Genomic DNA, 144,179 nt, shown 5'->3' on the forward strand with positions numbered 1-144,179 from the left:
CTGTGTTACACCCACTACCAGAATTTACCCTTAGTGGTCTTGAGGAAGGTTGCAACACATTCTGCTCCTTAACCAGACAAAACAGGAGTTCTAGTCTTTGGAGCAGTCCTCAAAAAAGAAGCTGATTAGTCAGTCACTTCACTTGGATGGGATTAAATTGATCTCCAACAATAAGGTAAAAAACCTTGGTTTTATTGTTGATTAAGACCTGTCATTTTAATGAAAATTAAAAAGGATATCTGCCCTATCCCAGCTTCTCTTCATTGGCTTCCAGTTTTAGGATTCAAAATCCTCCTGTTCACTTATAAAGCCTTAAATAACCACGCTCCGTCTTACAACAGAGATCTGATTGTTCCAAACAGAGCATTTCACTCTCAATTTGCAGGTTTACTAGTGGTTCCTAGAATGTAGAATGGGAAGCGGTAATCGGGCTCCTCTCTTCTGGAACAAACTACCAGTTTTGGTCCGTAAGGCAGACACCCTGTCTACTTTTAAGGCAAGGCTTAAAACTTTCCTTTTTGATAAAGCTTATAGGTCAAGTAGCTCACGTTTTCCTAAGCTATCTCTATAGTTAGGAGGATATAGGCTAAGACTGCTGGAGGACATAGGGACCCCTTTTCATCATTCTATCCCTACTCTCCCATTCTGCAGTATTCGTTAGCTCAATCTCTAACGCTATGCTCTCCCTGCTTTTCCTCATCATAGTAGCTTCATCTGATCTGATCCTGTTTGGCTGTGGTAACATCCCAGAGATAAGTATCAGCTGTGTTTCTGCCATTAACATCTTTGTCTATAGCTGTTGGAGACTAGCCTGTTTTTCAGTCTAGACCTGTTTATCTTACTATAGTCCCATTAACATTACCCTTTTGAAACCATGCCAAGAACGGTATGAGCACAGTTACTGAGATAACTGTTGAGTGAAAATAGAATGCAACTGAACTGGACCATGCCAGATACAACCGAACTATGCTAAATCTAGTACAAGTTCAACAGTAGAGCTTGGCATGGTTCAGTTGTGGCTCGGTTCTCTGATAACAAAGAGTGCATGAGCAGACCGTGTCATCTCCTATTTTTCCAGCTTTCCGGTTTTCCGGCGTGTCTGGCTTTACAATTCACAGATCTCTTCAACTGTTCACAACACAAACTTCTCAGCATATTAACAATAAACCTGGTGCAACCTGGGATGATGCAGAGACCGAGGCTGTCATTGAAATTTGGGCAGAGGACGCTATCCAGGCACAAGTTCCTTAATGCTATGGGCACCGGGATTTTTTTTGGGGTGTAATTTTTAGACTTAGACAACTTTTGTAATTTTGTATACACAGTGTATACAAATCGAAATTTCGATTAGTACAGCTTTTCACACAGTAAATGAACTTTTCCATTCCATAAAGTGCAGCAGTGATCAGATGTAAACAGTTTGGGAGAAAAATATGGTGCAAAAAACGCGTTGATATGGAAGTTAGGAGCATTAAATATATATGGTGCAATTTTGCAGTGTTTTGATTTGGGGTTATCAGTGTGATGCAGAGTTTGTGACATGATTTAGAGTTTTTTCGGCAGTCTGATGGCGGTGGGGAAGAAGCTGTTGCAGAATCTGCTGGGTTACATCAAGTGCTGCAAAGTTTCTTCCCAGAGGGCACCAGGGAGAACAGTCCATGGTGGGGGTCGAGGGGTCATGATGATGTTACGGGCTCGGGACACGCAGCGCTGGGATGAAATGTGTTTTATGGAGGGAAGAGGAGCCCTGATGATCCTCTCTGCCATCCTCAATACTCTTCTCACTTTCTTCCAGTCTAAGGGACTGCAGCCTTCACACCACACAGTGAGAATGCAGGTCAGAATGCTCTCTGTGATGCTTCTGCAGGAGGTCATGAGGATGGGTGGGGGCTTGGGAGCTATAGAATCGTGGACCGCCGATAGGATGCGAGGAGCTGTGCTAGCGTGATGTGTAAATGGTCGTAAGAACCAAGCTTGGCACTGTTAACTGATCCAAGTTCGGTCCGAACTCAGCAGGGATCGGTTACAGAGGGGTAGTGTAAATGGGGCATATGACTAACAAAATGGGCTCTCTTCAATCCTCTGACTTGGGAGCTGGCTCGGGGCTCTTCTGCCTGGCTGTGTGTTTCCAGGACGGGGCCACCTGTGAAGCTGGTTGAGAGTTACTGTTTGTATCTCTGCTTCTTTTTGTATGTCTGCTTTTGTCTCATTGAACCCATCTGCAGGTGACCACTCGGAGTCTGGTTCTGCTGGAGAGTTCTTCCTGTTAAAAGGGAGTTATCCTCTGTACTGTCGCTACAAGCATGGTCGGTGTGAGGGATTGCTGAAGAGTCAATGAGTCGATGCAATAGGGTGGTTTTACTTAGAAAACTTTTAACCAACTGACTGTATGATCTGATTGAATAGTCTCTGTAAAGTGCCTTGAGATAACATGTGTTGTGAATTGGCACTATATAAATTAACTGAATTTAATTGTGTCAGTGGATCAATACCAATTTTAAAAAAGGGGACACTTCTCATGGAAATTAATATTTTAGTTATGTTTAAGTGAGATAACAGAAATCATACCTGACATTTAAATTAATACTTAATAACAGCTGAAGGCTTTAAATGTTATACATAGCAGAAAGGTGCAGAAAAAAAAACAAAACAAACAACAATCGGTAGAGCGTGTGGTCAAAATGCCTTAGTGCTCCACTCTGGACCTGTGTATTTCTGACCTAAAAATATGATTTTTGAAGTTAAACACTCATTCCCCTGTTTACGAAACATCAGCAAAAACAGGGCTCCAATTCTAAAATAGCTGAACACTCCCCTAAGGTTGCTGACGGGGTGCAGCGTAGCACGGAAGACAACCCAGCTGGAAACAAGGCAACATAACAGCTTCCAGCCAGAAAAAACATCAAATAGGACAATTTTAGACATCATACCAAAATATTTTTTGGGAGACAGCCTGGAAGTGACTAAAAGAATGTTAATACTGTCTGGACACACATGGGGGGGGGATGCATCCATGAGCCACAACAACAGGAGGACTCAGAATGGTAGAGAGCTGCTTCTGGCAAAATTGGTCATTATGTAGGGAAGAAGTGAATGTTTTACTGATAGTTTAGTGGAGAAAGTAATTTCTACGTATCAGGAAATTCATATCTTTTTCATTGACTGATGTATGCTAATGTAAACAAACAGCAGGGATTCTCCCCAAGCAGTGGTGGAGAACCCTGCAAATCTATCAGGAATGTTTTTAGAATGACAGTTGCTCATTGTTTTTAATAACAGGACTGGTTAAAGAAATAGTGATCAAAATCTAGTGGATTACATAGCTGTTAGTCAAACCACAACACTGTCGTCATCGCTGTGTTCTGCTTTTATGTGTCAACTCGCTCCTCAATCCATTCCTGTTCAACATTTATTCTGATGACAATAGGGGGCTTTGTTTATGTGTGTTGAGCATGCTAGGAGCTCGTTTGTCCCCCAGAATCCACACTTGACGTAGAGGGATGCTGTATGTGGGACAGATACGGATCTATTAATTTGTATTCGTTCTTCATTGCTCATATAAGACTCAGCAACACAAGATGTTAGTGTTCAAAACAAAACAGAAATGGAAGCAAACAAAATAACATATGCTCCGTGGAAGCTTGGAACAGATCAATACCCTGTAGATATAATTTTAATACCGTAATTCTCAGTTTTTTTATTTGTGTTGGAGATTGCCATTTTTAACCAAAAAAATGTTTTCGACTAATCTTTGTCAAAACTCATCAAAGTTTTGGAGGTGTGTCTATTTCCCTTGCTCCTAATTATCTAAATCAGTTTTCGGTGATAGTAAAAAGATGCAAGTACATCTAAAACAATAAAGAAAAATAACGCGGCCTGACATGTTAAATAGTCATTCCACTCCCTCTACCTCTCTATTGTTGAGAAGTCGCTCCAGGTCAGCTGCCATGTCGTTCTTCACTTGTTGGAGAGCATTTCGCTCCTTCCTCAACGAACTGCAGTCAGAAAAACAGGAATAGATTAGATTTTGTCAAAATAAAGCTATGCTAATAGGAAGGTATTTCTAGAACTCTGTAGCACAGGATCTCGTGAAGCTGAGGGATCTTAATTACTTTATAGTCCAAACACCTCTTGTATAGAGATTACCTCTGCAGTAGATATTTGTACTCATGACTAAACTATATTACTATAATATAAGTTGCCTTCAAGTCATACAGAAAAAGACTTAACATAATCAAAGCATATAGAAATTCAATATAATTTTCCTCTATTTTAGCCAGAAGTAATAACACATTTAAGAACATAATTTGTTTGCTTCATCAGCAGCCAATTTTCAAAATGCAATTCACTAAAATTACAACCAATATGACATGCACTGTTGACATGTTCCATCTAAGGCTGTAAAACAAGCTAGAACATGTGGTGGTGTGCTTTAAATGCAAATCAACACAAAGCCTGATCTCCATTCACTGAGGAATCTGAAGGGACAAAAAGGATTTAAATGTGTGTTATCAGAGAGACCAGAACATGAAAAGATAATCTCCTGAGAGTTAAGTCTCTGTTTGCAACAGATAGTCCTGCAAAGCCACAGGGAGACTTCAGTATCCCTGACAGATGCAAGGAGGCTAGAGAAGCTTGACAGCATTTAAAAAAGAATTTCCCCCTCCTTCCCCTGCTTGCCCCAGGTGAGCGCTCACTGCTAGTGTGCAGCAAGAGAAAACCTGCAGTCTGTCAGCTTGCATATTTGTCAAGCCAAAATACAGTGGCAACGAGCAGAAATATAGGCTGGAGCCAGGCAGGTGTATTCATTCTGATGTGAGATAATAAGGAAACAGGAAGGTTGCAGTGGGTAAAGAACAGTTTATTCAAAAAGAATGCCGGAGAATGAATGGGGAACAATACGCTGTATTTTACCTGACTTCTTCCTCAAGGGATGAGAGGCGTTCCTTTAGTGCGCTAAGCTGTGCATCCCTTTCCCTCACCGTCTGGATTAGAAAGCTGTAAGGCTGCTGGGTCTGCTGCAACAGCTGGTTGGCTGCAGACAGCTAAGGTTCAAAACACAAATGACAAAACTGGTATTAGCACCCAAAATAAAGAATAAAGCTGTAGTTCATAAGCGTTAAATTAAAATAATTCATAAATGTTTGAATATATCTGATGCTGTTCTATGATGTAGAGATAAAATTATTTCACTGCAGTCCCTCACCTGGCCTCTACGTCTAGACAATCCAGAGACGCGCACCTACAGCTTTCATCAAAAGCTTTGTCAATCAAACATTATGCAAAGCAGGGTGAGAGAAAGTGAGATACAAAAAAGGATCAAATATAAAAATACCTCAACTGCATTTTTTCCCCTGAATTTTAGACGGTGTTAATGCCTTTCAACAAAACTTTCTGCGAGTGCAAAAAACTTTAAAGTTTCTCTTAAACAAGTAAAAACATTTTTAAAAACTATTCAAACAAATATTGCGTGCATGGATGTGTGTTAAGGAGGGACGACTTTCAGCTCCTTCAGGAGGAGAGTGGAAGCTAAAGCGGTGATTTAAAAATCTCTTCAACATGTACAGATTATAGCTCTGAAAGAACCTTTGATAACAAATAATAAAAAAGAAATGATATTTGATATACACAAACATAAGTTTCTTTTGGAGACTTTAGGTGAGAGCAACAGAAATCATTGCATATTTTCAAAGAGGAAGAAGAAAGAAAATTTTCTTATCTTATTTAAAGAGTCCTCACCTGGATATCTGACTTAATCAATGTTAAAATGTGTGTGTTGGGCTTCAAATTAAACCTGTCAGGAATTCCCTATAGAGAAGGTGGCTTGGTTTTCAACAATTGGGCTCTTTGTTCAAACTAGGAAAGCCCACAAGAGTACACAAAAATTAAAAGACGATTTTATGTAAAACACTAGGTATGGTTCCTATAAACTTGCAGTTATGAGGTTTGCTTTAATATATAAAGATTTTTCTTTATTTAATCCCCTCGAATTAAATCCAGTGTAATTCTAAGAATCAATTTTCCCCCAATCAGTTAATTACTTATTAATTATTTATTAACTAAATAATTAAACTTAATTTATAAATTCCTACTGGTGTCCACAAAAGAAAAGAAATAAAAACTTTAAACAGGCTATATAAATTGAACACCTACATTAAAACTAATAAAACAGGAACAATTAAACATTAAATGAAAACTATTTATTTATTTTTATAATTATCCTGTGTATCCTATAGCGACAGAAACCTATTTCCTTCCAAAGGCATAACACAGTTGTGTTTTTCCCTCAAGACATATCACTCAGCTATTATCATGCTTAAAAATCAACAGATAAATTCACAGTGTTACACATTAAGCCACTTTTATTGCCAGGTAGTAGTGAGCAGAAGAAGGTGCGAGAGTCTGAACAATAGTGAGTTAGTCAGGGCATCTGTGTGGGTGGTTAACAGGGTAACACCCTGCCTCTCGACAGCAAAAGGAAATGCCACTTTTCACTCTTTTCTTTAACACTTGATGAATCACGAGGTATTCCAGACGAGTACCAGTCAATCTTAGGTGACAGCTGAAAGCCCAGGCTATTTAGATTCAGATCTGCCTGGCCGCTCAACTCCGACCTGCACAAGCGCCTCTTAGATTAGAGTGAAAGGGCAAGCACACCACAGCTCACGGTTTCAACCTTCAATGGATGCTTCAGACATCGATGCATGTGTGGCAGCCATGTGACCGTGCAAAGTCTGTCGATCAAATCAAAAATTCAAGTCTTATTGTTGCATGCATATGTAAGCAGACGGCATGCCAAAGCAAACAAAAGCTCTATGACTGTTGTAAAGAGTTGGATGAGAAGTGAAGAGCAACACTGTCATGGTTTTTGACTCCATTTGCCATCCACTGTGTCAACAGAAGTGACAGATACCAGTATGCTCCTCTCATATAAACTCTTATCATTTCTTAAACTTGTCTTTCCAATGGATTCATTATGAGGTCAGAATAAGAGAAGACTCACTAATAAGTCTTAAGGTGAGTGATTTTGAATAGTGTTATGTGGAAGTTATGAATGTGAGAGCAGTCAGTATGCAACATGTTTTTTCTCTGGTTTTCACTTTAAACAAAGCAAAACAAACGACATCTGTGGTTCAATTGTAGTTCCGAATAAGGGATAACTGCCAAGAGTTCCTCTGAAGATCTAGGTTGGCTCAGTTGTTTCTCTTAAATTATATAACGCCACACAAACACAACAATCTTATAATTGCAGGTTGATAGCTGAATTAAAATATGCAACTTAGGTGGAAGTCTCTCAAATACTTGGCACATTTAGCCTGACAGTTTCCCGCAAACTTTAAACAGCCTTCAGCCTTAAAGAGGCGGGTTAACCCGCCTAGTGGTCTTCCTCACATTTCAAGCACCCAAACATCCTACATATATATCAAGACGTGAGTGGAGCAGCAGCTGGTTTCTGCCCACATCTGCTGCCTAATAAATCCTCTGTAGACATGGGAGATTGCTACACAGTAGGGCTGATCGATTTTACCAAAAATTGCATTTTATTTGACTGATATTACAGTTGCTGTTTCATTATGATTTCCCTTTGCTCAGAGTATCATTGTTTTCATGACCTTAAAAAGCTCCATTGTCACAGGACTTTACTGTTACTGTTGTGTAGGAAATGCCTTTCTTCTACTCGCATGCATGGCTCAGCCCTCAAGCTGCATCGCTCTCTTTTCTTCTGCTTTACTACGCATAAATGTAAAGTAACCAAAACAACCCATTGCCTCAACCATTTAAAAAACTGCACTTTGTTAAATTGTGATAATATTGCAAATGCAATTATTTGCCCTACTAGTACATATTTTACTGACAAGAAGGGAATCCTGACAGTTACGTTTGTAGTTAAAGCAGCAAATGCAATAAATGTGACATATTCCCCATACACTGCTATTTCATAACTTATATTTCTTTATATCAACAATAAAAAAAGTTGCATATAAACAAATGAACATAAAGCTGAGCATTAGGATTTCTCACTTGAGAATCAGCATTCTGATTTAAACCTTAATGACCAGAAATTTAAATAAATACTGGTTCATAAATGGCTCAATAAATCTGTCTTCACTTTCAGCATTTTATTCCATCCAAACATTTAGAGAGTGAAAAACAAAACAAAAACTTCCCGTTTTACAAGCCAGACCAGCAGGATAATCGGTGTAGCTCAGACTTCCCTGTATGAACTGCAGAACTGATCTGTGATCATGGAGGCATTCCAAATGTCAACTCAACCTGGAATATTTTAAAATAAGAACTCTCCTTTTAGACACTTTTAGCAGTGCTCTTAAAAAAACTGCGATAGACTAAGATTCTTTTCTATTTTCAAAACCAAAACAAAACTCTGATGTTCCTTGGCTGTTCAATGCACCAGTGCGATTAAAACACTGCACTTCTATGGAAGACGAAAATTGTACTTTCAGGATCAATGGGAAATTATGAAGGTAGTCCGAGGAAATCTAAAGATGCAAAGAGTTGTTTTAAATAAAACAATGTTTTCCAGGACAAGTCCAGACATGTCTGTAGTTTATTAAGACTACAAAAGAAAGAGAGGATACCTTAAAGGCAGAATGGAAAAAAAAAAGGTTTCAAATATTCAACCTCTTTTAGGAAGTTTGAGAATTCAGCGAATGATCGAAAAATATAATTGGATTGGGACGACCTACTGTGCAGCGCTGTGACATAATTGCTTTATAAATGCGGCCATCAGGGAGCGCTAGACCAACGACTTCCAGGTCTAGTTATTAATATTGACTACACAACACACAGTCCTGCTAATAATAAATAAATAATCTCAGTCAAATAAAAGCTGTGAAGCAACCAGAGGTAAAATGGAGTTGTGTCAGAAAAGCATGTATGTACTTGACTTTACTTAATGAAAAACAAAAACATATTAGATCTTTTCCAATAAAGAAGGTCCCCAGGCAGGGACACACGCTGCATACAGAGCGTTTCTGTGAGTGAGTACCTCCTGAGACATCTGTCCTGTCTGGGACTGGTGTCTGTCCAGATCCCTCCTCAGTGATGTGTTCTGTCTCTCAAGCTGCAGCACCCTGCGGGCCAGATGAACACTGCACAATAGAAGAACCCACACAAGCACAGTTAGAGTTAAACAACTCTAACAAGATTGCACTTATCTTTATCTGCATGTTAACGAATATCAGAGATTCAGGAATTTGAAAAAAAATCAAAGTGGAAAACAAACACTGAACGTGTTTAATAATGTCCGTTAATCCAAATACAGCAGCTTGTGACATTGCTAGTGTTACAGGTATTGAATGAACAGCAGACAAAGGGAAGGTGATTATAATCTGATTTAAATAATTCAGGTTTTGATCTAACAATTCTAATCTTTTTTTTCATGTGATGCAGATAAAGACCTTTGATTTAATAAGATAACATGACATGCTGCATGTCTGGTGCTTTACCTTTGCTTTAGTCTTCTTTTAGCTGTCGTTGGAACGTTTGCACCGTATCCATATGAGAAGAGAATTCTCTCTGCCTCTTCCTCATTCTCAACTGGTAAAATGTTGAAATACAATTACACAGTATATAAACTCTCAGTATGGTCATAACAAAAGTTTCAGGAATTGGACTGGCCATATTCAAGAATACTTTCCTACTTAGATAAAAGAATTCATGGAGGTGATCTTTTTTCCTCGTGCCCCACATATTCACCATTCCTGCTGCCAAATTTCCATTTTATGAACCCACTTTTTTTTTTATATATAAATATATATATTTTTTAATATATATATATATATATATGTATATATATGTATATATATATATATATATATATATATATATATATATATATATATATATATACACTCACCGGCCACTTTATTAGGTACCCCATGCTAGTAACGGGTTGGACCCCCTTTTGCCTTCAGAACTGCCTCAATTCTTCGTGGCATAGATTCAACAAGGTGCTGGAAGCATTCCTCAGGGAGTTTGGTCCATATTGACATGATGGCATCACACAGTTGCCGCAGATCTGTCGGCTGCACATCCATGATGCGAATCTCCCGTTCCACCACATCCCAAAGATGCTCTATTGGATTGAGATCTGGTGACTGTGGAGGCCATTTGAGTACAGTGAACTCGTCATATTCAAGAAACCAGTCTGAGATGATTCCAGCTTTATGACATGGCGCATTATCCTGCTGAAAGTAGCCATCAGAAGTTGGGTACATTGTGGTCATAAAGGGATGGACATGATCAGCAACAATACTCAGGTAGGCTGTGGCGTTGCAACAATGCTCAATTTGTACCAAGGGGCCCAAAGAGTGCCAAGAAAATATTCCCCACACCATGACACCACCACCACCAGCCTGAACCGTTGATACAAGGCAGGATGATCCATGCTTTCATGTTGTAGACGCCAAATTCTGACCCTACCATCCGAATGTCGCAGCAGAAATCGAGATTCATCAGACCAGGCAACGTTTTTCCAATCTTCTATTGACCAATTTCGATGAGCTTGTGCAAATTGTAGCCTCAGTTTCCTGTTCTTAGCTGAAAGGAGTGGCACCCGGTGTGGTCTTCTGCTGCTGTAGCCCATCTGCCTCAAAGTTCGACGTACTGTGCGTTCAGAGATGCTCTTCTGCCCACCTTGGTTGTAACGGGTGGTTAATTGAGTCACTGTTGCCCTTCTATCAGCTCGAACCAGTCTGGCCATTCTCCTCTGACCTCTGGCATCAACAAGGCATTTCCGCCCACAGAACTGCCGCTAACTGGATGTTTTTTCTTTTTTGGACCATTCTCTGTAAACCCTAGAGATGGTTGTGCGTGAAAATCCCAGTAGATCAGCAGTTTCTGAAATACTCAGACCAGCCCTTCTGGCACCAACAATCATGCCACGTTCAAAGTCACTCAAATCACCTTTCTTCCTCATACTGATGCTCGGTTTGAACTGCAGAAGATTGTCTTGACCATGTCTACATGCCTAAATGCACTGAGTTGCCGCCATGTGATTGGCTGCTTAGAAATTAAATGTTAACGAGCAGTTGGACAAGTGTACCTAATAAAGTGGCCGGTGAGTGTATATATATATATATATATATATATACACACGAGATTATTCAAGAATTTTTATGTAGCTCCTCAGCAACAGCTGAGAGGTGGTCTTACTTTCAGCCGCCTGCATGGTAACCTGGTCCAACTCCTGCTCCATCTTTTCATATGTCTCAAGTCGTGATGCCTGCTCTGCATTCTGGGCCTGAAGCTCAGCCACCCGCTTCTCAGAGGAGGCTTGGAGCCTGTAAAACTCCTGAGTGAGAAGCTGGAGGGGAAAAGACCATAAGAGAGGAATGACACAGAGAGCCAAAAAAGGTTTCTGGCATGCCAGTTTTGCAAAATGGCATATGCCAGTTGGAAACTTGTATATGCCGGTTGCTAACCAGCATATGCCAGTTAGAAACTGGCTTATGCCAGTTGGAAACTGGTTTGTGCCAGTTGGAAACTGGTTTGTGTCAGTTCCTAACATGCTTATGCCAGTTTGAAAATGATTTATGCCAGTTGGAAACTGGTGTCTGCCAGTTGCTAACCAGCTTATGCCAGTTGGAAACTGGTTTGTGCCAGTTGGAAAGTGGTTTGTGTCAGTTCCTAACATGAATATGCCAGGTGGAAAATGATTTATGTCAGTTGGAAACAGGTGTCTGCCAGTTGCTAACCAGCATATGCCAGTTGGAAACTGGTTTTAGCCAATTGGAAACTGGTTTCTGCCAGTTGGAAATTGGTGTCTGCCAGTTGCTAACCAGCATATGCCAGTTGGAAACTGGTTTATACTAGTTGGCAACTGGTTTCTACAAGATGCTAACCAGCATATGCCAGTTTGAAACTAGTTTATACCAGTTGGAAACTGGTTTGTGCCAGTTTCTAACATGCTTATGCCAGTTGGAAACTAGTTTGTGCTATTTGCTAACCGGCTTATACTAGTTATAACCTGGTTTATGCCGGTTGCAAACTGGCATATGCCATTTGGAAACTGCTTGGTGCCAGTTGGAAACTGGTTTATGCCAGTTGCTAACCGGCATATGCCAGCTGCTAACCGGCTTATGCCAGCTGCTAACCGGCTTATGCCAGTTGGAACCTGTTTTATGCCAACTGCTTACGGCATATGCCATTTCGAAACCGTTTTGTGCCAGTTTCCAACCTGTCATTTAAATCAGATAACAAAGAGGTTTCTAGAATTTCATTCTTTCATCTGCGGAATATTGCAAAAATTAGAAATATCCTGTCCAGGGGTGATGCTGAGAAACTAGTCCATGCATTTGTTACTTCAAGGCTGGACTACTGTAATTCTTTACTATCAAGAAGTCAACAAACTGTAATTAAAAGCCTTCAGCTGATCCAAAATGCTGCAGCCAGGGTTATGATGAAAATTAAAAGAGAGATCATATCTCTCCTATCCTGGCTTCTCTTCATTGGTTTCCTGTTAAATCAAGAACATAATTTAAAACCCTCCTTCTCACATATAAAGCCTTAAATGGCCAAGCTCCATCTTATATCTAATTGTTCCTTATGTTCCCAACAGAGCTTTGCTCTTAAACTGCTGGTTTACTAGTGGTTCCTAGAATTTCTAAAAGTAGAATGGGAGGCAGATCTTTTAGTTAGCAGGCTCCTCTCATGTGGAACCAAGAACCTGTTTTGGTCCATGAGGCAGATACCCTGTCTACTTTTAAGACTAGGCTTAAAACTTTCCTTTTTGATAAAGTTTATAGTTAGAGTGGCTCAGGTTATCCTGAGCTATCGCTATAGTTATGCTGCTATAGGCTTAGACTTCTGAAGGACACAGGGACCCCTTTTTCATCATTTTGCCTCATTTTATCTTTATTCTCCTACTCTGCAGAATCTGTTAGTTCAATCTCTAACGTTCTACTCTCTCTGCTTTTTCTCATAGTAACTTGACCTCGTCTGTTCCCGTTTGACTGTGACAACATCCTAGAGAGAAATATCAGCTATGCTGCTTCCATCAACACCTTTGCTTATTGATGTTGGAGATTGGTCTGTTTTTCAGAGTAGTTTCTCTCGCTGTGATTAACTGGATGTGCTCTCTTTCATCCTCTGACATGGGAGTAGGCTCAGGCCCCGTCCACACGAAGTCAAAACGAACACGAAACGCTGATATTTTCCAAAACGTTTGCCGTAAAGACGGAGACGCAAAATAAATGTGAGCGTCCACACGAATGCATGAAAACGCTGCAAAATGTATGCCAGGCCTGTAAGTGGCGCTGTGGTGCCAAAGCAAAAATAAGTGACGAAATGTAGGGCATGCGCACTAATATTTATACATGGTTGCCCTGCGGGTCTATTTTCGTGGTTAAGTCAAATTCAGGTGCTGAACTATGTGGTCGATATTGCTCTGTTCTTCCTGGAAATATTCCAGAAGAAGAAGATTCTGTTGTAAGCCCGACCAGCCCGACAGCAGGGTGAGTAGCATTAGCAGCAACGGCGCCATTGTTGTTGTGATGTGTCGCGCTTGCGTGTTTAGAGGCGACGCTATGACGCATGCGTGTAAAAAAAAAAATGCGGTTAGGGTGTAAACATGGAAACGCGAAAACGGCGTTTCAGAATCTTCCCACTCTGAAGGGTGAATAAAAAAATGATCGTTTACAGACCCCCGAAACGCCAGCTTCGTGTGGATGAGAGGCTGGTTTGGTGAAAAATTTGTGCGTTTAGGCCAGGGTTCGTCTTCGTGTGGACAGGGCCTTAGAGCTCGTCTACCTGGCTGTCTGTTTCGTGGACGTGGCAACCTTTTAAAGTTGCCTTTTGTATCTCCGCTTTTAACAGGTTTCTTCCTGTTAAAAGGTAGTTTTACCTCTCCACTGTCGCTACATGCATGCTTAGTGTGCAGGATTGCCTTTAAGTCAATGAGTTGATGCACTGAACTGGTTTTTCTTAGATAGAAAACGTTTAATCAATTTGACTATATGATCTGGTGAAGTACCTTGTGTTATGAATTGGCACTACATAAATAAACAGAATTAATTGATCTGACGCCACATGCATATATAGAGCAGGGGCGGTAATCACCTATTGTTTGCAACCAGTGATGAAGAAGAAGTGTAAACACATATGCCAGTTAGCAACTGGCAAAAAACAGTTTTCCACTGGTATTTACCAGTTACCAACTGGCATATGCCAGTTACCAACTGGGTTATAGAAACCCAACAGACAACCAGGAACAGTACCTGGCTATGAACATTCTCTGGCATTTTTATAAATTGCTACCAAAACACAAACAGTTAATCTACCTTCAATTTGAGCTCACACTCATATCATAAAGGTATAATAAATATGGCCTATTTAATCAATAAGCCAGCTGCAATCAGTGTTGATACATGTGGACTAAATTGGGAGTGTGATCTTTGATATAACAAGAAAATGCCATCTGTGGCTTCAGTGTAATACTTTTACATTTAGAATATAGTTTTCATACAACATGTCACAATATCATTGTGGAAAAAAAGCACTAATTCCAAATACAGCATTGTCGTAACATAAAATGCTTGTGCATTGGAGTAGTTGGATGTTGAAATATTATCGAACCTTAAAAGCTACAGCTCAGGTGCTTTTGAACTGTTTTAGAGGCAGAAGTGGTTGCTCAGAAGAAAATCTAGAGAAAAAAATATCTTAAGGCCCAAAGTTCGGGTATAAAAAACTCTAATATATTCTTGCAGTTTGAGTGAAGCATGTGTGCATTAGTGGGTGTAATTTCTGTCCAAATTTGCGACTAGACACCATAAGTGCAAATTTGCACATCTAAAAATAGATTTTAACAGTTTTAAAATTTGGTGTGAAAAGTGCAATTCATCAATGGTGTGATGATTCTGCAGACGCTTCTTGATGCTTTGTGGTTAAATGAGATCATGCAAGCGTCTAGGACTACCTCCAGCTTCTTCTGCTGTTTCTCACACTCCACCTGGCACTGAGCCAGCGCCTTCGCCGTCTCTTCCTTGAGCAAAAGAGCTCGCTCTGCTTCGAAGGAGTGCAGCTTGGCCTGACTGGACAGCTCTGCTACTCGGCTGTCGGTGCCCAGCTGAAGCTGACGAAACCTGCAGAATAAGAAGCAAACACAGGTAGTCACACGCCTGGATAAATGACGGAGAGCACGTGGACTGAAAACCTGAGATCCCAGGCTTTTCAGCACACAGATTATGGTGATTCTTTGAAACAAAAACACTTTAGGGTTGGAGCATTTCACACAAAAGACAACCTCAGCTTTAAGCTCTGGTTGAGCAGGCATATCTAGTGATTAATCCGTGAAGATGCAGGTCACGTGTCAAACAATCTTACATCATAATGTTTGGATATTGGCAAAAAATAGACTGATTGGTATGCCTTAAGCTATATTCAGTTCATGAGAAGCAGTGTAGTGACATTTAGGTTTGGCAGTTAAAAAATTATATCTGATAAGCTTGCAGATAAGCCAAGCAGTGAATCATCTCCCAGGACTGCTTAAAGCATTTTATAATCTTTTGATCTTCAGCGATTCTCCCTGGAATTTACAAGATGCTTTCTATTTAGCATTTTATTAAAAAGAAAAGAAAATAGAGTGGGTGCACATATGCTCCCTTGTACATTTCAACCTTTGATGTTACAGGTTATCAAACTAAACTTTACATCTGTGCGGCCGATGAACCTGATCTCAATCCATGCGTGGTACAAAAACTCAATATGGATAGGGGCATTTATTTTTTTCTCAAGATTTTGGTTTTTCTTCTAAATAAACCTTCTTTTTGAATTTACTCAGGATTTCATTGTCTGATATCCATATTCGATGTTTGAAGAAAAAAACAAAATAAACCTTTTTTATTGCTCTGTATCTTTAAAATAACCTGCTGATAGAAGTGGTTCGTTATTCGTGTATAAAGAGATATTTCCTGTTCTAAATAACTTTTTTAATTATCCTTAATTAAAATTATGATTGTTATTTTATTAATACAAAATATCATCTGCCTTATCTGAGACATCAAACAGAAAGAAATTTCCTTTAATAACAGAAACATTTGTCTTCAGTAAGTTAAAAAAGCTCCTCAAGCTGTGCCCAAGCACGCACACACACGCTCTATCAAGCCACGGAGGTTGGTTGGATAATATTAATAACTCGATTACAGCTGACCTGATGAGATTTCATCACCCATGGAGCGCAGGCCTTAGCTGTGCTCTCACACCGACAGACATGATTGAAATTTTATGCCTTTTTTTATAAATGGCAGCTGCCATGGCTGAGCAAAGAAGCTAAGCTCACAAAATGAAGGAAAATAAAATGATTTTATATATATGGAACATATTTTCAAAGATGACACATCGTTTTGCTTTCCAACCACTGATAATGTGCAGGTTTGCTTCAAAAGGGAAAGTTAAAACTAAATAAAAACTTAGGAATTTTTTTCCTTTAAGGTGATAAATGACTATTGTTAGTAAACTATAGACATACAGCATAGAGATTTGAGCTTGTATTCAGTGTCTGAACCACTGGACGCCTTTTCAAGCTGGTCCTCCTCATTCTTTGCCCTAAAATAGGGGCATGCGTAGGGTTAGGGGTTAAGGGCTTGAGGCTAGCATCTGTCATTGCTGGCATGCGATGCGACGCAGAGAAAGAATGTGATCGCAGCAGAGAGAGTGCAAGGGAGAGTGGAGTTTGTGTGTCTGAGTGCATGGAAACACCAGCAGCTGGTGGTTTGGATTTAGACAAATGACTGGTATGCTGTAGTAACCCAGGGCAGGGACACTGCTACCGCTGCTGCTGCTGCTGTGTGTGCATATCTAGACTGCCTTTCCAAAAGCATCCATAACACTAAGACTTCTTTTATCACATTACAACTACAAATATTTTGCTTCTTAATGGGTATTTAGGAGACAGACCAATACAGAGTATTATTGAGAATTCAAAGGGAAAAAATTTGACTTTTTCTTTTCTTTAGAGTGTTTTTTGTAAATAAAAACCAAAAAAGAAAATATCTGTCTTTGCTTGATTTTCTGGTGGTTTTGTCTCAGCGTTCAGATTTTTTCATGTTCAAATAGCAAAGTTTCAGATGGACTGAAGAGAGCATCTATGACTTTTCCATGTAAAGGCACCGTATGCACCTAACAAATCAAAACAAAATTAAATCAAGAGCACCAGATAGCAAGAGAATCCGGAAGAGAAAGTTATACCTGCTTCAATGAAAAATAACAGGCAAGCTTACAATACTTCAGTGAGTGGGTGTGTTTGGATGAAGTCCCATGGTATCTGTTTATAATCTGGGTCCGAGACTTGAAAAAAAAAAAAAAAACATCAGGCCATCAACCAGACGGGCCTTCAGAGGTTATACTGACGTGCAAACTGCTGCCTGCAGCAGTGATAGACACTAATTACTAGGAAAAGAATTAAAGAGCAACATCTACTCCTCTGTTCTTGCAGCAAGTCGCAGGAAACTTTGACTACTTTGACTTTCCAGTGACCTCTTGGTCTCTCAGTCCTTGTGAAGAGTCCAAATGATCTTTTAGGAAGACCCGGAAAACCGCAGCCACATCTGCACCGCCACGCCCACGACACTCTGCAGTGACGGTCTCCAGCCGACTCGTACTCGACCCTTTAGGAGCTCTAAGAATATGGAATCTGAGCTGAGTATGAAAGAAAGGCTTAAGGCATCAACCTAACAGCGATCAGTGATTAAGAACTAATGGGGTGGTAAGCTCTAAAGTGATCAAGTCATTTGACCTAACCCTAAGTCTATATAAAAGAAAACACCAGCTCAGTCATTTTTTATTAAAAAAGCCAGAATTCAGAAGTTATTGAACAGGACTTCCCCTCTTCCTGGTTGTTCCTCTAACTGACAGTTTCTACTCTCAGGATGTGGATTTATTTCATCACGCTTCCTTTACAGCAGAACAAATCCAAAGCTGTTTGTAACAGACACCTAATCTTAAACAAGTTCTTCGCGTTTCTACAGAAAATGAGCCCAGAGCCTGGAAAACTGGTTTGAGTAGAGAAAAAAGTACTTGCTAAAGTAACTTAATTTTTTACTATCACAGCTTTTGCAGCTATATCGTGTCACCTCCCTGCTTTTTAATACAGACATACCACTATTATGGGTCTTTATACAGGAAGCTTCAAAGCAGTGGCTATTGAAATATATTTTTTTATTTCTTTGGTATAACTTGTTTCCCAGGATGAACAAGCAAAAGGGCTGAGAGGGATAACGTGACAAGAATGTTTTGATTTTAATCCCTGAAGCAAAGAACAATAGGCACGCTTCAGGAGCAGGTAGATTTCTTTCTTTGAGGATTATTGAGGTTGGTAAAATGTCGTTTAGAAAAATTGTCCCAACGGACAGTTTGCTAACCTGCATCCTGTAGTTGTGGCTCTGATAAAGAAAGCCCAAATCCATACACAAAATAAATGGAAAAAAAGTGCTACATTAAAAATTCACATATAAATCAATGTGTTTATTAAAGCTAAATCTAATTAAAGCTGACTGCTGTCTTTTACTGTTGAAGTAACGCTTGAGATTAGAGAAGGATGAATCAGTGTGGAAAACATGAGATCATGAATTATTGTACATGCAACTGCCCTAAGAAATAATACTTGATAGAGGAAGATAAACTGGACAGAGCGGGTTATGATGATCAGACTGACCTCAGTGGGAGATAGACAGCTGTGAAACGGATCCCCTCAGATTTCCACACGTCTTTTTTCCAGTAAACCGTTTCTCATCCATACAGACATTCTTAGAGAGGTGACGACTCAGACTGAAAGTAGTTGTTTGGAGGGGTAAGCATGGTCGATCACTAAAGAGGTCAACGTTTTACCCCAATTCCCATCAGCTATTGCTCACAAATAGCCATTAAAACCATTTCTTTGGCCACTTTTTAATTATTATTAATCATTACTGTGTTTTGAGTGTTTATTCCGGAAAAACATAAATTTCTCTTTAATGGGTCTGGATTATAAATGATGCCTTACGTTCATCGGAAGCGGGTAGATATTGACCGATTATCAACATTTAAAACTTGATTTTCATTGGTGATGAGCTGAACCCTATAGCTTAGTGGAAATAAGGACTATTTACTCTTCAGGCCGATTTACTGGAGTTATGAGACTGATTGATCTGTTCAAAAGTTGAAAATGTAAAGTAGCACAACTCCTGATGAACAAACTACTTTTTGAAAAGCTGACAAGTCGAGCTGACTCTTAGACTGTATCATGGCTTTAAATACACAGAAAAACCTGAAATAGCAGCAGAGTCAGATGCCACTTCAAGTGAAAAAACAGTGGATACACCATGTTGTACCTCAACAGCTGTCCTACATACCTTACATTTAAAGTACCTGCATACATGTCTCATGTCTGTGACTGACGGCTGATAAAACTCACTGCTCCAGCAGTTGGTCGTATCTTGACTGAGAGTCTCTTTCAGCGGCGACAGCTCTGTCTTTTTCTAGGACTGCATTGTCTCTGGCCTCACGCAAATTCCTAAACCCAGGAACAAACACACAGTTTAAATCATTGCTCAGTTCAAGCCATCTATGTGATCTCTGATTTTATATATCAGGAAAAAAGGTGAATGACCAGATGGTTAACAGATCAGCCAGTTTTCATTCATGGAGTAAAAGCAGAGCTGTCACTATTATTAACAACTATACCAATTAGTTGATCTGAATAATAAACAGAGTCAGACATTTCATCATGTCCAAATAACAGCAGACTGGTACCTGTTCTCTCTCTCATACATCTCTCGGGAGGTTCTCTGAAGGTTCTCGATCTCCTGACTTGTTTTCAGCCGGATATTCTCCAACTCATCTCTGAGCTTGTTCTCATACTCTGACTTATAGTAGTCTCTGTGGTGGAGAATTAAAGTTGATTATGTAAAGACTGTTCTTTTTACCTAATGCTTAATTAATAATTGGTTAAACATGATAAAAATATCTTTTAAAACCAGACAAATCAAGGGGAATGTGCTTTGTTTAACTGATGGAAAGATGAGAGTCTGACCTGGATGCTACATATTTTTCATACGTATTCTCTCTGGCTTTCTTTGCATCCTCTAGTTGTACCTAGAGAGCAAAAACAGGAAGTAAGAGTGCATCATGTGACCTCATCCTGCTCCTGAACGCCATCCAAAATACAGATAGGCCTTCTGGCTGGTGGACCACAGACCTGTAGTCTATCTAGACGATCTTCTTGATGAGCGCAGCGGACACTGAGCTCCATGTTCTGCCTGTGCAGGTATTCCTTGTCCTTCTCCAGGAGAGTCACTGACTGCTGCAAGGTCGCCGCCTGGTGGGCAATATAAACAGATTTAACAGTGAAAGTGTATTGAAATATAACATAACTAGCGAAAAGTTGACATGACTCTCAGATTAAATTGTGGATGTTAACAATATTTTCAAGAAGATTTTTTAACCTTCGAACTTCATACACGTAGTTGGTATTTGGTAAAATTACATTTAAATTGTTCACCTTTCTTCTAGTTTTCCCTCAAAATATAAATGATGACAATTAAAAGCTCACCCTTTAACTGAGCTGCTTCTCACCCAGATATATTCTGAAAAAATAATTCTTAGTCCCCAAGTGGGTTTACAAACCGTAATTTGATGTTGCTTTCGGGGAAATAACTTCTTTTCTGCATCATTAGCAGGTCTTTTACTTTGTTCTGTGGTTGATCTGCACACTCAACCCCAAAACATCTTCCTCTCTGGGAAAGGAGGTCTCCATTCTGAGCAATATGATTGCTGACAACCTTACAAAGCCATGACAACATCCTTTGGGCTTTTCCTAGTTGTTAACTTCCTTGGCTAATCTTAGAAAATGTAAGCTTCAGACTTTAATGTAAATAATGAAATATTCTTTAACAAAACAAAATCAAAAGTAACAGAAATCAGCAAATTTCTGTCTGATTCTGGCTTTAAGTAACATAAATCAGTCGATTTACATCTAAATCTGGTTTTAAGTAATGGAAACAAGATGATTTTTGTCTGATTCTGGCTTTAAGTAACATAAATAAGAGGATTTCTGACTGATTCTGGTTTTAACTACCGGAAATAAAATGATTTCCATCTGATTCTGGTTTTAAATAACGGAAATCAGTGGATTTATGTCTGATTGTGGCTTTAAGTAAAGAAGTAGCCATTAAAAACTTCCCCACTTTCCTTATATTATTCCTTATTTCCTATAATTCCTTTTTTAACATCAATCCTTGTACTAAAGTATTCTTTCTGTCATGATTTCTGGACATTAAGATCCAAAGAGAATATTTATCTGCTGGTCAGACCCTTTAACTCAGTGAAAGGGTGGAGTCAGAGTAAAAAAATATGCAAGCCCATGAGAACGAGGGGTCCCTCCAGTGGCTGGAAGTTGGAGGGGATTTTTCTGGGAGCTGCAGGGAAGTGGGCTGTCATTCGGCTGACATTTGACTGGGAAGGGACATTTTGAATGGCTGCTACTGTAACAGAAATCAGTAGATTTCTGTCTGATTCTGGCTTTAAGTAACAGAAATCAGCCAATTTCTGTCTGATTCTGGTCTACTTGAAGCCAGAATTTGTGAATCTCTCTGTGATCGTCAGCCATTAAATTCAGGTCTATATCTCAATCTCATTGTGATGCTAACGATCAAATATTTTCAACTTTATCTAAAACAGCAGCTTATCAGTGAGTGAAAAGCAGGCTCTGTGTGTAGCACCTCACTGCTGAGTGTCTCCCTCTCTCTGGTTATTGCAGCGTGAGACAAGTCCACCGCCTCAAACCTCCTCTTTAACTCCTTCAGCTCTGATTCTAATTCATCACGTTCTCTGTGGAGTTAAGCAGAAGACAGAACATACGTTTGAACGTGCAAAACTAAAAGGTTTAAAAAAAACAGGTAACATGAAATCGATTAAAAACTACTTTAAGTGATCAAATTAATAAAAGGCATGTCTGAAACATACATATCCTTACATGGCAAGAGGACTCAAACACATCTAAAAGGTATATTCTGTTTGAACAGCTCACAATAAAATTGATTAATAAAAAGTTTAAAGTTGTTATTCCTTTTTTTTACTACTTTACTGTAACATTGCCATAAGACAAAAAAAACCACCTCCTGATGTTTGGGTAGTTGTCTCTGCGATAGTCGCCCTCTTGGATATGCTGCTTGGTATCAGCCAGCTCTAAGGTCAGCCTCTGGCTCCTCAGCTCCAGGTCTGCGCGCAGCCGCCTCTCTTCCTCGTAGCTCTGATCATCAGTAGATGTGTTGCAAAAAACACAAATGTTTAAAACGTTAGTCAAAAGAAATAAAAGTCTGTAAGCATCTGCATATTCAAAATAGGAAAAAAAACAGCAAAAAATCCAAAAGTGAGCCAACACAGATTGACTCAAAATGTCCAGAACAATGGTTGCTAGCTGTAATAAAAGTTTTTATTTTCCTACATTGTTTTTTTTTCTTTTAATTCTTGGTTTTTGAGCCTGCATGGTTAAACCTGACCGCATGGCCCTGCCCCGATGGTGCGTCTGCTGGGTGTTACGCATTGAAGATTTTAAAAGATCAGGAAATGACACTCATACCTCCATCAAAAGCTTCATCTTGTTCCGCTGTACATCCAGCTCCTCAGTCAGATAGCTCTTCTGTTCACTCAGCTGAGTCAGCTGAGCACGGAGAGGAGTTACAGCCTCATAGAAACGCATCTAGAACCATGACAAAGAGCTTCTTCACCATCTTCTTCATCAGACACTTTTACCTTCTAAACGATTTGCAGTGGGGTTCAGTTATGCAGAGGAAACCAAAGGTGTGCTTACAGCTACATATTCCTGGATGCTGAGTCTGTCGTCAGGAGTGCTGCAGAGCTCCTGGTAGCGCTCCTGGGTTATGTCCAGATCGCGCAGGGAGCGGCGCAGCTCTCCTGCCTTCTCGCACAGCTGCCGGTTAGTCTCCTCCAGCTGCTGCTGCCTGAGCAGGATGGTCTCCATCTCCTGCTTACGCAGAGCCTGCTGTTTCCTGACCAGGACAGGCTCTATTAGTGGATTCTACATTGGGGTTTAGCTGCTGGATGATTCTTGCTAATGGCTTTGTGTGCAGCATGCAGAAGAAAAATAGTATCAAAGCAAAAAAGGCACTGAAGAAAATTGTGCTACATATATTTTGACCATTTATGGATAATTAAAAAAGAGAAACTTTACTGAGAGCAGAAACAACACAAAAGCTTCAACTCTTCTTTTTTTAAGGTCTACAGGATCTCAGTTTGACCTCTGGGCAATCCAGTGATTTTTAATGTATCACACTGGGAATCTGGTGCATAACAGTTTTGATATCGACAAAAATAAAGATATAAAAAGCAATAGTAGTGCATTCGTTCACTTGGATCTGATTGTTTATGCAGGACGATGTGCAATGGTCTTTTTAACACTTACAGTATCCTGCATGAAGGCCAAAATTCTATATTTTGGTTTTTAGAAATGCACTTATTAGATTATTATTTGGAAAACGATTTAACCATTTATCATTTTTGTCCCTTTCATTTGAACTCTATTGGTTTATTACATAAAGATCCCAAGTTACAGAAAAATCTGAGGCTGTAATGTGATAATGGTTAAAGGCGTTTTAGCAAAGAAGCAATAAATTAGATCTTTTTTATAGTAACAGAAGATATTCCTAAAGAGAAATGGAATTACCTGTTCTCCTCTTGTGCAAGCTTAAGCTGGCTGTCAAGTTTAAGAGAGAGGACCTGCTTTTGATGCAAGGCGTCGTTCAGTTTTTCCTCGAGTTCCTCAACCTGAAACAACATCATTCTTATCATGCACACATCAATAGAAAACATTTGAGAATTGAATGCAGAGAAAAAAATAATAATACTGGAGATGTTGATAGCAGATGTCAATAATACGTTTGTTTATAACTTGTAATGGTTGCTGTTGAATATTCTATCTTGATAAGCATTAAAACATTAAAAGCCCTGATTGTTTCATCCCCAATTAAGGGACAACTTGTCATAAAAAAGGGGGCGTTACATTAAAACTAGGGCTGCAAATAATCGATTAATATGTAGATTATGTATACTTCAATTCATTAATTATCGGAAAGCGAAAAGTTTCCTTTAAGAACACTTTTCTCAAAATTAAACCAGATGAAACTAAAAGTTTTCATTCAATAATCGATTAATCTCGACTGATCCGATTAATTGCTTCAACCCTAATTAACACCAATTATATTACAGCAATAAATAATTTTATTATTTTTACACTGATAGAAAACACATTAGGTTGCATTTGTAATTCTTAAATTGTATTTTTAGCATATCTGGCAAATTTTATAATTTGAATTACTCTTTTTTTATTAGGTTAACGTGCATGTTTTTAAATATGTTGTTAGGTAAAGCATATTGTTCTGCATGGCTAAAAATGGGTAATAAATAAAGAATGTGATCAGATGTGTTTTTATGAGGGCAGGTGTTTATAACAGAGCTACAAAACAAATCTGATCACGACCTGAAGCCCTCCTAGTTCTACTCCACCTCTCTGCTACCTTTGCCATGTGGTCCGCCTTCATGTTGTCTATGATCAGGTTCTTTTGGGAAAGCTCTATTTTCAGCAGCTGGACGTTGTGCAGCAGCTCCTTCCTCTCGATCAGCTGGCGCGTGACCTTCTGGGAGCCGTTGCGTTGCTCGTCGGACGAAGACACATCCTCGGTGGTCGGTACTGTTGTCTCCAGGCTGATGTCCTCAGACTCCAGGTCCAACGAGCTGGAGATGTTAGCTGTTGTTGGCTTCAGCTGCTGCTTCTTGGGAGCCATTTCTTTGTTTCTCATGCACTTAGGGGCATTAGTACTGATACTATTATATCGTCATAATTAATTATTCAGCTTTACTCTGAAACACAGACCCCAAGCCTAACGCTGTAATGTTGTTAAGCACATTTTAAATTAAAAACTAATTTCTATCTTTATAAACAAATGTGAAATAAGGCTAAAGTCCCCAAAAAAAAACACAACAACAGACAGTAAAGTGTTTAGTTTCAAGGGTCCCGCTCCGAGCTGTCTGCTTACCGCCAGCTGTTCTATGATTGTGTTTCAACTGTTAGCCACAGCGCCCTCTGTCGTAAAGACGGTGAATAGCAGACAACGTGCATAGATTTCTAGAGGTTGACGCCTAGGAAACTACGTGTCAAGCCATCGGCCATATTGTGAGTGGCATTTTTTTTTTGTTTCTAGCACGGGATTTCAGCATTGATCTCTATTTGATAAATAGAGATAGATATCAGTGGGTTTCAGTGGCTGCGTACCAATGAGGATCAACTCATTTCAATTCATTGCGTGATATCTGCAAATAGTTTCGCAGCTCAAGACAAAACACTTAAAATGTAAATCTCAAATCCATTCTGATGCTGATTCATATACAATTACATTTAAAATGAATTCTTAATTTAAATACATTTACTTTTTCTTTAACTTTAATTACAGATAGATAGATAGATAGATAGATAGATAGATAGATAGATAGATAGATAGATAGATAGATAGATAGATAGATAGATAGATAGATAGATAGATAGATAGATAGATAGATAGATACTTTTTTACATAAAGAAGAACTACACAAAAAAGTGTCATTTTTTTCAGTTAGCACTTCTTGTGTGTGTGTGTGGGGGGGGGGGGGGGGGGGCTATTTGTAATGATGTATTTATCGATTCCGTTGTCTATATACTATCATTCCTGTAAAAAATACCCACGGCTGTATATTGGTTATTTATTATCAATATGCTTAGTATTTAAAAACACTTTACTGTACAGTATTTTATTTGTTTATTGTTTTAACTCTTTACTATTATGTTGTTTTTATACATTTTTCTAAGGTCCACATTTGCGTGACCACTTCTGCTTTAATCTTTTTTGCTGCTGTAAACACCTGAATTTCCCCATTGGAATAAAGGGATTTTCTATTCTATTCTAAAACAGAGGTCAGATGATTTAAACAGAAAATGCCATCCACAATATGGCGGAGACTGGCGCTGTTGTCGACGCTCATGCGGCGTTCACTCTAAACTAATATATCTAGGAGTACTGTGGTGCAGTTTAACCTCCTAACACTTAGAGGTGCTATAAGGCGAATGTCTCCTTTATTTGGCGTCTCTCTGTGCCTGCCTTCCTTTACTTTGTTTTTATTGGAAAATTAAATGGACAACTAATACTATCCATGAGAACCGTTATTAATGTTATCTAAGTTGAAAAAAAATATAATTACTGCTACGAATCAGATATTTTATTCGCTTTAAGACATAAGTAGCATATGTCTCGTTGAGCACTGCTGAAGTCCCACCTCGTTCAACAGTTCCTCTGAACTCTTGAATAGTTTAATCGTCCCACAGGGTTAGTTTACACATGGCCAGAACTGCCTGATATTTTCAAGTGGTGGGATAAAATTGACATTGACATACAATTCATACATCGTGGGGAGATATCTTCATCATGTTGAAGTCTAAAACCTTCGTTAAGAAAACCCGATCAGGCGGGGTGATGAAGGTCGTGCGAGAACATTATCTGAGAGATGATATTTGGTGTGGAAGTGAAATCTGCACTGAATGCAAACAAGACTCCACAGTTCTTCAGAGAGACGCTTGTATTGAGAGCAATCTGTGTACCTTTCCTCATTATTTGGTCCCTGACACCAACGTAGTGCTCCACCAGGTAAAATCCACTTAATGTGATCGCATTAATTTCGCAATGTGATCGCATAAATTTTTTCATTTGTTCTTTTTATTGCTTATGTTTTTCCTTCAGATCGACGTGTTAGAAGATCCGGTGATCTGCAACGTGATCATCCTGCAGACTGTGCTGCAGGAGGTTCGTCATCGCAGCGCTCCAGTTTATAAACGGCTGAAGGATATAATACATGAGCAAGGAAGACACTTCTACACGTTCACCAACGAACATCACAGGTACCATGCATCTCTTTCTAACCTGCAAAACTTGGTTTAGATTTGAAGCTATTATTGAGAGCTCTGTTACCAGACTAAAACTACATAGGCTTAGTTGAATTTTACTTTTGTTTTTTGGTGAGTATTTGTCCTTATCTGTCATTGTTTATCCTATTTTATAACCCCACTAATATGTATATAATCCATATCCTAACTTTATTGTACAATCTGTGTATAGCTTCTTACAATTATTCTCCATTTATATGTACCATTTATAGTCCATACTTACATAGTCTCTGTAAACATGTAAATAAATCTTTATATCATGTGGGTAGCAGTGGGTAGCACTGCTGCCTTGCAGCAGGAAGGTTCCGGGTTAAAATCCTGGCCCAGGGTCTCTCTTGCATGGAGTTTGCATGTTCTTCTTGTGCATGCGTGGGCTCTCTCCAGGTACTCCGCCTTCCTCCAAAACTCCAAAAAACATGACTGTTAGGTTTACTACCTTCTCTAATTTCTCTTCACATGTTTGTGAGTGTGTGCATGAGTGTTTTTTTGTATTGTTTGTCTCTCTGTTGCCCTGCGATGGGGTGGTGACCTGTCCAGGGAGATAGGCACCAGCACAACTTGCAACCGCACTTGAGATAAGCATGATGAAATGGATGGATCATGTGTAGCACTTCTAAATAGATGCTAACTGCAATTGATTGCTTTGTGCTAGTGACAGTGTAATGACAATAGAGTTGAATTTTATTCTATTCTATTTGGGTATTGGAGTTAAGAAAAGACAGGGTGATCTCAAGGATGGTGAATAAAGGTTATCTAAATACATTCTAACTACCAGGGAGTACAGTGCTTCAGTGAAAAAAAGTTTTTGAGCTGACAGTTTACATATTTTTGTGTTGCCTTCATGTTCTTCCAGAGAAACATTCATTGAACGGGAGCCAGGGGAGAGCGCCAATGACCGTAATGACCGGGCGATCCGTGTGGCCGTCAAATGGTACAGCCAGCATCTGAAAACAGCTGAGTCTGGCCCAGATGGTGTCAGAGTGGTCCTCCTCACCAACGATCAAGGCAACAAGCAGAAGGCTGAGGACAACGGCTTGCTGGTGTACAGATGTAATGTTGATTAATCTACCTACAGTTCCTTGACTGGATTGAGGAACTGGATTGAATATAAAGCTTGTTTGTATCTGGCACCAGCTCCACAGTCTGTTATAGCTGTTTGCATTTTTTTTTAACCCTTCTAGTTGAGGAGTACATCAAGAGTCTGATAGCAAACACAGAGCTGGTGGACCGGCTGGCATTGTCCAATGAAGACAAGGTAAAAAGAGCTTTTTACCAGCTGATTAGGTAATAATTTTAGGCTAAAAGCATAGTTTTCACCTTTTCCTTGCTTTTCTTTTCAGAATAAAATTGCCAGCAGTAAAATATTGTTTCCGGAGCATCTTCCTTTGTCCAAGATCCAGGCAGGAATCAAGAGTGGCTCGTTTATCCAAGGCACTTTCAGGGCCAGCAGGGACAATTATCTGGAGGCGACAGTGTTTGTCCAGGGAGAGGGAGAAGACAGCAATGAGGTGTGTGAAGACAAAAGATGTCCTGAAATCCTGTTAATTAACCACATTTTTATATAGTTTTATAAATAAAACCTTTGTTGAATGGATAGAAATAAAGCTCTGCTGTGCTCTCTTTTCTTTCTGTCCCCAGGTTCTGATCCAGGGACTTCAGAACCTCAACAGAGCAGTGCACCAGGATGTGGTCGCCGTGCAGCTGTTGCCAAAGAATCAGTGGGTGGCGCCCTCATCAGTCGTGCTGCAGGATGAAGGAGCAGCGAAGGACGACGACGTTGATGGGGACGAGGAGGAAAAATTGGTGAATTCTATGTTTCCCCAAATGCTTTCCAGAGATTGAAAACATTATACTTGGTGGAAAAAAAAACCTTCATGTCTCTGTCTTTCCAGCTGAAGCAGTCACTAACTAAATCGACCAGGAAGGCAACAGGAAAGGTAGTAGGAATCATCAAGAGGAGCTGGAGGCCCTTCTGTGGCATGCTGAATGTCTCCCAAATCAAAGAAGTAAGTTTACAATTCTTGGTGTCCATGTCTTAGAGATATAAAGCTTTGAAAATACAACATAGAGGATCAGAGCCTTACTTTCACCCACTTATAATATTTGGAAAAATCTTCCTCTGGAAGGCATGCCCAAAGGACCAGCAGGGACGTTGAAGGCTCTCTGCTGTGACCAGCAGTTTACAGTGACACAAACACGGCGAGCAGAGCAATCCCAGCAGTGATAAAATGAATGTTTTTCTTCTAGTAGGTTTTTGTGAGTAAGTGGCATGAAAATAATGTCAAATCATTTAAGGATAAGTCTGGTCAGCAAGGAATAATCTATGGATCATTATCTATACCTAAAACCAATATGTTCGCTGTGATTTAACGAATTTAGCATTAATCAGTAAAAAGATAAGAATTTTCATCGCCACCACTGAGTCGGGGACCAAAATATATTAGCACCTCACTCCTGACATCTTCCGGCAGCGACGTCATGGTGCGGTAAGCCTAGCCTAATTCTCCACGCTTTACAAGCAAAATCAGTTGGAACTAATAGACACATCTGCAATCAACAAAAAATATTTAGGACTTCACCATTGAAACTTGCGAGAGCTATAGTTAAAATGACAAAGTTATTTCACCTTTCAATTCATAATCCTCCTCGGGTTCCTCATTGCATTGCCAACTTGAAGAGGGAGGATTTGCCATTGAACTGAGAAAAAACACGCAGTATGTAGCCAACATTATGAAGAAGAATGTTTTCAGGATGACTTAGATAATAGGGCATTGTGACAAACCCCAGATACCACATTGGGACTGACAGCCGATACGGCACAAACCGGTAGGTGGTAGTACTGTTCTTTTTTGACGAACATGGATGCCTCCAGTAAAGCACATTCAAAGGAAAATTACTCTCAGTTAAAAACACATACATTTATTGAACAGTATGTAATAATGTCATATTTAAAGTACTTTCAGAAGTTTGAATTCTGGATATAACCAAACTTCTCCTTCAAACTAGACAGGAAAGATTTTGCAGACTTGTTTTTTTATCCAATGTGAGTGCATCTAACATTCAATAACTTTTATAATGGAGAGAGCCATGATTTATTTTTTATTACCCAGTATAACTAAACCATTTAGTTTGTCCCAAAGCAGCACCAGGATAGAGCTGCTAACATCAGCTCCACCTTGATGAGGTCACATCCAAGGCCAGTCAGTAACAAACAACGGATGCAGGGATCCCTTTTTAATCTAAAGAGGGCACCAAACAGATGCTTTTAGACACGCCAGCAGAATTTCAACACAGGAGTAGCACATTTTCAAGAAAAAATCCCAGAGACATGGGACACTTTTAATGTTTATTTGCAAAAAAAAAAAAAAAGATTGGGGATTTAATTGTTAATTGCTAAGTAATCGGCAGCTTTAGTTTCAGTGCAGCAAACTCTCCAGAAGTTCAGTGAGAATCTCTGAATGAGCAAATGTTGATCTAAATGACTGATGATGATAAACAAAATCCACCTGTGTGTAATCAAGTCTCAGAGGTCTGCTTAAAGCGCAGAGAGCGTCTTGAAGAACAAGGAACACACCAGACAGGTCTGAGATACTGTTGTGGAGAAGCTTAAAGCTTGATTTGTATGCAAAAAGATTTCCCAAGCTTTTTAAGCATCCCGAAGAGCAATGTGCAAGAGATAATATTGAAATGGAAGGAGAATCAAACCACTGAAAATCTACACAGACCTGGGCGCGCTTCTAAACTTTTAGATCAAACTAGGAGAAGACAGATCAGAGATGCAGCTAAGAGGCTTCTGATCATTCTGGATGAACTGCAGAGATCTACAATCAATCGTATACTGCACAAATCTGGCCTTTATGGAAGAAAGACATGTCTTAAAGATATCCATACAAAGTGTTGTTTAAAGTTTGCCACCTGGGAGACACAGCAAACATGGAAGAAGGTGCTCTGGTCAAATGAAACCTAAATTTAACTTTTTGGTGACCATGCAAAATTATGTTTGTTGTAAAAGCAACAGCTCATCACCCTGAACACACCATCCCCACTCTCAAACATGGTGGTGGCAGCATCATGGTTTGGGCCTGCTTTTCTTCAGCAAGGTAAGGGAAGATGGTTAATATTGATGGGAAAATGGATGGAACCAAATATAGGAAGAAAACCTGTTGTAGTCTGCAAAAGACCTGAGATTAGGATGGAGATTTATCTCCCAGCAAGTCAATGATGCAAAAGCTACAATGGAATGGTTCACAAATAAATATATCCAGGTGTTAGAATGGCCATGTCAAAGTCCAGACCTGAATCCAATTGAGGATTTTTGGAAAGAACTGAAACATGCTGTTCAAACGTTCTCCATCCAACCTCATTGAGCTAAAGCTGTTTAGCAGGAAGAACATCTTTTAATGTGCAAAACTGATAGAGACGTACCCAAGACGACTTGGTGCTACAAAGTATTAACTCAACGGGGCTTGAGTTAATACCCAATTTTTCAGTTTTTTATTTGTTAAAAATTTTGAAATATTCAATACATTTCATTCCACATCATGATTGTGCCCCACTTGTTGACTATTCACAAAAAATAGAAATCTTTTTGTTTGAATCCTGAAATGTGGCTAAAATGTCAAGGTTCAACGCACTGTTAATAAATGTAAAGATTTTCAAACTTTCTTTCTCTTTCTTTCCATCTGTCTCTTTCTCTCTTTTTTCTGTCTTTATTTCATTAGAATATAGATTTTGAGTAAATTTTGCCTTCACGGTTGACTTAAGAAATTTTTTATCTTTTTACATAAAAACTTTTAAGGAATCCTGATTTTAAAGCCGTTGCTCCTAGAGACTGTTACCTTCTCTCCTTTGAGACCCTCAGGTTCTCTGTGTCTCACCATCAGGACTAACGGCCTCATTATTGCACCTTTTTTTTTTACTTTTTTTCTCCCAGTCCACACGCCATCTTTTCACCCCGGCAGACCGCCGTATCCCACGAATTCGCATCGAAACACGACAAGCCTCAACTCTTGCAGGCCAAAGGATCATGGTGGCCATTGATGGCTGGCCCAAGGACTCCAGATACCCAAATGTAAGACCCTTCAGAATGATGTACCCAACTGAAAAACAGAAATGCTTCTGCAATGGTGTCCTGAAAGGGTGCAACATTTAGTCTCTATCATTAATGATGTTTGGTTTAGGGCCATTTTGTCCGCAGTCTGGGAAATGCTGGGGAGAAGGACACAGAGGAAGAGGTCTTGCTTCTGGAGCATGATGTTCCACATCAGGCCTTCTCTCAGGCTGTGCTCAGTTTCCTTCCCAAAATGCCTTGGATCATCACACCAGAGGTATTGTCTCCTGTAGTCTCATTAAATAACCTGTTTATTTTTTCTCATATGACCTGCATTAGCATGTATGTACGCGTTTTTGTAGGACATGGCGCAGAGGCAGGACCTGAGGCATTTGACAGTGTGTAGCGTCGATCCTCCAGGATGTACAGATATAGACGATGCTCTGCACTGTCGAGAGCTGGAAAATGGAAACCTTGAGGTGCTTATTTTCTGCACATAATCTCTAACAGTAGTAAAGTATTAGTGTCCTTTTTGTTTGTTAATTTATAAACTGTCCCTTTTTTTTGCTGTAGGTAGGAGTTCACATTGCCGATGTCAGTCACTTTATCAGACCTGGGAATGCTCTGGATAAAGAGGCCGCCAACCGCGGCACCACTGTGTATTTATGCGGCAAGGTAAGAAAATCAATCTTTCATCTGCTTACTGTTTAACCCCTAAACTGTTTTAGGATGGAATTCAATGAGTTATGATTAATTGGATGTATGCATAATTTCTCAGCAATCATCAGAAGTTTTGTTGTTTTTAAACTGGAAGTCAAGAGATAAGTCAAATAATTTAAGGATCACTTTACTTTTTCTTGGGGGTCCTTTCTTTTTATTATGGAAAAACTCATGAAAAATGCTATTTGGGTCCATTTCCTTATTTTTTATATATCTGTGATAAAACAAAAGCTGTGAATGAATGTTAATGTTGTTTAATGTTGTTTCCAACAGAGAATAGACATGGTTCCTGAGCTGCTTAGCTCCAATCTTTGTTCTCTAAGGTCCAATGTGGAGAGGTGAGAGTGATTTACAAACCTACTGAATTCTCCAAACTTAACGCCTCCAGTAAAGCTGTATGAAACTCCTCATTAATTAGATTTTTATGCCACTCAGATGATCTGAGATTAAAAAACAACACAAATTTACTTGAATTGGCAAATTTCTGATGCTGACAACCAAATGCTGACCAATCACACAACTGCTTTCAGACACACGATTGGAAATGCGTTTTGTCGAAAACAAAATGGCGTTGCAAGAAAAAAAAAGTTCTCATTATTAGTGTGGAACATGTTTTATGCTCTTAAGACCTGGACTCAACTTTATTAATCCCTTGGGATTATTCCTTCAGGAAAATACTGTTTCCAGTAGCTTATATAGAGTACAAAGAGTTAAAGCTAAATGCCATTAAAGATAAAAATAACAGTCAATATAAAAAGAGTGAATATAGTACCAAAAAAGGCATTAAAAAAAATAAATAAAAAGTTGTAATGTCCTTGCATATATAAAAAATATCTGCACAGTAGAGAGTTTAAGGGAAGACTACAGTACATAGTATTTGACTTGGATTATTGCACTGCTAAAAATTCTGCTAAAAATATTGCAGGATATATATATTCTTTTTAAAGATTAATCTGTTTTACGGTGTATTTGAAGGTTTTCTGCACATCTTTTCTGTGGGTGTGAAAGAGGCTTCATACAGCAGGTCAATATTTGCAGCTGATCAGTGATCATAAACAAACCTCCAAATCAACACTTTAGATTATCACATCATGTAGGAGGATAATCTTTAAATTGTTAATCTTTAAATTGTTCAAAATCAAGGCTTCTTTTTTTTTTTTCTTCTCCAGGTTTGCTTTTTCGTGTATTTGGGAGATGAATCACAATGCAGAAATCCTAAAAACCCGATTCACTAAAAGCGTCATTAACTCAAAGGTAAAAGAGATTTAAAAAAAAAAAAAGACAAATTTTTAATTTGTAATGACATTTCTTATGGTTTGTGTGTCTGAATTTTAACCATCAGTACAGTGATTTTGTTTCTTTTAATCGTTTTCCGTCAGGCATCTCTAACTTATGCCGAGGCCCAGATGAGGATAGACGATACCAACAAGAACGACGATATTACAAAAAGCCTGAGGGGCCTAAACAAACTCGCAAAGATCCTCAAGAGGAAGAGGATAGAAAACGGGTAAGGAAAGAGGAGTTGGTGAACAATAGATGAACTAATGTACAGCTTCCAAAGTGTTTCATTTGATTTCTTATTATAAATGACACTTTAAACCACGGAGGTTAACTTCTGTGTTTCTCTGTCCTCAGGGCGCTGACGCTGTCCTCCTTAGAGGTTCGCTTCCACATCGACAGTGAAACCCACGACCCGATTGACCTGCAAACTAAAGAACTCAAGTAAGCAGCTTTCCCAACAACCCTTTAACTGAAGCCTTTACTTAACAAACCAAAAAATATGTACCTTTTCATCTCTGTCTTAATGATAACTTCTTCCTTATCAGGGAGACCAACTCCATGGTAGAGGAGTTTATGTTGCTCGCCAATATTTCAGTCGCACAGAAGATTTATGATGAGTTTCCAGAGTGTGCTTTACTGAGGAAACATCCAGCGCCGCCTCCATCTAACTACGACATCCTGATGAAGGCTGCAAAGTCCAAGGTTAGATCAAACAATAAGGCTTTTGGTTCAGTACCTTAGAAATGAGTAAGAATATTAAGGCAAGGCAAGGCGAAGTTATTTGTATAGCAAAATTCAGTACAAAGACAATGCAAAGTGCTTTACATGATTAAAATATAGGAAAATAAAACAGAATCAAAGCAAGTAGGAAACAAAAAAATACATAAAATAAAAAATGCAGAAACAAAAAAGAATATTAAAAACAGTTGGACTAAAGAGAATAAAAAAGTTGAACTGTTAGAAGCGTTTGCCTCAGAGAAGATATAAAAAATCTCTAAATCTCAATATAAAAAAAACAAGCTGCCACTTTATTTACAGTTTTATGCTCTTTACTTTTAGCATGTCTGGTCAAACTTTTGCAGCAAGTTCTAGTTTTTTTGGATGTTGCAGCATCATGTCATCCTGGGAAACCTCAAATAGAAATGTAAATCCCTTTATTGTCCCAAAATGGGGACATTTGTCCTCTGCATTTTGACCCATCCCCTTGGGGAGCAGTGGGCTGCCATTGTGTGGTGCCCAGGGAGCAGTGCAGGGTTAAGGGTTTTACTCAGGAACCCAGAGTGGAGGCTGTGGGGATCGAACCGGGCACTTGCAACCGTCTCAGAGCACAAGCGCACCTGCTCTAACCAGTAGCCCAACACTCTACCAATGGATGTCAAATGGATAATGCAGAGCACTGAATGATTAGAGCACTTTATTCTAATGCTGAGCGTATGGAAGCTGTGTGAAACTGACTGGTCTGTGGATTTCTGTTTCTGTGTCTGATCAGAATGTGACGATCCACGTGGATTCAGCCAAGGCTCTGGCCGATTCCCTGGACGGGGCCAAAGTGGATGGTTTCCAGTATTTTAACACACTCCTGCGCATATTAGCCACCCGCTGCATGATGCAGGCCGTCTATTTCTGCTCTGGCATGGACAGTGACTTCCACCATTACGGTCTGGCCTCGCCCATTTATACACACTTCACCTCTCCCATTAGGAGGTATTGAAATTCATGTTTTACAGAAATATTTTTTAAAAATCGTACTTTTGTTTCTTGTAGTTACTGTTTGATCTCTCTGCAGGTATGCTGACATCATAGTGCACCGCCTGCTGGCGGTGGCCATAGGAGCAGACAGCACCTACCCTGACTTGATGGACAAACACAAACAGTCGGCACTTTGCAACAACCTGAACTACAGACACAAAATGTCTCAGTACGCGCAGAGAGCGTCTGTTGCCTTCCACACACAGGTACACATGTGAAAGCACTGCTGTCTGTAGACAGGAGGAAAAGTGTGATCTCTACTATGTGTTGACTCTTGCTCTTGCCTGTTATAGCTGTTCTTCAAGACCCGGGGAATACTCAATGAAGAGGGATTCGTTCTGTTCGTGAGGAAGAATGCGATCATCGTTTTGATCCCGAAGTTCGGTCTGGAAGGAACCGTCTTCTTCGACTCCAAAGACAAAGCTTCACCTAAACTTGTTTTTGACGAAGAGGTACAGACCATCCGCCTCGGTTTGCTTTGCAACCTGGTGGTTTATTTCTCCTCAGATTACTGATAAAGATGGATCCTGTGTTTACGTGTCCAGGGTCCCACTCTGAAGGTGGAGCAGCACACGTTCAACATATTCGACAAGGTGAAGGTTACCATCAGCCTGGATGACTCCAACATTCAGCACCAGAAGATCCGCATGGCTCTAATAGAACCAGTGGTAAGAACCGTTTATTTTAACTCCTATTTATAGTATTTAATTAATAACTGGTAACATGCTCATTTACTCCAATTTATAATGTTCCTGACATTTGAGCACAAATATTGTATTAAATTGAAACCTCCCAACTATTAACATAGCAAACTCTGAAATTTGATTTTAGTTGTAAGAATAAGAGCAGGTTTATAGCTTTTAGAAGCATTTTACTTTTTCATAAACAATTCAAGAATCTAGCAGTTGGTTGCTGACAAATTTCTCTGCTTTAGAGAGTGTGCTATGGATCAGTAGGCAAAAAATACAGAGAAATTGTTTAAATCAATCTGTGATACAGTTAATCATGTACATTTAATATAAATTAATTCAAAAGAAAATTTATAAAGTGGGCATAAATATTTTTTCTTTTTAGAACAAGGTTTAAAAAAATATTTCCATCTTTAAGAGGGAAAAAAGGCAGCTCTTCAGTATATCATCTTTACAGAGGTGTCAAGTAACGAAGTTCAAATACTTTGTTACTGTACTTAAGTACACTTTTTAGGTATCTATACTCCATTGCCTATTTTTCTTCCTACCTCAGACTTCTACTCATTACATTTTCACACAAGTATCTGTACTTTCTATTCCTTAGATTTTTAAAACAAATGTTACTCGTTACTCTTGGCTTCGGTTAATGCAGAGGTCACAGGTCAGCAGACCGCAGTCCGGATCTGGACCTACCTGCTGGCTAATCTGGACCCAACTTGATTTAAAAAATTTATAAATTGCCACATGTTGTCTGATAACAGTGTCTAAACGTCACTTGTGCTGCTTCTCCTGTTTCCCTGAAATCCCACATCCTCCGTCACCGCTCCGCCCCGCAGCATCCAGACCTCCTGCGCAAAGCAAAGCCTAAAGCCTCCACTGTTCATCCCGTATTGCTGCTCTCCAACTTGTCCTCGGAGCTCGAGGATAGCATGCGTGATATTATCATTAAATTTATAGGAGCGAAACATAAGAGATGAATGCGTAATTTAATATATTAAAAAAACTCCCAATCAGCATCCAGCATATATGCAGTTTCTGATGGAGATGAGAAATCTGCACGATTGTTCTCTACTTAAAAAAAAAAACACTTTAGATTTTAAAATGGGAAAAAAAGTTGTTTTTTTAATTAAAAAAATTCAATGTATAACATGGATGTAAAAACACCTCATTTTATTTCCGTGTTAAATTCTGTTTAAAGTAACCGATCATTAAAAATGTCTCCAGACCTTTACTGGTTGATGATTTTCTTTATCCGGACCCCGCTGATTTTTAATTGGTTATCCTTGTTTTAATTTTTATAAATATTTATTTTACATCATGTGCGCCATCCAATGCAGATCATTGGCGCCATTCACATCTAGTGAAATGAGTCATATAACGCAAACACTCATTGGTTAGCTATGTGCCAAATTTATGCTGACGCCAAAGTAAATCATCAGAAGCAAGCAGGTGTTCTTCAAACTGTAAACGTGAATTATCTATGCCATGCTAAGATGTTAGATTGTCTGAAAGGTCGGACACAGGCGAGAGCGTATCGGGAGACGGAGACCAACAAGACCTCCCTCATCCTTGGCCCTATCTCAAAGAATTTTTAGAAATAGCCAAAAAATTGAGCTTTTAATTCATATAGTGGCATCTGGCTGTGTTTTTTCTTTAAAGGTTACTTTATACTTTAAGTAGTTTTTGTACCACATACTTTTTCACTTTTACTTGAATAAAGAGGTCAAGTTGATACTTCAACTTTTACCAGAGTGTTTTTAAACTGCAGTATCTATACTTTTACTTAAGTAACAAATGTGTGTACTTTTGACACCAATGCATATTTAAAGCTGGTCAGTAACCACAGGCATCATTTTTAATCCTGAGTATATTTCATACTTGTCAGATTGGACAAGTAAAATTGGATTTGTGAGTAAATAAACCAAAATTTCTGAAAATGTTTAATTTGTGCAGTCTGATAAGAATTTGTGGAAGTTCTATTTTTTAGGTCTGCTACAAATCAATTATCTGTGTGTAAATTTCTGCTCAGTTTTAACTTAAAGAATTTGGACCATTTTCTGCTCCCCTCAGCTGATTGGTCAATGTCATATCAGTCAGAAGTAAAACAAGCCAATTAGAGGATAAAATGTCATGAACCCAAAACTCACACAGCAACTTTAGCTTATTTCTAACAGGGACTCTTTATATGTGGTATAAGTCATTGTATTTAGTGTACATTTGTTATTGAAAAAAACAATGAATGCTTAATTGTATTTAAGATTGTTCCTGATAACTTTTTATTTAATTTAACAGATCCCTGGTGTTAGTGTTCCTGTACCTGAGGCAGAACCACAAGCCAAGAAACAAAAACTGGACCGCTGACCGGAGGGCTGTAATTCACCTGGGAAATCAACACAAGATTCCAGCTACTTCTCTACTAATTAAAGATCAATTGTTGTGTTTAGAGCAAGTATGCTGCTCATTTAGGAAATTCAAGAAAGAAACAGGACCCATTTTTATTTGTAAAACATTTCTTTTTGGAGTTAAAATATCTGCTGGTCCAAATAAATCGGCGCACATCTAATGGCACCACTTTCAAAGACCAAAGAATGATTTGGTGATATTGCTACTGTGTTTTTTTTTTATTTATTTTTTTTATCTGAATTGTCACTGAACGCAAAAATAATCTGTCCTGCAAATAAACTGATGACTCAATTTGTCTCCTTTAGGCAAGGATGAAGAATTGAAAGTCCTTTAATTTTAAAATCTCATGTAGAAAAAATAAAAACATTTTTTGAAATAAAAAGGGCTCAATCTTTCCATCCTGTGTACTGATTAAAAAATTACATATAAAATCCAAAGGCTGATGTACAAAAATATTAATTAGAAGAACAGGAAGTGTGTGTTAGAAAAACTAAATTGTTTTATAAATATACAGTACTACAAGTCGGTCAAGTCTGCACCAATTAACAGGTGTCAAAATACAGCATTGAAAAAAAAGGTCACTTATGTGCAACTCAGACATAATTCCCAAACTTTATGAAACCACTGCATCGTAACTAAAAACTTCAGTGGTTTACAGAATGGCTGAAATAACCTGCAAACATCCCTTTAATTAATCATACAGATGTAGAGAATTGTTTTAGTCAGCAGGCTGACTTCTACCAAAAGATGCTGGTTAATGTTAAACGTTTCTAAACAGTCTCAGCCTTTGAGATAGATCTGAAAAAAAAAATGGTAAACTTCAGCTGGAGGAGCGCTCCCTTTGAGGTAGGAATCAGGTAAGGCAGTGGGGAGGATAAAATGCCTGAAAAAGAAAGGAAAAAAACGTATGATGTCAAATGCATTATCCCTAAGAAATACTAAATATACTATTAAAGCACCGCTTTGTGGTATTTCATTGGCTGAAAACAAATGTCTCTAGATAAGGTTCAGTAAAAAGGGTTAAATGAGCAAAATCAGGGTAAAGAAACATAGTTTTCAGTTTCTGAACAAAATCTTAATATTGGTTCTAAATGTATCCTAATTAAGAGATTTAGCTCATTAAAAGTCACAACTGATGATTTCCCTCACCTTAACCTTAGTCAATCGAGAGGAGGGAAATGCTTCTTCTACCAGGTTGGAACAGAGGGACTCTTTGCTCTGACAGTCGGAGCTGATGCCATCGATGAGGCTAGCTGTGCCAGCTGAGGTGGTGTTATAGCCACTGTCCACCTGCATAACATTGGCATTTAATCAGTTGTGGAAACAACGAAATAAAGATTTAAAAGTGTGCTGTTGTCGGGTTTCTCTCCTACCTGCATGCTGGAGTCATATCGGATGCTGCTTCCTTCTGCCAGTAGAGAGACAAACATCTGAGAGCTTTCTGATGCCGACACGTTTCCCATACGTGAGCTGGTCAGCTGTTCTGAAGAGCCTCCGGCTTCATCATCCTCCTCCTCGATCTTTTTTATTAGTTCAATCTCTTTTCTTTTTTCTGCTTTCACAGCCTCAATAGCGGCCAGGTTGATTCTCTCCAGGGCAGCGGAGCGGCCGTATGTTGCCAGAGGGGATGTTGGATCTAGCTCCATGGCTGGGAGAGAGGATGAGGAAGTGAAGGCAGGATGTTCTTCAGCCTCCTGATCATCTTGAAGCTTTGGATAAAGGATTGGCGAGATCAAGGGAGGGGAAGCCCAGCAGCGCACTCTAGGTCTGGGCTTGGGTTTGGAAGCGTGAAGAGGCTCATGTTGGTAATGGAGCTGGTGAGGGGAGCAGCTCCGGATCGGGGAGCAGCCTTCCACAAACGGGCTCTCCTTAGTGAGGGCTGTGTCCAGCGTAGCTCCGCGTGGGGTTAAGTTGGCGTGCTGTTTCCGCTCACCTAAAAAGATCCAGATTAAAATGAAGAAAAATCAACCTAAATCACCCCAGTTTCTTAAAGCTTGGATTTAGAAAAATCTGTTAAGAAGCAAATGTTCTACCTGAGCCTATGGGGGTCCGTGCCATGGGAACAATAGGAGAAACGGTCGGGGAGATGTGGCCTGCAGGAGAAGACCTATCAGGAAACAGAGGGCTAGTGATGCTGCCGAGGCTGCAGTCTCTGAAGCAGCCCTGCTGGATGGGACTGGATGAGAACTGGTCCTATAGACAGACATAAAATGTATGAACTTGCACCAATTTCTGCCCAAGATATATATATATATATATATATATATATATATATATATACATACAGGTGCTGGTCATAAAATTAGAATATCATGAAAAAGTAGATTGATTTCAGTAATTCCATTTAAAAAGTGAAACTTGTATATTATATTCATACATTACATACCAACTCATATATTTCAGATGTTTATTTTGTTTAATTTTGATGATTACAAATGAAAATCTCAAATTCATCATATCAGAAAATTAGAATATTACTGAAGACCAATAAAAACAAAGGATTTATAGAAATGTTGGCCAACTGAAAAGTATGAACATGAAAAGTATGAGCATGTACAGCACTCAGTATTTAGTTGGGCCTCCTTTGGCCTGTATTACTGCAGCAATGCGGCGTGGCATGGAGTCGATCAGTCTGTGGCACTGCTCAGGTGTTATGATAGCCCAGGTTGCTCTAATAGTGGCTTTTAGCTCTTCTGAATTGTTGGGTCTGGTGTATTGCATCTTCTTCTTCACAATACCCCATAGATTTTCTATGGGGTTAAGGTCAGGAGAGTTTGCTGGCCAATTAAGAACAGGGATACCATGGTCCTTCAACCAGGTACTGGTAGCTTTGGCACTGTGTGCAGGTGCCAAGTCCTGTTGGAAAATGAAATCTGCATCTCCAAAAAGTTGGTCAGCTGCAGGAAGCATGAAGTGCTCTAAAACTTCCTGGTATGTGGCTGCGTTGACCCTGGACCTCAGAAAACACAATGGACCAACACCAGCAGATGACATGGCACCCCAAACCATCACTGACTGTGGAAACTTTACACTGGACTTCAAGCAACGTGGATGAAGTGCCTCTCTTCTTTTCCTCCAGACTCTGGGACCTTGATTTCCAAAGGAAATGCAAAATTTACTTTCATCAGAGAACATGACTTTGGACCACTCACCAGCAGTCCAGTCCTGTTTCTCTTTAGCCCAGGCAAGACGCTTCTGACGCTGTCTGTGGTTCAAGAGTGGCTTGACACAAGGAATGCGACAGCAGAAACCCATGTCTTTCATACGTCTGTGTGTGGTGGTTCTTGAAGCACTCACTCCAGCTGCAGTCCACTCTTTGTGAATCTCCCCCACATTTTTGAATGGGTTTTGTTTCACAATCCTCTCCAGGGTGCGGTTATCTCTCTTGCTTGTACACTTTTTTCGACCACATCTTTTCCTTCCCTTCGCCTCTCTATTAATGTGCTTGGACACTGAGCTCTGTGAACAGCCAGCCTCTTTAGCGATGACCTTTTGTGTCTTGCCCTCCTTGTGCAAGGTGTCGATGGTCGTCTTTTGGACAACTGTCAAGTCAGCAGTCTTCCCCATGATTGTGTAGCCTATAGAACTAGACTGAAAGACCATTTAAAGGCTTTTGCAGGTGGTTTGAGTTAATTAGCTGATTAGAGTGTGGCACCAGGGGCCATCAATTTTGAACCTTTTCACAATATTCTAATTTTCTGATATGATGAATTTGAGATTTTCATTTGTTGTCATTTGTAATCATCAAAATTAAACAAAATAAACATCTGAAATATATGAGTTTGTATGTAATGTATGAATATAATATACAAGTTTCACTTTTTAAATGGAATTACTGAAATCAATCTACTTTTTCATGATATTCTAATTTTATGACCAGCACCTGTATATATATATATATATATATATATATATATATATATATATGAAAAAACATTATCTCTAAAAATTCTCAACGTACTGTTGAGGGAGTCTTTTCCGACCTGCCACGGACATGAGGAGACTGAAAGACAGGTGTTAAAGTTTCCCTTTCAACATCTTGGCCTCCAGCTCCTGCTCTGTCATGGGGAGACGGGCCTTCAAACCTGCCGTTAGCTCTCTCTGGGCTCGGTGGGGTGGAGCTGTCAGAGCTGCTGTAGCTGAAATGACCGTCCAGGAAGAGCTTACGTCTCAAGGAGGAGGAACTGAGGCTCTCCTGCACGGCATCACATGCCTCCTCGTAGCGATAGTATTCTCCTGAGGCCAATAAACATTGTAAAAACATAAAAAAACCTGAAACAGATGCTCCCACTTTGAATCGAACTAATCTTACCGAGTAATTTCTCCAAATCAAAAGCCAAAGGTAGTGAAAGTGTCGTCTGGCAGGCAACTGTAAATAAAATGGAAGCAAATTAGCAGGCTAAGAGATGTCACTAAAATAAGCTAAAGTTCACTTAGAGATTAGTAAACAAGCTGGTTCTGAGTAACACTTTTTTTTTTCTACCTACGCATGTAAACTGCAAAAAATATATATTTTTAAAGTGTGACAGATTTTGATAATAGATGAGTATGTCATTGATCCAAAAGATTAAGAATATCTCACAAATTGTCATTTTTATGAAACCAACTTTTCTTCTTTTTTTTGGCTTTCCATTTTCTTAACTTAAAAAAAGAAGTTACTTTCATTTTTTATTTAAAAGACAAACAAAAAAAGTCATATGGATCAATCCCTGGTTCTTGCAGCCGTAAGAATTCTACACCTGCAATAGAAACTCTGCAGAAAGATCAACAATTCACATGAGTTTATGCTACTAGAATAAAATAATTTAACAAATCTTAATCTGTGACACCATCAAATGCAGACGGCATTGAAAACAAACACAGAACTTAAAACTATTTGCATGGAAATATGAAAGAGAAGCAGAACTCGACTAATGAACGGACTTTTGTGCAGAAGGTTAACCAACCTGAGATTTTTTCAGACTCCTCTGAGATTGTTGCAGTATAAGGACCTAAAAAATAAATGAAAAAATGCATAAAAAAAAAAAGATATCTCACACCCAGCTTTCCTATAAGATGACTTACTTTTCTTGTACAGTTGAGGGGCTCTGCGGGTTTCTGGTTCTGCCCAGGGGGAAGGCACAATGGCTCCTTTAGTGAAGAACTGTTTTCGGTAGATATAAAATGCATCATTATTTAAGCAGGAATCTATTAGTATAAGAACACCTCATACTGCAGGATAAGCACTGATATAGTCACATCCATTACCTGGTCTATAGCAATCTGACATTTTTCCTCAATGTCAGAATCCATCCTGAAATAAAGTGAAATAGATCAAGGTTAAAGATGAACTAATTCTTTTCAAACCTCTTTTCTTTCCTCAGTAATTTAAGCCTTTTTAATCAGATTTAATGCCTAACAACACATACCTTGTCTGGCTGAGGTAGAATGATTGCCGCTGGATTTCCTCTGGGTCTATGTGCACTGGTAGAAGACTGGCCATTTCATCGATAGACCAGTTAAACTTTGGTGGAGTCTGGAAAACATAAGAAAAGCTTCATATTCTACTACTCATATACTACTACTCTACCTATCCATTCAACTTTAACATTTTAACCACAAAGATCTCTGCATTTCATAGGGATTATGTGCTACATACCTACATAAAGCAGTGGACAACCATGAAGTATATGGAAAAAATGTTTTAAACATATAATTTAGGAAGGTGTAGCATCCATCTGGATTTCACCTTCCTACTCCAATATAAAGATAGGCGATTATAATAAAACCACTAAATCTTCCAATTATTAAATACAATGGTCATCTAAATATGTGTACACCTCAATGCTTAGGTATATTTCGTTGCACCCCTGTGGAGCAATGACAAATAAAGAATTCTGATTCTGATATGTGGGCTGTAGAATGGGCTGTCCCAATGATAAATAAATTAAATCCATTTAAATGCAAAACACAGCGTATGGCATAGAAAAACTACCACATATTACTCTCAGCACGCCCTTGGTGTGGGAACTCTTCTTAGGGAAGCCTTCAGCAGGTATAGAGAAGCTGCTCAAACAGGTTAACATGGTACAGCTAAAAAAAAAAAAAAAATCCCCCAATAACTGGGGCTGGGGTTCTGCCTCTTTATTAGTTAGAACGGCCTAGTCAAAGTACAGACATTATCAGATCTGTAGAGGCTCCATCCCAACTGATTGAACTCAAGCTTTTCAAGAATGGATGGTAGGGATGTGCCCCCAAAAAGACTTCATTTTTAATATTTGTTTATTTAAAAAAATATGGAAATAAACTTTACAATCATGCACAACAAAGTGTTGATAGGTCACATAGAAACCTTATAAAATGCTTGGAAATATTTCATCAGAGCATAAAATGCTATTAAGTTACATGTCTCTACAAAATCAGATTAATCAGAATCAACTTTACTGTAAAGAAAACTTAAAATGGAGGGTAGATTTTTGACCAGGATGTGTGTGTTAATAGAATAGGGATGTGTGTGTTATGCAATCAAATCAAGCAGGTTTAAAATGATGTAATTGGACTAAGGATTTAAAAACTTACAGCCTTTGAGGGCTTGGACTTGAAGACAGAGGGGCTGGGGACCAGAGGCTCCCTCAGGTGATGGTAATCATTGGGACTCTCAAAGGGATTTCTGATGGAAGGCCTTCCTGGAGTCTCTGGAGTGATCTCTACCTCGATATGATCGCCCATAATAGCTTCAAACATAGAATATTTCTCTCAGTGTAAAATAAAACGAACATTTCAAACACAAAACTTTCTAAAGAGAGAAACTACAGTGAATGCAACTCGGTACCTTTTAAAGGAACTTTGCTTGCACACGTTTAAAAACGTCATTTAAAAAGTGCAGACAGACAAACGTCGTTTAAAAAGTGCAGACAGAAAAAATAAGCACTATAAATCATTTGTTAGTACTTACAGTTGCTTACAGGTCGAACCACTGATTTTTTTATGAGAAGTGGTTGTAGCACGGATCCAGCTAGAAACAGTTCAAACGTTCATTTCAATTTTCTCCACACAAAGCCAGCCAACCAATAGAAATTGGACCGGATGTTCTCGGCAGCCAATGAGCAATCCTCTAACGTCACTTCCTCCCCCCTAGCGTTGATGCGCTAAACTGTGCAAGCTAGCTAGCTACCTTTTTAGCTGGTAATAAGAACTGTCAGTGGTTTCCATAGTTTTAATTTAGCAGTGTCATATATAAACTAGTAAGATCACTGAAAAATTCAACTGAATTGTAGGAATTTAAATATCTTTCATTTGTTTTCTGATTTTTTAGAATTCGCTGTATATGAGATTTCTGGTTAGCTCCTCGCTAGCAGGTTGTTTCAGTTAATCAATATGGCAAGTGCAACAAACACAAACCTGAACGCAGTCCGTGAAACAATGGATGGTAAGTACGAAATACTAACACGGTAAGAGTTTAGTAAAACTGATTTTTTGAATCATATTCGCAAGAGGTTGGGGAACAGACATGGTCTGTGTTGAGAAATCATCGCAAGTATCTGAGTGACAACATAATGACAAACGTTAAGAAGCAAATAAATGATTACGTATAACATGAAAATACTCTAGTTATGTTATATGTAATCATTCATTTTATAGTGATGGTGAGATAAAGCCTCGTGAGGCGTTGAACCATTTGGGCAAATTCCCTTATTTATGAAGCCTAATGGGAATATGTCACCACCTACTGGTGTACGGAGCCCCTCTGATGACATGGTCAAAAAAAAATTTAATTGTGGCCACGAAGTAGTATTTCGTGGCCACGCAATAAGTATAACGTGTGCACGAAATACTACTTCGTGGCCACGCAATAAGTTTAACGTGCGCACCAAATACTTATTAATAATATTATCATTCCTGGACAACTGGGTAAGCAAATCGAGCGCGCCTTCTCTAAGGTCTAAGGCGCGCTCGATTTGCTTACCCAGTTGGTCTCCGCCAGTCACGTGACATTTGTTGCTGAGACGCCATTTGAGGTGGAAAAGGCGTAGGGTAAACAACCGCAGCATAGCTAAACGAAGGACTAAAGGCCCTTTTACATACAGTAACAGCCTGTCCAAGATAAGTCATTACAGTTAACATAAGCCTGAAAACAGAGGCGGATTTATTGATATTAATAAGTATTTCGTGCAAACGTTAAACTTATTGCGTGGCCACGAAGTAGTATTTCGTGCGCACGTTATACTTATTGCGTGGCCGCGAAGTAGTATTTCGTGCGCACGTTATACTTATTGCGTGGCCGCGAAATACTACTTTGTGGCCACAATAAAAAATTTTTTTTGTCCATGTCATCAGAGGGGCTCCGTAGGTGTAGTGCAGAACTACAGTTAGCAATATAATTGTCTTTTTTTTTTGCAATTGTTTTTTTTGTATTTTTTCCCCCCTATTTAAGTTCCTTTGAATTTTTTTCATGATTGTTCTGTATAATAACATTTTGGATCTTTTTTTGTGTGTGCATAAATGTCCATAAAGAGAACAATCTTTTAAGCTTCAATGTTTTTCTGTCCTTCTAATGAAATAAGCTCAAGCAGACAATGAAAGTTCTCGTGCAAATTGGGCAATGATGAGCAAAAGGAACAGTGTTAATCTTTTTTATCCAAAAATGTTCGTTTTTGCACAGTTTTTGGTTTAATCTGGTTCAAAGTTATGCGTCTAACCAATATTTTGTTTAAACCAACCAATTTAACTTGACTGTGCTTTTACCCAGTCTATATTGGTAAAAGAGCAAACCAATACAAATTGGTCATATTGGCCAAAATACTAGTTAATGTTATAGCAATTTTCAAAATCTAAAGCAGGACTTGATCCAACAACCTTTGGGTTGTGAGTCAAAGTCTTACAGCTCATGCCACTACTTCCCGAAGCGGTTACATGGTATGGAGGTAATGAAGCTTTGGACATCATCAATTTTGGCCCCTCCCCTAAATGAAGCAAGCCTCAATATGCGCTTTGAGGAAACTCCCCGTCCACTACTGGACACGCTTTGAAGCCTTGGCTCATCTCATAACATCACTAATTTTCAAAAATAAGCATGAGCAATAAGTAAATTTCTTTTATATACATTATCTATTATATAATGTACAAAAATATGTTTCTTAATGTTCATAACACAACTGGCAGTATTAAAGATATTTGTAGCATAATACAACTTTGATGGCAACCATCAGTGTTTTTGATTTATTTAGTCAGATCCATTCTACTGGTGTCTCCTAAAAACTAAATACCCCAACATTTCAGGTTATTCTGTACAGTTGAACTTTTCTTGTCAACAGCAAACTTCTCTTTAGGAGATGTGCATTCCTATTTTGAGCATTGTTGGTATTTTTTACTTGTTACAGTGAATTAATCTAACCTTCTTTCTTCACCAACAGTTTTGCTTGAGATCTCAAGGTTGTTGAACACTGGTTTGGACATGGAGTCCCTGTCAATCTGTGTTCGACTATGCGAGCAGGGTATTAACCCAGAAGCCCTCTCTGCAGTCATCAAAGAGCTTCGAAAGGCATCTGAGACTCTCAAGGTAAAGCACCAACCTAAGTTTTCATATTTCTGAGAGGAAAAGTATGCAAAATGAATTAATATGGGTTACTAACTTACCCTTAATATGAGTAAGTTAGTGTACAACATCAAACAGCACTTGGGATTGGAGTGGGTCTAAACATGATAATGACAGTGTGAAAATGTGCAAAAGCTTCTGTTAGGGATAGTGTACCTCTTACTGGCCTGGATGAGTTAAACTTTAAGCCATCACCGTGTTTATCAATTTTATTAAAGCATCTAAAAAACTGGGTTAACCTTTCTGGTACAGTGCTGGACTGCGTTCAGGGCGTTTTTGTGTCAGTAGGTCACTTTACATTAGAAACAACAAAAATCACATGCAGTGTTCCCCAAAGGTCCACCTTACTCTTAGTCCAATAGTCTTTAGAGCAAAAGAAGTGTTTAAAAAATGGCACACAGTCTCAGTTAATCCAGTGCGAAATCTCAAATCAGGCTCTAAATCTGGGTGTAACGATGTACTCAAATCTTAACCTTCATAGGCACATAAAGATATTGACCAAATTTGCCTTTTATCACCTGATATCTCCAGGATGAAAGGACTAATGTCTCAGAAGGACCTTGACTAACGAATTATTGTGTTCATCTTTGGTCCAACTGATTACACTAAAGGGGTCTTCATAGGTCTACCTGACAAGTTGATCCAGACTGCTACTGCTTTCCTTCTCACTAAACCAAAGAAAGTGGAGCACATGAGGCCAGTTCTAAAATCTTTACATTGGCTCCTGGTATCTCAAAAGCTAGAATTAAAGATAGTTCTGTTAATCAATAAGTCACTGACTGTCTTTGCTCCAAAATACATCACAGACCCGCTGCATCAACTAATGGCCCAGACATCTTTTGTCATATAGATGAAATTTACTCTGTATACCCCCAAAACCAAAAAAGGAAAAGCAGCCTTTAATTCTTATGCTCCACTTATCTGGAAAGCTGTAGAAGCAGTGAAACGCTGAGTTGCTATAAATCAAAAAACATTTGTTTAGAGTGGCCTCTTGGCTGTGCTAACACTGTTAAGTTTCCGATCTAACTTTGACTGAATTTTCTTAATCATTCAATCTTTTTTCATATAATTCTGCTATTTTAATGCATCATTTTCATTCTCTTTAGTTATTTTTGTTGCCTCATTACAACAGCAATGTACTTGCCTTTTTTCTCATGTGCAGCACTTTGAGATTTCATCACTAAAATGTGCTGTATAAATAAACTTGGTTTGCCATCCTGGTGCCTGATGGTTAGAGCTTCCTTCTTTTAGAGTTGGTTATATTTATGTGTTTTATTTTCTTTCAGGTTTCTGAGAACTGTCCAAACTGAGGATGCAAATAGAGCTGGCTATCTGTAGTTGGGATCATGGACTGTTCCTGAGTCTGTGGGAGAGGATGGCTCTCCAGCTGAGTCCGATTTATTGTGGCACATTGTCATCTCCTCCTCCTCCCCAGTGACTAATAGGTTGTCTGATTCTGCCCCAAAATGTTTGGGTTTTCATAAAGAGCTACCAAACTGTGTCTTTTATGTTAATATGGTTCTTGTAGACTGAGATGATCCATCTCACAGAGAAGTTGTGATGTGTGGGTTTAAGTTGGCAGCAACATCCAGCATTTCATTCTAGAGAAAATTTGTTTAATTTTTCATGTAATTATTCTTTACTTGTGTTTTCAAATATGCTTGGATTTTCATTGATATGTTTACTTTTTTCTGTGTTGTTGTTTTTTTCATTCAAACAATATCCTTTGGACATATGCAATCATTCTTGGAATGCTTATGAATAAGAGAATAAAATTAAATATGTAATATTTGTGACCACTAGGTGGAGATGTGTGATTCTTTTTTCATTGATAAGGTCTCCATGTGACCCATGAAAATTGTATCTTACTTCCATTTTTTCTTATTCATGGATGCTGAACTTTCATGAAATACAATCTGTTAACTGAAATATGTTGACTAAATAATGTAATTAAGTAAAATGGTTGTAAAGGTTTAATGGTTTAGATATTTGCAAAACTTTTACTAAAATGTAAGTGTATAATGGACTGATAGTGTTGCACAAAATGATTATAAACAATGGAGGAGTGATTACATCCACAGCCAACAACGTACTGCACAAAACAAATCTGCAAAGGTCACTCCTTGGAACGGGATGTCCTGTTGATCTAAAATCTCTATTCTGACTCATTAAAATTATTCTTTCCAAAGAATAGTTTTAATCAAATTGCAAACTGGACAAAAATATATCTTTGATCTCCCAGAAAGCTTCCAGATCAGACATCTAACCAGACAGCATTGTTTTGCTTGCCCACAGTGTGTAAAATAACTCTATTCATCTTCTAGACGAGGGAAAATGCTGAGAGCACAGAACATTTACAGGGCAATATATGTGAGCTCTCCTATCAACCCTGGCTTCTATCTGGTGCGAGTGGTTGTGCTCCTCTGAGGCACATTGCACAGAAAACCAAGTGCACAGGAGTGTTTGTGTAAGCACTTCTGTCTTCTCCTGGTTGGTGACTGACAGATTGTGAGTCTAGATCTCTGCTCTTGCTGCTTTGATCTCTTAACACAGTATATCTGTTCCTGAATGCCAGCATCATGTTAGCCGGGCATGAGAGACATGGATCTGGTGCACAGACTCTCCTTGATATCTCACATTTCAGAGCAGACCCTACATCACAGTGGGGGGTGAGCTTTATTATGTATTGATAGAAGCAGAATCCTTTACTTTAAAAAAAAAATAGTTATGCATGGCTTGATTGGGCTAGTAAGAGTGTGGGATTCAAGATGCACTGCTGTCTGTTTGATCTGTGCAGAGGGTTTTGCTTTATCCGGCTACTTTGATGTCTGTTAAACAAAATATTCCCAAATCCCATAGTCCTAACAGAGATTAGCGTCCGCATATGCATAAACATCTAAGAGGTGTTCAACTAGGGCACCGGTCAGGTCACATGACTGTATCCACCTAGCAGGCGAGGAGCTCCTCACGTCCAAACTTCTGAAGGTGTTTATATTTGTACGTCTGATAATTATCTGGGCCGAGGATTATTTTTTCTGATAAATGAGGGCAGTCTGGTTTTGGAGTGAAAGACATGTGAAGCAATTATAGTTTTCAGGTGTATGCTGTTATTATCAAAACAATTAGACTGGACTGATTAGCGGTCTCTTATGCATGAGAAACAGCGGTTTGTTTATATTTTTCCTAAGCCAAATTACAGCCACATTGTAATCATGAAATTCACACAGCAAAGGTTGGTTTTGAAACAAAGTCAAACTAAAGTTCAAAGATGTTGTGTATGTGCTCTCATTTCCAGGTCAATTATTAATTTTAATCATCAACAAGCAAGTTTACTGGTCATCCTCATGAGACAAGTCTTTGTCTGTTTAATGCTTTATTGGTCCTTTTATGACTGTCTCTCTTTCATCTTAGATGACACAGACATGCAAATGAGACGTTGGCAGCTGAAACAACCCATCCGTCCTCTAGAGCACACAGGTTTAGGCTATTGAGGGTGGCTCTAGATGCAAACGCTTGTATTTCATTTTAAAATTGTCATTTGAATCAAGAAAAAAGGTTAAAAAAAAAAGATCCATCCATCCATGGTCTTCACTACCTGTTAAATATGGACTGCATTTAGGGAAGGCTACAGGGTTGGTACCCTGGCGCTCTGAAGGCCACGTTACCTGTAGTTTTTTTCTTTGTGAGCAATCTACATATAAATAACCAACATACAGCAAGTTGAAAGCTTCAGATCAAGGAATCAGCTTCGTCTGCCAAATTTCAGTCTCAGTAAAGACATTAAAGGTTTGGAGTCTAAAATGACTCCATGTGGGAACTTCTTGTCTTCTGTAACACTGTGACATCAGTTCACCAAACTTCCTTTATGTAAAAGCAGTTTCCTACTTCTCTCTTTTACCCAAGAGACCCCACCTCTGACTCCGTGCTAGTTTTTTCTTTTTTTATGTTTGTTCAATAACATCCTACATAGACTCCTGTTGTACTTTCTACAACAACAAAGGGGTATGTGGAGATTTGTGAGAATAAAATATATGAGAATAGAACCTTTTGGAAAATACAAATGGAAAGGTGATTCTGGAAATACTCTGCTTCATGAACCTAAGCCTTTACAATCCTAGATTTGATGAGAGACCAAACATTCAGTAGATTTTGAGTTGACAAACTAATATTGTGGTCCCAAGAAATGCAGGTATCTGTCTGCAGATATCATTGAGCAAAATGGCCTTACCTGGATAGGTTGGCCGTTCATCAGAGGGCCAACATGGACAGATAGGTGTTCAGAATAAAGCTGGTCTGTTAAGGTCAGGGAACCTGGAGAACATCTTTAGATCCTGCTGGATTTGTAGACCAACTGCTGTCTCTTTAGATCTCAGTTATTGGTGGCCTAACAACTGCATCATAGAGGTCAATATTATATAAAAAGGAAAAACTAAAATATTATGTAAATATGGTCTCAGTCAGGTTGTTAAGGGTAATAATGAAACTAAAAACAACACAAAGAGGGTTTTGCACTTTGTTCAATAATAAATCAAATAGGAAGACATGAGGAATAGATGTAACAATCCCAAGCATAGGCAACATTAAAAAGTATAGAAGAGAGCTTGTGCTGTCCAAAACTCTTCTATGATCACTTTTGACACATGAGTTATTTCGTACACGTCATTCAAGACACAATTTCCCTCCATCAGTCCAGGTGGCAGATGCTCTTATAGTTTAAAAACACTGGGAAACATGTTCATCAACACGGGACCTTTTAACATAGATACAGAAAAATTTAAGCCTAGTTGAAATGGAAAATCTGAGGTTCTTTGTAAGCTTTTCATCTTTTTTTAGGAAATAATCTAATCAGGGAGACAGTAATCGTATTGCTGAGGATAAATAGAAGCTATCGAGACAAAGATGAACATCCATCAACCCCCCCCCCCCCCCCCCAAAAAAATGGGTATATATTTATTTCTACAATAATCCACAGATCGCTTCTCTGCAGGAACCTATTACAATAAGAGAAACTGTAACGAGGGTTTCTTTTTTTTTTTTATAATCGAAATTCCTTTGATAAACACAAGAGTTTCACTTTTCTCCAAATGATTTCTTTTTTTTTTTCACCTACTCTGTTCTGAACAAAAAACTTGTTTCCTTTTAGCGCATTTGTTTCACCTAATGTGTTTTTTTTCAATGATTCAGGAAGGCTCCACACGTGTGACAGAGAGTGGATCCCTGAATTAGCTAAATTAAAAAAAAAAGCTCATTTTGTTTAAACTAGCTTTCATATGTTTTGTTTCCTGAAATTTTATAAGCATTAACTTTAAATTTCACATTTTAAAATTGGTTTAAGCAAAGACACCCGGAGAAAATATTATCCATCCATCCATCCATCCATCCATCCATCCATCCATCCGTCCGTCCGTCCGTCCGTCCGTCCATCCGTCCATCCATCCATCCATCCATCCTCTTCCGCTTATCCAGGGTCCCCAGCCACTCGGGCCAGCTCCTCCTGGGGAATCCCAAGGCGCTCCCAGGCCAGCCGAGAAACATAGTCCCTCCAGCGTGTCCTGGGCCTCCCCCTGCGCCTCCTCCCAGTAGGACGTGCCTGGAACACCTCACCAGGGAGACGTCCAGGAGGCATCCTAATCAGATGGCCGAGCCACCTCAACTGGTTCCTCTCGATGTGGAAATATTATATTACATTTATTTCATATTTGATATATGTTTGTTTCATTTGTTTATTTAGGTTTGACAAGATGGAAGTAACATAATAAATGGTTCTGCCAAAGTTGGTTGGTTTAATGTCTTTTTACAAGATGACTGTCTCTGTATCAGAAAGAAATGTCTTTGTTGAATGGGATTTATTTTAAATCTAAATCAACCAGGAGTACGGAAAACTGCCATTTTGACCAGAATAACTCTTACTAAAAGTAATCATTCAGCTCTCGATTTCTAATCCAGAAAAAACAACAGGGCATCCAACATGGAGGACCAGTCATCCACATTCAGAAGAGGCTGTGCTTCCTGCACGGAAGTGATCGATCTATTGGTTTTCTTTAATCGATCAAGCGTGTCTGACCCTCCTCTATCCACAAGCATTAAGCTTCAGGACCCGTCGCTGCCCGGCGAGGAGTTCTGTGACCTTGTTAGTGCCTTCCCTGATACATCACTGTTGATTAAAAACCGTCAGACTTCTACACCGTAAGACACTATTTGGGTCGCAATTAAATTCATAGCAAGAAAATTGGATCATAAACTCTTCAAAGGATCGTTAACAATCATTAGACAGGATAATGGGATGGCAATCAAAATATGTTAAAAAGAAACTTTCAAAGTCTTTTAGTGACTTTGTTGTTTTTGGACATTTTCCAACCTGATTAATGTAGAATTGATTGATTTACAGATGTAATTAGCTGCACTCTGCACAGATGCATAATTATCATATATCTTCCTCCTTGTTTCATTGTATTAATTGGATTCATTAACAAAAAGCAGTTAATTGAATAACAATTTACAAAGTTGATGATAATATTAAAACAGCGCTCGCCATCTCCCTTGAGTTTTCTCTGTGATAATAATGAAACCACCTTTTTTTTTTCTTACCAGATTGGAATCTTGTGTCTTGGACTATGTAATGACTAACATGATATTAGGTTTATTAGTTTATTCCAGAGGCTCACTGAGGCGTTGAGCTGCCGAGCACATTGTGTTTAACAGGAAGGCACCATATGCTGGCCTAATCAGACATTGGAATCACATTTGGTTGTTAAATTGTCTCCTAATAAAAGCAGGTAGTAAAACAACCTGGGTTTTATTCAATTTTAGGCCAGTTTGGGGTAAAAATCGAACCAGCTGTTCAGATTTGTGCAAAGACTTTAACAAGCATCCTCTTCTAGTTCCTTCCATTTTCTTTTTTAGGTTTAACTGTTCAACTTTTCTGAGGGAAAATAGAGATGGAGGGTGGACGAGCTGTCCAGTCCTCTTAAAAGAAGACAATACCGGGGATATTGTAGTGACAGCTCACATTGTGCGTGACTGTGTGTGAAAGAGAAGATTTGTGTATGTTTGGAAAACAGAAAAAGAATATAGAGGATGTGTGAGAGTTTTGTGTGTGTTACACTGACAGCTTGTATTCTCCGTGATTAATGATGTGCTGTGTGACTTGATAAGTGCTTCAGAGGACCAACGCTTGTTTCAATTAGACCTTGTGAAGGTCGCGACGCCGCGCCGGCCTCTCATTATCATATCCATAATCAATCCACATTATCATAGGGGAATGCGGATTGGATGTGTGATGTCTTGGTCGCACGCGTGCTGGAGGACGAGCACACGCAGAAACCTAATCACATACCAAAACACAATGACAGACTCTCTCACTCACTCATTCACACACACCCATACACACACACCCCTCACTCCAAGTTGATTTGAATCATAACAGAAGCTGTCGGAACGGATTGTCTGTTCAGATTAAGAGTTTGTTTCTGAGAATTAAGCAGCATTGATGGTGGTGGCATTTCAGATCCTCACTGCAGACACAAATGTCAAAACATCATTCTGTCACCACCACCTCCCCGTGTTTCACACGATCACATGTGTGAGCACACATCCACGCATAGGCACACATACACACACACGCTCTTAACCGGAGACCCTGGGGCATTTTTAATAGAGGCGAAGTGATTCGTATGTTTTTGCTCCTCTAATGAGAACAGATTGAGTGGTATTTACACTTCATCGGCTGATCTAACCACCTACACATTTCCCTCATGCTGCCACTCCTCGCCGGCCAAAACAGACATGTGGAGAGGACCAGAGTTCTGGTTTCAAACAGAGATGCAACATGAGCATCTTCTCTGTCTCTTTGGCTCATGATGGCTCCATGGCAACATAGATATGAACTGTTAAAACTGGAACAGATTAAGGCTCTGAAAGAGAGGTGGATTTGGTCTGAGACAGCATAAAAATATGATCTTCGCAACAGCTGGACGTTTTCCACATTGTGTCAAATTAAAACCAGAATCTTTGGTGTAGTTTTTTTTTTTTTTTAGTTTTTTTTTAGATTTGTTAGACAAACAAAAAACTGGAGCAAAAAAAAGGGGTATTCGGCCTGGGTCAGAACAACCTTCAACCCCAATTACAGCAAAAGGGTTTTAAGAATATGTCTCTTTGACTAAAAATAAGCTCTGATCTGCACTATGTCACTGTTGTTTTGTCTAAGTTGTTGTTCAACTGGAAGGTAAGAGTCTTAAATCCAGACTAAGTCCTTTTCAGACTCTATGTTTGCCGAATTTTTATCCCATTCCAACTTTTTAACCAGCTTTTGCATTCCTGATGAAGAGAAGCATCTTCACTGCATAATGATGCTAGCTCCATGTTCCACCATGGGATTGATGTGTTCAAAGGGGTCAGCAGCTAGTTTAATAACACAAAATGCATGTAGGCAAGTTCAGTTTTGTTGTGATCTGATTAAAGCACCTTTTTCTAAATACAAGCTAAGTGACTGTTTTTTTTTTTACTCTTTAAGCTGTCACACAAATTTATCCCTAAACCCAACTTGCTCTTTTCAATAGTCTTGACTGCTGCTGTCCAATTAACCTCAAACTCTTTCACATAACTACTGATTTTCTTGTAGAGACTAAATTGCAAACAGATAATATATAACCAAATCAGTTGATTTAAAAGGGATTTTTTTTTTACAACATATTTTATTTAGGGTTCTCAGAATAGAGTGGGCAGAAATCTTATGCACATAAAACATTTTACATTAAAAAGGATTTTGTTTATCATCATGCCATATAATGTGATTTGGTGATGGTTTGAGTCATAAAATCTAAGTAACAAGTGGTTGACATCTGAAAAACCTGGATAGATCTTTTTCAGTTTGCCGAAAGTACAATTAAACTAAGCATAAACAAAGATCCTGTTTTTGTTCTTCCCTTTTCTTTCTGAGCAAAATCCCCAGGGATTACTTGTTACTGTACATGAATGGATTTCCACGTTAAATTCTGTAAAAGTACAAGAAGTCGATCTCTAAAGGAGAAACATACTCATAAGAAAAGGTAGCAATTGCAAAATTGAAAGAAGATATAAATCCTTATAAAGATATAAATCCTTAATTATTTCAGTAAAAACAGGAACATCACAAGGTTTTGAAGACAGATACGTTTTAACTGCCTCAATAAAACACTTCAATGATAAAATACTCCAGAAGCATTACTAGATTTTATAAATCGATTGATAATGCTGCAAAGCTGCTGTCCAGCTGTGTCATGACCACTTTGCTAATAGGTGCCCAGGAGGATCCCTAAAGAAAAACAAAATCAAGCTGAATAGGGTCAATTGATAAGTTCTTAAAGCCTGTTAAAACATGATTAAGACTTTAATTTATTGTTCTCATCATTTCTTAAATTATTTCTCTATGAATAAATCTGTGACCTTCTGTTTTGAGACAAAGTCACCTCACACCACTGCACAATACAACCCACTTTGTGGCTGCTTACAAGATTGTGGATGGATGAGCTAAAAAGCACAATGTAATTACCTTAGGACCTTGCACCCAAGGTTAAAGGCAGCTTTCCTAAAGGTGGAACATTACTCATCAGCCTCTTGTTTATGTCACCGCAGTTACCTGTGCTCATAATAAAAGATTAATCCAAGGCCCTGCTGGCCTTAGATATTCCACACTAAGACTACTTGGTTATTTCTTCATACCAAATGTTGGGTTTATGAAGTTGGGAAAGAACTTATTTTTGGTGAATATGTGAAAAAATAATCACCCAGGTTTTTGGGAAAAAAAACAGGGGAAACAGCATCACTACATTCAGGCCTCGGTTTAAAGCAGCACAACGACCATCTTCTTTGGTAGTGCTTCAAAGGATGCTGCTATGAAGTGTGCAGCAGCTGTAGGTCTATTAGGGATGTCATCATCTAATTTGTCTGGTTTCTTTTTCCAGGTTCAGAACTTTAGGTTTTAGTATAGGTACTTACATTTGTTATTAAGTTTTTTTTTCCCACTTTGTCTATTAAACAAGAAAATCATACATATTAAATATGAGAAAATAAATTTTCCTTTTTGTAAGAACAATTAACCCCCAACACATTCAGTAAAAAAAAAAAAAAACTGACATTCAAAAAACAAACAACAACCTAAACAAACAGCAAATCTTAAATACAAGAAATAATCAAATTCATAAACATTGCCTTTCTGCCGGTCAATGACAGTCAGATTTTTTTTCTAATTTGAGATAATAGAGGATGTCTCTAATCCAGGCATCCCCAAAGTCGGGCCTCGAGGGCCGCTGTCCTGCAGGTTTTAGAGGTTTACTTGCTCCAGCACAGGTGATTTACATTAATAGTTGATTAACAGGCTTTTGCTGAACTGCCATCTTCATAATCAGCTGTGCTAAAGCAGAGAAACCTCTAAAACCTGCAGGACAGCGGGCCTCGAGGACCGACTTTAGGGATGCCTGCAATCCAATGGGTGTGTTAAGGTGGTACAGATGATTTACATTTGAAAACAATCACCTCGCCAAAAGGCTGGCAAAAGCAAGAACATCTTTTTTAGATTCTGCAAAAAAGTCAAAGAATATGTATCTCCAAGTAGGGTGGGGGTCCCATATAGTGCAGTGAGTGCATTGGGTTCAACTCTTTCACCTAGTCCTTCTGACAAATTGGTACAAACCTCTGTCCAATAACTATATAATTATTAGGTTGAGTGGAGGTTTTGAGGACCCAAATGAAGAGATGAGAAGGCAGAGATGAGTTTTGCTGATTTAATGAGTTTCTACAGGTAACTGAGGCAAAAATCCAAAAATACAGAAAACCAAAATCTAGGAAACATCAGAGGAAAGCATACATGAGAAGCCATGGAGCAACAAAACAACAAGAAACCAGCACTGAATAAAGCCTCTGCTGCTCTTTAAAAGCCAGCACTCTGATGAGACTGAAGTGCTCCACCTGTGTAGAGTAACCAGCAGAGATGTATAATTCACACACACACACACACACACACACACACACACACACACACACACACACACACACACACACACACACACACACACACACACCAGAACCCTGGCAATAATGATGGGCAGTTCCAAAACATAAGTACAAGGTTTGCAATAGACTTTTCCCATCTATCACAAGTTGCAGTTATTCCATCAACCCTTTTGCTCAATCGAGCTTTAGTATAATAGATATGGTGTACCACTTTACATTAAATGAGAGCATATTAAGCTTTTTTTTATTATTATTTTTTTTTTTTTTAAGCTTGTGGTCCAAGCTGCTCCACAATAACAAACCAGTCTGCTATTGCTTTAGGCCTGTGGAGATGTGAACTACCGTCTGTCATCATCTGCCACCCTGCACCTTTTGGTTATGTGTAAGTTTTCATTTTGGGTTCTCAGTTATGCTTTATTTTGTTATTCTGTTTTGTCAAGATTTATATAATTGTTGCTATTATTTATTCCTTGGTCTAGTTTTAGTTAGTTATTCCTTCTCTTAACCTCTAGTTTTCCCCTTGGTTAATCCTTATTTTGTAGTCATTAGTTGTATTCCCCTTTAACCTTTAGTTACAGTTAAGCCCAGTTTTCCCCTGTTGCTCTTTGTTGCCCCCTGGCGCCCTTTTCCTTTCCCCTAGCCTCCTTTCTAGCTGCTTCTGTCCACACCTGCTCCGAATTAACTAATTAGTCCACTCTTGGTTCTGCCTCCCACATATAATCCTCCTTTGCAGTTCATCGGTGCTGGTTTCTCATCGTTCTTTGCTCCTCATGTGTGTTTTCCTTGAAAACCCCTGTTTTTTTTGTTTTCTGTATTTTGTTATTTTTTAATTTTTGCTTGTATTGCATTGGATCGGCATTAAATCAAAGGACACTCATCTCTAACTCCTTCTGTCTCTGCATTTGGGTCCACCTAAACCTCCAGTCAACCTGACACCCTCTGGAGCAAGGAAGGGGCTGCTACAATTAGAAAAATAGACTCATTGTAGCTTAAGTGTTTAAGACAACTTTTATTCTTTTATAGGTTTTCGGTGTAGCCTTGACATGCAAGTAAGCGTTCTTCATGCTGGAGATCGCTAGAATCATTCTCTGGTTCAAACCTATAAGGTTGAACCTGTTGAGAACACTTTTCTCTGTAATCCTGAGAGAAAATGTTAGTCAGAAAACACACAGAAGCCCTGCTAAAAATATGTCAAAATCTGCTCATCTGGAATAGTTTCATAAAGCCAAAACAAAATCACCTTTAATTTAAAAGTGCTTTAAAATAAATGTCTTTACAATTTCTCATTGACTACTGTCAGTTTTCATGAAGTCCTGCATTGGACTTTATATTTTCTGTTTTTTTCCTATTAAGGTCTATTTGATGAGGAAAAAATATATACTTCTAGTAATTTAATCAGAAATGCTGAAAAATGATTTGCTTTAAACGCTAAGCTGTATGCACGGCAAAGCTCATAGCTTAAACTTGATTGGTCAATGTTCAATTCTGTACTCACATAATACTGGTGATTTTAAGCAAGCATTTTTAGAGTGTATAAAGAATAACCCTGAGAGGTTAAACAAAAACACTTTTATTCTTATTAAAGACTCTACATTGGGAACTTACAACATGAAATAGATCTGTTTAACACTGACGCCTTTATCTGTGTGTTTTTCCAGATGGAGAAAGAGAGTCGTGACATTTCTTTTTGGCGAGGAAAAGGCCATACTCAGCAGGAGTTATCAAAGGCAAAAAAGTAAAAAGTTCGAGTTAGCTATCTCTCTCTCTCTCCGTCTCCCCCTCTCTCTCTTCCCCTGGAGATACTCATGTTAAGCATAATTAAGCAGATTTGATTAGCATCAAGCCTGGCTTCCTCTCTTGACTTTTAATGAATGTAAATCTACCATCTACATCCTAAAGATTAATTTCTGCCAATTAAAAAACACAAGAGGGCTTATTCGAGAGAGAGAGAGAGAGTGAGAGAGAAAGAGAGAGAGGTGGGGGTAAAAGGAGGAGAAAGAGTGCTGAAGTCCTTTGAGTTGGAGAACAGTCAGAGTTTTATCCTCTTCCCTCTTGTCTTACGGTGAGATGGTCTCTGGAGATCTGTGACTCTCTCTCTCTCTGTCTATCCCTGAAGATCATTATCAACACAATGTTCCGTGAAAGCCACTTTGGAAGGACTGCGAGCTCTATGTAAATGATGGGAGCGTGGATGTGTTAGTGCCTGTGCAAAGAGCAGGTAAAGTGCTCAGTTAATCAAGAAAACGTATTGACCTCTGTGGTTGATCTCTCATCATGTTATATTTGATATTTAGATTGTCTCATCTAAGTACCAAATATAACAAAGAGCAGGTTTGACAAACTTAAAACACAGAGATTGCTTTCAAAGAAAAAGAGAGCTCGCTTAAAACTCCAGGCTTAAGTATCGTCATGACATGATGCAGTTTGGCATAATTGGTACATGATTTCTCTTATATTTCATTAGGAGCGTTCTTGCATTCAAATTAAAAACACAGTCATAATTTCAAATGATGCATACTCCCCCTTTTGGTTTTGCAAGCTTTTATTAATAACACTCAAATCACATAAAGGTCAAGCACTAATTGGAAACCTATATGCATTTCTTCACAGTCTGTCGCTGTGGTGGAAGTTGGAGAAAGGCAGCAAACCTTTAATGAAAATCTCTTTGTCCTCATAGTAAAGTTAAAGAGGGTTGAGAGGCTGATCCAGGTGGACTTTGCCATGACATCCATTAAGAGTTTACAAAAATATTCTGGTCAATATCTGCATTCTTTAACTTCTGACGTCCTTTTCATGAGCTTCTAATTACAAAGTCTGTATTATGAGACAGCACCACACCTGCTTTTCTGCGGTTATCAGGGGAAACTTAGTAAATCTAAACAACAATAAGTTAACTTATCTCAGAACCTTGTCTTTCACATACACAATATGGATTAACTACACATAGAGTGATAAATATTTATTTAGATTGTTCATTTTCATGCTTTATAGCTAATGTGCGTGCTTCAGAAACTCAGCCTAATAAAGAACTATAAACACTCAAAATTCAGACCAAATGGCCAACAAGTCATCTCTTGTTTCTGGACTGTTCTTTTCTTTAACTCTTCAGCTAAGGTTAAATGGTTCTGCTATTGTATCTGGCTCATTCTTGAAGCACTGACTGCAGACATAATTATTTCCTGGAACAATGCCTGCCAAACTTTTTTTTTTTTTTGTCAACAACCCTTTCAGGAATAGTTATGTCATGATCACAGTCGTAATCACTCACTCACGTCATTCACCTGCCGTACCCTCCACGCTCTCTAATTATCATTGATGTTATTCACCTGCTACCGCTGCTTTCTATACAGTTCACCCCAGCTATCTGGGCCAGATCATTAGTTATCCATGTTTTCTCTGTGTCGATTAGTTTTTGTTTAGTCCATGGTTCATGTTCCCGTCCATGGAGGCCAGTGGATTGAGAGGGTGTGGTGTTTGTTTCCTGTCTCCTGATCATGTCCTGGCGCGTGGGGGAGGCCAATTTTAATTTCCGTGAATCTGGCACCTAGGAGGAGTACAGTTTAAAGTTCTGCAGTTATCCTGGTATCATGTCTTGTCTCAGTTCCTCACTACCATTGACCCGCCAGTCTCCATCTGAGCGTGTGTTTGAGCTCGTTGCTGGACTCTTAAAACTCGGAACCTGCCTAAACGCTCTGTGGATTCCTGGAACCCAGGACCTGTCTGTCCCTGTTTGGATTGGAACCCCTGATCAGGCTATGGACTCGTGGATTTTCCTGACCTAGATTGGTCTCCTGCCTGCTCACTGGGGTTGCTGCATCAGGGACACTCTGGACGGCTCAGGGCCACATCTCGTTGGCAGTGCATGGGCTGATTGAGAGGATGGAATGAGCTGTTGAACCAAATAAGTGACTCACATGGATAATCATCTTCTGTCAGATTATCATGGTCACTTACCTGTGTTTCTCCCATATCCAGAGTGCCAGTGATGAGCGTTGCTCCGCCTTCCCCCTACAGCTGCTGCAGGTCCCCTGATCCAAAGCAGCCCGCTTTTCTTTATCTGTTCTGTTTGTGTATTTTGTCATTAAAAGTTTTGAATCTTCCCACTGTCCATCTGTCCCATTTATGACAGGTTATCCCTGTTCCGCATGCAGTTTTTCTTCTAGCACATTTTCCCTTCCTGTAAACTTTACATACAATACAGTACTCTCTACAGCCCAAAAAAAATATATATATATATATATACTTATTTCAATAATTAGCAGTCCACATCTGGGATTGGTTTGAGTCATGTCAAAAAATAAACATTTGCCAAAAAAAAAAAAAAACTTTATCGATCTCTATTCTTATCTTTTATAAAAAATTACAAAATATGTTTTAGTTGACACAACACTGTTTCCCCCCAGAAATCCATTGATAAAACAAAGTTTAGATTTTTTAAATCAGATATTAAAATGTCTTTTTTATTTATATCAACTAAAATGTAAAGAATAATTTCAGATAGAATTAGATACACTTTTGTTTAGAGTTTATTAATTAGATAGAAGACAGGGTCATTTGCTTTCATGCAATAAATAGGTAGGATTTTGAACATAATTCTGCATTGGACTCAAATAGACTGAGACTTTTGTTGTAGTCAGTGGGAATGAAACTACATTGACCAAAATCTGAAAAGATCTAAGATAAAAAGATATATATATATATATATATATATATATATATATATATATATATATATATATATTTATATATATATATATATATATATATATATATATATATATATATATATATATATATATATATATATATATATATATATATACAGACATTGGTAATTAACAACAAGGATCTTAACGGTGCATTTGTAATCAATAATCTATGAGATCAAACTGTTTTGTTTTAAAGTTGTCGTTTTTACATGGATCTCTACACTGTAAACATAGACGTAAGTTTTTAGAAAGTAAGCCATTTTACTTCCAATCCTGGTGTATTTATTAATCTGAAACAAAGCTTAAAGTAGAGATTTAGAAATGCCATTAACACCCCAGATTGTATGCCAGAAACATGTCAAGTCTCATCAGAGGTATTAATATGAAGGTGTGTTTTCAGCACTCATAAATAAGCTTATCCAAAGTTTAAGTGGGCTAATCTTTGCTCTCTCTCCCCCTCTCCTGTCTTAGAATCAGCCCTGGCTCCTCCTTCTTATGATAATGTGACAGTAGCATCTCCACAGTGAGCCAAGCCTCCGCTCACTCTGATTCAATAATGTGATCTCTGTTTCCACACCAGGACCGTCTCTCCTCCTGTTGTTCCCCTCTCCTCCCAGGGACGCCCGATGCGCTCTTTACGCACGCAAACTTCCTTCTCTAAATAGTTGACACAACTTTTTTTAGGGCTCCTTTTCTCCGACAATGACCACCATGGCAACTCCTGCCACTCCGACTCTGCTTCCCGCAGCTCCACTCGGACACCACCAGGTACCGAGCTCCGTCTCTCCGGCCACCAACTCTCCGCCACCCGCGGCCACCTCCGCTGCGTCCTCCCCTGCGCCGCCGGTGGCGCACCCGGCGCTGCTCCACCAGTTCCGGGCGGACCTCCTGCTGCCCAACGGGACCCCGCTGAAGAGCGGAGGCGCGGTGCTATCCGCCGGGGCTAAACCAGTGTACGCCACCGCTTCGCCCGTGGAGAGCACGCCGCAGAACAACGAGTGCAAGCTTGTGGAGGTGAAAGGTGCCAAGCTGGCCTCGTTCACGGTCAAAGGCACGGAGCTCATCTGCCTGCCGCAGGCTTTCGATGTGTTCCTCAAGCACCTGGTCGGAGGGCTGCACACCGTCTACACCAAGCTGAAGCGGCTGGACATTACCCCGGTGGTGTGCAACGTGGAGCAGGTCCGCGTGCTGCGGGGGCTGGGGGCCATCCAGCCCGGGGTGAACCGCTGCAAGCTCATCTCCAGGCAGGACTTCGAGACGCTTTTTAACGACTGCACCAACGCAAGGTGAGCTGACCCACAGCTGCTGCTTTCACCGGTACTGATGCACTCATTCTAGTTTAGAAACCAACCTTACTTTTAGGAAGTGCATAAGCAAAACAAACCCAAGTATTAGGAAAATAAATTCTGATTTTTTCCCCCCTATTGTGCTCAGCAGGTTTATTTGGATGTAAATTAAGTTGTTTTTTTTGAAAAATGCTCAGTTTTGTTAAATGCATTAAAAAGAGCAAGGAACCAGCATTAGGTTCTTACAGTAAAATAACCCTTTGTAAAATTCCAGCTTTACTATTTTCCCATGCAAATGCAAAACATGATCAAACTGCAGCGATGATGAATTTCATATTGGTTGGAAAATCTCTTCCATATGCATTGACATTAGAGTTAGTTTTAGACAAGTCTAAGCAAATATTGACAATAAACTCCTGCTGTCTGCAGTAGTATCTGTTTCTTCCTACATTTTACAGAATCAGACTATTTTAACAGGCTGATTATAGTTGTTTAATAACTTAGGCTATCTGTTTTTGGCTCCAGTCTCTATTCAGCTGCCTTATAGGATGCCAAGGTGAAATGTTATTCAAATTGTACTAGCATTTTGTGATATTTATGTATCATCCTGGTCGTTTTTGGGTTTAAAGCTATCACTGTGTAGAGCTTAATCCTATTAAAAGTAATTAGTGCCCTAAACTGTAAAGCTCGCACATTATCAACAGGTCTCTAATAGAACAGCTGTTCTTCTAAACCCTGTGATGTTGGTTCCTATAAGAGATTATATACTAAGTAGTAAGTAGTAGGTTGACTAATTATTTTTCTTGATCATTTATTTTGGATGATATTTGCCCTTTTCCTTAAGCTTATGCTGTCAAGGTTTTCAGTCAACCAGGACATGAAAAATCCTAAACGGTCTAAAGAAAACAATCAATTGATTGAGGTCCAGTTCCTTTCTTTTTTTAACCGTTTTCAGATCCTTCTCATAAGCAACTGTAATTCCAAGACAGATTTATCTTTAATAAGATAGATGATTGATGCTTCATAAATGTTTCTCACCATTCCTTTTTTTCCCGAGCGGAAATCTCCCCAAATAAGCTTCTCTTTCTTGTAAGCCTACTTAGGAATTATAGTGGTCTTGTTTCAGCCAGCTGACCGGCAGCATACAGCAACAGGTGGTATGGGGGAATTTGTGTTGCAACTAAACCCTTTTCACTGGCATCATTAACAGAACTTTAAGCTACAGCAATTGGGGAGATCCTTGCAAATTTAAAGAGCGTAACTTTGTAAAACTTCGGCATACCTCAATGCTGATATCTGGCCCATGCCTTACTTCTTCTCCTTCCAGGCCTTTAGCTAATTACCATTTTAATGGACGATAAACGTTTTGAAGGCTGCTGTGATGTTGGTGATAATGAATTTTAGTAATCCTAACAAGAAAAAAAGAAACACTCTCAAAAGTTTGTCATGTTATCACTGACTGCTATCTCTGTCTCACTCTGACACACTCTCTCTTTGACACACTCACTTGCACACATTGAATCTGACACTGTCATTCTGAGAAATTGATTCTTCACAGAAATTAATTAATTTTCATTTGGCCCCAAGCGGCAGCTTAAATCAGGACAAGCTCACTCACTCACTCACTCGCTGATCCCCTTCACTCTCTCTCCTTCTCGCATCTTCCCTGCCTCCCTCTCCCTTCTTAATAACTTGCTGTCTTATCATATCAGCACTCTTTAGCCCTGAGCATCAGAACAGAGGAGATGATTAAATGAATTCTCTGTATTTATGATGCGATTATGTAAATGAGGTGTTTTGCAGAACTCCGGTGGTGACCAACTGCATGGGTCATCAATTGCAGCGCGGCGCAGAGATGTTGGGATAAAGGGGGACTAAATTGGCTGCGATTGGTGACTTCCCGGCGCCAGCTGTTGTGCATACCTTATGCAAGTGACAGCATGAGCTTAAAAAAAAAATAGAGGAGTGTGGATTAACTCTGGTTTAGAAAATTCATATTGTTTGATTATTAATCCTTGCTCCTTGGAGCATGGATGATCCAATTTAAACCTGCCATTAACTTGAGCACACAGGAGATGTGCCGAATTCTGGCTTATTTCTTTAAATGTTGTCTCACCAACCAAAACAAGAAGTTTTAATACAAGATTGAACTTTTGGATTAAAACCCACGCTTAAGCTTTTGCAGCCCTCAAACCAAGACAGAAATCCGGATACATCTTCTTCTGGTTGCTCGGGGATTCCTTCCTGTGTCTGGTGTTAATGGGAGCGTTTGTTATACAACGTAGTGAAAACTCACAGCCTCTGCCGTCTCTAATTATCCGCACAACTCTCAAACAGCCTTTAGTTAATGAGATCTGAAAACATCACTCGTCTCAAATCTTCAAACAACTCGCCTGATTCTTTGTCTGAGGGCTTCACGTGTTGCAGTAGCCATTAGGATCAGTATCCCCCTCCCAAACCCCTCCTAGTTGCATTAGGGGTTTTTAAGTGATCCCTTGTGTGGATGAAGAAACATACAGTAGCAGGTAAAAAGTGGGACTTGATGGTTCTTGTTAAGGGAGAAAGGAGGGTTAAGTAAACCTAAAAGTTTCAACAAGGTCTCTGAAAGTTGATTTCTGACAGGCTCGCTCAGGTTTCTGTTACTGATTAAGACGGACATCACTTATTATTTTCTAGTTAAGTGTACAGACTTGGAAAGGACATAAAAGGTATGGCTGATAGTTTTCCTGCATGTTTTTAACTGCTTGTTTAATCATTACTTTTTTTAACATTTAACAGAATATAATTTAATGAACATTTTATGCTCTTTTGTTTTTCCAACTTATCTTCAACACACCCCAACCACCGACTCATAAAACCAAGGATAAGGGCCGACTTCTACCTCTCAAGTTATAATTCATGCATAGGTGACGGAGAGGCACACGATCTGTCCACGTTGTCTGGCAGCGTGCACCAACTCGCGCCGTCACGCCTGTGAGTCTGCAGGCTTCGCCTCTAAATGACATTAGTTCCACCGAGGGAACTTGGCGTGCAGGAGGCAATCCGATCTGTCGTCCTTTGCTTTTCTACCCCCCACACAAAAGGAACAGTTCCATTCTTCATTTGGAGAGCACATCAAACAAACCTACTTGGGTCAAACTAGCTGTATTGATGACCCCTGTATGTAGACATTGTGTATGTGGTGTTAAAGAAAAAGCTCCCCTCCCATGTGTTACATAAAAATGTGTTGTAATGTACTGAGAAACCAGATCTATTTCTTTTTACAGAACATTGTCTTAATGGCGACACATGGGTTCTCCATTTGAGCTTATTAATCTTTTCCACACAAGATAGTTTTGTAAAAGTTAAGTTATAAACAGATAAAATGAAATAAGACTATCATGACTGCTAAGATTTGAGTCTGCAACAGTGGAGATAAATGTTGTTTTGTCAAAAGACGTGAAACATTCCCAGGATTTTCTTTGATGCTGTTTTCGCTAAGGTAAAGTTTGCTGAAAAAGATGCAGCCATGATGCAGCTGACAGCTTTGTTGGGTATAAGGATGTGCAGGAAGCCTTACAATTTAATAAAGTTTTATTGAGGTTGCACAAAAAAAAAAGTCTAAAAAGATCCTCTTCACCAAAATTGATTTTTAACATTTATAATACATTTTTCTTTGAATTAATGAGATCTTCTAAAGAACATCAGATTGGTAGTTAATGAACTTTTGTTTAGAGATGAAACAGACCTCGAAATGTATCATAATATTCCATTTTGTTGTTGTAAAAGTATTAATTGAATAGTAGAGATATGGAAATCTAAGATTTTATAAATACATGTTATTCATGTTGCTATTATGGCCATAACTGATATTTAAAGGAATTATATATTTCCTTACCCTTTGGACACAGTTGAAAAATCAACTGCAGTGCCGACATCACTTCTCTGCTTCAGTTAAATACCTTAAGAAGTCAGTGTCACATGATCAAACATGGCCGATCTCGAAAAAACAAAACAAACAAAAAAACAGCAAGTAGATGGATACAAATATCTATTTTCAATATGGGCCCACTTTTACTTTTCAGACTGATACCGTTATGTTTAAAAGGTACTAAAATCATCCAATACCATTGGTAATGTTGGTATATTGCATATTACTTATAGATATAAAAAAATTATTAACCCGTTGTAATTGTTATATTGGGAAATACGCCTGTCTGCATACAGTCAGTCACAAAAATAGCAACTCACTATCGAATATGCTATTTCTGTGAAGTAGTTAAATTAAGTGGCGCAATGATATTTTATTCATTTAATCATACTTCTAAATATATTGATTGAATCAAAGAAGTAGTTTGAAGTTATCATGTTAGCCGTACCATTTATTTTCGGGGGTTTTTTATACGATAAATTGGAGAATATAATTATCCCAAAGAACTCCAGTTTTTACTATAATATTTAATATTCCCCCCAAAAATCTGAGTGGCATAAAAAAAAATTAAAATAAAACAGAATAGATTTCTGTCCTACATCTGAAATTTTAACATTTTAAGATTGCTAAATGCTGAGTGAATTTGGTGTGAAACATATCCCTCACAAATAAAAAAGTGCCTCATCCCCACTGCTCATTACGTGATTATTATAAAGTTTATAACTTCATCAGTGCATTAAATACCAGGACATTTTGAGTAAATATCTGATTGCCTTTGCCAGGAATCAAAAATGGGTCATCATTAGCAGGGCTGTGATCCAAAACATATTGCTAAATAAATGTAGGAATGATTTCCCAGACTCAAAATTAACCTTTTTCTGTGGCCATCTCATTCACCAGACCTGAATCCTGTAGCAAATTTATAGGATGAGCCGAAGAGAAAAGAGTATGACAGAATCCATGACCCTGGGTGATCCAGAGAAACAGTGCAAAGGTTAAAGCTCCTCCCTTCTTTATTCACCAACCTTCTGAAAGTTATAGAAGAATGTGTGCTGTCTCATTGGCAAATAAGGCTTGTGCAAAGTATTAACAGCAGGGTTTTTTATTATTTGTGACTCAGATTAATGCATTTTTCTACATTTTGCAATTAAAGGTTATGCTGCAGAAAATGATAAAAATAATAATAATTTAAAAGAAATTAACTTTATGGATGTCACATTGGACAAATTTTCTCCTAGGTAGTATTGGGTGCCTGATTGCTCCCCAAGAATCGTGGGGCATCCTGGGAGCAATCAGGGGTTAAGGGTCTTGTTCAGAGACCCAGAGTGGCAGTTTGTGGGGATGGGTTTCTAACTCACAACCTCAGGATTCCAAGTCTATGTCCTAAATGAGAGAGTTTTGGAAAACGGATGGCGACAATGTTGTCCATTAAAAAAAGCAAAAAACAAGCCAACAGCTGTTTTCTGTTTCTCATTGGTTAAGTTCGGCCGTGCAAGTTGACAGGAAGTGTTCAGAGAGTGTCTTCTTTAATGTTGGGGCCCAGTCAGAGTTCAGATGAGTTTAAGTCAGGCTCAACTCTAACCTCCACGCTCTTTTGATGTTTTATAGAAATGGGTGCAATGATCACAGAGGGGTCTCTCTGTGTCTCTTCCTGTTTAAGGCTTTCAGACACATACACACACGCTGTCCTGACATCGTCCTGACCCTGGAATGCAGTAAAGGAATGCACCGCTGTATCACTGTAGGAGATCAGATTTTTCGCCAAGATCAATCGTCCCGCTTGAGCTTCTTTCATGACATCACCCAGGCTAATGAGAACGGCGCACTGAGCTATTTTTTTCATTCATCACAATATAAATCTCTCCCTCTCTTCGCTCCAAACCTGTAACATAAGTCTTCCAGCGAGCGGTGACGACGTTATGATTTATCAAACCGGACCATGACTGCGAATACAAACCCCTGTGATAAACACAGATTGAAAGGATGGGAGCTGTAAACCGCTGCTAATGTATTCCAAACAAAATCCTGTTTGAGCAAGTTCTCCCTTTTTATTTTCTCCCCCTTCTCTCACATAAACACACAGCTGCTACCTATCACCACCTCAGTCCCTCCAACCCAGTAGCTGTTCCACTGTTTTGACTGTAACACTTCCTCTTCTTTCATTACTTTTCTTGACTCTGAGTGTGTGTGTGTGTGTGCAAGAGCAGGAATATCTGTCATCTTTGTTGTGGTTTGTTTCTATTCCACCTGTGCTAAGCTCCAGCTGCCATGTTTGGCGTTTCATGTTTCAGGTAATACACCCTGGAGAAGCTCAGAGGGCAGAACTCGATGTGCAGGTTACTTTTGTAACCCTTTAAAAAAAAACAATGTGTGTGTGCATGTGTGGCCACAGTGTTGGCATGAAGGAGGACGTCTGGGTGAGATTTTAATTAAAGTTTGAGACAAAGAGGTCATAAGCCATACACCCCCTCCTCCACACTCACACAATGAACTGTTTTCTCTCTTCAGCCCCCCCCCCCCCTCCCCTCCCTCATTCCATCCCCTCAGCTTGATGACTTTTCCATGAAAGGCTTTTTCATTAATCCTACCTCAGGGAACCGGTGCTCTCCAACCTCTCACAAACACACACATGTGCACAGTACACACATAGGACCTCCCTCCGTGGGTCACTTTGATGTATCAACGCACTTCCAGACTAAACACAAAATTAGGTTCCAGTTCTTTATGCCCCTTAAAAATGCAACATATACAAAGGCGCAGACAACGCACCCACCCACAAATCTACACACACACACACACACACACACACACACACACACACACACACACACACACACACACACACACACACACACACACACACACACACACACACACACACACGAACACACACACACACACACACACAGGCCATTAATTAGTGAGTGCAAATAAACAGTAGTAAGGGAAAGGGAAGCGGCTGCAATAAAAAACAAGTCAGGCTTTGGTTTGTGTGTGTTTTATTTCCCCCTGCTGATCTTCACTTCTGCATCTGTTTGTGTGAATTTGACATGTTTCAACATCAGTTCCTGTCCAACTGTGTTGCTTTACCTCCAAACATGAAGCCCAAAAATACATTTCCTGCTTTTGTTGAGGTCGGAATGCTGCTGAAAACAAATATAGTAATTTCACAGCAACACACGCAATCACAACTTTATGTCCCCGGTTAAAGACTCAGATACCCAAGTCTGCTTTTTCATTAAGATTCCACGTGTAAAATTGCACAACAAAATCTACATAATACAATTTTTATTTTCTAACCAACGAAAGCTTTTTAACTACCGTATAATGTTCTAAGCAAAAAAGTTTTACTTTGAAAACTTCTGACTAAGGTCCAAAGACTCTCAGAAACCTAAAAAAAAGGGCTATTTTCAGGCATACTAAGGTGTTTAAATTGCCCATTTTATAGAATTCCAATTCAAATCTGGGCATGGTAACCTTATTTTTGTAGCAGTTTTTAAACACAGGTTATTTAAAATACTTGTTTGGAAAATTAAGGAACAGACACTTGTGGAAAAATACATTAAAACACATTGAAATATCAAAGTAGTATATTAAAATTGTAAACATCATATTATAAAACAAGGAAAGAACAAGTTAAGTAATAAAAATTAAATAAAAAAATGCATATTTGACCCATACTGTAGATTTGAAATCCGTTGCAGAGGAGCCAGCAGTTTCTGTACATCTCAGACTTCTGGGAACTAGATAGAAATTAAAGACCTTCCTCTCTTCTTTTTTTTGGTTCTGATTTGGGGATGTTGATAGGCTGCTTTTCTTTGTTTAGTTTACGATTGTTTTTTTCTGGGTCCAAATTGAAACTGAGAGCTAGGTAATGTCAATTCATACCTGACGTGGGAGATATTTTGCTTTCATGCAAGGAGAGAGACAAAATAGAATACAGCCGACACCAGTGAGGCTGAATGTGTGTTTATTTTCTTATAGAACCTCCTGGGTTTAGCACGGTTAGTAGTTGTCTCGAAATCTCAGAGAAATGTCTGCATTTTTTAGGGAGTATGCTCTGGAGCAGAGATACTCCAATCTATTATCTTAACATTGAAATTGACAAATTTGCTCTCGCAACGCTGCAATCATAACCGACAGGTCAAATACTGGTAAAATAGAATATTCATGATGCTATTGATTAAAGGAAAAAAAACTAGGAATACCACTATTTTCTGCCAATAAACATATCAAAGAACAGCATGCATTTATTCATTATCTAGGAGACAAAGAAAGTATTTTTCATAATTAAAATCTTATGAAGGTTATGCTTTAATGCATATTTGTGGTTAATATTACATTTGTTTAATTCAAAGCTTCTTTTTCGACTATAAACCGTGCTGCAGATTTATTTTCACTTGTCTTATGGGTTATAGTCCTTCCAGTGATAAAATCAGAACAGATGAAGATCGTCACATCCAGCGTTTAAACAAAACGACAGAATGGTATCGGCCGAGACAAGCCGAATTGGTGCAATTCTGCCAGAGGCTTTACAGTTAGAAATGCTAAGCCATGCTTAAGAGGCTTTGCAATGATTTAGTCTATTTTAAAGTAATAAAACTCTTCATATTGAATATTGACAACACTCAACAAATAAGTATTGAGTGTTCTTACAGTTTCTAATTGTTATGAGCAGGTCAAAGCTTTTCAGACTTCAACCACAGTACTCAGATTGGTCCCTCTTTTATTTTATTTTTTTCTGACCATATTTACATGCATCTGTGTGTGTCGATCGGTGTGTATCTGTTGGTGTGAGTGTGGGTGTGTGTTTCTGGGAGATATCTGATGTCAGCTGTCACATCCCAGTCGGTCTGCGCCTATAATAAGAGACAATAATAACAACTCATTAAAACCGAGGGCAGGAACTGTGGAGCTCATCGGCTCATCAAATTAACCTTTGAACACTTTGCACACACACATTCACACACACACATCCACACACACGTACAAGCTACCTGTATTTCTCTCACAGTTTGTGGCTACACATTCTTTCTCCCTGTCTTTTTGTGTCTCTTCATCTACCCCCTCACAGCCAGTGGGTGTGTCAACAGGGGATTGGTCCTTTCTGCTGGGTAATTGATGAATTATATGCAACATGCAAATGAGGCGCCATTAATCTCCTGACTGACAGCTTCGTTTATGGGGCCTTAATGACGGCTGGATTAGATTCTAATTAAAATCTGCTCAAAGACACCCCATGCTAGGAAGCTGCTGCTTCTAGTCTATCTCTGCTTACCCCCACCCATCGCCACCAACAACCCTCTCTCTTGCCTTTTTTTCTACTTTTGTGCACTTTCTGTTTTTATGTCCCTCTTCATCTTTCTGTCACACTTTACTCCTCTTTAACCTTTTGGTTCTCCCAGGTTTCCTTGCTCCCATCATGCTCTCCCAATCGCCTTCCTTCTCCTTCTTTTGCTCCTTGTCTTTTAAAAGCATGCACCCACTAGACAGACACACAGATTGGTGTTGTGTCAAGCTGCTGTGAGTGGTGATGAGGTACGCTGGTTGTCATTAAGCCTGATGTGGCCCATGTCATTTCCACTGTCAGTACATTCACACCATTTAGTCAGAGCCCTGGTGATGTCTGACAGCTTTGCAAATACTTCCTCCAGGATGGATTGATCATGCACATGTTTCATCAAACCTCGTATCTGCCTGTAAAGTACAGCTGTTGTTTTGGATATTTGTGACACGGCGGGAAAAGAGGAAATAAATGGCTGAAGGAGGAGAGGACTGAAGGGGAAGGAGGCGGGCGAGCGCATTTAATAAGCAAACAAATGAATGAGTAAGCTGAACGGTAATGAGGTGCTTTATGGAGGCCATAGGGAAACTCCTTTTCTGCTTGCTCGTATCCACAGGGAGGTCAGATTTGCTGTGCAGCAGCCTTCCTGGAGGCGCTCATGTTTCAGTGTTTTTGCTTGTTGACGCTTCAGCAGGATCAGAGGTTTACAGACTGAAGGACACTTTAGTGAGACTGGGCCACCCATCATAGCCTCAGCATGGACTGCCTAATGACTAACACTAGCCTGTTTGCCTCTTGCAGCTCGAGGCCTGGACGACCGCCCAAGAGGCTGCAGAGTGTGACTGAGGGCGGGACGCACCACATGCTGTCTCATGGCGGTCTGATGCACGCTGGGATCATACCTCCTGCAGGTGACCACCTAGGCCTGAGCATGCCCCTACACAACACACAAACATTTTGGAAAGTGCAATAAAAAAAAAAAATGGAAACCACCAGTTTTGGTATTTTTTTCTCTTGATAAACAGTTGTATGCTGGTGAAAATGTTTTATTATACATAACATTTGTATTTAAAAAAAAAAAATTAATATAATTTGTCGCCTTGTTTAAAAAAGTCTGCTGGACTCAAGCTGCAGTTTACTGTAAGGAAGCTGACCAGAACGCTACCTGAGCAGGCAGCCTGACCAATTACCCATCAACTTGGTGTACTTAAATTTTTAAAAAGAGCAGAACAGCAAAAATATTGACATTATAGTCCTTATCTGTAAAACCAAGTCGACCATGTTACACATGTTCTTGAATTTTTGTATAAATGCCTCAAAGTTGTAAAAATTTGGCATTTTCCCTCAATTCTATCATACTGTGAGAATCTTGAACTGCCCCATCCCTTAAATAACCTATAAAAATAGTTTAAATCTCATAAAATATATTCTTTGAACAGAAAGATGGAAATACAGTTCTTTTTCATATGATTTGATGCATGTGGAATGCCATTTATGAGTTAAACGTAATATTATTTTGTTTAAAAAGACTGTAAAGATACATTTAATGAGGATTCCTGCCTTGCTACCTCATTTACTGAGCTCTGTATCACCTTCTGGGATCAAGGGCAATGAAAGCTCAAGCAAATGTCTAAATATATTATTACTGATAGATGGCACTTGAAATAGCCTACCAAATATTGCATCCACGTTGTTACATATATGAATAATGCCATGATAGCAATCTAACATGGAGTTCAGTTTAGATTAAAACTGCTTAAATCTTTGAATATTTTTAAGAAAAAAAAAAAGTTAAAGTGATCAATTAATTTTTAAAAAACTATTATTCCTTTTTTTATATACTTTGACAGTTAGTCGCAGTAGAATTTGATTCTGGATGATAAAACAAAATGTTGGTATTTGCATATTATTCTCTGCTACTACAATGATGACGTGTGCTTTCCCAGCTGTCTTCTCCAAAACATCCATACAGCTCACTGTTACTGAGATCCATTTCAAGTTTGGGCATCAAGTGATGGTGGGGGTGGGAGGTCATTCTAGTTGTCAAATGTATTTTCTTTGCGTGCAGATTACTGCAGGTCATGGAAATATAATAACCTTCAAAGTGCTGCGTCCAACTATTTCCTTTTCCTTGTTCTAAAGGCCATTCGATATATCTTTCTGCTTAGATGCAATGCAAAAAAAATTAAATATTTTTATTATTCAAAAATATTTTGTATTTTCTCACATCAGTGTTTGTAATGAAGCACTAAGCTACAGTTTATTGAGTATTGACTGCAGCATAGTTCACATGCTGCTCCTGCATTAGCTCCCACAGAAAACACCTTCCTTCTTGTCCATGTTGTCTTTGCGGTGGTTTTCACTCCTTGTTTTATAATGACATGTTTTTACCCCTCATAAATTGCACAAAGAGGTTGGGTTCCTGGAAGGCGACTGGTGTGTTGATTAATAAAATTAGCATACAGACTTGCTGACAAATGAAAAACAACCTGCAAGCTTGGTGCTTTTTTATTTCTCCTTGACTTGTAAAGTGCACAAAGTTAAGTATGTTAATCTGTGGACCAGGGAGACATAATCTTGCATTGTTCAGTGTCTTTTTTTTTAGGTATTATATGTCTTCCCATGCTTTACAAGTATAGTGTCAGAATCTTTAAATGTAAATGCTTTGCTGTAATTCAGTTTATTTGTCACGTACACTTCCTGTTTGTTTATAACAGCTTTGTGTGTGTGTGTTTGCGTATGTGTGTGTGTAAAGCACAGAAAAAAGGGAGAGAAAAGTAATTGTTGGCACCTCACTGCTCTCAAAGTTGCCCTTGGCTTTGTGCTCTTCACTGAAACCTGATCTTTTCATTCCCCGCCTCAAAAGAAGCCATTTTCTATTAGCCTCCGCTTCCTCTCACTGTTCAAAGGTGCTCCAGTGTGTGTGTGGGTTTTATGTTTGGTGTGCGTTTGCGTGACCGCTCAAGAGCATCTTTCTCAGTAGGAAAAAGAGTCTTTTTCTCCCACCAAAGGAGAGGGCACGGCGGCAATGTCAGCGCCACTGATTAGAACTGGCCACATGAGAGGGAGAAGGAGATGGAGAGAGCGAGGACATTTGAGCGTAAAAGGCAGGAAAGATCTTTGATGTCATCCTCCTTAGTCGCTGTTTCTCGCCTTCATGTGCTCCCGAGCGCGCATACACAGCAACACGGTGGCTTACGTCCCGCTGTGATGCTGACATTTGAAAAGGTAAAGTAAGGAGAAGGGATGGGACGAGGGGGCAGGGAAGTGAGGAGAAAGGAGATGAGAGGAGAAGAACAAACTGTCCGCTGCAGACGTCTATTATCTAAGGAAAAAAGTAAACTAAATGATGTATCCGTGATGAGGAAATTAAGACCTACAGCTTGTTTGTGTTTCCTCTTCTGTGTTTGCACAGTCCTGTGCTTCACCCTAACTTTAATAATTCACCATGTTGGTCTGCATTAGCGCAGCAGCTATTTAATTTTCTATACTAAGGGCAGCTGCAGGGGTCAAACCACAAATTAAAACACTCCCCAACCCTGCAGCCACATTTTGTCGCTCTCCATTACAAATTATTCAAAAGTCTACACCTCTATTAAGAAGCATCTTCACCTCCTGTCTCCTGCTTCTGATTCTTTTGTTTTGACAAAGAGGCCCTCTGTGGTTTAAAGGTGGAGCTCCCTCCGCTGTCCGTCGTGGTCCTGTGCGCTCTGCTGTGGGATGTGATAGCGTTGTGTGGGTGAGATGAATGTCTCGGCCTGTTCCCATCTCTGCTGATTCCCTGGCAGGCTGAATGGCCGGTGCAGCGGTGCAGGCAGAATGAATGGCTGGCCTCTGTCTTCCCCTGACAACCTCCAGCCTACCAACAGCTCTAATCCTCCACCGGGGGCCATTGATCTGGCTCTTATTGATTCTTTTACTTTCTTTTTTTTTTTTTTTTGCCCCCTCTCTCCTTCCTTCTCTATATATCTGTTCCTCTCTTAGATCTTTCTGCGCTGGCCAAAAAGATCAAACTGGAGGCGATGGCAGGTTACCACAGCAGTCAGCAACATGGAGGAGCAAATGGAGAGAACGGTGACCACAACCCGGGTCTGGGTGAGTTATATTTTAACACACACGCACACACAATGTGTAATTACAGGTGTATGACACGTTTTTCAATTGTTGTCGATACACATCCGCAATGCCACCATCAATAGAAATTGAGCAGCTGTGTTGCTATAGAACTGAGCTGATTAACGCCAGGATGTGACATCCTCCACGCTGCCTGTTTGTTTCCTTTGAAAAACTTTATGCAAAATTAAAACAGCTGAGCTGTGAGTTGTACAGATTAAAATAAAGATCATTGAAACTGTTTAAGGTTCTGCCTGCATATTTCTTACTTATCTTGCTGGATTAAATGTGATTCATTTTTTTGTGTGAAAAAGACATATAACCCAGTCTACAGACAGATTTTTAGGCAGCAAATGTTGATAAAAGTTTATATTTAGAGAATATAAACTTAGATAATTGAGGGATAGGCCTATCGATAATTAATTCGAAATAAAAAACATATCTTTTTTGGTAATTTGAAGATTGTTTTCTCTTACATATTAAGATATTAATACTAAAAGATGATTAATTAAAATAGTTTTGCACATAACAGCAATAGGAGTCCCTAGATGTGCTTGAAAAATATTGAATCCACTTCCAGAATTTTCATGATCTGGATTAGTATGAAAAAAGGAAACTTTACATATCCTAAGTAACCTTTTGCTCCTTCATTTTCTAAAAGACAAATACCCTAATAAGCTTTTCAATAAGGGGAATGGATTTTACATGTATTTGTGTGATTTATAGGCTTATTCTTTGATTTTTCATGTCACAACTTGGTCTCAGCAATTTACCATTATATTTTGTTTGCTTGCTGACTCATTTCAAAATCAGTAAAAACAAGTATTTTGTCAAGACTTGTTACCTGCCCACATTGGAAGAGGAACCAGTCCCTGCCTTAATGAGCTTCAGCAAACTGACCTGACCTACACCTCACCAAGAACGTATGGGCTATTGTTAAGAGGAAGATTAGAAACACCAGAACCCACAATGTGGATGAGATATAGGTTTTTATTAAACAAACTGGAGCTTTCTTAAAAAGTCAGTAGCGGATATAAACATAGTTGTTTCCATAAGGCTCAGAAAATTAAAGGTTTTCTTCCCTTTTGCTGATGATGAACTTTTTTGCTTGTTAATAAAACATGTACCTCAACTACTATCAGAGCTCACTTTGGTTTGAGGTTCCACAGCAGCAAAAGTGGAGCATCAGCGGACAGAAGTAAGCGAGCCTGAATGATTGCGAGATGAAAAAGATGAGAGGCCGGAGCCCAATCAATAGTCTTCTCTCTAATTCACTATCCTGAATGCAAACGACAAACGCTGGACAATCGATAGGGTGACCTGCACACGCATGCACAGACGCTCACATAAACCGCTCAGGTGCAATGGTCCCCACACTGGTATTGACAGGTTAAAGCGACATCAGTGTGTTTAGACAGATGACACGGCTTATGGAGGTCTGTGTGGAATACGCTATCAACCCTGGGACCAGGCACCTATATCTGGAGCACACTGCAAGGCTTTAGGTGAAGCACACAGAAAATAAGAGAAATTGTCCACCATGTTTAAAAATACACAAAGACCAGCAAGGTCTCTGTTTCTTTTTTTTTTAAGCCATTTCCTTGGCGCTCCTGTCGGTAAACACCGCTGGCATTAAGCTTTGTTTACCACTGTATACACTCAGTTACGACTGCCAGCATCTGTGTGCAGTTAGGTGGCTTGGTTACCACCCGCCATTATAAACCTGTAGAGCTTAATCACCGTTAATGATAGAGTCAAGTGGAAACACACACAAACACGCATGCACATAGACGTACTGTGTGTGTTTTTTTTCCATACCGCCACCCACAGCCTTATGGGAAGGATGGGCCCCTACCAGCGCTCCAACCACTACAAAGGGCCATCTCAGATTACACACACGCACGGCTCGCACAACTGCTGAGTGGGACACCTTATGGGCTGCAGAAGAGCAGAGAGAAGCCATTTCTGCGTTTAACAAGATCTTCTGGGAAATTTACAGTAACTGTTTGTTTACTGTAATGGTTTGTTTGGGTAAACATAAGAGGAGCAGTTTGACTTTTGATGTTTTCTAATGAAACATGGGAAGAGAAAGTGGAGGGGTGAAAACAGAGGGACAGAGTGAGAGCGATAATGAAATTATAGTGTGAGGTGGGTTGGGACGGAGGGGCACTGGGCTCCAAACCCAGGCTTAATATTTGGCTGCAAGTTGATTTTCAGAGCATCTGGTTATTCAGCTCCATTCATACAGATCTTTTGTTTGGATTAGTTTATGGACTGGGCAAAGTGAAAAGACTATAATCTGCCAAAATGCACAAAGCACCTCACATATGTCTGGAGAGCTCAACTTAAAAAGTCGACACCTTATGCTTCAGTTTTTTCCTCTTCATGTGCTTTATTGTCTGTCTTTCTGTAACTTTTTTTTATTTTCCTCCTCAAGTTCTATTATTTGTGACAATTGTGTGGAATAGAGTCCAAGATTTTTCTCTTTGTGTTCATAATTACCCAGCATGCATTGCTGGCCCAGCACCAAGACTGCCATCAGCTTCTTTTGTTCCACTTCCTCCCTGTGTTTCTTTTGTTTTTGTTTTTTCCTTTTATTAAATGATAAATATTTATGTCACCCCCCCATTCCCACCCCAGAAAAAAAAAGAAAAGGAAAAAAAAAAGGATTGTTTGTTTCATGAATAGAAGGGCCGAAACAACCCACTGGGGTGCTGTTGAGAGGAAGGATTTTGTTTTCAGATAGTGGAGACTTGTCCCAGAGAGAGGAGTGTGAACAGCAGATTGGGAGAGATAACAAGAGCCTAGTTTCGATTGATGACATTTTTTTCACAATTCCACCTATATAGAAAGGACAAGAGGCATCAGTCTGCAAAATGTTTTCAAACTTTAATAGAAAAAATGAGTTCTATTTTAATTACTGTGTAATAATAAAAAAAATATATATATATGCTCCACTACAAATACAAACACTTTCTATTAACATCACTGTTTGCAAAGTTTCATTATAGAAGTCAATATTGTTATCTTGTTTAAATTTTGAGAGGTTTATATCTATAGTTAGGGCTCTAAATTACTTTTGCTTTACTGATGCTTAAAAACTGTTAGAAGAACTGTTGCATTATAGTTTTTGCTGCCCTGCGAAAAACAAAAGCATAAGAAAAAATAGATATTAGACCTATAGAGGGTAAATGGGTTTAACAGACACCCAGTTATGTTTTACTCTATTGGCTGTTAGATAGCTGCTGAAGACTTGAAAAGTGCTTGTATTGAGGAAAAAACCAACAGTATTTTTTTGTAATACAGTAGTTGCAGCTGCTATAATTTTAAGGATAAAATGGATGTATTTAAGGCGCAAGTTTATCCAATAACATAAAAGCAAAAATACCAATAATCAGGTAAAATGCCCAATTATGATCTTGCACTCTACAAACTGCACAGGGTTGTGCATGTGCATTTTTTTTTAAGTGCAGAGGGCGGGTCTTCAAAACTTAAAAAATTCACGTAAATTCTCCACTATACCTTTAAACATGCAGGGCATTGGGTACTTAAGGACCATGATAGTGAACCAATTTTAGGCTTTAGATTAAAGCTTATTTATGTGTCTGCATGACTCAGAACTCAAACCTAAATCCAAATTGGAATTTGGGATTTAATCGGACTACATGTGAGCAAACAGAAGCGAGTTTCTAAAGAAGGAATGTAGAAGAAATGTCAGTATCAAGATGTGAAGCGTGAAGCAATACATCCTAATATCACCTGCGGCTATGAATGTGGTAAAATGTTGTTTTTCCAAAGTACTAACTCTTGGGGATTGAATACAAATACTCGCTACGGTTTTTAGATTTTTGTTATATCTGTTTTTAATTTTGTTTATTGTAAATAAATTTTACTGTCTGAGTGGGTATTAATGATAAAAAAGAAATGACATAAAATCCCAATAAATACATATGATGTTGTGATGTAATAAACTGTGAAAAGGTTATTAGGGTATGAATACTTTAGCCAGGAACTGTGACTTTGTCTTTGCTCCACTTAAGATGAAAAACTCTTTAGTTCAAGATCCAGAAATGTTTTACACTCCTTGTTTGTCACCATAAGAAAGACGTGTCCTACAATAACCTTTGGTGTCATGATCTATTAATGATTTCAAGTTCAATCGGATCATTGCTTCTCATTGCTTGATGGCTTTTAAGAATGACTGTTGACAAGATGAGAAACTGAGTTTTTTTTTTATTTGGTTTTCTTCCTTTTCCTTCTTTAGTTTTGGACCAGTTGCCCTTCATGATGATGTCACATCCTCTGATTCCTGGCAGCCTGGCCCCCGCATCTGTTTCCATGGCAATGGGCCAGATGAACCGACTGAGCACGCTGGCCAGCATGGCTAACGTGGCACAACTCCATGCTAACCCACCTGCCAGGGCTCCCACCTCTGTCATTAAGGTGAGCCCTGACGGCCATCAACCTATCACATCAGACCACCAGCCATTAACAGTATAAGTCTATGAAACATTACATAAAAATGCTGCGCATTTAGAGGTAAATTCAATCAACTACAGCTTTCTTAAAGCTTGCTTTCTGTTTTAAATCAAAGATAGAGAGTTAGGGCTGAGTCCTTAGAGTTTTACTTCATCATCAGTTGCAGGAACCTGCCTCCACATTCAGTTTTAACAATGCAGACAATCTTTTTTATGACCGGGTCCTGAAGACGGTTTAGTGCTATCTTTTCCTGTAAACAGGGCAGTAAGTTTTAAAGCCTTCCCTCCGTATAAAAGTAAATTTCTTTAATGATTTGTGGAATAGTTTTTTGGGCCCTGTTATACCATAAAATAAAAGAAACTAAATTTAAACTATGGATCATTTGGCAGATGCTCCAGGGTCTTTCCTAAAGCTAATTCCTTAAGTCAGCAAATACAAGCGGTTTGACCTGTTGTGTGTTGAAGAATGTAGCAGGAAACAGTTGATAGCTATTGCTTTTTTATTGGAAAAAAGCCAAAACATAAAAAAAAAGATCGAAAACAGTCATTGTTAAAGAATTTATTTATGAAATGATACAAACTCCTAAAACCTGAAAAATAAGAAAAAGAGCAGATTTAGCTTCAAGGCTGACTTCAGCCTAAGCTGCTTGCCCCCTAGTTTTCCTGAGGCTAAAATATTTTTATTAATGATTTTAGACCAACTTTTGTTTCCTGTAATATAGCAGAATAAATGCTACAAAATTCAAGATTGAAAGGAACTTTTGAATAATTCCTGAAGTTTTTTGTAACTACAAAGCCGAGGGTTTAGACTAAGATCTGATTCCCATCTGATCATTTAAAGGACGGCTGATGACAATTTACCCTCCACAAACTATAGCAGCAGCTGCTGCAGGCAGGGCCGTAACACTGACCTCAGAGGTTTAGGGGCTTTTTATCAGACATTGACATGGTGCCTATGTGAAAAATGCTATATTGAATAAAAAAAGAAATTTCTGGATAAAAAAAAAGCTATGTTTCAATAATATTTTGTAAAATATTAATATTTGCAATTTAATTTATTCATGACATTGCATAATTGCATAAAGGTAAAAACGCTTAGATTTAAAAACTTAGTTTTCCAGCAAATATGAACACACAAAAACACACCTTTACATTACAGTGTCTCGCAAAAACTTAAACACACTTAAATAAAAAAGGCTCAAATCAATTAAAAAATAAATACAAAAGATAAACGTTATAAGTAATGGCTGCGACTCAAGAGACGTTGGAAAAGGACCCTGTATTCCCACCTAAAAAAAAAAAACTAGACTATGGCGCTGATTGCTAGAAAACTGCAAATGCTACATGACAGTTTTGTTTAGTCTTTATTTGTCTTTTTTTATCAGAAAAGCTTGATTTTTTACTTTCAATAAAAATTATATTGCAGATTTATTTATCCTGCTTTTCAGAACTGTGTTTATAAAGTTATATTTATATAGTTTGGCTAACTTGCTAATTAAAACTCCAATTATCTTATTGGATTGATGTTTTAAATTCACATGTTGACTGTTTTTATTTTGTGACTATTTGCTTTTTTTTGCTGCTTGCTAGGAGCGAGTGCAGGACACCCCTTCCCCATCTCCTTCACTGGAGGAAGCTCAGATGTCATCTAATCAAAGCAGCAGTGTGTCAAGTTCACCACTGCATAATGAGCAAACCTCAGAAACAACACGTACGTTTTCATCTGTGTGACCTAGGAACTGGAAGATAGTTTAGGCTTAAGGTTTGCCAGCTCTCACACTTCTGGAGTCAAACTCGAGCTTTTTTCCTTGCTTCTCACGCTCTCACTCCTGACAGGTAAAATTTCACTCCGAATGGGGAAAGTGAATGCATTCATAATAAAAAAGGACCTTTTCTATATCGGCTTTTTGTGATTGGTCATTTTAAACATAGCCACATTTTTACTTCTATTTTTATTTTTTTCTATTTTTTTGTCTGTTTTTAAGCTGGGAGTGTTGCAGCTTTTAAAGTACCAGAGCTTATTATTCACTATAATGTGATGTAGCTTACTTAATCACAATAGTAAGTAAATAGGTCAAGTCATCAAACAGGAAATTATTTATTAGCCATTGAGACAGGTAGGAAGTACTATATTATCATGGCTCCATTATTTATATGTATTCTTATGTAGCAGTTAAGAGGTTTCTGTCTCTTTTTTGGGGACAGTTTTTGCATGAGCCATTGAAATATTACTGTTGTAAAAAGAGCAACATCTGCAAATCCTTATGCCAAAGGTTTTGGATCACTGCACTGCTAGCCAATAGTAGCATTTGTATGATCATGCATTAATTACTGGCATGGGGTACTTCCTATTTCTATGGAAGAGGATTAGAGACATTGAAAAAATAAAAAAAGTTGACTGATTTTTAAAATTTTATTTCAGTTTAATATGGAAAAAAAGTCTGAATTCTTACTTTTTTTCTCAGAACTCTGACTTTAATCTCAGAATTCTGTCCTTAATCTCAGAATTTTTACTTTTTTCTCAGAATTCTGACTTTAATCTCAGAATTCTGACTTTTCTCTCAGAATTTTTACTTAAATCTCCGAATTTTGGATCTTAATGTAGATGGGCACCGTGAAGGAAGAGATGTGGGAGCACTCAGCTTCACTGACAAATATGTGAGTTATTTGAGATTGGTAGAAAATGACGGAATTCTATGACTTTTTACGTGCTAAAAGGGGTCCTCAGTGATGCTATTTGATTAATGGAGGAGCAGAAGGTGAAAAACAAGAGAGCTAGTCTCTAAAACAGACATGGCTATGGCTGTCAGAATTCAGTCAGAATTCTGAGATTAAAGTCAGAATTCTGAGAAAAAAGTCAGAATTCTCTGATTTTTTGTCATATTATACTGCAAAAGAATTAAAAAATCTGTTTTTTTTTCAGTGGCCCTCATCCTCTTCCGTACATTTCTTTATATGTGTATACGACTACATTTTTGTTAGAAATGTAGACATTTTTTTTTCTTTTTCTCTTTTCTCCTCAGATCAGCTTCATGACGGCCTGCCGTCGGGTCACAGCATGCTGGGGAACTCCCCTGCTTTAATTCAGGGCACTAGAGAGCCAGACGGGACGTCAGTGGAGTACAACAAGGAGAACAAACTGTATCGAATCCACACTGACAGGGGTACTACTCACATATATTCATGCAAGCAGAACCTGTGGTGAAACACATTGAACATTTATGCCTTGCTTCATAGGTCAGCTGTTTTCTGATTTCTAAGAATTTCTTTTTGGAGTCAATGGTTTAGCAATAGTAATGAGTAATGATTAGTTGTAGGAAAAATCTATTGTCTTTTTCCAAATACTGTCAATATTTAGCAGGGAGTTTTTCAAGCGAATCTATTATACTTATTGAATTCAAACAGCTGTGGCAAACCTACAGGCTTTTTTACTGTTGTTTGTTTTGAGGAGAAGGATTTTGTAATTTACCAGGAAAGTAATAACAGTAAGAGGTGGATAAGAATTCATGGCCTCGCTCTGTCTCACCACTTCCTCTCCTCTTAGTCTCTGTCAAAGCCCCACCCCCCCAGGCCCCCCCGCCATCAGCCCCCCATGGTGAGTGAAGACAAATAATTCTACAAAACAGGACTCCATTAGACCAGGAAGCGGCGTAACATTAGCGAGCCATTTGCCGGGGCCGCGGCCTAACGAGCCAGGCAGCCTCCCGCTCTCTCAGCTGGACCTCATCTGCATAACGACCGCCTCTCTGTCGTTAGGGGCCTGCGCTGCAACGTCAGTTGTTTGGTTCTCTCTGTCAGGGAGGTTTGCATTAGCTTAATGAGGACTGCTCAAGGACAAACAGTCAGCAGAAATTTACAGCGAAAGAACAGGCCAGGCAGACAGAGACTTGTTTGCATGTGCATATATATATATATATTTTTTTACGGTTGCCTGTGCATATATCTTCTAATGCCGAATCCCATTATTCGCTAATCGAATCTAAAAAAAGAAAATCACAAAGGGTCCATAGGTAAGATTTTAGATGCTGTCAGATAGCGGCAAACCTATTGACAAAAGCAGTGATGGCGCCTACAATGCGGACGTTGTGCAGGGCATCGCACGCTGCATTTATGCGATTGATTTTCAATTGATTTTCCAGGGTATGCAAATGATAGCCGTGTACATTTGGCAGATTGCGAGCTTTTGTGTTTGACCTAGAACATCACAGGATGGGTTTGGCGTGGATTGAACAGAGTTTCAAAAAAAAGCTCCTCGGCGCTGTCATTCTGTCAATCCGATGTATAATAATCTGGTTGTGAGAGAGACAGTTTTGGCTGTGTGTGCTGTTTCAGTGGTCTTTGAACAACGCATCCATCCAGCAAAGATCAGAGGCCATCCCTGACACCTCACTCCCATTAACCAAACATCAGCAGAATTTTAGTCTCTCTGTGCCCCCCGCCTTTCTATTCTCTTCCGCTGACTGGCAGTCTTCATGTTGTGAAGTTCATTAGCCCTGGGGACAGGTGAAGAGGAAAGGGAGAGGGGGGGAAAAGAGAGACGAACTTGGGAGAAAAGAGAAAAACAGACAATGACCTTGGTTAGGGAGATAGGTAAATGATCAAACAAGCTGGCAGATGTGTGTGAGTGTGAGGGAGTGTGGTAAAGTAGGCGTAAAACAGTAACTCAATAAAGGATCAGTCACATCCAAGGAGCCGAGGGAGCCCACGCTGCTGACTGTGCACTTCAGCGGCTACAAATGTGTGCGTGTCTGAATGTGAGCCACGGGAGTGTAGTTGGATGCCCTCCGCTGAGCTCGCCAGCACCTGCTAATTACCTTCCTCTACAGAGCAATGCTTTTAGCAAGAAGTAGAGAGAAAGTGGAGGAGCGAAGGATGGGGGAGTGCATTGCCTCTCATATTTGAAAACACCTTGACTGTAACAGTTGCCAAGACATGAGACCACGGCAGAGAGGGAAAAGGTGGGCGGATTTGGAGCCCAAGATGCTGTGGTCAGCTAAGTGGCGAAAACGCCGTCATTTGTTACAGACAGAGAAAAGTGCCAGATATCACATGGCACGTCCGCACTCGTCCCTGCTCCAATAACTGCCAGACTCCCGGGACATCTCCGTCCTCAGTGGCTCGGATGACGGTAAAGTGAGCAACTGGCTGATTCAAAGGGAACAAAAAAAAGATGAAGATGAAGCAGAAAATAGCTAATCTTCATACCCACACGCTCTATCACCAATTGGGATCACACAGTTCTCAGGTTTACAGACAGATGGTCATCCATAATGCAGGTTCTTAGCTGCTTTTATGGGACGTGTCAAGCTGTGATGCATTATCAGTAGGCAGGATGCCATCTAATAAAGGGCAGACGTGTCTTTAAAACCTTAAAACAGAACTTCTGTGCATGTGTGGCTGAGGTTGCATGTACTAATTACAGGAGCTTGATATGTTTCATGAGAATTCAATTATAAAAAGACTTGAGGTAGTATTTCTCTTTACTTGACTATTTGTGCGAAGTTTGCATGTCATTGCATGTTTGTCTTATTGATCCATCTGCAAAAATGAAGCAATAATGCCTAAATCTAATGGCCCAATTTTTAAACTACTTCAAATATGAATATTTATGCATAGAACAGGGGGATTGTTTGACAGTGGATGAGAGCATTTCCGTGAGTTATGGTAGTACAATGAGGTTCTAATATTCTATAACATTAGTATGTTTTCTTTCATTTATTCTTTATTTAACTATATTTAAATTTAGCCTACAATTTGCTAGATTTACTCTTTTCTTACATTATAATATAAAGTAAAAAAAAAAAAAAAACTGATGTTTTTTCAGACTTTAGCAGCCATTCTCTCCAAAAACTGACCTTTTTAACGTTTCAGATCTACTCAGCTCTTCTGCGTAGTGGTTAAGCATGTGTAATATTATTTTTCAATTATTACAAGATCATTTTATTTTTTAACGCTGTGAATTCTAACTGGTATTTTTACACCGATTTCATAGTTTTTGTTTAAGTAGCTTTTTTCCCACTTTTGTGTTAAACACCAGGGTAGCACTTGCTGTTATTTTAAGTGCTTTACATTTAAAGTAGGGCTGAGCTGTCTCTAAATGCTTATGTAGTTTGCTAAATAGTAAGCAAATGAGTCTTATTTAATGTAAAGAATGCAAGTCATGCAAACTGTTAAGTATAGCGGAGGATCTGTGATGCTGTGGGCCTTTTTCCAAGAAATACGTAGTCATGTTAAATCAAACTTGCTAAAAATGGATTGTGATTCAAAACATGTTGACAGATTAACATTAAAATCCACCATCTTCCAATAATTAATTAAAAAGGTTGCCTTATTTATTATCATGGGATTTTAAGATCATTTATACATTAAATGTTAAGTATGTATTACATCCAGAAGAGTATGAGGGAGGTGAAGTAGAGCTCACTGCATTAGTCAGAAGTGAATCAGTCTCACCAAGTAGGCATTAAACCGTCTGTCTCTCTGTACTCCAGATAACAGCTCCTCGGCTGCTCAAACGACCATGGAGAGCGGTGATAGACACGTCTACCAGAAACCTCCCTCAGGCAGAGAGAGCTGCGAAAGGGTTTCTTACCACGCAGGCCAGAAGCTCCCAGCAGGTCTCAACCACGCTCCGTTCATCTTCCCGGAAGGTTTGTCCTCCATAGAGACCCTGCTCACGAACATCCAGGTGAGCCTCTGCCGGGGCTTTGTTATTAGCACACTGCTGAGATGAATAGGGAGGGAGATGAGGCAGTCTCTCTGGGATTTCCTGAAATCGTAAATAGCAGACGAGGCAGACATTTAGGATACGCTGTAATTGGGTTTGGGCGTGTGTTGACCCGTTTCTCAGATTTTACAGGTCTTTGTTATTGAGCAGCTACAATGAAAATCCTTTCTTTGTTTGGTTCCTTGACCCTGATGTGATGACAGTTCCCTTTAACAAGGATCAGAGTTGACTTTCATGGTGTTAAAAAGTTATTCACACAGCCCTTTTCTACTTTTCAAGTGTCTGGAAATTCGAAGTTGACTAAACTTTTTCAAAGTAAAGCACTTTCCATATAACAAGGTTTCTAAACATGATGAATTCAGTTTGGCTCGGTGCATTAACCTGTAGGTATTTGCCTGTGTTGTCTCCAAGCAGGGTTTGCTGAGGGTTGCCATAGAGAACGCCCGGGCGCAGGAAAAGCAGGACCAGCTGGAGAGGACCGAGCTGAAAATGGAGCTTGTTCGAGAAAGGGAGCTCAGGGAGACCTTGGAAAGACAGCTTAGCATGGAACAGAAGAACAGAGGTACCAGATTGATAGACGCACATGTTGATTAATTGTTTACTTTGATATCTTAGCTGAAACTTGTCGAATGAAGTGTTACTTTTCTCCTCACCGACATCCATCCTCTGAAATGAAGGCGATTCTGCTGCGCAGCTAAGGGTTTGTTTAATCCACTTGGTGACTGACAGGGTGTCCATTAGGTGGAAAATCAGATAAGGAAGTGAGGACACCGCCAGTATATTACCCCTGAAAGCAGCTGCAGAGGTGAATTAGACTGATGCTGGCAGAGTACTACAGACTAAATCAAGTTTGGCAAGTTCACAGAAACTGTAACCTGTAGCACAGTCTTAGCAAACTCCAATCAAGACCACTTTGTTCATTGAGGTCATGGAAGGTGGAGGAGGATGTGACGATAAAACGGTCAAATTTGGATATCAAACACTCTTGCCATGCACAGTATTTCTGTTAAATATCATAATATGGGAGAGGCTGCTCAGTGGTGCAGTTGTTAGCACTACTGCCTTGTAACAAGAAGGTTCAGGGTTTAATTCCCGGCCCCGGGGCTTTCTGCATGTTCTCCCTGTGCATGCCTGGGTTCTCTCCGGGTACACTGGCTTCTTCCCACAGTCCAGAAACATGACTGTTAAGTTAAGTGGCTTCTCTAAATTGGCAAAGTATTAATGTCCTTTCTTATCTTCCCACATTACAGCCTCAGACATCTATGTATTCTTTGTTATAGACCAGCACAAAGTTGAACAAAACTGTGAAGTCTATAACAATACTAATGCTTGAATTCATAAAAAAAGAAAATTGAAATCTATAAAGCGGTTTTAGTATGTGTTCTTAGCAGTTCAGTTGTTCAGTCCACACTCAGGTCTTATGGAAGGGGCAAGAAAAAAGCTGTTGTCAATAGAAATATTGAGATAACTGCCTAAAGCGCTTGAGGGAATTGCAGGACAGACATAAAAGAGGATGCTTCAGTCAGGCTTGGCTAAACTGTAATAAATGCTCTGCCTACACACCACCCTGAAGGTAAAACAGCATCATGCTTATGGAAATTCCTGTTTTTAGTAGGAACAGGAAAGTTCATCAGAGTTGATAGTAAAATTGACCAAGGGAAAATAAAAACAGCAATCCTAAATGTGACCAATTAAAGACTATAAAAGCAGCTGAGGTGGAGTTTTACCCATCATACACGATGGAAGGTTTAGATCATATTAAATCAATATCTAGTTAATAGTCTAGGCCAAATAAAGTTGATAAACCTTTGCAACATTGGAGAATCGATGTTCACAGACATTCTCCATCGAATCTGATTGAGCTATTCTCCCACAGCTTTTCACCCTGTTTCAGCAAAGTATTAAATCCAGGGGTAGAAAATACATATACATCATGCTATTCAAAGCTTTATTTATGACATATTTTAGGAATCATTTATCATTTTTCTTCAGCTTTGGCACTACTTTGTGTTAATCCCAATTTCGACTGTAGAACGGGTGTGGACATTTCTACAATGCATTTTATCTACGAACAAAATCTGCTTCTCTGTGCTCATGTGCAAATTAGTATTTTTCTGACATGTTTTTTCATCTGCCTTTAGTTCTGATTCAGAAACGTCTAAAGAAAGAAAAACGGAGTAAGAGGAAATTGCAGGAGGCCTTAGAAGAGGAGGTCAAGCTCCGTGATCAGGCAGAGCACACCCTGCTGCATACAGCCAACACACACATAGGTACAGAATGCTAAAGTCTTTTATTATGCAAATAATGTATTCTTATTTTTTTTATATAAAGCTGAGCTTTAAAGTTACAGAGCTATTTCACAGTTTTTTTCCTATGACAATATTAAATGTCATGACGCTTTCAATGTAACTTAGCCTTGAGTGTTCATTAGCCTCTAATTAAGCATCCTTATTAATTAATGACCAAACAACAGGCCATCAATCACTGGCAGCGCCTGCTCATGCAGAATCTGTGACCCAGGACGCCGACGGGAGCAGCCATGATGACAGCGGGCTGGACAGCAAGGCGACACAAGGTACAGCTGTCCAGATAACAAACACTGCTGCTGCGAGGGCGCAGCTGTGAAAACAGACTTTGATCAGGAAAAGTATTCTAGTGTTTCATTTATTTGTAGAAAAGCTCAAGTCATCTGTCACCAGATGACAGGCTTAAGGAGAACTTTTTTTTTTTGTTCTAAAATCACAGGGAAAATGCAGAATGTTTGCTCATTAAATCGAAGCTTGAAAGTTAAAATGTATGTCATTAAAAAAATCCATCTCTCTTTAAGAATAGATGTATTCCTGCTGGTTGGGATTTATTTAGCTCCCGTTGACTGAGCTAGAACAACAGATTTTATTTTTTCACCTACCGGTTGCTTTTGATGCTTAACAGACCAATCTACTGGAAAGGTTTTGAAAGATTTCACAGTGAGGCTGCGCCTGAAATTGAGCAAAATTAAATGAAGCATGAAGCAGTTTACAGGGGCTGGCAGTTTAATGGAAACAGAAGTTTTAATATATTCATTTTGCCACCATTATTGTCTTGACAGAGATAGACATAAAAAAACAGATATAAGATCTTAAACTGACAGTAATCTTGAATTCAGCCTCATCAGAAGAGAGAGTAGGTTCAGCCCACCTCAGCTCTACGCTATGGTAAGGACCACCAAACCAGACAGCGGGGTTGTTCAAAACCTATTTTTAATTGAATGTCAGTGAAGCAAGAAGAGAACTGGCCACTAATTAATGGCTGTCTTAATTGTTCTCATGACGAGTTTGTTTGGACATCATTTGCATAATTAACACCCAGTAATAAATCATTTAAAGGGGAATTGTCTGTCAGACAGCGGGGCAGAATCTGCTTCTTTTGTGCCAGGAAGTTTTATCATCAAAAAATGGGAAACATGGAGCAGAAAAAAAATGCTTTGAACTCAATAATACTTCTTTGTTAGGGATCAGTGGTCATGGCTGTGTAGGAGCTTTAGTATTTGTATGAACTGATTATTTCTTCTCTAAGGCATTCTGTTACCAGCATTTATTACACGTTAAATAATTGGATTTGGCTTGTATCTATATAAAGCTGCTTTGAATGATTTCATTGCCTTATTCAACCCTAAAGGGTGAATTCTTTATTTTTCCTTAAGGCAATCCCTTAAGGCACATTCGGAAGATTTCTGTGTATGTTTAAGGACCTAACTTTATCTAGAATTACTAAAAAGATTAACATTGATCTGATTGTTATATCTAAAATTGGTCTGATATCAGCCAAAAAAAAACCAATATCAGCATAAATTGGTCTGTGTCAAAAATCTCCAATATAAGCAAGCTGATAAAAACACTACCTTTCATTTGGTGCTCATTCCTATTGTTGATTATTGTTTTCTTTTTTTTTATTAATAATCAAGCCTTTTCTTAAAATTTCATATCGATATCGGCTAATCACAAAGCATAAACACTTTTTATGAAAGACGAAAAACGAGCTAATTGATTTTTGTTATTAATCAATACTCAATACTCATTCAGCGTTGATTTAAAAAAAATACGACTAAGAATAAATGTATTACATATCAACAAACAGTATGTAAAATGTTCACTAATAGAGGAAAGGTCAAAGGCAAAAAACAATAAATAAATGTGTTCCTATTACTATTACCAGAGCCAAATCCATGAGTGGAAACCTTCTGTTTGCTTCTAAACTCTTCTGGCCTCCAGCACCTTTACCAAGAAAGATTCAGGTTGATCAGCAAACCTGCTAGAGCTAGACCTTTACAATAAGTTAACCAGCCTCTTTAGAAACTGATTTTATGGTCTAGCACAGAGTACTAATATATAACCTTCAAGCAACACTGTAATTTTTTACTCAAGTATTAGCTTAATTTGTTGGACACTGTTTCTTTTAATAAGTTGTTTTCACATCTGTTGGCAGATGTTGTGTGGTGATGCTCCATGCAGGTTGCTCTTCTCAGAACCTAGACTTTATATCCTGAGAGGTTCGGATCCGTTACCCAATGAGTCATGTGACCCAGAGTCCTTCTTTACGGTGTTCTGTCAGATCAACACACCACCTTAGACCAGCATACCCATCAATACCCGTTTATCCCTTTCGTTTTGTACGAAAAGTACACTTTAAACTACCTCAACAGGCGTGTATCCCTTTAGTCATGTTAAAAAAAAACTATTTAATGACTTACCTTTCTGGAGTTTTTTTGAAGTGTATGGTGATCTGACCTTAAATTGTTTTTTGTATATCACTAAAGGGATACTCACCTGTTGAGGTAGTTTAGTGTTTTTTTTGTAAAAAACTAAAGGAATAAATGGGGATATAACTAAAGGGAAAATCGGGACTAGCATACACGTATGCAAATTAGGGTTGTCACGATACTAAAATTTAAAACTCGATACCGAGACTCAGGAAAAATAGTCGATACTCGATACCATTTTCGATACCACAAGGATAAAAACCAAAATTTAACACAAATATTTTCATTAATCCATAAAATACAAATAAATAAAAATACAATAAACAATAAGAACAATAGTTTGAGGTTGTATGCTGTGCACAATATTAAGCAAGCTTGATAAAAAAAAACTAACAAAATTAACTTCCTTGGCTATGCTTTGCACACATAACAATGACACTAGCCAAAGCAGTTAACAAACAAATATAATTCTCAGCAGCTGCACCTGTTACAAAAAAGTCTGAAACTGAAAAGTGCAAAGAATTATTCAATCACACTGTGTTCAGAAAGTGCATTTCCCTCTATTCTGCACTCTAGATGAATGATTGTTTAGGTGCCACTGGTGGTAGCACTGTATCGATACTGTTGAAAATAAGTATGGTATCTGGATACAACATTTTTGTATCGATACTTTTTTGAGTATCGATACTTTTGACAACCCTAATGCAAATCTGATATCTTGATCTGACAGAATGACAGCAGTCTTAGCTCCACATAAAAACAAGAGCTAAAAAAGCTAAAAATTGTGGGTAAGAAACAAAAGCCACCTGAAACTTAACTGATCGGACATATTTGAGGTTTTCTGATGTAGTATTTAATCTAGAGAGGTGAATTTAGCTGAAAGTAGCTAAAAGTTAAACAGAGTTGCTTTAATTAATTACTAGCAGAGTAACGTTTAGCTTCAGGAAAGCTGCTCCTCTGGAGTTTGAGTCATCATTAGAGTGATTAGCCAATCAGAAAGAAACTTCCTGTGACATGATGGCTACTTCACCTTATAAAATCAATAAATAAATGGTTTGTGCTATTTTACATAAGCTCCCCTGTTACTATCTCATGACTGGGATGTTTTTTTTTTTCTTCAGCCATTGAAGTCTATAATAATTTCAATAATAAAAGAAAGATTTGTAGATTTTTTGTTTGTTTATTAAAAAAAAAAATCTCAAATTATTAACCTTAAGTCAAATTATTAACCTTAATTAAATCTTTGATTTGTCTCTTCTTTGGAGGAAGTTTTCACATCTGTTGGCAGCTTACATAAAAACAGACAGGACAATATCAACGAGCAAGGTTTCGAAAAGAATCATAAATTTGACAAAAACGGCTAAATAATGCTGGGAATGACTAAAATTAAAGGCTGATAAAAACATCCCTGTTGCAAGTGAAGGCTCAAAATCGAGGTGTGTGTGCACACTACAATCTTTATTTCCTTTGGATTGCAGAGGCCAGAGTTTACATGCAAACCACAGGGAGGTACTGAGGGTCAGGAACCAGCAGATGGACGGATGTAAGGAGGAACCATCGTGAAGATTCCTAATTTTTGACACATACAGTCAAAAGGCATGATCATTCCAGCAGTGTCATCTGAGACACTATCTCTGCTTCCCCTACATCATCTTTGTGGTTTAATTTATTGCTTCAATTATCAGTGGGGGAGAATTTTATTCTGATGTTGTGTTAAAACTGTGTTTCTTTTTATCAGTTTTTAAAGCGTTGCTTAAAATGACCATAAATGTCTTTTTTTTCTGTCAGTGCCGTTTGTTTTCGACACCATTGATGAATATAACCTGTAACAGAGGTGTGTACATATATATAGTCACCATTTTTATTATTATTATTGTTATTATTATTATTAAATGAAAAACATGGCATGTTGTACAGTCAGTAAATGACCTGTATTGTGTATGTTATGCAGTAGTGCAGTTTGACAATACAAACAATACAGATCCTTTTTATTAAACTGTGTCATTGCTTGATTTTAGATTGAGTTGTTGTTTTTATTACTTTTGAAACTCTGGATGTGCTTCTATGTTTACATTTGTTAGGCAATGGGGATATAAAATATATATATATATATATATATATATATATATATATATATATATATATATATATATATATATATATATATATATATATATATATATATATATATATATATTACACACACATTTATATTTACACATGTATATATGTGTTACTATTTATTTTCGTGTTTCTCATCTCCTGGCAACTTGCTTTACTAAAGTGGGAAACATTCATATATTTCTCCTGTTGCATAATTCTTAATTTTGATTATATAGCCCAACAGACAATATCTCACTGAGCCTGCAAACTTATAAAAGTGTATACATTTGTTTCTTTTGTATACACTCTTTGTATACAAAATAACAATATAGTTTGTCAAAGTCTAAAAGCTAAAGGAAAGCAACATGGTGGAGACAGGATAATGGCAATCCCAACTGCAGGGAGAAATGATGACAAATCAACACAAATTACAAAATAAAAATGTGATTTACAGATTAAATATGGGCATAAAACAGTCCAGTCAATGCTGTCAAAAATTACCTTATTTTAGTAACTGTTCAAAAGATAATGCCTAGTTAAACTCTGATTATATGTTAAAGATAAATTTTAAATTCATTTTGAGATTGTAGTAACATTAAAACATGTTAAATTCTACTGTTTAATGAAACTAGTAATTGGAAGAAATTTAAAACAAATGTTGGCATACTTGAATGTAAATCTATTTTATGTTCACTGAATGCTCGTGATGTGTAGTCACGCCTCCTTTGCATAAATTACTGCAGCCTTGCCTGGAGGAGACTGTAGCTCTGCTGAGGTGTTTTTTGAGCTTTTATTTCTGCCCTAATTTAAATTGCATCCGTTGGGTCTGGTGTTTATTATTTACATTTTTAAAAATACTCTTAAAATGTAATTGTGGTTAAGGTCAGTCGAGGTTGCTGGTCCAGCAGCCAGAGCTGTGTTGCTTTCATCCTTAAACCAGCTGTTGGTACTTACGGCCCATGTCTCAAAGTCCTGCTGGAAAATGAAATCAGGATCTTTGTAAACTTTGACAACAAACAGCGCACATTGGTCCAACACCAGCAGATAACCCCCCCCAACGCCCCCCCAACCCCCCCCCCCCCAATCCAAAAAATTGGACTTTTGAAACTTTACAAAGGACCTCAGGCATGTTACTTTCTACATCTTGCTCTTCCTATAGAACCTTAATATGCATTCTAATCCAAAACATACTTTAACCTGCAGAGAGGACTTTGGAGCACTAAGCAAAAGTTCATCCAGGTGAGATATTTCTGACATGAGTACAGGAATGATAATATTGTGGATTGCTTCTTAACACCTATAGGGCTGATGGATCTTAAATCAATGGCCCCAGATAAATTTTAAGCCTTGTGGTTCTCCCACAGTATATTAATTATCCTTTTTACATCTGCTCCATTTTCTACTGCAGTTGTCCTTGCACCAAATTTTCCATTCACATGCTTGAACTAAACACTTAACTGCCAGTTTCTTTAGCAATAACTTAAGGTAATATAATTCTTGTGGAGTCTGTCAGATGGTCTGACATCTGCCAAGTCAGCAGTCTTACCCTTTCTTATAAAGGCCACACTATAACATTTCTATGTTAATTCATAATATATTTGTTTTGGTCCTACAAAACATTTTTAAGTAACTACACTGTTACAAACTACATTGTAAGATTATCAATAGCTATAGGTCTTAATTTTCCATTTTGATATGTTAAATCCTATATGAGCTTAACCTTTTGAACTTAACCTAATTGTAAAAAAAAGAAAGTATTCCACATTTTAGATTGCGAAGCAGAACAGTGTTAGAACTATGAATTTACACAGTAAATTTTGCAGTGTTAACACTTTAAAAGCTAAATTTACCACCAATACGAGTGCATTTGTTCCCACTCTGAATTAGTGTTAAATTAACTCTCTTTATAGTGTATATGTTGCTCCAGTAGTTGTTGCAATAACTCTAAAAGGGTCAATTTACTTTGACACTTCATATTTAACACTTAAATGTACTATGTACAAATATTGAAAAATTTCAGCAATGGGAAAAGATCTTAAGAAACCAAACGTTTCAATGCCGGATATTATATAGTTATTGTACTCATGCAGTCTTGTGTAAATGTGCTCTGTGCCCTTTCCTGGACGCAGACAGATGAGTGGGGAAGCAGGACTAAACCGATACCTGTGCTGCAGGCGGTGGCTCCTTTTCAGCAGCTGACGGGTGAAGAACAACGCTTCACATAAACTAACGTGTGAATGAGTCATCAGCTTTTCAGATGACCACCTTAGAGGCTGTCTTGGCTGAAAAAGATTTGACTTCATTTTGCACTGCTCTGCTCTTTTAACATCCTCTTGTATCCCTTTCTGTCTCTCTCTCACATACACACACACATGCATCCCTCACAATTGACTGAGCAGCTTTGTCCTGCTGAGAGATGTGTAATGGAAAAGATAAATGGAGGATAAAGCTAAGGTGACAGCACTGAGTTCATGTGCGTTTGTGTATTTGCATGTGTGTTTGTGTGAGCCCGTATGTGTGCGCTGCACAACAGACCAGCAAACCATCTGCTCATCTCCCCTTAATGAACAAAGCAAACAGCAGGAGTCAAGGCTGTCTCCAAATCTGGAGTCTCTTTATTGGTAAGCACACACACGCATACACACACATCCCCGCATTGTTTAATCTGATTATCTTTGATTGAGAACAGGGGCAAAGCAACCTTTTTAAACCTCACTCCCACATCAGTGACAGAGAAGGTCTGAAACACAATTAGCAAGCTGTTACTGAGCTCTGCTTTGCAGTCACATCTGACCACAGGCAGCCAAATAGACCTAATGGGTGGGAACTAACCAATGGGAACTAATTTAACTGCATCTGCAGGATGATGGGGAAACGCAACACTGTTAGACAGCTGTTCTCCATATCTTTTCAAACGTACTTGGACGAAACATAAGCACTGGATCAAATGGCAGCAGGAGCGTGCACACTCTGGCAACAAGGAACAAACTGATATGAATAAAACCGGCAGCCAGTATAGTAAAAGACAAAGCAGGTTCTCTGCAGAGGAAGTCTGGCCCTTGACGAGGTATGACACAGTGCACATAAAGGCCACAGGACCATAAGAAAAGGTAATTAATCTGGACTTTTTTGTAGCCATATCCTGCTTAAGACCCTAAGGACAATTAACACTGCCCCCCACCCCCTTCCCTCTGTCAGACAGAAGATCACATGACTTCAAGACATGAAACATTTCCTGTGCTGCTGGCCAAACAGATATAAATACATCATAATACGCAAAGGGCCTTCAGTGATGACTAGCTAAGGATGAAACATGATTACATCTGCGCTTCAGGGCATTGGAATACCCTGATATGGGTCAAATGATAATAGCAGGGTGCCATCATGAGTAAAATGAGTACTCAACAGGAGAATGATCTGGATACATGATCTGCCCTGATAAAATGCTTATGAACCCTACGCTAAATTCCAGCTAGGAGAACAGAGCGACTATTAGATGAGGGGGTTTTCAGCCTGGGGATAGATGTCTGCTAATAGGACTGAAAAACTAAATAGGTTTCAGTGTGTGAGTGAAACAAAAATCAATTCCTAGAAAATAAGAAAATCATAGAAAATTTTAACTTTATTTTCCCCCAAAATTTTAAATGCATGATTCGACATTGGTAATTAGTAGGTTTTCATTTTGTTTGTCTTAGTTTTTTGGAATGAATTGCCCAGGATTTAGACTTTTTTCCATTTTTATATATTAACCATGAATATAAATGGTTAATATATACCTAGTTAATATATACCTAGCATGATATATACTGTACAACATGAGTGAGGTAGGATGAAGGCAGAGCTCTCAGCCTATATATGATGCATGCATAAATGTATGCATGTGTTAAACCTCAGCAGCAATATACAAAAAAAAAAAAAACTTTTAGATCTTGTTTAAGTAGCTTTGGGTCCTTTTTGCACAGAATATTAAAAAAATTTTGTTGTTCTGCTCTTAATAAAGTACACATGTAAAATAAACTGTTGTTGGGTGGTTGTTTTGACCCTTTGTTTTTGTTTTTTGATTGTCTGCTTCTTAAAGGGGATGGCTCTCAAAGCTTACCAATTTGTATAAAGTTACTTCCAGTACCAAAAACAGGATACTGATCATGTGTATTAACTTGATCTCCAAGTGACCCAAGAGGTTCAGCAGATTTCTTTGTCAGCCAATATACTAAATTCTGCCCCATTGACACATTCGTACATATAGTTATATAAAGTGTGCTGTATTAGGTCAGTTTTGGTTTGAAAAAAATATTTCTACTAGCTAAATACCAGAAAAAGTAGTGGAATAATTCAGACTTAGAAGCTCACATTCACTATGATTAATTTTACCTTAAGCAATTAAACAAATCTAAGCCTCTTCAGATAGATTAATTCATGATACCTGAATTAAATGTAAAAACATATTTATTTTAAGGTGAAACATCAAACACTGCTTTTTGTCTGAGATTGGCTCATTACAAAAATTCAGGCAAGATATGACAAAATCATTTTGCGCCTCCATAAATGAGCAACTATCGTCTTATTTATAGGGCTAACAGGGTTTTTATCGCAAAGATGAACCCTGGGTGCAAAAAAGCACTTCAATTCCATTATGAACATGCTGACTGAGCTGGAATAAGCCAGATTACTAAATGCACACCAGGGCAAAGAACTTATTTTGGAGAGGTATATACTTAATGATCTAATGAAATTAAAAATGTATGTTTGGCCAATAATGTTAATGATAATAGCTGCATTTGGAGAAAAAGGCAAGAGGCCTGCAAATCTTAGAACAGTATGTGCAGAAGGAACTGGTGCACTTCCATAAAACACGACGTATCATGAGGAAATAATATAATGTAGAAATATTGAAGCAACATCTCACATCATCAACCAGGAAATAAAAATTTTCAGAAATTGGTCTTCTATTGAAAACAGTGCACATTATAATACACTGGTTACAAAGTGTTTTAAGGAAAACAATTCAATTATTTTGAATAGCTATCAAAAAGCCCCGATGTGTGTGCATCAGAACAGGCAGAGCTGAAAAGAATGGGGTCAAAAAAAATGTAAACACCTGTTCTATCAGGAGGGATTCACAAAAGTTATTTAAACCATTGTGAGAATTATTTTTTTTTTTTTTTTCAGGGAGAAATTCAAAATGTTGAACTGAAATCATGTAGTTCAAGAAATATTACCAAATGCCTAAAAAACTAAGCAAAGCACTAAAAAACATATAAAAAACCCCACTTTTAATTAGAGTTTCTTGCATTTCGCCAACTTTAGCAATTTATTTTCTTAACTAATATTTGAAAATTTTCCAGAGCAATGTTCAAATGTTTTATCAACCAGTCAATAAGGTTCTTATTTACATTTAGAAACAATGGATTTATTTAGATATAATCGAAGTTGTCTATTAAAAAGGGACATCATTAAACATGGTACCACAGCTCTATCTATCGTTCCATTTCTGTAACGCAATCTAACTTGCCAAAAAAAACCTTCCTTGCCTCCACGGCTTCCGTAGTAGATTCCTTCCTCCTCCTTTTCCTTATTGTGGCAACATGGATCTCCGTATCACCTTTATCGCGCTGTTTAGGAGCTAATTTTGTCTTGTCTGGGAGTTAGCGGCCTTTTTCCGGGTTCCTTCTCTCATCTGAACACCATGTTTATCACCACCGGCTCTCGGGGCCTGTGTAAGTATCGCTCCTTTCAACCCCCTTTGACAGTTTAAAGCTAACTGTTAGCATACCGCTGTCATTCATTTACTCATGGCTACAATTTGTCAGTTTTAGATTTTATTTTATTAAATTAATAGGTCTCGCGTTTCCCAGCAGCACGTCTGTTAAGTTAATGTGTTTTTAGTGAAATAATGATCATCTATAGTTAAATTATTGGACCGTTTTATGGTGAACTTTGAAGTATTTTTGTTTTTTAATTTTTTTTTTTTACAGACAAGGCTCCTCTGTGTAAAGGTCTCCTGTTGATCCTCAATGGGCTGACTGTGATGCTGACCCTTCTGCCTCAGTACCAGGACATGTTTGTGTACAGCCTGCATGCTGTGACACACCAGAACCAGGTATGCCTCAGACCCAGCGGCCAGGTATTCAGTTCATATTTAATGACTGAGGCGCTTCCTGTTTCTTATCTGCAGGGCAAACCTGCTCCACTCTTTAAATGGACTGCCTTCCTTTAGCTATCAGTAGGTTTATATTAACAATTTGAATTGTTACCATTTTATAGATGATTAGTTTCCCACTGAGTATTGCTTTAACTCTGAACACTTAGGCGCTGTAGGAAAAGCTGTTGATTTTGTTTTTCAATAAAATTAATTAGATCCTGTTTTGTGCAAATACAGAGAAACATCAGTGTCTATGTTAGACTTTCAAGCTAAAAATTAAGGGCTGAAACAATTAATTGGATTAATCTATTATTAAAATAATTGTGAACTAATATAGTAATCGATGAATCGTTAAATGGAGTATAGAGACTGTAAAATGTGTCTTTAGCTGACAGAGCGACCCACCTTGAGCAGCAATTATAATAAAATTGTAAAAAAAAAAATATGTAAACATTTTTGCATTTAAGAAAAAAAATACTTTTCTCGTCTGTTGGAAAAGTTTTAGTTTCGCCTGGTTTAATTTAGTACAAATCTTTAAGGAACCTTTTGCTATCCAATATTAATCGATTTGCAAAATAATCGTTAGTTACAACCCTATAAAAATCACATTCTGAAAAAAAATAAAGATTTCTTCCCCTTTATTATCTCCCATCAGTTACAAATCTGGATGATAAAGCAGCAGTATACCTACATATTATACATATTTATTCACATCTTTACTATTATTGTTTTGAAATATTTTATTGTATTGGTGTAGTCTAACCCTCCAAAATATAGAACTTCCAACCTGTAAAATATGCCCTCACAATGTCTGTAAAGCAAATATTTTATTCTCTGCTTATTTAGTGTTTCAAACCCTCAAGGAACCTTAAATTAGTAATCAATGTTTCCATGACATATAGGCAGTTTCTTTCTGACCATTAAGCCTCTAACACAGCAGGAAACATAAGTATTTGAACACCCTGCTATTTGAGAGTTCTCCCACATAGAAATCATGGAGAGGTCTGAAATTGTCATCATAGGTGCATGTCCACTTTGAGAGACATAATCTAAAAAAAAAAAATCCAGAAATCACAATGAATGGGTTATAACTAATTATTTGTATGATAAAGCTGCACATAAGTATTTGAATACCTGAGAAAATCAATGGGAATATTTGGTACAGTAGCATTTGTTTGCAATTAAAGAGGTCAAATGTTTCCTGTAGTTTTTCACCAGGTTTGCACACACTGCAGGAGGGATTTTGGCCCACTCCTCCACACAAATCTTCTCTAGATCAGTCAGGTTTCTGGGCTGAGAAACACAGAGTTTGAGCTCGCTCCAAAGATTTTCTATTGGGTTTAGGTCTGGAGACTGGCTAGGCCACGTCAGAACCTCGATATGCTTCTTACAGAGCCACTCCTTGGTTATCCTGGCTGTGTGCTTCGGGTCATTGTAATGTTGGAGAACCCGGCCTCGACCCATCTTCAATGTTCTAACTGAGGGAAGGAGGTTGTTCCCCAAAATCTCCCAATACATGGCCCCAGTCATCCTCTCCTTAATACAGTGCAGTCGCCCTGTCCCATGTGCAGAAAAACACCCCCAAAGCATGATGCTACCACCCCCATGCTTCACAGTACGGATGGTTTCCTTGGGATTGTTCTCTTCACTCTTCTTCCTCCAAACACGGTTAGTGGAATTATGACCTAAAAGTTCTATTTTTGTCTCATATGACAACATGACTTTCCCCCATGACTCCTCTGGATCATCCAAATGGTCATTAGAAAACTTTGACTAGTGCTGGTCTAAGCAAGGGGAACCTTCTTTGCCATGCATGACTTCAAACCATGACGTCTTTGTGTATTACCAACAGTAACTTTGGAAACAGTGATCCCAGCTCTTTTCAGGTCATTGACCAGCTCCTCCCAGGTAGTTCTGTGCAGATTTCTCACCTTTCTTAGGATCATTGAGACCACACCAGGTGAGATCTTGCATGGAGCCCCAGTCTGAGGAAGATTGACAGTCATGTTTAGCTGCTTCCATTTTCTAATGATTGCTCCAACAGAGGACCTTTTGTCCCCAAGCTGCTTGACAGATTTCTTGTAGCTCTTTCGAGGCTTGTGGAGGTGTACAATTTTGTTTCAAGAATCTTTGGAAAACTCTTGGTCTTTGCCATGATAGTATTTGGATTCTTACAGATTGTATAAAGCATACAGACAGGTGTATTTTTTCAGCTAACGACCTCAAACAGGTGCATCTAATTTAGGATGATAAATACAATGGAGGTGGATATTTTGAAGGCAGACTAACAGGTCATTGAATATCAGAATTCTAGCTGATAGAATTCTGACCAAATTCAAATACTTATTTGCAGCTGTATCATACAAATAAATTGTAAAAAACAAAGCATACATTGTGATTTCTGGATTTTTGTTTTTAGATTATATCTCTAACAGTAAACATGCACCTACCCCTCCATGATTTCTAAGTGGGAGAACTAGCAGGGTGTTCAAATATTTATTATCTTCACTGTACGGACAAAGAACCTGCCACCCGAGACCCTGAGCAGGATGGTAAGGGAAGTTTGAAGAAACAAACAAAACAAAAACAAAAACCTCTCCAGGAAAAAGTGACATCAAGGATGAACAAAGTCTTCATACAAAAGCAAAAGAAAACATTTGAATCTGTTATGAAGCTGTTTTGAATTTGCTGTAAAAGAAAAAATAAAAACTTTGTATTCCTTCCATCATAAATCCAGCCTCCTTGAACTATGCTTTGGACAGATTTAGCTTTTCACCAGCAACTCTAGGTGGGTCTGATGTGCAGTATCAAAAGGTTTACCCACTTTGGGTATAATAAAGGCTCTGTAATGCAGTAGGCTTTATTCTCCAATAAATGTTGCTGGAGCCGTATAATATCTGGAATTTTTAAGTCCGTTTTGAATGCTGCAGTTTTTGGAAGAAGCATCACTACCAAATGCTTGATAATCCCTCTGAATACCATGCTGTGTAAATGGGTAAACAGATTTAAGCCTGCTTCTCTGTGCGCTGTAGGTGTGGAGGCTGCTGTGCTGCAGGCTGATCTGTCTGGATGTGAAGGACTCCTTCTGCAGCAGCCTGCTCATTTACAACTTTCGAATTTTTGAGAGGAGGTTTGGAACCCGGAAGTTTGCCGTAAGTAATAATATTAAGCTTGAATGTTACAGTGGGTCATTCTCAGATTGCCAATATTGTTCACTACAAGATATCAATATAACAGTGATTTTTAACATGAAAACCAAGAAGAAATGAAGCAAACTAAAGAAAAAATGGAACATTAATCTTGAGCTCAAAGATAACAAATGATTGATTAGTTTACAAATAGATTTTGTAGCTTTTTTTAGCCACCCTTATCGGAGGTTTAGGATATATGAATGAGTTCTGTGAAATTTGTCTTCATGCATATTTCTTTTTTTTTCTCCCACTTATTAAAGTTTTGAAACTATATCAATTATCTGATTTTGGCGACTCCAAAACAATTATGTATTTGTTTGTGAACCATTTGGAGCTGGTGTTCTTTGGATCGCTGTGTTTGTGCAGAACTCATGTTCTCTTGGGCTTAAGATTGAAAACTGAAGGTCTTACTGAAAATCGTCGGTCACCGCTCCACTCTGCCCTGGCTGGGTGTTGACCCATCATGGTAAAAAGGGTCTAATTTTGCTGTAAGACTCCACAGAAAAGTAACATCCAGGTGTATTTCCCATAAAATAACCAATGTGTCGTAAAAATCCACCAAATATATATTTTTTTGTCATGAAAAGTAAGAATTGAGGGGTGAAAACACATAGTCCGTCTCCGTGATGACGCTGGTCCCCGATTTGGGATCATCTACGTAGCACATAAAACATCAATCATATCTTCCAGCCTAAGTATCAGATTACTTTAGAAAAACACCTCTTCGTGAAATAAAACACCACCCTGCACATAAAGAGTAGAGAAGGCATTTTTTGGTCATTTAACTTCACGTTGTCTTGACATTACCCTTAGGTGCGCATCCCCCTTTGAAAAATCCTTGATCCGCCCCTGGTAGCTTCCTCTTTTAGTTGATTGTTTCTGGTCTATTGTGGATATATCGATTGGTTTTGTGCATATTTCTTATCTTGTTCTTCTGTGGTTGCACCTCCAGTCATTCCTGCTGGCTACCTGGTTTCTCTCTGCACTGGCGGACTTCCTTTTGGCCCAGGCCTTCCAGTACCTGTTTGAATATGAGGTGGAGGAACTACCAGCAGGACTGTGAGTAGAAGGCCAATCTAGTTTTTGTTGCTTTAAGGATTTTTGAAAGTCTACAGATTTGTTCAAACATCTTTCTACTTAATAAATTGTGAACATTTTCAATTACTTGATAAATGTTTAACTTTAGTTGAACATGGGTGGAAATGTTTTACATTCATCTAACAAATAACTAACAGAGTTTAGAGCATAGTTTGGTAAAATTGACATTTTCGGTCAGAAAGATGAGATCCTTCCAAACTGAGTGAACTCTCCATCCACAGGCTCGCTCCAGTCTTCTCTCTATTTGTGCCTTTCTACCAGTCAGTCCCCAGAATGCCAGTCACTCAAGTCCTGGGCCACATCCAGATCACCAACAAAACTCTGGTTTACATAGTAGGCCTGCAGGTAAGCACATGTTTCAGTTCTCTACAAACATGGTTCTTTTTCTGCTTGCACTGATGTTAAATTCCTGAAAACCAAAAGTTTCCAATCCAACATCGTCTCAAATATGCTCTGTTGCAGCTGCTAACTTCCAGCCCCTTCATGTGGCTCCTTGCGTTGAGCGGACTGGTTAGTAACCATCACCTCTTTTCTTTAATCTCTAGTTAGAGAAAGACATCTACAATGCTGTTGCTCTAAATGAAAATATATTCCAAATGTTTTTTTAAGGATAGTTACTCGCTGTCTGATAAAACAAGCAGGACCATCACACTAGATAATCTGCTATGTTGTAACAGCGTTTAGTCTGTGTGCAATGCAGCATTGCAAAACAGACATTTTCCTATTTTGCAATGCAGACTGTGCAACTGTGTGGTTGCTCTTTGTTTAAGAATTACACCTCTTGTTGTTTTACTTGCTAACCCCAGGAACGCATTGTGACATTCCTGTGACATTTTTAGTTCATACAAATAGGCAAAGCTTTCAGTATTGATGCCGTTTGTGTTTATTTTTTCAGATCTCAGGAGGATTGTACCACTCCAATGTCCTCTGGTTGCAGAAGATCCTGTTTGTTCCTGCCTGGGTATCTTTCGTTGGAAAGTATACCCTGGAGCCTCTCCTTTCCAGTGAGTTCCATTGCTTACTTTGCCACCATCACTCCTTTGTTAGTCATTGGAATAACAGCTGAGGGTCTGATATTCAGGCACATTCCTGCTCCTCTATTCTTGCTGTAAAATAGTCACATTTATTTATTCATTATTTAACCAACGGGTTTACTGCTGGGGTAGATTTACAAGGAAGTACCGCCGAATCCCACCGTCAACCAGACACAGCTCTGCATAAACCAAAGTGAATCTTTTTTTCAGAAATTTGGGGCTTTTCCAATAAATGATGGTCTCCCCAATGCGATTCAAAAGTTGTTCATAGAGAACAATTTAGCAGCAGCCCGTGATGTTAAGATTCATCTGTGTTTTTAGTGTGAGATGCCGACAGAGAGACCTTGAAAAGAAATGCTATGGGGTTGCTAGGAGTAACGGCATGTCCAAAGCGAAGGGTCTGGGAGGCTGGTGATGGATTAAATATTAAACAATCATTCCAGCCGCTAAATAAGGTAAACATGCCCCTTGTTATATTCAATGCCAGCACAGGAATAATATGTGATGTTACTGTATGCAATAGCTTTATATCAGGAACGAGTGCAGCACTAATGTCTGCTGGGATGGTGATGTCATTGGCCGTTATTAAAAATTATTCTATTTTAACACAAATGACAGTTTTACCTGCAGAAATAAAGTAGCACTGAAAAGGTTGGCTCGATCATTTTGATTCAATTCAAAGCTTAATGGATAGTTGACCTCTGGGTGACCTAAAAAAATATTTTTAATATCTCTGAAACATAAGCAGCACATATTATGACACACACACACATATATATATAGATTTTTTTTCTTCTTTCATTTTTATAAATAACCATTTAAAATGCACAAACCTGCATTAATGAAGTAATAACCATTCAGTCTTTTTGCTTAGCAGACACTGTGTTCGGTCTGAACGCACCATAAGTTTGCATTGTCATGCATCTAAGCATGGTTATAATTTTATATGAGCAACATCTTCCATCTTCAGTGTTTTCTGTTTGCTTATCTTGGCTCCATCTTGAAGGTTTTCCAGTTTTAAGAATTTTCTCCACCATTTTCCTGGTGGTCAATTAGTCCCATGCCTGGTTTGCATGGCAAGCTAATTGTGTCAGCCCTGTTTAATCTGACACAAAGCACACAAAATCAGAAAGTATTTCCTGAGGAAAAAAAAAAGTAATCGACCTCTTTAGATCCTTTGCTCTGCTGTCTCCACCCGTTAAGCAAACAAAGTTTCTTATTGTAAATTTAACACACAAAGTATCACGATCGCTTCCTCCTCGTCTACCGTGTTTATTTACTTTGAACTAAATGAAATCTGTTTGTGTATTTTCCGTTTGTTGTGTTTCAGGTTAGGATTTAAAAAAAGACTTGTAAGATTTTGCTGTGTTAGTCAGGCCTTAAAGACCTAAAAAAACAATGTCTACTTCAATTTTCACCAAGGTTTGAAGGTTATTAGGAGTAGGTTGATATTTCTCAGACTGATGACAGTCAAGACTGAATGGAAACCTTGTTTTATCTGAAAATGCAGCGGCCTTTATCTGATTCTTATCACATGTGGAAGGAGGTCATTTCTGTTCATTAAAAGGATTCTTATAAACTCAGAAATAACCTGTTGTACATGGTTATCTGATTGGAAAGGTTTTGATAAATTTACAAATTACAATGTAAATTTACAATGAAAGATTTCTGTTTTTAAATTTCCTTAATTAATGACTGTGACAAGTTAGACCTGTTTTAAAAACTAACAAGGAAGTTAATGGTATTGTCAAAACAGACAAATGCCCTGAAAATTCTGCAACATGTTGCCTCATATACAGAGCATAATGGTACACCCTTTTTCCAACTTTTCATCCCCAGAAACCACCAAGTTGAACACAATGCTTACATTATGAAAATAGTTTAATGAAAGAGATACAACTTGGTCTAACTGGCCTTTATCTAAGGATTCTGAAAGAAGTAATGAACCAGACAAGAGATTATACTCAGTTATATAAACAAGAGCAAAATCAGGAAATAACCTGAAAAAAGGGGAATCAGAATCGAATCTGTTTAAAGATATCCGATGTGAACCATGGTGGTGGTACTGTTATTGATTTTAGTCAATTTTATTGCATTTAACATTACAGGACCATGGAATCATTCTTATTATTTTTTGTGTCCTGTTTAAATATGCATATAATTTAATTCTAATGTAAAACAGTACTGAAAGCTTCAGGTATTACTAGATTATGAAGTTGCAGGTGATACTAACTTTGTCGTATATATGATAAAAAAACAAAAAAAACAAACAAAGATTATTTCCATTAATAAAACATCTATATCTATATCTCAAGTGTTTAAAGTTTCTGAATGTGTGTAAGCACTGTACACAGTTCTGGTGTCATTCTCACAATATGCCTTTTATTGTATTTTTTTTATAACTTGGACATTATACATTTATTGTCAATGAAATTTCTTTTGTACAGTTCAGCATTGATCAAACGTAAACAGTGTGGGAGAATTAAAAACATGGGACAAAAAAACGCATTGATATGGAAAGTTCGGAGCATTAAATATATATGAAGCAATTATGCAGTGTTTTGGTTTGGTGTTGTCAGTTTGATGCAGAGTTTCTGACATGATTTAGAGTTTTTTCAACAGTTCAGCTGTCTGGTAGCGGTGGGGAAGAAGCAGTTGGACCTGCATCGGATGCTTCGAAGCTTTTTCCCAGAGGAAAGCAGGGAGAACAGTCCTTGGTTGATTGTGGTCTGTGATCACCCTGTGTGCCTTTCCACATCCTCCTGGTGTTGCCGGTATTGTGGAAAAGATCCTGGATTTTTTTGGCTGTGGTTCTGCTTCGCTGATTTGATTGCACGGTTCAAGTTGGCACATGCTCAGTGCCAACCTCTTCACCAGACTTGAAAGCTGATTTCTGAACCTCCCCATTCATCCAGGGTCGTTGGTTGTGCTCAGGTGGTGGTGTCCTTTTTGATGCTGACATCCCCAACGCATTTGTTGATGTAGGCTGACACAGTCATGGCATACTCATCTATATTTATCTTGTTGTCATAGGTTGCTGCAGCTTTCATCATATTCCAGTCAGAGCATTAAAAATAATCTTGGAGTTTCTCCATGGCCTCCTCACACCACACTCTGACTTCTTTGACTGTTGATTTTAACCCTGATTACCTGGGGCCTGTATGCAGAAATTAGCATGACAGAAAGGGGATCTGATCATCATGGGGGCGGGGAGCAGCTCTGAATGCATCTTTGATGTTAGACTAGGTTAAATCAAAAATATTTAGTTGTCCACATGTTGGTAGAAATGAGGGAGCACAGTCTTAAAGTTAGCCTGGTTAAAATCCCCAGCAATGATGAAAACTCCCTCTGTGTATGCAGATTGAAGCCCAGAGATAGCCTTGTATAGAGTGTATCTTTATGGCCTCTTTTGTATTAGCGCTGGGGGACACATAAACAGCAATAATGCTAACCACACTAAGCTCTCTGGGCAGATAGAACGGTCTGCAGTTAACAGTCAGAAACTCGATGTCTGGAGAGCAAAAGCAGGAGAACGATCTAGCATTTTTTCACCAGCCCACTGTTATTGTAAACCCAGAACCCACCACCTTTAGTCTTACCGCTTATTAGTTCTTTGTTTCTATCGGCACCGAATAGTGCAAGGCCCTCCAGGCTAATAGCATTGTCCCGTATCGATGAATGAAGCCAAGTCTCAGTCAGAATAATGGTGCAGCAGTTACTCATCTCCTTTATTGAAGTTGAGTTTAAGTCGGAGATCAACCATTATTTTTTCCAGTCAGCAGATATTGGAGAGCAGGGTTCATGGGATCAGTGTTCTGTGGTAATTCCTTCTTAGTTTCGTCTTTAGCCCGCCTCTGCTGCTCCTTGCACGCCGTCTCCCACATCGCTCCCTCCGGCCTGGCCTTCTCAGTGAGTCCTCTCTTTACATCACCCTATAGCACTCCACAGCTTTTTAAACAATCAAGATCGGCTGTATTTAAAGCATTTTGTGACCGTAGCTCCAGCAGGCATTGGCGGTCATAGATGCGTGTTAAATGCCTGGTTTGTAGCATTCTAAACGGCATATTTTGTGGAATTGTTGGAAGAATTGTCAAGAGCTGTATCAGTCCATTACCGTCAGGCACCGCCATGATGAAGACGTGTGTGTAATAAGGTGTGTTTCCATTAATGTCGCCCAGGTTCACAGCCGACTGATGAGACGCCTCTGGGGATGGGGGCCACCCTAGACATCCAGAGGCAGCAGAGAATGGATCTGCTCGACCAGCAGATGCTAATGGCACAATACGAGACCAGAAGGAATGCCAGACATCAGCCACAGGTGGGCTCCCACACCAGGAGGTCCTCTGATCCCCATCCACAAGGGTGCATCATCTCCATTTGGTTGCTTGTAACAATGAGCCACTGATACCTTTATTTTAAGGATCTTTATTTTTTTTTGTTGAATCCTATATAAAGAACAGTTTAATGATAAAACAGCAGCTGGTTTTGGTTTTTCTTTGTTTATTTTGTTCGGTTTTTTGGAAGCAAATGTTCTTCTATGTAGAATTTCTTTAGATGATTTGATTTAAATGCATTATTAGTCCTTCGTTAGTCAGTGGTTTGATTTGTAACTCTAATTTGCTACAAAATACAAAAAAAAGAGATTTCCTCTGAAGTCTTTTTATTTCTTTGGCTCACATTTGGGTGCTTTCCATGGCTGCTTGACCAGTTTGATAAGTTTGTAGCAATGCTATAAAACTCTTTTGTTATGTTTCCCTAATGCTGACAAGGAACTTTTTATGGCATGTTGGTCATAGTGTAAATTACACTTTGTGCTCTAAAAAGTATTATATTTCTTTCCTTTCTGTGTGTGTAGGCTGGGTTGTTGCAGTGGACCAGGTTATTCCCTTCTTTGAGACACAGAGGACGGAATAGGCCTCCAGTGCAGCCCCAACCTCAGGCCCAGACACACCAGTCCACACAGCCACCGCTGCTGGAAAACTCTCCCATTGCAGAGGAACAGGTAGCACTCAGAACAATGTTCAAAAAGGTTTTTCATTTGTGTTCTGCTCTAATTGCACATTTTCTCCACAGGTTGCACTGTTAGTGGAAATGGGTTTTTCCAGAATCGACGCCCTGGAGGCCCTCAGAGCTTCAAATAACGACATCAACATGGCAACTAACTTCCTGCTGCAGCACTGAGGGGAAGGATAAATGAAAATAAGATGTATACAGACAGCAAAATGTAAGGAAAACAGAGAAAAGCTGTTGCACCGAACCAAAAAGCGAAAATGCTGGAGAATTAGAGCGAAGTCAAATGAATATTTTAGAGATAAATTGCCGGCAGTGCCTCTGCTCCTTGAAGCAAGGTTGAGCAAAGGTTACCTGAACCAAGGCCCACTGTAGTCTGGTTCATGGAAGAGCTTAAAGCACAAGGTGAAAGATGTTTGCCACATTTTGCTCTTTTTCTGTGATTCTAGAGAAAAACTGAGCGCTGAAGCAAAGCAGACAAACTAGAGCTCTGACTCCAGTGAATAGCCTGCAAGCATAATTAGACATGCAGGTTTCAGATATCTATAAAACATGTGCTTCAAATACCAACTTTAATCAAGATCTCAAAGAAACACTGAATGTTTAACAGATCCATCACATGGATGCCAAGTTAAAGTTGTCTATGATGCTGCTCTATCTATCCAGATGTCCTATTTTCAAAATGGCTCCATGTAGGTGAAATTATATATTATATAAGAAAGAAATATACTCCTTTTTGAAAGAATGCGTCAGAATTATTATGCAACTTTTTTCTCTCACCCTCACACTGTAATCAATAAGCAGTCACCTTTGGCCTGCCATTGATTGGTGAAAGTGTAAAGGGATCTGAAGGACATGTGGCAAGTGACCCATTTCACTGGCTGTGGTTCATAGATGTAGCGCAGCTAATCTTTTTTTCTGGTTTAGAACTTAGGCAGAAGCAGACCGTTAACTAAACGAGCCGTACATCTTTGGAGCCAAGCGGTATATTTCAACTCTTGTGATGCTGGTTAGAGAAGCTTTCTCAGGGTCTGTGAGGCGACTTCTTGTCTGTAACAACACCTTTAACAGATGAGCTTTAGCCCATTCGGCTTTATTTATTTTGTCTTAATGTGTCTTTTCTTTTCCTTTTTATTTTATTTGTTGGCAATTTGGTTTGATTGGTTGATCTTATAGCTCTGTTGATGTTTAATATGCAATAACATGACAAGACATTTAGGGAAACGTTGCACTGTGTTTTACCTGTTGTGTCCTTGAACATAGATGCACAAGTAGTTGTATTGCAGCCACTGTGTATTGATGTCAAAGACAAATGCTAATATTAAAATTGTTGCATAATAACATATGACCACTGATCTAAGTCACTCATTTGTAATTATGAGATCAAAGCTGTAATAAATGGCAGAGATGTGGGATGAGTTGCGTTATGTTGTATTGTAATGGTTCAAAAATTGATGTGTGAAATAAAAAAAGAAAGTTCCTGACTGAATTATTTCACGATGAATTAGTTATTTTTTTACCCCTAAATTAGACGCGCAGCCACATTCAGAAAAAAATCACAAAGAACTATATGAGTACAATGAGCTCTTAAACTGAAGTAATTTTAAAGAAAATCTTACATTTCTTTGATTGTAGATTTTACTCATATATATATATATATATATATATATATATATATACACTATATTGCCAAAAGTATTTGCTCACCTGCCTTGACTCACATATGAGCTTAAGTGACATCCCGTTCCTAATCCATAGGGTTCAATATGACGTCGGTCCACCCTTTGCAGCTAGAACAGCTTCAACTCTTCTGGGAAGGCTGTCCACAAGGTTTAGGAGTGTGTTTATGGGAATTTTTGACCATTCTTCCAGAAGCGCATTTGTGAGGTCGCACACTGATGTTGGACGAGAAGGCCTGGCTCTCAGTCTCCGCTCTAATTCATCCCAAAGGTGTTCTATCGGGTTGAGGTCAGGACTCTGTGCAGGCCAGTCAAGTTCATCCACACCAGACTCTGTCATCCATGTCTTTATGGACCTTGCTTTGTGCACTGGTGCACAGTCATGTTGGAAGAGGAAGGGGCCAGCTCCAAACTGTTCCCACAAAGTTGGGAGCATGGAATTGTCCAAAATGTCTTGGTATGCTGAAGCATTCAGAGTTCCTTTCACTGGAACTAAGGGGCCAAGCCCAGCTCCTGAAAAACAACCTCACACCATAATCCCCCCTCCACCAAACTTTACACTTGGCACAATGCAGTCAGACAAGTACCGTTCTCCTGGCAACCGCCAAACCCAGACCCGTCCATCAGATTGCCAGATGGAGAAGCGCGATTCGTCACTCCAGAGAACGCGTCTCCACTGCTCTAGAGTCCAGTGGCGGCGTGCTTTACACCACCGCATCCGACGCTTTGCATTGCACTTGGTGATGTATGGCTTGGATGCAGCTGCTCGACCATGGAAACCCATTCCATGAAGCTCTCTGCGCACTGTTCTTGAGCTAATCTGAAGGCCACATGAAGTTTGGAGGTCTGTAGTGATTGACTCTGCAGAAAGTTGGCGACCTCTTCGCACTATGCGCGTCAGCATCCGCTGACCCCGCTCCGTCAGTTTACGTGGCCTACCACTTCGTGGCTGAGTTGCTGTCGTTCCCAAACACTTCCATTTTCTTATAATACAGCTGACAGTTGACTGTGGAATATTTAGGAGCGAGGAAATTTCACGACTGGATTTGTTGCACAGGTGGCATCCTATCACAGTTCCACGCTGGAATTCACTGAGCTCCTGAGAGCGACCCATTCTTTCACAAATGTTTGTAAAAACAGTCTGCATGGCTAGGTGCTTGAATTTATACACCTGTGGCCATGGAAGTGATTGGAACACCTGATTCCAATAATTTGGATGGGTGAGCAAATACTTTTGGCAATATAGTGTATATATATATATATGTGTGTGGCCACATTTCAGGCTTAAAACATAAGAATATATGTTTTTTTTTCTGTGAAGAATCAATAATCTGAAGGTTGGCCTTGGAGGTCACCTGGGGGGTGTTAAGGGACCTGGCCAGTAGGAGGGATCGGAGCCACCTTTTGTTTCCCCTAATTCTTTGTTGCTACTGTATCAATATACACCTACAGTTTATTGATCTCAGTGCTTCCCAACACTATTTAGAACTGAAGAAGCGTCTTGGATGAGGGGTGAAACTTCTTCTACAAATCTTCACGTCCAGTTACCTCAACTGAACTTTTCAAGCTTACAATGGAATGGTTCATAAATAAACATATCCAGCTGTTAGAATGGCCAAGTCAAAGTCCAGACCTGAATCCAATTGAGAATTGGTGGGAAGAATTAAGGAGTGCCATTCAAACGCTCTCCATCCAACCTCAATGAGCTCGAGCTGTTTTGCAAGGAAGAATGGGCAATAATTTCATTCTCTCGATGTGCAAAGCTTAGATACCTACCCCAAGCGACTTGCAGCTGTAATCACAGCAAAGGGTGGAGCTACAAAGTATTAATTCAAGGGGGCTAATTTTGCACACCAAATTTTTCTGTTATTAGTTAAAAATGTAAATATCCAATACAATTTGTCCCACTTGTTTATTTTTCACAAAAAATTAAAATGTTATATTTTTAAGCTTGAAGCTTCAAATGTAGCAAACGGTCATGAAGTTCAAGCAGCCTGACTATTTTTACAAGATGTTATATATACAGCAAGGAAAATAAGTATTTGAATACCCTGCTATTTTGCAAGTTCTCCCTCTTAGAGATCATGGAGAGGTCTGAAATTGTCATCGTAGGCGCATGTCCACTGTGAGAGACATAGTATATAAAAAAAAATCCAGAAATCATAATTTGTCTATCAGCTAGAATTCTGACATTCAAAGACCTGTTCGTCTGCCTTCAATATGTCCACCTTCACTCCATTTGTTATCTTAAATTAGATGCACCTGTTTGAGGTCGTTAGCTGCACAAAGACACCTGACCACCCCATACAATCAGTAAGAATCGATCTACTAGCATGGCCAAGACATCCAAAGACACTAGAGACAAAATTGTACACCTCCGCAAGCCTGGAAAGGGCTGTGGGGAAATTTGCACGCAGATTGGTGATAAAAGGTCCACTGCTGGAGACAATCATTAGAAAATGGAAGCAGCTAAACATGACTGTCAATCTTCCTCACACTACTTCCTCATACTAAGACGTCATGGTTTGAAATCATTCATGGCACAGAAGGTTCCCCCTGCTTAGACCAGCACTAGTCAAAATTTGCCAATGACAATTTGGATGATCCAGAGGAGTCATGTGAGAAAGTCATGTTGTCATATGAGACAAAATAGACATTTTTGGTCATAATTCCACTAACTGTGTTTGGAGGAAGAAGAATGATGAGTACCAGAGAGACTGCAGTGTATTAAGGAGAGGATGATCAGGGCTATGTATTGCAAGATTTTGGGGAACAACCTCCTTCCCTCAGTTAGAGCATTGAAGATGGGTCGAGGCTTAGTCTTCAAACATGACAACGACCCGAAACACACAGCCAGGATAACCAAGGAGTGGCTCTGTAAGAAGCATATCAAGGTTCTGGCATGGCCTAGTCAGTCTCCAGACCTAAACCCAATAGAGAATCTTTGGAGGAAGCTCAAATTCTGTGTCTCTCAGCGACAGCCCCAAAACCTGACTAATCTAGAGAAGATCTGTGCGGAGGAGTGGGCCAAAATCCTTCCTGCAGTGGATGCAAACCTGGTGAAAAACTTTAAGAAACGTTTGACCTCTGTAATTGCAGGCAAAGGCTGCTAAATATTAACATTGATTTTCTCAGGTTTTCAAATACTTATTTTCAGCTGTAACATACAAATAAATAGTTAAATAATTGGGATTTTTTTTGAGGTCATGTCTCTCACAGTGGACATGCACCTACAATAACAATTTCAGACCTCTGCATGATTTCTAAAAGGGAGAACATAAACTTATATTATCTTATATAATTATATATTGAACACCCTAATATTTTGTTTATAATTATATAAACAAAATATTAGGGTGTTCAAATACTTATTTTCCTCACTATATATATATGTATATAATATATGTGTATATGTGTGTGTATGTTTATGCAATGGTGTCACAGGGTTTAAACATATTCCTTCCTGAAATATTGCAGGTTACAAAATATGACCAAACTGGCCATGAAGGAGAAATCAAACCAAGTTGTCTATTTCCTTTCGGAATTTTTTCAAATGAGCTTAAAGTCCAGAAAGCAGGAGAGATTGTGTTTAAGAATTCTAAAATATACAGTAGATTTATTCCGCAAAATCTATCCGTTAAAATCAAAAGTTCAAAGATGAGAAAATGTAATTAAAATCTGTCGTTGTGTGGTATGCATTAGTGAATGATGAATGGAAATATGTTGTACTGTGCTATCAAAAAAATCCTGCCATCTTCTGGTTTAGTATGTTTAACAATCTCAGATAAGTTCGCAAACACTCATGGCTATAAAAAGAGGGTCTTACCTGCACCTCAGGTGTCCCATGTCAGTAATCGGTAGCAAAATATTAAAGATAAATGCCCACCTTAACTACAAGGGTCTTCCAGAAAGTGATAAGAGGAATGATCTGTTTAGGTATTGCAGTACAACTTTTAAGCACACGATGGCACCATATTGCTAGGTAAAAAAAATAACTCTTGGTACTGTTAAACTGCCATTTTTTTTTTCCTGGCTAAATGATTTGTTTGTTTTTCTACAAATCAGATTTTATTTGGCGTCTGAAAATAAAAACTTTTAACAAAGCTATTCATAAAGTGTAGATAAAAATAATCACATAAAATATTTTTGATTGAAACCGCCCAATAATTAAAAAAATAAAAAATATAAATAGACTCAAACTTCCTATTTGGTGTGAAACCTGAGAGTTGCTTCTGTGTCACACTGGATTTGATGGAGAATTTGGGCCTCCATTTTGGGTTTTACCTCCAGTAGTTTAGAACAATAATATAAATTCAACAACAGCTATTTGAAAAAGAGGTAGAGAGTAATAAATGTGTAAAATCGTGACTATGACTAAAAAAAAGAAAAAAACAGTTTAACACTTGCAGGGAGTGTTAAGCTCTCTTTCACCGCTAGGTGGCGACAGTGAGAGAGATCTAGGGAGCTTTTCTTGCCTTTCTTTGCTCTGCCACACCCACCATCTCACAGACAGCCATGCTTCAGGGTGGAGAAATCACAGCACAGAGGATTAATGCATTTCATCACCTCAGAGTTTAAAAATCACTTGGTACCTGATATGTTCTGAAAGAAGAGGGAAATCCTGCCATGGAGGCTATGGAAGAGCAAAAGGGGATGACAGAGCTTGGTTGATGGAATTAATAACTGCTAGAATGAAAAACAGTCTGAACCAGAGTAGCTGGAGATTTTAACCTTTTGCACAATTATCCTCTTTTTTAACATTTCTTTGTCATGGAAACAAATCTTACTTTCTTCAAAAATCTAATTCTCAACACTCTCATCTATTAATTAATCTCAGAGAAGGTTATTTGTTAACACATGGATGGCATATACCCAAGGGAAAACAACAATATGGGAAACACTTTATTTGAGCTCAAATTTGCTTTTAGCTATTGCTTTTTTTCTTATTTTCTCAATTTTGCATGAGAGGCTCTTGATTAGAGGAGTATTATGTATTCTAAAATCATTTATGTAAAAAAAGAGTGGCAAGTTTCCTCTGTGAGGGTTAGTGAGCAGGTGGATTAAGGTGCTGTAGTCTAGACTTACAGCAAACTGCATCTTATCTTGAACAAACCAGCTCCAACATAAACATGGCTGTGGAAGAATAATGCTAGGAACATACTTCTCTTCAGCAGGAATACAGAGAAGCTGGTTAAAGCTGGTATGAAGATTGATAGAATTACCCTTAATGCAATACTGGAAGGAAACGTGCCAGAGGCTGGAAGAGACTTTTCATTAACACACAATAGTTAGAATGAGATGATTTAGGTGAAAGCATAATAAGTTAGCAGAGTCCAGAGTTAATTCTAATGGAGAATCTAACAAACCATTATGGATGATGCTAAGACTGAACAGTCTGAATGGGTTTGGGTTCTTTTGAAAAAATAAGGGAAAGTTCAGTCTTTTGAGGAGCAAAGCTGGTTGAGAAGTCATTTAATAAACTGAATACTTTTGCATGATATTCCTATCACTTCCCCTAGCAAGGAGCTGCAAGGTTCTTTATAGGTCTTCTGTACCAAGCCACTAAAACACCTGAAGGAATGTAGCATGAGTCTTGGAGGGAGACCATGGTCTGCTCAGGGTGCCTTGGACTAGTGCCTTAAGCCTTTATATGATGCAACTCTTTTCTCCAACTTGTTATAGTTGTTTTTTTTTTTTTTGTTTGCTTGCATAAAACACAGACACATGTCTCACATGCTTGTGCATGAGCATTTTAACACTGGTTTTATTTTTGGCCTATTTCTTGGCTTTCAACTCTTTTCTCCCACTTGTTATAGTTTTTTTTTTTTTTTTTTGCAAAGAAAAAAAAAACCAGACGCATGTCTCACATGCTTGTGCATGAGCATTTTAACTGGTTTTATTTTTGGCTTATTTCTTTGCTTTCATGCTGTCATGTCATTAGTGGAGAACAAAAAGTGAGAGATTAAAACAATGCTGTAGATGCTGAAATAATCCAGCCCAGTTGTCAGGATTACATCACGTATTGTGTAAAAAGATGTCCTCATTCATTTTGGCATGTTTCTTTAAATGGTCACCTTTTGTGTGAGAAAAGGTTGCTTTTTTTAAAAAAAAATCTTGTTTTAGAAGTCTTTACTGCTGAGCATGCCTCACTTCAAACACTCGTCGAGGTCATCATCAGCTCCAGCGCTACCTTCGCCATATTCCCCCTCACCAGCTCTGTTGCCATGGTAAGTGCATCTGGTTTTGTGTGGTTGCCATGGGGACCTTGTATTACAGCCTGCCGCCTGCTCTCATCATGTTTCTGCACGATCATTTGTATGCCTGCTGTACGCCGATGTTTAAAAAACATCAGAGAACCGCCCTCCGGGACTGCCTTTCTGTGGAAACACGCCTCGTTATTCCTGTCGCTGTTTTCAGGGGCTGGAAAAATACCAAAACAACCGAATCCCTCTCTTACAATGACTTTGCATAAGTTATTTACAATATAATTTGATTTATTTATTCATGTTTTTTTATTTGTTTTGCATTAAGAGGTGAAAAGAACATCAAATGAATGTGTCTCATTTGCAACAATAATGTCCTCATTCTTTTTCTGAGCACAGGAATCACAGACTGGAAGGCAGGGATGCCAGATGCCTCCCACTGATACTCAGAATAATATGCAAGCTTGTGTACTTTGAGATAATGGCACCGTGTGTTTAGTTGATTCACTTTAACAATTGCTCTAACAGCTGCAGACAGTGTCTATCAAACTGTGTGTTGTGCAATGCAAAACTGTACACGTGCGTGTGCATATTGGGAATGCTGGATCAGCTTCTGAGGGGTACGAAGCAGACAGCTGCCAGTGTTTTCCTTAAGACATTTTTTAAATGCAACTTCTTAGTTAATGGAGCACAGCGTTGTACCTGCCTCCAGGCAAGCAAGAGGTCTGGCATTTCATTTCCATTGTGTGCAGGCTGCTGTACGCCACTAGCGATGTGTTTAGTCTGAGCTTGCTCATTCTTCATCAAAAGAAAAACAATTTTCTTTAATGATTAGAGCCTGGGTGAGTTTTCCTCAGGAATTGTCATACGGACGCTAATTAAAAGAAACCTTCAATTTCATTTAATCTTCAACTGGTGCTCTGAAAACAATCAGTAAAATAGGTGTTTTAAGGAAAAATACATCCGTATTCTGATGTTAGATAAGTCCATTATCTGCTTGATTTTTATACTCTTTTATACTCTTTTATGCTCTTCTATAAAATTTAGTGTCCCAGATAGAAATCATAACTAGGTTTATCTCAGTAAATTGAAATATTATTGAAAGGTTAATTGATTTCAGTTGTTTGATGTGAGAGTACAGGGGACAGTACTCTCTCCATTCCTTTTTACTCTGTCCATGTCTGACTTCCAGTACCACACGGAGTTCTGTCATCAGCAGAAATACTCAGACGACTCATTACAATCATTGGGTGCATCAAAGGTTGACAAGAAGCTAAGTACAGAGAGCTGGGGAACCGGTTTGTGGCATGGTGTGGAAACAATCATCTGGTCCTTAACATCAACAAAACAAGTTGAAACCTATTAACATCATGGAAGAAGAAGTGGAGGTGGTTGAGGAATATAAATACATTGGTGTTAATTTGGACGATAAACTAGACAGGAGACAAAACTATGAAGCTATGTACATAGGTCCTTCGGTGTTTGCAGCAAGATGCTTGATATCTTCTACAAGTCTGTTGTGGAGAGGCTGTCCTCTTCTTCTTCTTTCACTGATCGTGATCACTGATTGTTTGAAACTTTCCATTGGACCTTAAGGAGCACTGCTGATTCTGGACTTCTTCACCCTTCCTCTACACTAAAATAATTTGATCTATAAATGAAATGTTAAATTTACTTTCATCTGACAAGATGACTTTGGACTTCTTAGCACAGGTTTAGGTGTGACTTAAATCATGGTATTTCCCAAAGTTGCGTAAACTTCTGTGTTTGGGATGTTTGTAGAATATTCACTCTGTAGGAATTAATATTTACTCCTTCTTTGGGCTTTTGTCATTTTTTTCTGAAAACAATTAAAAAAGTGGTTTCTCTTTGCCTTTAGTTAGTTTTTTTAATAAGTACAGTCAATAAAAAAAACACAATTTTAAATCAAATATATCACTTTGTGTGTGATAAATTCACAGTAAACACTTATTGTTGGGTCATTTCATTTTTGGACACAGTTCTTGGTTTATGTGATTGAATTGTTCACTAGGATGATGCTTAAAGGTTTCCTACTTGGTATTTCAGGATTAATCAGACTGTCAACTATTTTATAAATAGAGGTCTGAAAATATTTTATTCCAACTTTATGGCCAACATTGTCATTTTTATTTATTTTTTCTAGTTTAACTACTGGTGTAAAGCAATGATGATCTATGATTTTGTATTTTTTTTAGATGCAACTTTGAAAAAAGACACAGTAAGACCTATCCTAAATATTGACTGGATCCTTTTCCCTTTTCTTTTCTTGATCTTGCATAAGCTTCAATGCTTGCAGGAATCCCTCTGTGTCCTTTGACCTTTGATAAGGCTTCCTTCTTCTGTAATTGTACACACACAAGGTATGGTATGCCCATGCTCACTGGGTGCAGGGGCGTTTATTTTAAGCATCTGTATACTAGTGTGTGTCTATAAATGTAATGAACACAGAGTGCACATTGAGACCTCTAGTTAAGGTGAAGGTGTTAAGCTGATGAAAGTTTTCTGTTCCACCTCTCCTCTATGTGAACACTCACAAACGCTCCAAAAGATCCATTACATCCGATCTAAAACCAGCTTCCCTGGACACTTCCGACATCGTCCTGACGTGGAGGCCTACAGCTGCTGCTGCATTCATCATGGAGGCTTTGAGCTGATTCTGCCTGTCTTTCTGCACCACTGACAAACAGCAATACTTTCCCTTGACTCAACAGCTATTAAGGAGGCGTTTTAACAGACTGCTGTTGTTCCCACCCCCCAATGCTTTCTGCCTTAATGCTTTCAAACCCGGTCTGGTTTTAAGCTTTATCGGTATTTCTAAGTAGGTCACACTGACATACTCTGTTCATGCTGTTCAATAGAACTGCTTCCTTTCAGCTATTTAACTTTAAAATGACTCCACTTATAATGGATCCAAAGTTAGGTCAATTTTGTTTTTCTAAAGCTGAAAAGAAACAAAAAATTCTACCATAGGTTAAAATAACAGATTTTTGCAGTTCTTGCTCTTCATTAATACAAAAAAGAAGACGACTGAAAAAAGAACCTAATATTTTATAAATAATATTTAAGTTTTACATATACAAACAATGAATACATTTTAATATATGTGTCGAGTTATTTATGAAGTTGTTCTGCGTAAAGCTAGTAAAAGCATAACATTTAGGATTAGAAAATTATATCAGGCCAATAAAAGAACAAACAACACACAATTTCAAGCAGTAATGTAGGCTTGATAAAAATGATCTGGAATATCTACTTACTAACATTTTATCGTCTAGTTCCCCAAAGAAGAAACAATCAAATTCATACTGGAATAACTGCTTTGATGTTTGGAACAAGTGGAGCGAAAAAAAAAAAAAAAAACTTTAATTATTTTATCACGATAACATTTAACACAAATAATTGCTGAAATAAACATCATTCCTTCTAATACATTAAATAAGTGGTGAATTTTGGAAAGCTTTTTAATAAAAATTTAATGAATAAATGAATACTGTTAAGTATTCAATCAAGTTTATATATATCTTTCACGAAATAAATCTAAATTAAATACCAAAAATAAGAATTTCTCATCTTATGTTTTTATTTATTTATTCATCTCAAGATTCATTATTTATTTACTTCATAATAGTGTTTAATTTTGTGACACCTTGTTCTATGTAAAGCTTTTTTATGTATACATAGACCTTATTTTATTAAATTTATTTTGTTTTACCAATATAGCTCTGAGAATACATGCTCTAGAGCTAGTTGATAGCCCAACAGATTTGCTTTCATAAGAAGACCATTATGACTGTTGCCACAAGATTCTTCTTGTCACTTATGAATTCATTGTAAATTATTTTGGGAGTAAAATGGTATAGAATCGTTCAAAAGGAGGGCAGACATAGAGATGGACACAACCATCAACAGACCCCCGAGGGGCCAAACCCCGAAGGGGCCCACTACCTGAGGGGTCTGACCTTGGAGGCCATAGAGCTGGGTTCCCATGGGCTCACTGAAGCATGTCTACCCGGTTAAAAGACTCGGCAAGCGACGAGTGTTGAAATCGCCTCGGCTCTGATCGGCATTCTTTTGGAACAACAGAACTGGACTGACATGCTACTTTACGTGAAACCATTGAATGCAAAGTACGGTCAACACACTGCGCCAGTCACATCTTAACTAACAAGCCGAAATAACATACATTCAATAAACGTGGTGCATCACTGGTGAGAGGGATTCGGACAGACAATAAAGAGAGTGAAACAATACAGCACATTTACTACGCCTTGGCCCCCCTGCATGTTGCTCTCCATTGTTTACTTTCCTGATTTCTGTCGCACTGCTGACAGCATCAACATCAACCTAGTGTGATGGTTTTACCAGACATGCAGTGGCAGTGGGAAAGAGGCCATGCAGCTTGCCAGCGAGGGGTTAGACCAGATTTTTTTTTTATGCAAAGAGAGCCAAATGCTGATTGGGTTGACCCCTGTTTGAAAAATCTGGATTAACGCAGTATTTTCAGTTGAAAAAAAGGCTAAAGTTGTTGTTTTTTTCTGTTGTTGATGACAAACCAAACTATTGACCAACTTCAGCATATATTTGTATAATCAAACTTTAAGTTATCAAGAGTGTTAAACTGAGGGATAAGGACCACTGTGTTTTGATTCCAAATTTTATAAAGATCCTATTTGTAAACTAATCATACTTACATAATATTAATGTATTATGTAATTACAATAAATGTGTTTATATATAATAATGTTACAGAATTGCAATACTAAATATGTCTGCATGTTGGAGTAGATCTCTAAGTTGGATTCTGATATTATTTTTGGAGAACTTGTTTCTCCTTTTGTGGATCAGAGTTACAGTTTGTTTTTCTTCTTTTGAGTTGAATGCTGCACAGCTGGAAGGATTAGATTTTGCTGATATCATTGAAACTGCGGACATTGTTACTATTTGAGAAAACAAGGAAATTCAACCCATCTATTAAACAGATATTTATGGGTATGAGATCTTAGAGAAGCCAGTTTGCAATTTGTGACTAAAGTGGTATTTGTGGCAATATATGTTTATTTTCATAATGCTTCTCTCTCTGCTACATTTAAAACCTTTCAGCAGTTAATAAATAACCTGAAGAAATAAGTTATCAGAGAAATCTAAACCCTGGACTTTTTTTATGTAAATATGAAGGACTGATTCATCTTTGATCTTCATCAACATGGCCTCCTTGTGAAAATATATCATAATCTACTTTCTCTACTCAGAATAAAGGAAACCTCCTTAAGACAACTGTTAGAGGATGGTCAAAAGAAGCTGAAAAAAAAAAGCCTGGACAAAGCCAATGATCTGAGCACAATCTACAATAGGTCTGGTTAAGAAACCATCTCAGCATCCCTCTTACCCTCTTTTTACCCAAATCTGACCTCTAATTCCTCAGAAATGTTTATCTTCAACGTTGGCATTAGACCCATCTTAGAGACTTAGACTTCCTTTATTGTCATTGCACAAAAGAACACAAGGTGAATCTTGACAACGAAATGTCGATTACTTGGCTACCAGTGTAACAGAGCTAAGACCTTATTCCTGCACAATAAATATGTTTTCTATGAGTAAGAGCTAGCTATATACAGGGTAAGAGTATATATATATATATATATATATAGGTATATATATATATATACATATATATTGCACTGAGGTATTGAAGAAGTAACATCAATAAATAAATATTGCACTGAGTTATTGAAAATGAAACATTAAATTGAAGACAAACTAAACTAAGGTGCGTGTATTGTCCATGTCCATGGGGGGAGAAGTGCTATGTGGCGTTAAGCAGTCTGATGGCCAGGGGGAAGAAACCATCTACCTCCACTATATCCAAGGATGGTACTTTGCCTCGCTTTCACATATCTGTCCACAGTAGTTAGTTGAAGAGCCAACTGGAGAGACTGAACCGGATAAAAATTTTCCAGGTCCAAATGGTTTCAGCCCTAGATTTCTGAAGGTCTGTGCAGAGAAGCTGTGCAAGTTCAACCTAAATCTGACCCAGAAATGGTTGTAAAAGACTGGTCTTTTCCTGTACCAAAGAAAACTCAGCCATCAGGACTATGGACCTGTTGTCATGACCCTGGCCCCCAAATTATGTGTCCCTGGGAGACTATCCATAACAGTAATAGAAATGACACTACTGTTGTGTGAACTTAATCACTTTCATAAGTTCATTAAACTGACTTGTTCAGAAAATTTGTTTTACTGCATCATTTACTTCATGCCTTAAATTTTCAGTTCTTTTATAATAAAAATAAAATGAGCAATAAGCATGGCTTAATGTGCATTTTATATAGAGCTTTAACCAATGTTCTGTTCCTTATATTTCAAGACAATGAAATTAGGTTTACTAATCATAGAACTTTAACTCCCTCTTATATCCCTATAATAAAGATCAGGCAGTCATTTTAAGGTCAGCTTTTACTTTGTTTTAAAATTCTAGCAAGCAGAACCCAGTTGGTTCATATTAAGAAAAAATACAACTATATTTTGACTTTGGGAGAAAAATATATTTAAATTTCAGCACTAATCCTCTGTGGACCTTCCTTTGAGGTCAGAACTCTGCCAAATGTGCACACATGTAATAAATACTTAATAAATACCTGTGTGTTCAGTAGGTTGGCTCAGTTAATCTTGACCTCTTCCAAGCTAACTTTAGCCGTTGGAATAACAGATGCCATTGTGTGGGTTGCAGAAGACTGAAGTTCTACACCTGACCAACCAACTGTACTTTAACTAAACTGAGATAGTAATGAACTAGTTCATAAAATGATTTGTTTTTTCAAACAAATGATTGTTTCGTGTGTTTTTCATTCGTGAACAAAATAACACGACTGAGTAAAATGCTCTGTCATTTAGTGACTGAAGGGTGGCGTGTCTAACCAGGTACTCAGCAGCGCAGGAGTACCACAGGGGATTGTACTTTTAACATTCCTTTTCATCTCTGAATCCCAGCTTAAGAAGGATTCCTGTCATCAGCAGAAATGCTTGGAGGATTCTGCAGTCAAATGAGTTGTATAAGAGATGGAGAGGAAGCTGAGTTCAGAAGGCTGGTAGACCAACTCTGTGGAATGGTGTGAAAAACAATTATCGTATCCTAAATGTGAATAAAACAAAGAAGATGATTATAGATGAAAGAGAAATAGGTTTAACACTAATGAATAAGGGGAAAGTAATCGGAGGGTCGAATAACATTATAGACAACCCTGAAAATCCTTTTCAGAAGACTGTTGAACAACAACAGTGTTTCAGTCAAAGGCTTCTCCTGGCTACAGCTGTTAAAAACCCCTGAGTAACAATGTTTAATTTCCCTTACGAAGAATTTAATTTGAATTCATATCAGTAAAAAGCAGAGAATTACCTCACACGTCATCATTCATAGGTGTAGATTTATACTGTAGATTATACGTTTTGTATACAATAAAACTGTTGACTTCATTCAAAAAGAGATGTTTCTCCTGAAACATGAATTTCGTGCTAATATTTGTATAAATCACTAATTACCTTTTTCCCCTACTCTGCTGCCCTTTCATGTCTGCATTCTGGAGCAGCTCTTTGATCACCACAGTGCTAGGAATACGATAATATACAGCTCACTGTGATTTTTAAGCACCAAAAGACCCCCCCTTTCTGTGCTGATTCACAACGGTCCGGAGCCAGCCAGCTCTGGAAGCTTGTCTCCATGGAGACAAGGGTGGGTAGGAGAGTAATGATGTTGCTGGCAGAACAGCAGCACCGAATCAACCATGTGTTTCACTATGTGCTTGGGTGGATGTGGGAGTTTACCGGCGACAAACACAGAGGGAGATTCCTCAGCAAAAACAGTAATTGTGTCGTCTAGCACTGCACACCATGTGGCTCTTATAAAGTGACCTGTCATATCAAACAGACAGCTTGTATCTCTAAGCAGTGCTTTTGTCCATATTGATTGATGGGACCGGTTGTGACAAACAGAGAGTGTGACCAATTTTGGGTGTCATGCTTGTTCTCACAAATCAGGAAAAAAAACAGGAACTCGGGGAGGAGCTATATTTATCAAATGGCTCCCTAACTAGCATTACAAAATAAAAGCACAAAATAAAATTTTTTGATAGCCCAACATCAAATAGATAGCTGATGCAAAATAATATGCTGTTTTTAAGATATTTTTTTGCAATTTAAATTCAGAAATGTGTAGGGTGCCTTGACAGTGAGCAAAATTTAGTCTGATAGCCCTAAACTAAAACAAAGAACCATTTGCGCTCCAAAATAATTCAATTCATAAAGCTATAAAGACTAAGAGACATTTAAAACAGGTCAGAAATGAAGGTGTATTTTAAAGCAGGATTGGTGTATGAGGAATATTTCAAGCTTTAAGCTTCTCGAAAAACAACATTAGTGAAAAATGGAAACACTATGGTGGAACTGCAAACCTACGAAGACATGGAGTGTGCCTAAACTGTAAGCACAGGCGAGGCGTGTCACCAATGCTGTCTGATTTAATGGTTTTCAGGAAGCTGATTGTTTTCCTCCTCCTTCTCTGATTAGCAGAGAAAACAGATGCAGCATTCTCTCTCCCAAACACCCTCATTTCTCCCAGCTGGTACTCTCAGTTATTCCCCACCAAAATGTCTTCTCCTCGCCTTTATCAGAATCCCTTTAGTTCCAGGGTGCACCCCTGTGGTTCTTATGTTACTATGTTCAGCCTTTCCTCAGTAGATGGATTCTCATCAGCCATCGACTGTCTTCTCAGGTCTGCAATCCGCCAATCCATCCTGTCATTAGCTGGTTCAGTTGTTACCTGCCAGCTAAAGCTTGCTACCTGCGTGCATACCTGAACATTCAACAGAAGCTCGTTTAATAAAGTTGTATAATATCTCTGACTGAATCCCATTTTTCTAATATCATCTTGTTACAAGGAGATCATTAATAAGAGAAGCAGGCCTACATCAACTCTGTAAGAACTGCAGAGTTTCACAGCTAATATCGATAGTTCAATATTACAAATATATATATTTGACCTTAATGGAAGAGTGGCTAGGGAAAAAAAAGTATTTTGGTAAAAGAAAGCTATAAGAAATCCTATCAAGACTTTGTCACCAGTAATTTATGAGACACAGTGAACATGTGGAAGATTTGGCTCCTGTCAGATGAGTCTATAATTACACTTTTTAACCTACATGCAAAAAAGAAAAGTAACACTGCACATCACCCTGCCTATATCAGTCAAAATGAACTGCTTAATAGACTACGTTTTTGAGGAAGTATTTGCGTTCTGATCAGACCACTTATTTTCTACATTTCTTACTGTTGACCTCGTTAAATGCCACTATTTGACATTTTGATTTTAATTGCTTTGAAAGGAAAAGGGGTTGAAATAATGAAAGTGATTATTATGAATTTACTTACAGTTAAAAACTAAAAATGCTTTTGCTGACGTGCTGCTCACTCACCTTACTAATGTCTAAATGTTCTTGCGCTAAAACAACAGAGAGCTATAAATGCCAATTTAGCAGGAGTTGGAGGAGGAAAGTGTGGGAAGAAGCAGTTAGTCATTGTTTAGGAAGAGTTGGGAGTAATTATAAGAAGTGTGAATCCTCAAGGGTTTGACCTTCCCAAATTTTACATTGCATGGCACAAAAGAAAGCTTCTATTTTGCGGTTTCAGTTTAAGAGGTTAAACCCTAAGACATGTTATTATATTCACCTCTTTGGAAAAAACCCTGTAGGCATTTCAAAGTCTGACTTAAGTTTTTTACTCTTCTGAATGCTTTTTTCCCACCAGTTTAGCCCATATCTAAACCTTTGACACCCATATCATCCATGCTCTTTATGTTTGTTGTCTGCTCTAAGCGGTTGAAACATGTTTTATTCCTTTTTTGTGTGTATATTCCACACCAGTAAAGCTGATTTTGGATCTATTTAGGATTTTCAATACCCCACTATTTTTAATTTTTTTTATAAAACAGTTCAACAGACTCATCTTTTGTTGCAAGAACAGAATTTTACACCAATAAATGTTGATATGCATCTATTCTTTAGTTAACGCACATTGATTTACTCTGGATTTGTTTTATTCAAAATTAAAAATATCTTTACAAAACTACATAACAATTTTTGGCACACATATAACAATGTGCCATTTATAAAAAAGTGACAACAAGAAAAGCCTTTTATATATATATAATCTTTTATATATATATATATATATATATATATATATATATATATATATATATATATATATATATATATATATATATATAAATAAACACAGCAGTAAGAAATGGTAACCATTACCATTAACAGTTTGATTCTAGTCATATAAGTGACCCAGCAAACATTAATGAACGTACTGTGGTGATATAAGATCAAAATAAAAGTTTGTAAGGTTTAAACAGATCGCAAAAGCACATTTTTCAAACGCTGCTGAACTTTTTAGGTTTAAAGAAGGACTGTGAAAGTTCATTATATTTAAATCTACACACAAGCTCATCAAAATGACCTTTCTTTCTGTTTAGTCCTCTAAGAAAATTGCATTTCTCCATCAGCTTATAAAGTTAGATAGGTTAAAAATGTTTTGCTGTCAGTACGATTGAAAAAGCTGGAGGCTAGGTGGATTCCCGAAATTCTTTCCAAAACGAAAGAATTCAGACTCAGTTAGCTAACGATTAACATGATTAAAATGTTATAAATAATAACATTAATCCTTGTAAAAGCTGACTGTGCTGAGTTTATTTGAGCCTTTATAGATTAATTGTAAATAAACTGAGAAATTTTAGAAAAACCACAACATTGACTCCCACATTAGGAAATTCTTTTTCTCCTTAAACAAACATGTTGACTTGAAAAAACATGAAAAGCTCCAGGCTCAGAGGTAATAATTTCTGTTCCTTTCTTGCTTTGACAGGTCGGAATGCTGTCAGTTTGATCTATCATCCCATAAAGCCAAACATAAAGAAAGCGGCAAGCTTTTATAGTTGTCAAGCAAAATGATCTGATATGTGTGACACTGCTGAATTACAAACCATCTCAAATATCCCAGAGGGTGGTATAGCCCTTTCAGGGTTATTATTCGGTTTTTGTTTTGTTTTCGAGAAACTACATGGCTAACATTTAGTTTCATATCATCAGTATCATCGGATACCTAAAAATTCCTTCTTTTTTGTTTTGTTGATTTACAACAGTTTCTTCCCCCAAGCCAGTGCCGCCCTCAACTCCGACCTGCACTGTCGGTCACTTTACACCTGTTTTGCACTATCCCCCCCCACAATCTGTGCCAGTACTGTTTACATTTCCTTTTAATATATTTATATATTTTTTTAACTGTTTACATTTCCTTTTAATATATCTATATATTTTTAATTTTATTTTTATTTCACAGTAGCTGATATGGAAGTCCCAAATCTCATTGTATCCGTTGCAGAATATAATGACAATAAAGGCTTTTTGACTTTGACTTTGAAGCCTGCTGCAATCTATTTCTTAATTTTTTTATTTCTTTAGTTGTTAATTTCATCTGGCATTACTATGTAAATTCGGGATTGAAGAATTCAAAAAGCATGTCATTTTGGCACAAAAAGATATATATATTTTTTTATCATATTTGGAAATTAAATTTCTATTAATTTATTTGTTTGTTTATATATTTAGTTCCATTCTACCAAGATCACTTCCACACTCGGTATCTAGCATCTATTCTATATTGCCATGTCCTTCTAACCATATGACAGCAGCGTGGTCATGCAAAATCCTTGCTGTTTAGCTGTCAGATTTAAAACTGGCACAATCAATCACTTATTGCCAATTAATGTAAAATACCTATTTTATATTGACCGGCTGTTAATTCTGTACTTTCTTGTAAAAACTGCACAATATCTATATGAACAATGTCTTGCCCTTCTTGTACAGCAGGAAGCATACAGCATTTTTTATCTTTATTCTGCTTTCATACACTTTTAAGTTCTATTTTTTTTTATTTTATTTTTTCTCTTAAAACACCTATCATTTTACTGCTGTAACACCAACATTTCCCAATTTTGGAGCACGGCTCAGAACAGGGGGACCTCTGACAGTATTCAAGACAGACAGACTCGCAGTAACAGCATCTACGGTGTTTAAGGCAGGAACCTCTGCAGGAGAGAAACACATGTTAGTGACCACAATAAACTGATGGAGGATGATTATGCACCTCAATCACTACCCCTGTTAAAACGTTCAGTCTGTACCCAGAGAACGAGGTGGGATCGGGCTGGTGGGCTGACAACAAGATGCGAATGCTGCTGCCCAGAGTTTCCGAGACGCTGCAGCCACAGAGGATAGAGAACAAGGAGGAGACCAGATCCAAGTAGCCAAAGGAAGGCAGGACGATCCAGAGGGCGAAGCCAAACCTGGGGTCAAGAACTTGCTCAGGATGCAGGACGATGAGATCAGAAGTCCGAAGAGGTTCCAGAGGAAAATCCAGGTCAGTGACAGGAAATAGCTCTGAGCTCCTTAAATAGGCAGAATCAAGCAGGAGTCCATAGACAGGTCAGGCAAACAGATCAGATGGAAACAGGTAGGTTCAGTGGTTTAGAGGCAGAATAGTTCAGGACAAGTAATGAGAAACACTAAGGTAATGCTGAATCACTCTCACCACTGGCTCGAGAATTATCTTGTCTGATGACTGGAAGCACAGAGTTAAAACTGATTAGATGGGACCAGGAAGGCTTAATGGTTAAAAGGCAGAACAGGAAATTAGAATCACTAAGGTAATGCTGGCACACTCTCCCCACAGGCTCGAGAATAATCTGGGGCTGATGACTGGATATAGAGTTGGTTAAATAGAAGCCGTACTGAACTTTAACGAGAAAATGGGTGGAGTCAGATATGTGAATGAAATGAGTAATTAAGCCAGTCATCAGTGCCAAGATCATGACAAATGCATAGCTTAAAAAATACAATGAGAGAAAACATTTCTGGATTGTATCTTTTCAAATTTCCATTTAAATAATGTGTTCTGTGCTTGCAACAATAACGGAAATAAATCCTATTCGAGGCCCTATGAGACAAAAATTGTGATTCCTCTTATATGCCTACAAAAACCCTCACATAATCACAACTATTAACTTGCGAAAAGACAACCATACCTTGTCTCATAAACACTCCTATAATGTCCCTGTTTCACATCTGAATGAATTTAATAATCCAGTGTCTGGATTAATCCAGGTGTGTTTTATTAATCAAGGTGTGTCTGGCCATGGTTACTGAGGTCAGGCACACCTGGATGAATCAGTTCATCCAGTAGAAAAAGACAGAAAACAAAAGAGAAGTAGTTAAAGGGGTTTAAAGAAACACTGGACTATAAATGCTACCATTAATGATGTTTAAATTAAATATCAACCCTCACAACACTCCAAGGATGTTCCAGTTGTTGTTTTGATGCAGACTCAACTTGATGAGTAAATCCCTCATATGGCTGAGATGAATCAAAATTTCTTTTCAACCTAATGATACATTGCTACTGTATCAAAATCAATGTTAAAAATGTATGCACCTTGAAGCTATATCTCTCCGGTTGCATTTCCTGAAAAGAGATAACTCGGGACAAACTCTTTAAATAACACTTCATAACTTGTAACGGCCATGTATTAAATAACCAAGAGACATGACAACAAATTCTGATAGAAACTGTTGCTTCTCCCCTATGGGCTCACATCTCAGGAAGTGGCCCCGATTAACAGTTAAAAAGGGATTATATACATCTCCAGTCTGCCATATCATTATATTTTACATCATACACGTTAGCAGATGAATAGACATCATGGCTACAGCCTTATCAAAATATTATGCTTTTTTCAAAGGACACCGCTACCATTCCATTCCCAAATATTTGCCATGTACAGAATGAAGATTATAACTGTATATCTTGACAGAGGAACCATCTTAACCAGATAAACTATTGTGGAAAACATCAGTTCCAGACCGCAACAGGCAGCCAATACCAAGGTAAAATAAAATCACACATCATCAATATATGACTTTTTAAAATGATATGGATTTTTTTCTTTAATCTGTATTTCAACCTGCTAAAATGCTACATTATGTCGCCTTTGTCTTTAAACTGACGTTGGCTCTATCATCACCTAATCCATCAGTTTCTCTCTCTGCCTGCCTTACACAAAAACAGCTCTTTCCATATGGCTCTCCATCTTGTGGGAATACTCTTTGGAGCATAATGGCCCATTAAGGCATGGAAATAAAACTCCATGCTTTTCCAACAACCTCGTGTCAAGGTGCACAGTAATGGTGCTGTGTCCTGAGTAACAGGGATGATTATAATTCCCAATATAGATGGGTTGGATTCATATTCCATCTTATTTAATAGTTCCATTATTCAGCTGTTATAGGTGTGGAGAACAAACATGCTGCAAAGCATCATCGATTTCCAGGATTGTTTACAACTGGAACCATAATAATTGTGTAGAGAGGTGGAGCTCTAAAACAAAGTATTCAGCAGAGACTTCTGGATGTTTTGGTCTTATACAGCTTCCTAAAGAAGAAAAACAAAAATAAAATGGCCAGTTTTCTGTAGTCATAGTGATACAACTTCCTGAACAAACACTGACAATCAATGAGTTTTAATTCACTTCAGCTCTGTTCAATTCTGTTTATCTTTAAAGCGTCAAATCACAACACGTCATCTCAAGGAACTTTACAATCCAATCATATCAGACAGTCAAATTGAAATTTTCTATGTAAGGAACACCAGTTAATTGCATCGACTCAATGACTTGAAGGCAATCCATGACACTGAGCATGCTTGTAACGACAGTGGCAAGGAAAAACCCTTTTAACAGGAAGAAACTTCCAGCAGAACCAGGCTCGGTGTGAGTGGCCATTTGCCAAGACCGACTAGGGTTCAAAGAGACAGAAGCAGACATACAGAAAGAACCAGAGATACGAAAGGCAACTGTAAACCAGCTCCACTGGCGGCCCCATCTAGGAAACACAGTCAGGCATACGAGCTCCGAGCCAGCTCGCATGTCAGTGGATGAAAGAGAGCATATACAGTTAGTCACAGTCAGAAAACCAGGTGTTGATGGCAGCAGCACAGCTGATATTTCTCTCCAGGATGACCAGATGAAGCTACTATGAAAAAAAGTAAAGAAAGAGCATAGCGATAAAGATTGAACTAACAAATTCTGCACAGTGGGAGAATTGAAATAGAATGAAGCAGAATGATGAAAAAGGGGGTTGCTTCATCCTCCAGAAGTCTAAGTCTATAGCAGCATAAATATAACTACTATAAGCTTCATCAAAAAGGAAAGTTTTAAGCCTTTCATTTAAAGTAGACAGGGTGTCTGCCTCACAGACTAAAATTGGTTGTTGGTTCCACAGGAGAGGAGCCTGAAAACTAAAAGATCTGCCTCCCATTCTACTTTTAGAGAGTTAAGGAACAACTAATAAACCTACAGATTGAGAGCAAAGTGCAATGAATAGAAGCCAGGATAGGAGAGATATGATCTCTCTTTTTAATTTTCATCAGAACTCTGGCTGCAGCATTTTAGATTAGGTGAAAACTTTTAACTATAGTTTTTGGACTTCCTAAAAGTAAAGAATTACAATAATCCAGCTTTGAAGTAACAAATACATGGACTAGTTTCTCAGAATCACCCCTGGACAGAATATTTCAATTTTTTGCAATATTCCGCAGATGACAGAAGGAAATTCTAGAAACCTGTTTGATATTGTATCTAAATGACAGATCCTGATATAAAAAAAAAAAAAAATAACACTAAGATTTTTTACTTTATTTTCTGAGATCAATTTAATCCCATCCAAATGAAGTGACTGACTAATCAGCTTCTTTTTCAAAGATTCTGGTCCAAACACTATAACTTCTGTTTTGTCTGGTTTCAGGAGCAGAAAATAAGCAGAAAGTTTAAGTTCATTTCACATTGCCCTTTAAGTCAATGAATATATTTCATTTATTTATTGATTTATTTATTTTTTATTTATCTTTGCTTAGCTTGTCCTATCTGCTTCTTATGTTTTAATAATTTAGCTGGCAATTTTATTTCACTTTTTATTTTCACACCTGACAGTCATGCAATATTTTAAACCTAAATTTGATGCTACAATCACAATTTATCACAAGTAAATGTGGACAATTTTCAATCTGGACTACATGAACAACCACAGCTTGAAAACCTGAAGTCAAGTTTTACTTTAGATAGTATGCTTGATGCATTGTATTTTTGGGTAAATCTTAAATAAACTGAGATATCTAAATAGTTACAGTCCAACATCCAGCTTGTGCTCTAAGGAGGATATAAAATGATCAACCCTGGTTTGCTGAAGACCCATCCTAATATGCATACTAAGCATCACTCACTGATCAGATACCAGCAGGGAAAATTAATTACACTGCCTGCTGTTTAGGTGTACGTGAACAGGTGTCTAACAGACCAACTGAAACCATGTCCCTATTTTTTTTTGGTTAGTGTAGATATTTTCTTTTCAAGTTTTAAACAAGCTTTAAAAGCATCCATCCATCCATCATTTTTCTCCCTCTTATTCCATCAGGCTTGCGGTGGGGCCAGTGCCTATCTATATGTAGTCTATGGGTGAGAGATGGGGTAAACCCTAGACGGTTCACCAGTCTCTCTTAGGGCGACACAAAGACATCCAGAGACATTAACCCTTGCACACACTCCCTCCTAAGGACAAATTAGAGATGCCAATTAACCTGACAGTCATGTTTTTGTACTGTAGAAGGAAGGCAGACTACCCATAGGGAACCTATGCATGCACAGGGAGAAGAAGGCCACTGAATGCTTCCCATGTTTTTTTTCTTTAGAACTTAATTTTGTTCTCAATATAACCTACAAGGGCCTCTGATCATGCTTTTCATTTCCTTTGAAATGAGTGTCATTTCTAATTCGTTGTTCTACCACACCTGCGCTGTTATTACTTTGTTTTGGGAGGGTCCACATTTTCATAAAACCACCTATTTTGCACAATTAGAGTAATTAGAGTTGTTCTTGTTGCCCCCTCTCGTGTGAGGAGGTCTGTCTGTTCTTGTTCCTTTAATGTCTCTCTTCTCCAGCTCCACCCTTACAGCTTTAACAAGCTGAGACTGGAACGACTGGAGGCATCCTCTGGACATTGCATCGTCAGCAGCAGCACTGCAAGTGCAAGACTCATAGAAAATCTTCCCTTTGCACTTTGCAGACCACTTTCCAGCCAGTACTGAGAGGAATACGAGTCTTACCGTCATACTCTCACTTAGCAAATAGGATTAAAACAGGGTGTCTCTCAGAGCATGCACTCATTAAGAGAGATAGGGGAAAGCAGAGCTTCAGCCACAGACCCAATAAAAATGTTCTCAAGGGAAAATCAAGATGCAGGAATTGATCAAAGACTTTTTGTCATGTTTACATTGCATCTAGCATTAATTTTCACTAGGATGATGTGTAGCTGTGATGGAAGTGCTTACCAAGAGTAACAATACACTGAATAATGCAATATATAACAATATTGATTCCTAAGAACGCTGCATCTTTGAAGATAAAAGGTGTCTCTGCGATATGCAAAATTTTGCTTGTTTCGTCAGCATTGATGAGTTGGTATCATTGCATAATTTTCCGGCTCACTTAAATATATATTATACCAAACAACTAACTGTTTTCATTTTCCAGAGATAGAAGAGCTAAAAAAAAATATATATTGCACTAAACTGTTATATATCTTCAAGAGTTCTAGGTCTTTTTAGAAAAATGTCTTTGAACAAAAGTCTAACTCCATTTCTAAAGGAAGTTTGTTGGAAAACCTTTATGTAGAAGACCTAGGAACTTCCCAGATAGACCAGTCCTCAAGTAGAGTACAATTAAATTCAAATGTTCTCCTGAAAAACCTGGAGGAATGTTGGATGCCAGCATTTGTCAAGACTGAGAATAGAAGGATCCAGTATTCAGGCAAGACAGACAGTGGGATTACTCAAAAAACATTTATTAAAAAGTGGCTAAGAAGTCTATTATAGGAAACTCTGCAGGAAGGAAGCAAAAGTTAGTGACCACATAAATCTAACGGAGGAAATTATGAACGTGAGTCACTAACCTGGTTTACAAGTTCAGTCTGTGCCCAGAGAATGAGGTAGGATCCAGCTGGTGGGCTGCAAACAAGGTGCTGCAAGCCCCACAGCCCCAGAGAACAAGCAAGAGTTCGAATACAGGTCAGGCAAACAGATCAGAACAGGACACAGGCAGGCTCAGTGGTTGAGATGAGGAACAGGAAATCAGAAACACTAAGGTACGCTAAAAACACTCTCACCACAGGCTGGAGAACAAGAATGATCTGGCGTTGATGACTGGATGCAAGCAGTTTAAACAAAGGCAGGAGCAGGTGGATCAGATGACAGGAAGTACCTGTCTGGACCTGACCCAATAACAGAAAGAGTACACTGCAAAAACAATCCAGAAATAAGTAAAAAATGGCTTAAATTAAGTATATTTAGCCTTAATTTGAGCAGGTAAATAAGATGATTTGCCAATGGAATGAGTATTTTCACTCTTAAAATAAGATAGTTAGATAATATTTACTTGAAATAAGACGATAAAATAGTTTTTTCTTATTTTAAAAGGAAATTGTCTTGTTCCATTGGCAAAGTGTCTTACTTACCTCCTCAAATCAAGGAAAAACACACTTATTTTAAGAAAAAATAACTTATTGAGATTTATATTTTTTGCAGTGTAGGTCTGATTTAACCATCACTTCTGCTGAACCCTGACTGATATTCCTCTGAGAAAAGCTGGGAGAACAGTTTGGGGTTATGTTTTGGAAAGGATAAAAACTCTTAATAAAATTATCACTTTAGTTTGTATAGAAAGAAATTATTAAAAAAAACAAAAAACAAAACACACATAATCATTTCATATATAACTGTTTGATTTAAACGCATGATTGCTGACAGTCTTTCATTCAACAGTTATTGCACCCTAATTGGTCTGGTTGACTGAATCACTCTAGATCCATTTGTTAGACATTTTATTGCATTGACCCAGATTAAATTATTTTCTGCATGATTACTTTAAACTTTAAAACTAATCTAATTTAGGAGTTTTGGATGAGTCATCTCACATGGAACTTCCTGGTGGCACCAATTTTGTCAGGCTATATTTTTCTTATTCTGTCTCAGGGCCTCATTAGATGCTTTAAACGCTACAGGTTTAGAAAGCATTAGCTGCTATCTGCTATTAGTTTGCTCAGTTAGTAAACTTCATCTGAGAAATCAGTTTATAAAAATTGGCCTACAGTAGGAGGTCTCAAAATTAGCTTTCCTTTTCTTGTGATCCAACATATTATCAGTGGTTTACACCAGAGCTGCTTACTTCTGCTGGTAGATTGATGAGTTTATAATGATTCAAATTACATTTCTGATTCCTATTTCAACAGCAGATATTTTCAAAGTATAATCTATGTTTTTTTTTTTTTATTGATATTTTGCAATTCAAAGCCATTATTGAAGTAAAGATACTGTAAGCTTGCTATGACTACCTTAGGATGGCCTTGTTATTCTTATGTGCTTATGGAATTCTTTAGCAAAGGTTGGCCTGATTTGTATGGTGCCCCTCCAATTGTGAACGGTTGACAAAAACTCCCACAGAGCTGTCTGTCAGTCTTTATCTGGCCTCTGCCCAGAGCACTTTGATTAGAGATGTTCGATCGTGAACATGATGGATGTGAGAAGACACTGGGTAGAGGCTTGTAGGGTGGATGCAGTCTGAGTAGCTGACATGGTTAAGTTACAGCTGTCGTCAAGATTCCTCCCCAGAAATGTATTGCTAAAAGCATCTAGAATTATAGGAAATCAAACATAAATGCTCCCTTTATAACTAATCTACCTGCAAATAATCGGGCCTCGTTAGCAGAAAAGGTAAAGGTAAAATTATTGATGTGCGTGGCATATTTGAACAGTTGAAACCCCATTGAACTTTCTGAAACAATTAGCATTAAACTAATAATTTACAGCTTTGTAGAGGTGTTCTTTCAAAGGACTAGATCTGGGGTAGCCAACGTCAGTCCTTGACTTCCACTGTCCTGCAGTCGCTGCTCCAGATACCCTGAAACAAAAGGCCATATGACCTCCTGGCATGTCGCTAAATTTAACAGGCCTGGCTATCAGCCTATTATTTGTTTCAGGTGTGTTGACGTGGGGGTTAGAGGCAAGAGCTGCAGGAAAGTGGCACTCGAGGACCAACGTTGCCTACACCTGGACTAGATCAACCCATGTCCTACAATTGAGTACCTGTATTTCAATGTCAAAAATTGCTTAACATGAATAAGGCTTCACCTCTACCTTTCTTCGCATCTGATACTGTAGCATATGCATTATGATTTGTGGGTAAGTCAGACTTCTAGGTGTTTTTTGCTTGTGGAATGGAATGAGGCTATTACATATAGAACAAGTTGTATTTTTAATCCCTTGTTACATTATGCAGATAGTCAGTCTGCAAATAGGAATACTAATTTTCTTCTATTTGATCAACAAAGGGTTAGTTCACAACTTACATAATCTTACAGATAGTTTGCTGAATAATTAACTAACATCACTATAAGCCCGGGTAATCATTTGGCAGGGAAGAAAAACAAAACCAGAAGGTAAGGTTGTGTAAGAACGAAGTAATGTCCTCATCTATTAGCTGACTGAAAAAGGTCCATTCATCCTAATAGACATGGAATGTCCAAAACCAAGTAACCTAAGAAGCATATAACTTAATCCATGGAAATGACAGAGCTCTGTGTTTCACAGAATTTTCAGTTTCTTTGGATCTTTGTTAAACTAGTGGTGTGCATAGATAATAATAAAAAAAAATCTATATTAGTCTCACTTTAATCTTGGAATAAATAATTAAAATTGTACATTTGAATTCTTTCAAAGGCATTCGTTATATGTGTGTGCTACCTACAGTAAATAATAAGTAAAGGTAAGTGTTTGAGCAGGTTTCTCAAGCCAGGTGGAGCATTAGACCAGGGGCTAATCTCCTGTTTCCAAAATGCAACACAGGATGCTTGAGAAAGCTTTCCTACTATGATAACTGGTGATGAAAATAAATAATATTAAATAAAATATTTTTGTGTTTAATAAGTGTCATAATTAACTATTTAAAGTCAGTAGATTTGTGTCAGTCACTCCTTTTTCTGCCAGATCCTCAGGCAGACCAACTTTGGGGCAACAGCGTTTTAGGATAATATTAAAATCTTTGTTTAAAATGTCTCTTTTGATATGAAGGTTCGTAGATTTTTAAAAATGAATCATATGAAACCCTAGCTCTAGAAATGAAACAGGCTAAATAATTACCACAGAAGTTACATTTTCAAAAAGTGTCCCACTTTACCCACATTCACCCAAGCAATCATCAAGAAGCAAACATAAGCTTGTGGTAAGCATTTGTAGTGTTGTGGTAAAATAAAATCTAAAATTACATACAGTAACATAGCATACCTAAAGTGGAGGAGCAAAGTTCCCAGCTGGTATTGAAGAGGTGTACAGTAACGCAGAGGTCTTCAGCTTTGGCAAAGAGATGCTCTGTTTAGGTGGTACTTGAGACCAGAAGAACTCCTCCAGTAAACTAATTCCGCATTACACAAGGTCCAAACAGCTTTTGTCTTGTCGTTTTCCATTGGGAAGCTTCTTAAAAATAAATTTTCCCTGAAGCAAACCTGGCAGCTCTATAGCTGCATATATGTCAGCACGACACGTTTGAGGTGGTAATTTTACAGTATGTTTACACAGAGTGATTCGTTCTTGCCCCCAGATACACATCCATGATAGAATATCAAGGTGAAATTCATCATAGCTTCCTTAGTATAGACCTAGCTTCTAACCCACCTTTGAGAATAGATTAACGGCAATATTTTTTTATCGCCCATTAAGAGTCTGGTGTTAACGCAGCATGTTAATGCTGATAATGACCCACCACTATCTTAAACATATTTTTAGATAGGCCAACATGTCTGGCAAGAATGAGATTAGTCCCTTTCAAAAGGCATTGTTGACAAAAATGAGTGGACCTATTTTAGGACAAAATAATTTTGACAATTGCTCCTTTTCTAAAGGTAAAAGATAGCGGTGGTGTGTTGCATTTATTTGTCCTATTGTTAGTGTATAAATTAAGAAAGGCCACTCAGCTATGATTCAGCTATGACTTTTATAGCCTTAGCATTCCCCGGCCAGATGGGCACATAGGTCGTCTGTACTCACTGTATCAAACAAGCTACTTCTGCATCAGTGTGTAATAACTGTGGGTATTCTAACAATGCACCTATCATCTTGTTTCTGCCTTAAAAAGGAATGGAGACACAAAGTTTCTGCCATGCAGTGTTTCATAAAAGGGTAATTCCTGACTTTATCTTCACCTATTATTTTTTTTTGGAATTTTGTATCCAGGATTTTAGGTTGCAGATATTATACAATACATGAGGACACATACTTTTAAGACTTCTCCTGAAACAGCTTTTCTGCATACAGCCTCACCATTGTATTTGATGTTTAAAGTCTTTTTACTCTCTTGGGATCCCCATAGAGAAGACGTATTGTGTCTTGTTGTGTTTTACATCGAAGTCACATTAATATGAAATACACTCCTACAGTCAAAAGGTCACTGTCTCATCTCATGACATTGTCTGGTCTTTAAGTGAAGGACATTACTACAGTAAGTGCTAATAATAAAAACAGTGTGTCATCTCCTTTTTATCTTTAGTAATTACTCTGTAGATTTTTCTAGTAAGAAGGAAAGCTAACAGATCATATAAGTAGTTTATTTTATCCCATTTTTTTGTTGAAGTCTTTGCTTGGTTACCTTATCAGATTTGTGCAGAATTATTAAAAGTATGCGAACATGGAATAATGAAACCAAGGGAAATCATAAATCTGTGTTGATTCATAATTTTGAATTATTATGTTTTTTTTTTATTTAGCATATTTATGGATCTTCTAGCCTCAGATATAACTGGAATTGAATAATA

At 38.4% G+C, this 144,179-nt stretch overlaps 6 protein-coding genes across 9 annotated transcripts; 4 read left to right on the forward strand and 2 right to left on the reverse strand.

Annotated features, from left to right (window-relative positions):
- Positions 1-3,857: 3,857 nt before the first annotated feature.
- Positions 3,858-25,067, reverse strand: pibf1 (progesterone immunomodulatory binding factor 1). The gene is made up of 16 exons (XM_038293862.1): positions 24,528-25,067; positions 23,678-23,778; positions 22,805-23,003; positions 22,574-22,693; positions 22,110-22,243; positions 21,714-21,822; positions 20,192-20,311; positions 20,027-20,088; positions 19,747-19,872; positions 19,409-19,507; positions 14,936-15,101; positions 11,176-11,326; positions 9,468-9,558; positions 9,008-9,110; positions 4,915-5,045; positions 3,858-3,995 (listed from the first exon to the last, which is right to left on the reverse strand). Exons 1-16 carry the CDS (start codon positions 24,807-24,809, stop codon positions 3,893-3,895), a joined length of 2,097 nt encoding a protein of 698 aa, XP_038149790.1. The 5' UTR covers positions 24,810-25,067; the 3' UTR covers positions 3,858-3,892.
- A 1,363-nt stretch (positions 25,068-26,430) lies between these two features.
- Positions 26,431-39,254, forward strand: dis3 (DIS3 exosome endoribonuclease and 3'-5' exoribonuclease). The gene is made up of 21 exons (XM_038293873.1): positions 26,431-26,684; positions 26,778-26,935; positions 27,834-28,030; positions 28,162-28,235; positions 28,321-28,488; positions 28,619-28,783; positions 28,873-28,986; positions 31,914-32,051; positions 32,161-32,307; positions 32,393-32,509; positions 32,604-32,705; positions 33,024-33,088; positions 33,920-34,004; positions 34,130-34,257; positions 34,386-34,472; positions 34,577-34,733; positions 35,521-35,735; positions 35,818-35,986; positions 36,074-36,232; positions 36,326-36,448; positions 38,762-39,254. The coding sequence occupies exons 1-21, from the start codon at positions 26,466-26,468 to the stop codon at positions 38,828-38,830; spliced, it is 2,856 nt and encodes a 951-aa protein (XP_038149801.1). The 5' UTR covers positions 26,431-26,465; the 3' UTR covers positions 38,831-39,254.
- bora (bora aurora kinase A activator) lies at positions 39,170-45,963 on the reverse strand. Of its 3 annotated transcripts, XM_038293876.1 has the most exons (12): positions 45,807-45,963; positions 45,431-45,585; positions 44,281-44,387; positions 44,120-44,165; positions 43,937-44,015; positions 43,819-43,863; positions 43,185-43,241; positions 42,834-43,108; positions 40,906-41,065; positions 40,246-40,805; positions 40,022-40,162; positions 39,170-39,755 (listed from the first exon to the last, which is right to left on the reverse strand). In XM_038293876.1, exons 2-12 carry the CDS (start codon positions 45,578-45,580, stop codon positions 39,726-39,728), a joined length of 1,650 nt encoding a protein of 549 aa, XP_038149804.1. In that variant the 5' UTR covers positions 45,581-45,585; positions 45,807-45,963; the 3' UTR covers positions 39,170-39,725. The 3 variants fall into 3 exon arrangements, with proteins under 3 accessions (XP_038149804.1, XP_038149803.1, XP_038149802.1); XM_038293875.1 differs by lacking the exon at positions 45,807-45,963 and having other exon boundaries at positions 40,022-40,168; positions 40,252-40,805; positions 45,431-45,603; XM_038293874.1 differs by lacking the exon at positions 45,807-45,963 and having other exon boundaries at positions 45,431-45,602.
- Positions 45,964-45,978: 15 nt separating this feature from the next.
- Positions 45,979-50,248, forward strand: mzt1 (mitotic spindle organizing protein 1). The gene is made up of 3 exons (XM_038293877.1): positions 45,979-46,280; positions 48,265-48,410; positions 49,733-50,248. The coding sequence occupies exons 1-3, from the start codon at positions 46,229-46,231 to the stop codon at positions 49,754-49,756; spliced, it is 222 nt and encodes a 73-aa protein (XP_038149805.1). The 5' UTR covers positions 45,979-46,228; the 3' UTR covers positions 49,757-50,248.
- A 14,409-nt stretch (positions 50,249-64,657) lies between these two features.
- On the forward strand, positions 64,658-96,697 carry dachc (dachshund c). 2 transcript variants are annotated; one of them, XM_038293903.1, is made up of 11 exons: positions 64,658-65,430; positions 75,426-75,535; positions 78,609-78,719; positions 83,002-83,180; positions 84,806-84,926; positions 86,239-86,379; positions 89,707-89,903; positions 90,354-90,504; positions 92,084-92,212; positions 92,416-92,517; positions 96,159-96,697. In XM_038293903.1, the coding sequence occupies exons 1-11, from the start codon at positions 64,847-64,849 to the stop codon at positions 96,194-96,196; spliced, it is 1,863 nt and encodes a 620-aa protein (XP_038149831.1). In that variant the 5' UTR covers positions 64,658-64,846; the 3' UTR covers positions 96,197-96,697. The 2 variants fall into 2 exon arrangements, with proteins under 2 accessions (XP_038149831.1, XP_038149832.1); XM_038293904.1 differs by having other exon boundaries at positions 90,357-90,504.
- A 5,623-nt stretch (positions 96,698-102,320) lies between these two features.
- ubac2 (UBA domain containing 2) lies at positions 102,321-114,750 on the forward strand. The gene is made up of 10 exons (XM_038293905.1): positions 102,321-102,500; positions 102,759-102,883; positions 105,958-106,077; positions 107,069-107,175; positions 107,436-107,559; positions 107,677-107,724; positions 108,110-108,218; positions 112,427-112,566; positions 113,104-113,250; positions 113,322-114,750. The coding sequence occupies exons 1-10, from the start codon at positions 102,470-102,472 to the stop codon at positions 113,427-113,429; spliced, it is 1,059 nt and encodes a 352-aa protein (XP_038149833.1). The 5' UTR covers positions 102,321-102,469; the 3' UTR covers positions 113,430-114,750.
- The last annotated feature ends 29,429 nt before the right edge of the window (positions 114,751-144,179 follow it).

Source organism: Cyprinodon tularosa, unplaced genomic scaffold, assembly GCF_016077235.1.
Source record: "Cyprinodon tularosa strain WSP-4 unplaced genomic scaffold, ASM1607723v1 ctg331, whole genome shotgun sequence".
Taxonomy (NCBI): domain Eukaryota; kingdom Metazoa; phylum Chordata; class Actinopteri; order Cyprinodontiformes; family Cyprinodontidae; genus Cyprinodon; species Cyprinodon tularosa.

Excerpts from the sequence above, each read along its gene's own strand:
- pibf1 (XM_038293862.1), bottom strand. The coding sequence starts at position 24,809 with ATGAGAAACAAAGAAATGGCTCCCAAGAAGCAGCAGCTGAAGCCAACA. Across the intron at positions 20,312-21,713 it reads GGGAGACACTCAGCAGTGAG|GCGGCGACCTTGCAGCAGTC; the intron begins GTGCTACACACA and ends ATTGCCCACCAG. Across the intron at positions 3,996-4,914 it reads TCCCTTGAGGAAGAAGTCAG|TTCGTTGAGGAAGGAGCGAA; the intron begins GTAAAATACAGC and ends TTCTGACTGCAG.
- dis3 (XM_038293873.1), top strand. The coding sequence starts at position 26,466 with ATGTTGAAGTCTAAAACCTTCGTTAAGAAAACCCGATCAGGCGGGGTG. Across the intron at positions 28,489-28,618 it reads AGGGAGAAGACAGCAATGAG|GTTCTGATCCAGGGACTTCA; the intron begins GTGTGTGAAGAC and ends TTCTGTCCCCAG. Across the intron at positions 36,233-36,325 it reads AACTTGTTTTTGACGAAGAG|GGTCCCACTCTGAAGGTGGA; the intron begins GTACAGACCATC and ends TTACGTGTCCAG.
- bora (XM_038293875.1), bottom strand. The coding sequence starts at position 45,595 with ATGTTTGAAGCTATTATGGGCGATCATATCGAGGTAGAGATCACTCCA. Across the intron at positions 44,166-44,280 it reads TTCTACCTCAGCCAGACAAG|GATGGATTCTGACATTGAGG; the intron begins GTATGTGTTGTT and ends ACTTTATTTCAG. Across the intron at positions 39,756-40,021 it reads CTCGATTGACTAAGGTTAAG|GCATTTTATCCTCCCCACTG; the intron begins GTGAGGGAAATC and ends TTTCTTTTTCAG.
- mzt1 (XM_038293877.1), top strand. The coding sequence starts at position 46,229 with ATGGCAAGTGCAACAAACACAAACCTGAACGCAGTCCGTGAAACAATG. Across the intron at positions 46,281-48,264 it reads AGTCCGTGAAACAATGGATG|TTTTGCTTGAGATCTCAAGG; the intron begins GTAAGTACGAAA and ends CTTCACCAACAG. Across the intron at positions 48,411-49,732 it reads AGGCATCTGAGACTCTCAAG|GTTTCTGAGAACTGTCCAAA; the intron begins GTAAAGCACCAA and ends ATTTTCTTTCAG.
- dachc (XM_038293903.1), top strand. The coding sequence starts at position 64,847 with ATGACCACCATGGCAACTCCTGCCACTCCGACTCTGCTTCCCGCAGCT. Across the intron at positions 78,720-83,001 it reads TGACCACAACCCGGGTCTGG|TTTTGGACCAGTTGCCCTTC; the intron begins GTGAGTTATATT and ends TTCCTTCTTTAG. Across the intron at positions 92,518-96,158 it reads GGACAGCAAGGCGACACAAG|AGGCCAGAGTTTACATGCAA; the intron begins GTACAGCTGTCC and ends TTTGGATTGCAG.
- ubac2 (XM_038293905.1), top strand. The coding sequence starts at position 102,470 with ATGTTTATCACCACCGGCTCTCGGGGCCTGT. Across the intron at positions 102,884-105,957 it reads CTGTGACACACCAGAACCAG|GTGTGGAGGCTGCTGTGCTG; the intron begins GTATGCCTCAGA and ends TGTGCGCTGTAG. Across the intron at positions 107,176-107,435 it reads GAGGAACTACCAGCAGGACT|GCTCGCTCCAGTCTTCTCTC; the intron begins GTGAGTAGAAGG and ends CTCCATCCACAG.